The sequence below is a fragment of the Gobius niger genome (assembly GCF_951799975.1).
Source record: "Gobius niger genome assembly, chromosome: 13".
NCBI classification, from domain to species: domain Eukaryota; kingdom Metazoa; phylum Chordata; class Actinopteri; order Gobiiformes; family Gobiidae; genus Gobius; species Gobius niger.
In genome coordinates, this window is record NC_136864.1 from 16439323 (window position 1) to 16583501 (window position 144179).

The following is a 144179-nucleotide window of genomic DNA, read 5'->3' on the forward strand; positions in this document are numbered from 1 at the left end:
AAGTGCGTGTGTTGCTTTTGCTTATCAATGTGTTTTGCCAAGCTTGGAAAAACTGTGCGGTGGGGAGGCAGAGGCGTATGTGTGGCTACATGCTTATGAACCAAACCCAGCTTGTTTACATTAGCACTGACTGATCAAGCTACACTGCTCATAACCTGCATATTACTGCTTAGTTGCTTTATTTTGAAACCTGAATTACTTAAGCGAAGCCTCCCATGTGCGCCTCCTTTGTACTTGTTTACTCTGGGCGTGTTGAGCAAAACTCCAAACTCCCATATACTAAAGACATAATAAATTCATTACGATCTCGTTTCACTCCCGAGACCATCCCCGCAAACTGCTACAATAACTCATTTGTGAAGGAAACAGCTGCCTACCACTTATCCATCTACGAAAGATGATAGCCCCGTTTCTACATAGCACTTTTTAAAAGGTGTCGTGACTCATTGCTGCAATGAAGAGGTGGCACTACAGACTTATGGGTGAATTTCGAGCACAGACGCAATATATCTCCTCTATGGCCTCAATTTTCATGCTATTTTTTCTGTGCCATGGAAGGTAAAATAACCCCTATTCCCTAAATACGATTTCTGTAATCTTACAGAGCTGTCTGGATACATTCAGAACCTCCAGCAAGGAGGTTATGTCAGTCTGATGTTAGCATTTACTGTGGCCTGGGATAATGGAATGGTTTACAATTTCAGGAAAGGTCGTTATGGGGTCAAGGTGGACTATTTTTGTAGGAAAATCTGTCCACTGTATGATCCACCCTTCGACCAGTTAGTTCCCCAGTCCAGGGTATCTTGACCGCAGGGTTGCATATGGGGACTGGATTATGTAGGTTCTCCTTGGGGTGAGGCATTATTCATTGCATTATTCACTTACTCCATACTGTATGATAGTGATGGTAAAGCTTGAGATTGTAGCCACGGCTGCTTCAGAGGTAGACTGACAGAAACAAGGCTGCCCCATTGTTCTCCAACAACTCACTCACACGCCACATTGTACTTGGATATGGCCAAAGATAATATAGCCACATGGACAGTACATTTGCGGTGGAAGATGTCAAACTCTTCGTTGACATATTTTCAGTCCATGAGTGTCACATCTGTAATTCTTCCATTTTTAAATGTTAACATAATTGGACATCTTTGCGAAGCCTGAGTTAGTTGAGTCTTCTCTCTCGTAATGAAATGGCCAACTATTTTTTCTGCACAATTACAGTGATCTCAGTGACTTTTTGGGGAATGACAAAAAAAATAAGGTATTCCAACAACGACATCATAAGCTTAAAATTTGTAATTGCTTTTTTTCCCCCCCTGCCCGTCTTTGCAACTTATATTATATTTGCATCTAAACTTCATTTTCCAGTGCAGTGTGAAATGAGTTGCAGGTTCTTTGTTCCGGTTTAATGAGTTGCCACAGCCATTGCCTGCGCGACTGTACTTCTTGCGTGTTGTCAACTCAGCAGTGCCAGTCAGCAGAAACGCTCAGGCAGAACGGCACTTCAACGGGACAGCCAGTAGATGGAGCTGTTGAGAGGAGGGAAGCCCAGCGGCGAAGCAGAGCGGAGGGACTGGCTCTGTGGTCTATTGTTCCCCATCTGTATATTTACTGAACCCTACACCTTGTGCCTCCAGTCTGAACCCCCACCCCCCCCTGCATGGACTTCAAAGAGCAGGAAGGAAGCTGAGAAATTAGGTGTATTTCATTTTGCCCTGCACCTAGCTGCGGATATGTTTTTTAATTGCTTGGGCTAAACACATAACCTATATTTGTACCCTTTACAACAGTGAAGTGATGATCTTGTAGAATCTCAGTGAGCGCTGGAAGCCCCTTATGGAAGAAAAAAAAGAAAACTTATAAAATATTCAAAGTAAGTTGTCAGCAGAGCACCTTGAAAACAAGTCTGGCGAAAGGATAACTTGGGTACCAGTAATAAGAGTTGGCACCAGGCGCAGCACCCTCTCTGACAGACATTCCTCAGCATCTTTAACCCTCGGCCCAGGAGCCTGCGCTCACGCCCAAACTCTGTGAAGTAGATCAATGGAGGGATTATCACAGGACCAAGATGCCAGTTATAAAGCTGCTCTGTGCGCTGCAGTGAGGGGAGAAGATTGAGAGGCTTTCCTTTGATCTTGGCCTGGTGGTGCATCAGAGAGGGGCCGCTGGTGATGATAATGATGCTCAGGCCCATTGCAGAGCAGCAGAGGCAGCCTGGATTGGGTTTGGCCCACGCTCCTTCCCTGCCCGTGCTGGTGCTGCTGCCGCTATAGTGTACAAAAGAGCAGTCCTCCGAGGGTTGGTTGGGACAAATGGATTTAGCTGGGCAGATTGTGAATTTATCCCAGCAATGTTTTTCTGCCCTGAAAAGTATTGATGCTGTGGTGTGAGTGTGTGCCTGCTCCGTCACATTAGATCCAGCTGAACACCTCTGTCCTCCTTCAAGGGCACCCCTCCCTCCACGTTCCACACCCCCCTCTCTCGCTCACTCTCCTCCAGCCCTCCTTTCTCCCCCCCTCTCCTCTCGCATCGCGCCGCTCTCATAGTGTGACAGGCCGGAGTGCGGGAGACGGCTGCTGACATTCAGGACGGTAAAAGGCTTAAGGTGGAGTATGTCTCCGAGGCACAGGCATCCCTCCCTTCAGTGTATCTCTCAATCTTATCACAGAGCTGGCCCCGCACGAAACAACACAAAGTACAGTCGCTCCTCTCCTCTGCATTTTAAACATTCACTGTCTGCCTTACCATTGACTCACGTAGCTTCACTATGAACATTAGCCAAAGCTCGATGATTATCATAATAGGATGTGAGGTCAGTAATCTTTTAATTACTACTAAATGGGAATTAGATTAATCTTTTGTTTGCGGCAGAAGCGGCTGAAGTTAACCAGATTAGCGCCTTGTGGATTAGACCTGGACAAGGACTGCAGCAGTGGTCAAATATAGGGCTGTACAGAGGGTCAACAGTTGATGAGGTGTAGGGTAATGTGTTTACATGACATCTGTGAATTGTGTTAGGTAAATGTCTTTGTCTAACCCAAATCTGACCACAACCCCCAAAGTATTTTAATTTGTAATAGGAATTAACTGAATAATAATTAGTTCTGAATGGACTGAACAGCTGTTGTTGTTCTATGTCAGTGGTTCCCAACCTTTTTTTTGTCTCGCGGACCGCTTGAATCATTTTATGTCCAAGCAAATGGTTAATGGTCTCCTTATATAGTGCTTTTCCACCTACATTAGGCACTTATAGGAACAGGCCACCGTTTTTCCATACTGAGATATGTTCTTAAATGAGCTTAGACGAGTTGATACGTACCTGTCTGGTCTTCGTGCGACCAAAGATGTTTTCAGCATTTGGCTTCTCCCAACATATTCCTATAGCTCCAAATGGGGGTGGAGTTGGAAGCTACCACGCTCTTCCCCGGGCACGCACAAAGACCAGACAGGTACGTATCAACTCGTCTAAGCTTAGGTAAGAACATATCTCAGTGTGGAAAAACAGTGGCCTGTTCCTTTAAAGGGGCTAGATGCAAGTTGGTCATTTTTATACTGTCACCTCAGATCTTATGTGTAACTGCAGTTTCTATTTTAAGCTCGTGCACGACGGCGGAATTAACACCTTTTTGAGTGACAGTGCAGGATTTTAGAGGCAGTTGTGATGAATAGGTCTGAGCTCATTCTACACATTTGACGTTGATGGAACATGTAGGGGAAGGAAAATACTTATTTAAAAAAAAATGTAAACTCTGCATATTCCCTTTAAAGCGCTTCAAAGCAAGTCACCCATTCACACTTTGATTCATACACCAATGTACGCAAACACTGGAAACAAGGAGGGTGAAGTGTCTTGCCTATGGTCCATGCACCTGGAGGAGCTGGGATTCGAACCCTCGATCTTCCTATCATGAGACAACCTGTTCTACCGTCTGAAATAAACATTTTTACCTTCTATTCTTACTGTAATCTGAAATCATTCCAAATGTTGGAATTACCCACTAAGATGAGTCCCCGTACCCCTGGTTGGGAAACGCTGTTCTCTGTGATAGCAAGACCATTATGCAGACAGTATGTCTTTGATCCAACAAACCCAACAAATATTTGACTGGTTGTGGTGCCTACTCGCTTGTACTTCTAGTTTGTAGTTTGACCTTGTTTTTTTTTTTGCAACCCTATTTATCCATCTATGTCTTGGTAAAAAATATGAATATACATAATGCTTAATGATGTTGAATAGTTGTTTCTTTAGATCACGCCACGTATGACCACATAAAATATTTGACCTTCAAAGTACTACAGGCCCAGATCGAGATCAAATTAGGTCTAATAGTTAAAATTTGACAGAATTGTGTCCTAACTGGATTTAAACTATGTGTACACCTAACTTAAATGCGTTACTAAAGCATACATTGATTGAATAAAGTATACAATTGTGGATGACCCTGAGTACTACCTGACAAAAACCCATGTGGCGACCACAATAACATATACAATGTAGTGCCATGACCCACTTAGACTGATAATGTATGATTGTACTTGCTTATTGTCAGTTTTTCGATGGGGTTCATATAGTGCTGTGTTCCCCTGCTTTGCGGACAGCAATATGATAGGGAGTACAACCTTAGCCAGCCTCTGCATGGAAACCATTTGAGTGACAGCTGGCTTTTTACAGAGATACTGACGGCTCCACTTGGCTGAGGCCTTAGGGATAGATTTGGTCCGATGAGTTGTTGATTTTTGACATTAAACTTTGATTGCCTCTGTGCGCGTTACGATCTCACTTCCTCTTGCCACTGCACAGCTTATCTCTGTGCGCTTTCTCCCAGCGCCACCGTCTCCGCTTTGCCTGTCAGTGCATTATGTCTTACCAAGTCTTTTCTCAGACTTCTGCTTCTATAAAGAGCTTTTCTGCGGAGCTGACCGCCTCCCCACTCCTGCTGATGGGCCCATGCTTACTAAGATCCATCCTTACTTCCTCCTTCCTAGTCTTTACCCCTCATTGTGGCTGCCTCCCGTTGCCCCCTGTCTATTCTGTAGTGCTGTGTGGGTGGCTGAGTTTAATGAATTCTCTTTTCTCTCTGCAGCCATCCACTGATTTCTGATTGTGAAGAGGTGTGTGCTCGCCGTGAAGGGCTCTTACACGCATGCTTCACCTCAGATGAGTTGACAAGGAGCGTTTAAATAATCTAAATAAATCTTTGCCTCAGTTCTGATCAACGGCTTGGGCTTCCTCATTCTATAGGGGTAAAGTAGAGTCAAGTTTAAGAAGTAAAAAGCGATGGGTCCTTCTTTGGGGTGGTGTTTTGTGTCTATATACACTGCCTTTTGAATTTAACTAACTGTTACGATCTTTGGGTTCATCAACACTATGTGCCCAAACAATGAGATCAGCTGACGACCTGAATGTCCTGAATGACCAGGTTATTCCATCAATGGATTTCTTCCTTCCCCAAGGGCACGGGCATAGTCTAAAATTGTGAAAGACTGGTTCAAGGATCTTTTTCACACATGGATTGGGCATCACAGAGTCCAGATCTTTACCCTATTGAGAATCTTTGGGATGTGCTGGAGAAGGATTTTCGCAGTGGTTGCACTCACCCATCATCTATCCAATGTGCATCCATCCATTTTCTTCCACTTTTCCGTTTCCGGGTCGTGGGGGCAGCTGTTGGAGCTGCCCAAATCACATTGCACCAGCCTCTTATGGCCCCTCCTGTAGGTGGTGGGTCCACAGAAGGACGGCTTCATGATTCAAACCGGGCCTGTTGGTCTCTCATAATGGGCTTCTGAACAGCTCTTTGTCTGACCCGTCACCTAGGACCTGTTTGCCATCGGAGACCCTACCAGGGGCACGAAGCCCCCGACAACAGAGCCCCCAGGATCATTCGGGTGCTCAAACCCCTCCGCCATGTTAAGGTGGCGGTTCCAGGAGGGATATTCGTGGGAAATTAATGCTGGATCTTTTGACATTCTAGAAGCTTATTGAAACAATGACACAGTGAATGTGGACTGTAATCAAAACTAAAATGAAATACTAGGACTTATGAACATTTGTTCTTTTTTTTTTGGTCAGGCAGTATATCATCCACAAAGTTAAAACAGTACTAAGTAACTTGTTTACCTTAATAAGTCCTTTTCGTAGTCCTTTTGGGGGTAATACAAGTGTTCATGGGATGATTGGGGGGTCTTTCATCTCCCCCTGTCTCTAGACAGAAAACCACACTTCAATTTCCTGCACCGGGTCGGAGCCACCAATACACACTAATGGTATCACGAACAAGAAGCTAACAGGCTAACGAGCAAAGCTAACTGCGGGCAAGCACCACTTAAACAGTATTTACAGCCAAGTTTGAGTGAAAAAAATATCCTCATTGTGTAATTGGATACAATATCCCTTTCTCCCTTTGTGTGTCTTCGTAGTATTTACTCTCACGGACAATCAATGAGTAAAACACGTAACATGGTGCGACACCTGCAGTGGCGCTTATGGCCTCTTGGGGCATGAGTTACATAGTACTGGTTTAAGATAAGGGTCTTCTATTATAATGATGATGATGCATTAGATGCTTTTCAAATACTGTCCCAAAACATGCTGACCAGAATCCTGGCTCAAAATGTGGAGATGGGTCCCCGCTGCTCCTGACAAATTGCTTGTTGAAGAATGGATCTAGTAGAGAGGACACATTTTTACAAAAGTCTTTTACAAACAAGTGTTGCTCAAGCTAGGACACAATGTTCAAACTCTGTAGAGTGATGTTTTGATCCACTGGATACAGAAAGCTGCCTGCTGAGCTACTGTTAACCACCATGTGTAGACAGCACAATGTACTACTTTAAGCTATCCATTCAAAAACACCATGTATACCACTGTATTAAGTTATGTGTAAGTCTGAGATGGATATTCCAGTCGGCCTATTCATCCCTAACCAATAGCATTTTCAATTAGTTGTCAATAATTTGGGATCTTGTGTGAATCTGCCTCCTGCTGAATCTAAGACTAATCCATGCCTCATAGTCACATAATGAACCACTGTTTAAATAGGACATTGTTTTATCTAAATAATGCAACCATTAAAATTGAGATTTCAACTGCGAATAACTGTGCACCCCTAGTGTATAGTAAAGTAGCCATTCCGAGTGTATACAGACAGCTCGATGGAGGACGAGCCAGACAAAATGTGGAGTAAGCAGGACAAACTATCTAATTGGAAGGTTTTTTTTTTTTCAGAGGAGAGATTTTAATTTAGCCTTCTTATGAGTCTGCCGAGTTAAGTGTCCCATTGTACAACATTAAAGGAGATTGTCCTTTGTGCCGGAATAATGGTTCAGCACTAGCACCTTCGCACTGCAGAGATATGTCAAAGCAAGTACCACTTCAGCTGTTTCTGCTGTCCTCGACTCTGCTAATATTTTATCTGGATTAGAGGCAAAAGAGCTGAGATTGTTTAAGATGGGCAGAAGAGGATTCAGACGCTTTTATTTTACTGAACGTGTGTGTTGAAATCTTTTGTACACTTTTGATTTTAGACTGCCTTGAACTTATAATGAATTCTGTTAATACACGGTTACACAATTACAGTTAAAATTGTGAATGATTTTGGCCATGAACATTTTTTGGTTAGGGCTGAGTTCAGCACTAAAGAAATTCAGCAATAGTTTAGCACTGTTAAAGTGTGATCTGGTCATTGACTGTGGCCTCGCTGAAGGGCCAGAGTTACTGCCCCACTTCAACATCCTCAAAATGTATAAATAAACCCATTGCTGTTGCATAGCTTCACAAATATATTGAGTTGTGATTCCACATTATGCAGTACAAGCCCTGACCTTGTTTACCTCGTTGACACACAGTTGTATAATTATACAGAATATCTCCATAGTTACATGGCAAAGGTTTCATTTGCGATCAAGCTTCCCTCCTACGCTGCTATGCAACTAATTCCTTAGAAATCACATAAGTAAACGTGTATAAAAGAAATTATGCTCTTTGCCTATTGTGTGTTTTCATATTCAACTAGAGTAGATTAGAATAGATTGAAAAAACAAACTTGACAGTCTGCTCTTTAAGCCACTGGAGGATTGAACAAAAATATTAACAAATTACTGTCTGCTTGGCTGCTGAGGAATTTAGGATCATTAGCTTATTAGCCGTAGCTTATGTGGTGCTAATTACTGTAACAGTGGCTAAACCCCCTGATGTTCTCTGACCAAGGTGAAATACTTAAACATGTGGCTCCGGTGGCCTTTCCTTAAAACATTTTGTTTATGCAACATTATAAATATTAGATAAGCATGTCAGAAAAGTATCCGGTATGCTGCCCGACAGTTGAGACCAGTTTAAGTCAGGAGGCAGAGCTGAAGATGTCGAGGTTCTCTTTGGGAGTTACAAGGCTGGATTGGATTAGGAAAGAGTGCATCAGAGGGGCAGCTCATGTTGGATGTTTTGGGGATAATATCTCAGCAAGGTCAGACTGAAATGTTTGACATGCTGAAGGCAGAGATGCCAGACAGCTAGAGGCAGACCACAAAGGAGGTTTCTGGACGAAGTGAAAGAAAACATGAAGGTTATGGAGCAGTATATATGATATACGTATACTGTATATTTACTGTATAGAACTAACCACAGGACCATTGTCAGAGCAATTAGGTAATCAAAACAAATATGTTCTGTCTTTTGAGTAGAGAAAGAGGTAAGTAAAAAGTAATGTGACTGAAACCGTTGCTTTGATATCCATTAGCACACTCTTAGTGAAGCTAAAATCGTCAACTGGACTGAGTTTAGTTGAGCTGAAGATGATTCGCTTCTATTCACAGAAGCTTCTTCTTAGCTCTTGTAAGAGAAGTGATACAAATAGAAGCCAAACAACGATTTTAACTTCACTACGATGGGTACTTCATGGCCGAATGAGAGCCTGCACAAACATAAACATTGAATCCATCAAATTCAACCTGTTTATTCATCTGTGCCCTCTGAAAAAGTTTCAGTTGCTGCTTTTATAAATACAAAAACACTAAACTTGTAAACTAGGTTGCATTCTCCTTTCTGTGCCAGATCTCACACTTCAAACAGATCCCAGACCAGCCCCTCACGAATGTGGTTAAAACTAAAAAGTACGTCTCGTCGTCTCCACATCTGTGTGTCGGGTCAGTGCTGGGGAGCAGGTGTTCCTGCCTCACCATCGGACAGACGGATTAGCCGCTTAACGAGGTGAATTTGTTTAATTTGATAATTGTATGTGTTGAGAAAACATGTTCAGTAATTCTCGGTGGCTTCTGTTTTTTCTGTCCTGATTAACGACACTTTCATTCAGGCACATACAAATAATGAACAGTTGTTGTTATGACCGGGAGACAAAGCTCTGAGGTGCACTGGCTGACTCGCACTCGCATTCACACACTTGTGTACGGTACAGTAACACAGGGCTGTACACGTCCCATGTGGGCAGCCCCCCTGTGGTATGGTAATGAGCAGCTAATCTCCCCGGTTTACACGACTGTGCGGTGTGTCTCTGTATATGTGAAATATGTGTGTGCGCGCATTGAGGTGCAGAGTACAAAAGCCCCAGGAATTCTCTCAGGCCCTCCACCTTCTGCTGTGGATGGGCGCAGGCTGTCAGCACATTAAAACTGAGCGCTATGTGGGAGACAGAGTGAGGAGTAGGAAGAGAAGAGACCCAGCACTGGCAGCAAAAAGAACAGAGCAGAATTAAACTAATACACCACAGGTTACTGTTGCAGCTACGAGTAGGGAAAATACCATGGTCAAACAAATCAAATGAAATGTTTAAACAGAGTTTCTATTTTAGATTCCCTCCTACACGCCTTCTAACCTAACGTATCCGTAACCTATCCACATATGAATCTCGAATACACTCTTCCATGATGTATAAGGCGCTGTACTCACCTGGCTTACAATGAAGTGGCCTATTTCCCAAGAAATAAGCAAACTAATACTGGCAGAACAGAATTAGTGATCATTATTATGACGACCTCCGAACAGGTCTCACCGGCTTGTGTATTTTAGTCTAAAGTTCTCTCCCCATTGTTTTCCTGCTTTCCCTCCCGTCTTGCCTGACCCAACATTAGCATTGTTTCAATTAGCTTCTGCAATGTCAAAAGATCCCGTATTGCATTTATTTTTCACCAAGATCTTGCATTGATGATGGAAGAGTGCGACCACCACGCAATGCCTTCTCCAGCACATCCCAGAGATTCTCATTAGAGTTTCGATCTGGATTCTGTGGCGGCCAATCCATGTGTGAATATGTCTCCTGCTCATGCAAAGAAGAAATCCATTGACGGTGGAATAACCTGGTCATTCAGGATGTTCATGTGTTGCCGAACCTAGACCTGAACAACAGCAGAAACCTCAGATCAGCCTCAGCCAGTTAAATGTTGTCACACCCTGCACCATCAAATGCACCCCTCTTTAAGTTAATGGCAGCATTTATTTGTATCTCCCTTTTCTCTGTTGTTTGTTCAAGCCAAATCACTTTAGCCAAGCCTGACAGTCCCTAAGAAAATCCATTATCTGTGATTGATAAATTAGAGCCAACTTATTATTATGTCATGTTTTTTCGGGGCTCACATATCTTTATATTTCTTAAGGGGCAACACCTAACTGTGATCCTGTCACTTACTCATCGCGTGACAAGACACATGGAGGAGAGGTTGGTGAAAGTGGACAGGCATAGACCTGCAGCAAACAGAAAAAAAGAGTAAGTTATATCATCACAGATTGTCACTGAGATCAGATCGTGTTTTGATTTTTATCATCATATTGCTATGGTGAATGACAGATACAAGGAGAGACACAGAATGGCTGTTTGGTGTCTGTTTTCTGTTATTTTAGCTTTACAAATCAGACCAAAGTTGTTCAATACCCTTTGAGCAAAGCAGTGCCCTCTGATTCCTGCAGATGTGAAGTTTGTTGACAGACAATTCCTATAGCCATAGTGTTTACATCAGTGAAGTGTATGAGCATATGATTATGGGAACAAAGCTCCAGCCGTGGTCGTCTGGGGTCACTTTTACCATTTGAAGCGTGAAAATCTTTCATTATTCAGATATTATTCTTTTTATTTGTGGAATCCTGGTCTACATGCAAACATACCTAAGGTTTATCAGGCTGCATTTGTTTACTGCACTTGTAAATGTGCGTTCCCTTTGTCTGATGTAGATCCAAACTCGCTCTTCTAAAGCGGGTGCTCTTTTTGTGTTTTGAAGCCGTGCTGCCTCTCGCTGGCCCGCTGTGACTGTGTGTTTATTTATTATGCTCTAGTCACATCACTAATTAGTCCCTGGGAGAAGCCCGGGGCCATTTGCAAAATCCCACTGATTAAAAACAAGTCCAAATCCAACCTTGTGTCGCATATACTCACACAAACAGAGACGTGGATGGGTGCTGAAGAAAGCTACTTACTGTCAAGGCTAGAACACATGTGGGCGGCGCGGCTCACATACGCACTGTGTTAGAGAGCTGTCAGTTGTTAAGGCCACTTTAATATTTAAACGGAGTGTCTAAAGTCGTCGTGCCGCGGGCTGGCTTCTGTCGCACACTTGGACACACACTGCACGCCTTGAGGAGGTCGGGCTCGTCACAAATCACACTCAAGAAGTCAAGGGCATCGTAACTTATAAGTGTGACAGACAAAAGAATCGGAAGAGACACAAGAGAGAGGGAATGGTGCCTACACGGAATATTGGAAGTGACGCTACGGATTGTATTAGAATACATACAGATTCACTCAGAAAACAAAACCACCCGGGCCCCGTAATGTGATTTGGAGTAATTATGTTACGTATTAATATGTCAGGCATGGCTGGTCAGGGAGCCTTATTGCAATAATAGGAAGTGCAATACCCGAATTGTTAGAAATTAAAAATGTAGGACTAAGATCCTCACTTAGACACTTTTTTGCTGCTTTCCTTTGAGTGCAATTAATGGGTTTTGAGTTAATTAAAGGACTGAACAAAGGTTTAAATTGTAATCTGTTTAGTTTAGTCCTGATTTAGCTGTGCTTTGACCTCTGTAAGTCTCTAACCTCTTGACCCCCACCTGAACCGAGCACATTTTCTCCAGTGTGGCTTTACCCAAATCTTCTTCTTCTGCTTCTTGAAAAAAAAACCCCGTCAAAATAGCGACGAAAACGACAAAAAAACCTACAAAAACACGGCATAAACGCGGCGACAACGCGACAAAACAGTTCCGATCAGTGGTCACATTTTTACCACATTTTCATTGCTCTTTTGTTGCATTTTCATCCTCGTCTCATTTGTGTTGCTATTTTTCAAGAAGCTTTTAGATTCGGGTAATGCCAAACTGGAGAAATTGTGCTCGGTTCAGGTGGGGTTTAAGAGGTTAAGTGCTACGTTGTTTCAGAATCATATATTTCTCAAATATCATGCTATTTTCTCCTATTGTGCAGAACCTCTCTTACTATGTCACAGAGCAGCAATAGATCAGTGGTGAAGCACTAACATGCAGCTCCAACCGCTTAATGCTGCTGTTGTGCCCTTGGGCATGACACTTTTGACCCACATTGCCTATGTATGTGGTGAGTGAATGAATGAATAATGCATGAAATAGTAAAGAGTCTCTGAAAAGCCTCTGTAATGGATTGTTACTGTTGTTATTTATTTGTATTACACTGATTTTTAGAACTCATGTGGCACTGCTGTTAGTGCTCATGACTCAACGCATAAAGGCCCCGGGTTCAGTTTCTGTGCCAGGTCTCAGTGGGCGTTGTGCTAGAATGCTGTGGCGGAAGGGCATCTGGCATTATGAGTATGAATACTAGAAGGCAGATCATTTGCTGTGGGAAGCCCTTGTTCTGTTATTGACACAAAGCCGGAGTGTGCCGTGGTGTGACCGCAGATACAGCAGCAGAAGTTATAAAACGTATTAGTGTAAACATAACCTAATTTCGGCGTCTTAATATTTTCACCTACAGCTGCCTGCCTCAGCTAAACAGTCTCAAGTCGTCTTCTCCTGAGATTAATCCCATTTGAATTTAAATCTGAGCAGAGCGAGGGGAGGGAGCGGCGGTGACGGGTAAAGACAGCGGTGCATAGGAGGAGGAGCCGGGATGATGGGAGACTCACCGCAGCGGGGCAGAGCGCGGCGGGACGGGGTACGGGAGGTGGAGGCAGCCGGTGATGAATTACTTTGAACTTTAATGGACGTCTCCTGCGCTCCTCTGGTGATGTGTTCGGACAATACACAAACATTACTGGCACACATGAGGGCTGATCTCAGCTGACAGCGTCCCCAACGACCTACAGCACACGCTCACTCATGCTGCGCCCAGGCTTTTCACAGCTCATGCTCTAAATTAGGAGAGGAAGTCTGTACGGCAGGGTAATGAAGGCCCTAAATATACTCCAAGATAAAGTGGGAGTTATTTAGATAATGTCATGTTCTCTGTGAAGAGCTAAATATGGAGTCCATTGTCTTATTTTATTTATTTATTTATTTGAAAAGGAGGGACAATGCATATTAATGAACAATCTTGCTGTACATAAAAACCGGCTAACCCCTGTACTTAAAACCAGTGGTTCTGGCATGGTGTCGGGACCCATCGTTACCATGAGATGACATACCTGTATTGTTCTTACAAATTATTGCTGAACAAGCATGTAATAAGCATAAAAAGCCGAAATCATAATAAAAGCAATCAAATAACAGTCATTTGAACAGACTTTGGTAATGTTTCCATGCTTTTTCAGCAGATAAATATTGAAATAAATTTGTTCTGAGAAAGTTTTGCGACCCACTAAAAAGGCCCACAAGTTGAGAAACACTGCTTTAAACCACTGCGATATGTTCTGAAATGTATGCTGTTCTTGTATTGGTTTGTTTAAAGGGATATTTCTGGATTTTTGACATAATTTCCTCATTTCCTAGTTATCCAGAGTGTTGTTGATTTCTGGAGATTTTTTTTTTTTTAATTCATGCAGTCCTTATATTTGAAGAGTTTAGCGGTGCTAGGCTGGTGCTAGGCTAGTGCATGTCTATGGTAACTTGTAGCCTGCATTAAAAACAGTCTGACCCAAGCACAGTGCACCTGAGGCAAATCACTTATAACACCAGACTACTGATATAAATGTCTGTGTTGACTGATAATTTTTGAAATATAACCATTTTGCATTTAAAAGAACTTATATTTGAGTAGTTTGTTTACCTGCGGCCGGCATTACTACACGAGGAATTCGCTGGAGGTGGGTGAAGTGTTTTGCCCAAGGGTCCACAGTACCACCATTTTCTAGAAGATGATATGGTTGTGTTACCAAATGCTGTTGCTCTTGCCATTAAAAAATCACTTTTTTAATCAAAGTGCTCTTACTCACAAACAGAATCATTTGTTCCGCCTGCTTCGACCTTACCCAAATGCTTCACCAAAACTTTCATGGAGCATTCTGCTTCTCTCAACTTGATATCAAAACAAAAGTGACCTCCATAATACATGTGTGACAGACTCTGGCTGGGCGAGGGGAGGGGTGTGAACAGTCTGTCCGCTGGGTGGGTTGGCTGGATCCTTGATGACTGTTTTTAGATCCTGCCTTCAGATGTTCTTCAAATCAAACTATTTCCGAATCGTAGCAGCAGCAGCAGTTGAGGTCGTAGTAGTGGTAGAAGTCATTCCTCAGAAGTCAATTCAAATATGGTTATTCCTTTAAAATGCTTAAAAAAAATTATATGACAGATATGTAGCTCAAAAAACACAGATCCTGCTCACAGGATCTGTGAGCAGATCCTGCTCACAGATCCTGCTCTATTTCTGCAGATAGTGGCAGTTTTATAGATGTAGGTCTATTACCATGTCAGGCTGATATTGTGCTTTGACTTTCCTTTGATAGCTTTGATATTCCAGACATCTCTATATGACTTTTGCCTTAAATCCCTAGTATTTCTGTTATATAAAAGCGTACTTACACGCAGCAGATTTCTTTTCCCACACAGCCACATGGTTTCATGCAAGACAAAGGGTTGATGGACCGGGGTTAACCAAATGAAAAGGCGAGGTGTAAAAGTTGGTGACGTGAATGTGAAGACGAGCAGCAAAGGGAGAAAGTGTCGCCATATGGTCGGGGTTGGGATCAGACAAATAAAATGTTACCTTCCCTTCACAATGGTTAACTACACACAAATGAATCACTAATGGAGCTCTCATTCACACTGTCACACATTCTGGCACTCAAAGGCCCCGCGCCTGAATGAAAGAGGGGGACATTCGCACAGAAGGGTCGTAAATGTCGGCGGAGGTGGGCGGGACGTTGGACCGTGTGAGGTTCGGGTGATGGGTTTTCGGTCGTCGCGCTGCCTTTTTGGAAACTGCGGTCCCGCCCCTGTCCCCTTCTGTGCAGCCAAGGCTTTATACGTGTCTGAATGGGGGGCTTGTCCCTCAATCTGTGGCCCGCGACTTTGCCAGATTTCTAATGATTTCCCAATGATGATTCACGTTGTTGTGTGCGCGTCCGCTCAGCCCTGCGCTACTGCTATTCTTTGCTGCTTTTGTGTCTATCTAAGAGTGCGCTTAGCTGTATGACAACAACGCATCATGTGACTTAGCAACAGGGGACAAAGGCGTAATCATCTTTTCTAGTCAACACAACCATTTTCAGAATAAATTAAAGCCTTATTCATTTTCAGCCTATTATGTTTTGACGATGGCTCAGATTAGGTGTTGAGGCCCAAACCGTGCTCTCGCTTCTCTGCGCTTCTAATTCGACTGTGTTTACTCCGAAGATTTAACATTTATTTCCCATTTACTTCGCCCCGCACGGATACGATAAAAATCAGCCACAACAAATGTACCGGCAACTTTTATCAGAATGCATCATCGCAGAGATAAGGTGTACTTTGGTGCTAAAAAGAAAAGATACATTTGGTGTAAACAGCTTTTGAATAAATATGTCCCAGTACGAGTATCATTTGTCAAAATTCTCATCAAATGCAATTTCACTTATTGGCCTCATGTTGTTCACCTCTTAACCCCCACCTGAACAAAGTACATGTTCTCCAGTTTGGCTTAACCCAAACCTGAAAAGCTTCTTGATATCGCTATGATAATGAGACGAAAACGCGACATTGAAGCCATAAAGGAGCAACGGAAAAGTGATTAAAGAAGTGACAAAAAAGCCACAAAAGAGCAACAAAAAAGTGACAGAAACTCATGAAAATGTGACGACAATGCAGCAAGGCAAGCAAGGCGAGGAAAAAAAAAGCCCATTTCAATGAGTTTTGCAGGTCTTAGCTTTCAAATGAGGCGTTACACTGGCCTACTGTATATAGCCTGTGAGCTTATGGATTTGGGTTAAGTGCATCTGGAGAGTTTAAGGCGGGGGTTAATCAATCAATCAGTCAATACTGATGAGTTTTATTTGTAAAACACAGATGTTTTGGCGCATAAAGTGTGAGCATGTGTTAAAACTTCTGTAATGAATGACCGCACAGGGAATTCTAAACTTCTCTGGGTATTGAACTTTTGCACAACAGCGGCGTTTTCCATAACAAATTATGTAATTACGAAGAGAACCAAAATCAATGCCTATTACTGCTTTAATTGGTACAGTAAATCCAACACAATGTAGTTTTTAGTGTTGAGGCACAAGTGTAGCAGCGGTGTTGTGCGGCAGACTGTCAAAGAAGATTGTTTTTCTAATGAACGGAACATTTATTCCTCCACATACACTTGCAGAAGGTGAAACATCTGTAAATTGTTTGGTCAAACAGTAGCACATTCATTTGAATAGAGATGACTCATAACAACACACAAATGAGCATGAAATGCTTTCACTTATCATCAAACTCTGAAAATGGTATTAAAATGAGATAGTTCACTATGCTGATTTCAAAAACAGGATGAAAAACATGTTAATTACAGGCGCATAAAGTGGGATTTTATTTAAGCACATGCAAAAAAGTGTGATTAAAAACACAGACGTGACAAACACTATTAAAACACGGCTCTTACCACTGTACACTTTTGTTTTTCTTTTCTTTCCTTTAGTTAGTGCCTGTAGGAAGTGCAGGTGAGCAGAGCAGCTCTATCAATGCTGGTCTGAGGACAAAGATCGTTCAGTCACACGCATGTCTCTGGCCAGTGGAAGACCTGACATCTCACCACAGACATCAGCAGTATCAAAACAATCTAATTACAGATTGCTCACTGCTCTGCCGATGTTCACCTCCGCCCCCATGAGGTTGGACTCACATCATTCAAGGATTTCAGAGGGCAGCAGTGGGTGATTTACTGTTTTTCAAACATTTAACTGAAAATCCACCAATGATGAAACTTATTCTGTTTGAAACTGGGTCCACTCATTTTCATCTTGTGGGTTGGAGGACTTTCAGATGATTTTTGCATGTGTGTGATCAAATAAAAGCACCACGTTTTAATGTTGTAAAAATCTTTCACCTCAGCAAATTTAATTGCTGGCAGAGAGCACACATTGAACTTCTTGTTATTTATTTGGAATTCAATTAATTTTGTTGTTTTTCTTGTTAATAACACCCAGCTTGGACATCATTAATTTTCAAGCCTTTTTAGACCTAATTCAGCTTTGATTTGATCGTGATAGTTTGATAACCACTGCCTTAACCTGTGTGTCCTTAGCGATCTTCAATGTCACGTGAGCAAGGTCACTGTCACTGTGCATCGATCGACCCCAATACCTAAAGAAAAAACTATGTAGGCCTGTCACGAAAAGCAAATTTGAAGTTCGATATACTGAGGATGGAAAGTATCGCGATAAACAATATTATTGACTCTAACGATACTAGATACTGTCAACTCTCAGGCATGAACATGACAGTAAACCTTTGTTCTAAAAGTGCATAATCATATCCTAAAATTCAGTTAGAAGTTAAGTTTTACAAAGAAAAAAAAGGGGGGGGGGTGCTAATAAATGTACAGACGATAATTATTGACCCCAAAACTGTATTGTGTACCTGCTATTTATTGATAAGACGATATAGTCATTATCGTGACAGCCCTACCTATATGTCACTGTGCACATCGACCCCAATTCTCAGCCTTTCAGTGAGCTCCTTTGATGTTGAGTTTAACTAAGTGTGAAATACAGTAGATTCCATTGATGTAAAACCTTATTGGACCTGTTGCACTGTCACTTCCTCGCGCCTTAAGGCGGGTAATCCTTCTTTAAAATTGGAACCATTTTTCTTTGACTTCTTCATAAGTCTCTTTTCATTTGGTCTCGCACCATCCTCAAAGCCCAGAGCTTTAAAGACTTTAGTGAACAAAAGTGTGTTACGAAGCATGTTAACATTTAAACAAAACCACTGGTCGTGTTTGTGTTGGACTGAATAGACAATACTTCTGCTTCTAAAGTAGGTCAACTTTTCAAACACAGACATTTTGGAAACTGGAGATGATGCAGGCCCATGTGCGTCCCATGTGCGTCAGCGCCGTGTATCGGTGTGAAGTCAAGTGCATGTTTGATGGTGAGACAACAGGGATATATTTGTGTTAATGTTTCATAAGTGCTCATTTATCAAGGCGTCTGTGTGTCTTTGAATGTTTTATGAAGGTTTCGAGAAGCGTGTGGCTGTTTATGCCTGGCTGCGCCTCTGTTGCTGCTGTACTCTTGAGGATGACCTGTGCCATTTTTGTGTGTTTGCGAGAGAGGGAGGAGGGGACGGTGATGGGGGGGACATTCGGTGGGGCCAGGGGAGTCATAAAAGATTCAGCTCCTCGGGCCGTATTGTTGCGCTGATAACAAATGTTTCCATTTAGTGATCATGCATGAGTTATAACTCCCTGGACAAGGCTGCTGCCGTATGGGCGAGTGCTCAGCTAGATTTGTGTGCCCTCACGCCTTTAGCATCTCGTCGCTAACAAGCGGTCAGACCTTGGTAAATGGACCGTACAAACCTACAGAGATAGCCCGTGAAAAGTGAATGAAAGGATTGGTTGCTAAAACTTGTGAAACATCCGCTTTGTCTCATCTGGATACTGAACTAAGGATATTACAGTCTCAAATCTGGCTCATTTTCATCTTTTATATTACAATTTTCAGGTTATCCTTTACTGACACAAGACTTTCAGATGAATGACAGCTGCCTCAGCCACAGTCGACTTGTCTGACACAGAGCCAGACAGACTAATGCACTTTTACTTATTACAATCCACTTAGTACATTAGTTTTTTCTTTCGCATAACATTAGATCCTAGTGTGATTTAAACATATAATTTGTGACGCCTCCAACGGCCTTATTGTTTATCTGCCCACACAATGCTGACATTTTCAAATGGCTTTTCAGCAGCTGCTCGTTTTTTCAGGATAGTGTTTACAATAAAATGTTCAAGTTTAATGTGATATTTGGTGGAATAGTTTGTTTGGAGTTTCTCTGACTTTCAAACATAACATTATGACCGCAGACGCTTTGTGAGCTCTGTTGTATGAGGTGTTTGTATTACGCACAAGGAGAAAGAGCAGAAAAACGTGGGAAATCAGTGTGATTCTGCAGCGGTCAGAAGGAATCTAAGGAACGACAATAACGAAACAATTACAGAAGATACATGGTGAAGGGAGGGTGGGCGGCTGGATCCAAACGATGAATGGCTATATTTTATCTAGGATAACTTGTTGAAATCTTGTCATGTTTCAGCTGTTTCAGCTTGTCCTACAAAATCCAGACCTTGTTCCTGTGAAGTGAGAGTATACCACCCACCAACTGAAGCTAATTTCTGAGGATGAGTCTCCATGTTTTAATAGAAAGACTCCAGAGTGCTGTATGATTTGTTGCATATACAGTATATGTGGCCGCACAATAAATGGGTGGCATAATGTTTTGTCTGATCCCTCCGTGTGTGTGGATAACCTTGTTGACAGTGTAAAGCTACAAAGTGTTTTTCATCCCCGGGTGAGCACAAAGACAAATTCCCCCCTTGTCCGTCACTGAGATCTTCACTTTGAGCCTCACACGCAGACGGATGGACAGATGAAACACAGATAGACTGAGCAGCGCTATTATGCAGAAAGCCCTCTATTCCAATTGATCACAGGCACCAAATTCAGAACAAAAGGGAAATATTGCACCTCAAAGAGCACAGACCTTCTAACAGAATGCCTAAACGTGCGCCCCGTCCTCTGCCTCCACTTTTGAAGCCTTTGTGACGCTGAATGAGTTATAATTTCAGAGGGGCTTTGTGAGAGCGCGCATATCGAACGCTTCAAACCCAGGGTCTAATCAGAGCCCACCCACTCCGCCCGCTCTCCCTGCTCTGGACTTCCTCTATACTTATCTGTCTGCTGCTCCCTGTAGCTAAAGGGAAGGCAATCAACAGTCAGAAATAATTAAAAGAGTTACAACTTAATAGAAATCGTGTTAGAATTTCCTTTTCGGGTTCTGGGCGTTTCATGCAGAGTGGGGTACATTGTAATAGGTTTTGCTGCTGGGGATGTATCCTCCACATAAATTTGATCAACATTGTTGAATACGAATTTCCTTTATTCACAAATCTCAATGCAGTAACCAGTGAAACAATACTATTTCAAAACAATATGTCGGACACAGGCATTTAACAACGACGATCAAGCCTTCATAAATCTCGCGAAATGTAAAAGATTGTGTGCAAAACTGATTATCCTATCTATGAAAATGGGCTTGCTATTGCCTTCTGTGGAGAAACCCGCTCTAAACACTAGACTTTGTTTTGTTCTACTTGTTTACTCCGCCGCTCAGTCCCTCTCTGACCTTGCAGTCGATGTACAGCATGTTACAAATTAACCTTCTTGGGTACTGTAGGCCTGAGTGCAAAATGGAATTCAGTACATTTTTTCACCTGCTTCCCACAGGAGCAATCGCAGCTAATCGTCTGTGTTGTGGATATTTAACTAGATTTATGTTTTTGACATATTATTTTCACTTCAAGATGCAGCCTTTACCATCAGAAGAGTTTGGGACTGCTTATATATAGTGCACTGTGGACCACTTCACCAGCAAAGGAGAACAGGTTAAGGGGTAACTGTGGTAATGGTGGCAAAGCTGGGAAGTTGTTCAAATGTCATTCAGTGTTTTTGAAGGACCATATTTGGTCACCCTCCGCACACAGCTGCCTTCAATCAAAGTGTAGCTGCCGTCCGACTTGCACCATGGGACCCTTCAGCCACCACTTATCACTCACTTAGGTCTATTAAGTATAGTTTTCTTTAAATTACTTTTCATTACAATGAATCGAATTGCTCTCAAACCACATTATTGGTGGAAAATGACAGTAGTTAAATACAGAACTATATCAGTTACTTATTTAGGGTAGCAAATGGAGGGAAGGGGAGAGTTCAACTTCCTAACAGCCTGATGAATGAAGTTGTCCTTCAGTCAATTGGATCTTTCGCGGAACGAGACACAGTCATGCACAGACACAACAGTGTGCTTCGTTCTGAGCTGGATTTAAACCTTCCATTTTAGGATCCGTGAACAATCGCTCTAACTACTGGGCCACTGTCGCCCCTATTTTTTATCTCAATATTTAATACATTTACCCCTACTCTATGCTATCAGGCCTGCCCACCTCTTTATTGTGGACTGGCAAAGATATGACCAAGGTCACACTGAGTCTGTCAATGCTTTTACAATAAAACATGTGTCTACTCTTATGTCGAATTTGCAGAAATGGTTGACTTCGTTGTTGCTGTAAGAGCCAGAATAGAGAGACTCTTGGGATTGGAGGGTGCTAGCTCAGCTCAGGTCAGCCCAGTGTGATTGCCCCTCGTGTCCTATGCTAGTTTCCTCGGTTAAGGACAAGCCCGGCTGATCCGGGATGTGCGTCCCTGGGGTGTAGGCGGTGACATGGCCAGCGGCGACACACTCTGACGACTCTGCTGAAATATTAAAGCTAATGGGATCTGGACTGTGTGTGTGTGTGAAGCTCTGAGATGGATAATGCTTTTCATTCTAAACAGCGGCTGTGGACTTTTAGAGAGAAAACTCTACCATCGAAGAAAAAAAAAATCCTGGCGAGAAGCGCAGACAAATGATAAAAATGAGGTGCTGTTAAGATCCCTCAGCTGCCAATAAGTAGGCGCCCAACACACAGCGCTCCACTCAGACACACAGCGGCTTGAAGCTATCATACACATTGCCTGCAGCACAATACAGCTCGTTAGTGGAAACATGCTCAAAATGAGTCCCTTTCCCGCTCTCAACCCCTCCATCTCTCAAGCACTTGTCAATGTTATTATTTCCAAATGAATACACACAAATGGGGAACATTGTCTGACAGAATATGCTATAAATACACCCAATGACAAACACTCAGAGAGATGCTCAACTCTAGCAACGAATTGAATTGAACAACGATTAAAAAAAACAGCAGCAGTGAAATGCATACATTGCAAGTTAAACGTAGATGCGCTGCAGTTTAGATAATGAGCAGTAGATGGATTATGAAGATCTAAGGTAGAGAAAGGCACAACAACACCACAAACCGAAGGCCGCGATGATTAATAGTTTCTTTTCACACCGTGACAAGAGACTCAAACATACTCCGGTGGTAGGAACAAAGGCAAGCCCAGGAAACAGTCTCTGAGTCCTGAAACAATAGATGTCTCTGGCAAACTGGAATGTCTAAAGTCGGAAAGCATTTTGATACATTTACTCCTGCCTCACAGCAATTCATCCAGCTGACACTTAGGCAGACAGTTATAATTTAGACAAACTTGTAAGACAACTTTACAGACAATTGAGTGAGTTTTGCCTCTACAGTGGCTTTGTGATGATAGTTCTACTTCTGTCTCACAGCAGGAAGGTCCTGGATTATGTTACCTGGAGCACATGGGGCCTGTCTGTGCTTCTCCATGTTCTCCCAAACCACTTGGAGGGACATTCTGGTGAAGGAGAACAGATTGGAGGAGTGAGGTGGCTCAAATTTCTGCTGCTGTGATGAAGATGAGACATAGTGGTTATGAAGGTTTGAGTGTGTGCTTTTAAGGATAGGCTTGAGATGTGATTGGTGATGAGGTTAGAAGAAGTTTGTTTGTTTGTATACTTTATTGTCCCCGTAGGGAAATTTGTCCTCTGCATTTGACCCATCCTTCGATGCCACTGGGGCAACCCGTAAGGAGCAGTGGGCGACGGCCGTGCCGCGCCCGGGGACCCATCTCCATGATAGTCCAGGCTGATGGTCAGAATCACCGGGCTGGAGGATTCACCTATTGCACAAGTTTTTAGTGGTAGGGGAAACCAGAGTACCCGGAGGAAACCAGAGTACCCGGAGGAAACCGGAGTACCCGGAGGAAACCTACGGGGAGAACATGCAAACTCCACACAGAAAGGCCCCATCCAGGTGGGAATCGAACCCGGGACCTACCATGCCAGTACAGCCTTTCTGTTGAATTTGTGCATGAGCTTCATGCGAAGTGTTTCCTTGGTGGGAGTCTTAAAGTTAATTTTGTTTGTTGCCCAGAGTAAGTAAGGGCCCTGAAAAGGACACTTCAATGCAATTCCAGCAAAAAGCAGTCTTGTAGGACCCCAATACCAAAAACAAATGTATAAAGTAGTTTATGAAATATTTATATTTTGGTCTTTGTGTTAAATATAATTTTGTTCCAATAGGCCGACTGGAAATAATACTTGGAGCTTTCACGTCCCTTGCATGTTCCTAATGCACACATCCTTAGTACACAAATGACTTTGTCTTTGACCGAGATTAAGTTTCTGCAGAGCAGAGGGTACAGCAGGGCTCTGACATGGCTCTCCCACACTGCGGGAAGAGAGTGGACCATGAAGTGAACTCTTATTATTCTGGAGAATGAGCCACAATTAAAAATACAGGAGCGGAGCAGCTGTGTGTGCGTTACCACCGAGAGTGCTGGTTGTTGAAGAGACGTGTGGGGAGCGTGTTGAAATCAGTGTAGCTGTGAGCTGCTCTTGCTTTCATTTAAATTATGGATCTCAGCGCTCTGTCACTGCCTCACACATTCACACTCAGAAAGCGGACGTGGCTGTAAGATATAGACGCACAGCACTGTTTTATCAGCGACGTTAATTAAAATCAGACAGACGTTTGCAGCAAAAGAAGTTGGAGAGCTCATTTCCATTCTGTGTGAGCGAGGCGCAGGGGGGGAAAAAGTAGGGCACGCTTTTGAGGTGCGCCACCTTCACTGTCCTTATAAGGATGAGGGATGAGTGACAGGCGCGGGACATAAGAGAGGAGGACAGGTAGAAGGAGACCGCCCCCCTCCATCTTGTTTGTTATCCCGCTCAAAGGCGCGCACGCATACACACACACGCTCAGACACGCAGACGACAATGTGTCAAACAGCGGCTTGTCATCCATCAGCTCTCCAAAGGCCCGAAGTGGGACAGTCCGGCGGTTGCTAATTCAGAGCTACAGTATTGAGCGTGTCCCAAGCCGCTCACACGTCTAATGAGTGTAAATGCCTCTGTTCAGCCCAGGGCCACTGCAGAATCAGCACAAATAACGGACTTGTTTCATCATATCTGCAATATTAAAGACTGTGCAGCAACACCATTTTACTTTCTTAGGGAATAGAATGGCAGCAGGTTCAACCTATTTTCATCTAAATCTATGAACCAAACAAAACAGAGCCAGATCCAAATCTGAAAATACTGTTAATTACCCACACCCACATGAGGTTCTTCTCTTATATTCAATAGAGCTCACTTTTATTTCAAGTAGAGATCGACCGAGATTTATCAACCGACAGATAATCGGGCCGATATTCAGGGACAATATCGGCTATTGGCCGATCTAGCGCCAAAAAGAAAATTGGCTTCTGCTGGAGTGGTCATTATCATTGTAGACCAGACATTTGGAAAAATCTGCCAAAAATGCAAAACATTTCAGCCAATAGAAATGCCAAAAAATTGGCATAGGCATTGGCCTTAGAAAAACCCATATCGGTCGACCTCTAATGTCAACTAGATAACCCCACATCATCCTTGTTGCCGGTGCTTCAAAGAAATGATTTATTTCTCATTTTCTCTGAATAAGTGTTTCTAGCTGCCCTGCTTCATGGTGACTGAGTGATTAACGCTTCACAGCAAGAAGGTCCTCTGACCATCTATGATTTTGACTGTTCTTCGCTTGACTCTGAACCACTGGTCTCGACTGTGACTGACAGCATTGAAGGATGGGTCAAATGCAGAGGAAACATTTCTCTTTAGAGGAAAAAGTATTCCTCAACCTTAGTATTACCCAACTGGCTGTTCCTCATGCGTTTTACTTACAATCAATCCATTAATTTTATCCAAGGATGGGCCAGACACTGAAATGCGCAGCTGACAGCCTACGCCTGAACTTTTCACTCAAATAAACAAAGACAGAAATAAACGTACCACCTGACAAAGAAATTTGACCTTCCAAGCACCACCTCAAAACACCTGAATCAAGATCAAATTGGGATTAAAGTGGGTCTAAAATAGATCTAACATGCAGTAGATCTAAAATCAACAAAATGATGTCTAAACTGGGTGTAAACCACATGTACCGCAGTTTGAGAACCACTGATCTAGACCCATTTTAGCTTGAAACACTTAAAGATGAAACACAGTTATGCAGATGTTTCCAGGGAGCACTTATATGCATACATTATTAATGACCCTTAACAACAGCATATTGAGTGTAAAACATGTACATCTATGGCGCATTTAGTTCATTTGATGTGCCTGCTTAAAATGCTGCTGCACGTTCAGACCGGGGTTGTGTGGGGTTTTTATCGGCCCTCGAGTTGGTCACACAGGCTGATTTGAATAATCTGTCTTTTATTTAAATGACACACACACATGTATTTTACCTCCTGCTAAAGCGCCAGACCTTAAGGGACATCCACACGCACTTCCAGCCAATTTCCCCAAACCCACCTCTACAAGGCTGCCCCGGCGAGATGTAAGGATTTAGAGGAATTTGTCTGCCGAGGGGAGCTGTGCCGGATTTCATCATTCAGATATGTTATTCCTTCGCCTGAGGACAATTTATCATGTTTTAGTTAAGACGCACTACTACCCCCCCCGCCCCCTTTGGAAACACTAGAGTTTTTCCCCTACTCCTATGAAAGTGTGATGAATTAAAATAACATGGAAAAGGTCACAGTGGTGGAATCAAAGAGGAGGGCGCCGTGTAAAACGGAGCGCTTTGAAGTTCAGAAGTGACACAAATCTAAATGTTTCTCAAATGTGCACTTTTAACACAACGCGGAGCCAGTGCTGCATTTGTTAGAGGGGAGAAGACCAAGGACTCTTAGTGTAGCCCAAACTCTGGAGGTCATGGGAATCACAGACACAAAAAAGTTATAGTATAAATGAACAATGTTAGGATGTGAATGTGTGAAAGTCAAGATGATCTCCATGATGGCTTAGTGCACAGATGAGTTTGTTTTAGTGGTGCCGAGCAAATTTTCTTTCCTGCCAAAAGACCAAGGTAAAGCACTTTCTACAAATGCGAGCGTTGCTCATTATACAGTGGGAGGAAAATGTATGTGAACGCTTTGGAATTTCTCACATTTCTGCCTAAATTGGTCATAAAATGTGGTTTGATCTTCATCAAAATAAGAATGAATAAACAGTGTCTGCTTAAACTAATACCACCCAAACACGTTATCATATTTTTATTGGCCATAACATGTAAACATTCACAGGACAGGGAGTAAAAAGTAAGTGAACCCAGGAATCTCACTGAACTTCGAGATTTTGTGAAGAGTAATGGTCTAAGATTCATCCTGATTGTTGTGAGTGTCTAACCTGCAACTACAGGAAAGCAGAAAGCAGCTGCAAAAGAAGTATCAGCCAGCTATTTAATACAAGGCTTCACTTACCTTTTCTTTCTGCAAAATATCTTGATAAACTTGTGAATTCAGTTTTCCATTGATAGCACGTCCCAGCCCTGAGGTAACAAAGCACACCCCACACCATGATTCTCCTGCACCATACTTCACAGTGGGAAACTTTGGCTTAATCAGTCCACAGAATTTTTTTCCAGTAGTGCATCCAAGAGCTATTTCGCAAACCAACGTTGAATAGTTTGAGCGGAACACACAACGTCATGTGTGGAGGAAAAATGGAACATCCCACCAACATCAAAACCTTATCCTCACTGTGAAGTATGGTGCAGGGAGAATCATGGTGTGGGGATGTTTTGTTTCCTCAGGGCTTGGACTACTTGCTATGATCATTAGAAACATTAATTCACAAGTTTATCAAGATATTTTGCAGAAAGAAATGAGACATTAACAACAGTGTGGAATAAGTAAGTGAAGCCTAGTATTAGAGTGAAGCCTTTTGCAGATTAGACGTGCACAACAATCAGGATGAATCTTGGACCGTTCCTCTTTACAAAACTGTTGCAGTTCAGCGAGATTTCTGGGTTCACTTACTTTTTCCTCCCTGTCCTGTGAATGTTTACATGTTTTGGCCATTAAGAATATGATCAAATGTATGGGTGGTATTAGTTAAAGCAGACACTGTTCATTCATTCTCATGATTTTGATGAAGATCAGACCACATGTTATGACCAATTTAGGCAGAAGGGTGAGAAATTCCAAAGTGTTCACATACATTTTCCTCCAACTGTATAAGAGTAGGAACATTTAAAGGAACTGACTTTATTTTCAGATTTTTTTTTAGTACAAGAACATGTATTTGATCTCTGTTGTGCCTACTCCTACGTCTTAAAATCATCATGGTGGCCAGTGGTTCCATGCTGAAAGGCCAGATATTGCCCCTGGGCCTGACATTGCATTCCCCTAGTCTAGTGGTTAAGGCTGCAATACATATTCCTGGCACTTTCCCAGCCTTCCTGATCTGACCATTTGCTGAATTGATGGATCGACAAAAGTTTGGGACAAAAAAGTTTTATAAGTAAATGTAGCTTGAGGAATATTCAACAACTAATTGGGTTAATTGGCCGTGTAAGTGTGAGTATAAGGGTATAGGCGTGGTGTTTTAGGTATATTGAATGCTTCTGATCTTTGAGCCCTTAAGCAACTCTGAAAGACCCAAGATTTTGTTCTGGAAATTACCACAAATCTGGGACACACAAGTCTATATCCGTGAGCAAGATCCGCAAAATTTGAGGCATAAAATGTTCGAGGCTAATGAATTACAAACTGCTAATTGTGTAGTGAACATGGCTGCCGTCGTCAGCGTCGAATCACACAAAGTCAGAACTAGTGGACAGATGGACAAGAAACTAAACCAACAACGTAAAATCATGTCCACAAGTCTCAGATGACCATTGTACAAGGGAAAAGTGTGTGCGACTTGTAGTTAGTGACAGAAGGTGGAACAAAGGAAAGATGATCCGCTCTGTCATTATGTCCTGAATGCTGGATACCCCACTGCTTCAAAGGCCAGAGCACTGACCCGCACTGACCGCTATTGACAAAATGAGATGTTGAAGGATTCCAAATATGACAAGACAAAGGATTAATGCCAAGAAGAGCCTTTGGAGTGAACAGCGCAAGAAAAAATGAAAGGTGAAATAACTGTGGCGTCTAAAAGTCCGCCCTCAATGTGTTTGTGAGTACGATAAGCAAGATAACCTTTATTTGTCCCACAGTGGGGAAATTGCATTGTTTCAGCAAGGTGTAAAGAGCAGCGTAATAAGGCACCATGTATCAATGGTTAGGAGCTCGAAGCTGCTGGTCCACTGTTCATGAGTTTACGTCTCAGCTCTGACATTTTGCTGAAGTCTCTTCCTGCCCTTAACCTAAACATATACAGTATAAGTAGTGTGCAGTAACAAAGAGAGATAATGACATACAAAATACTTCCAGAGAATAGTAATATTAACCTAGAGACATAGCACTCAAGTAGAGTTGTCCATTCAATAATTCAAATCAATATTTTTTTAGACACAGCCTTGTAACACAAGAGCTTTCTGTTGAGAGTCGACCCTTGACCCTGGACGTCTGTGCAGGGCAAAATAGGCGTTTAGGAAAACAGCCATGGGTGCAGTGAAAGTATCGGATCTTTGGTTGTTTATTGCGCGCCTGTATTTGGACTGCCTCGTTAGGGACTGACCTCGTGGGACTTTGCTGGTTGTGTGCTCGTGACTGCAGGGGTTTGAGGCTACAATATGACTCCCGCAGCTCGGACCTTACTGAGCCGTTTAGCGAGGAAACTCTCAGGGCTTTTGTCTAGAGTGGACCATGGCACAGCACGAAGCTCTTTGATGCTTTTGATGCGCCTCATTAACAGTTTAAATTTACACCTGCCTCACACATTCCTGCGGGAGCCCTCCTCGTGCGCGCGGGATGTTTGTTCTGCGTAACGAGCCTGTAGATGTTAGTGGTTGTGAGCTTTTTGCGTTTGCATCGATACTCTTGCACTTTGTTATGTAAACATAATAAGTCCGGCAGCCCCCCGAGGCGCAGTTATGTCTGCCCATCGGCCCATAAGCAGTGAAGATATCCTCTTCATGGACCTCGTCAAAGTGAGAGTGAGCGACGCACGGGAACACGTCTCAGAATCGATTATTTCCTTTTACGCAGAGCAAGTTGTGAAGACGGAGCGCGCGCCTCTGACAGCCATGTCTTCTAGTGTGATGTTATTGAGTGTTACTGCACTAGTTAGGGCAAGTATGAGTGTGAACAGCCTTGGTTGAAGTTAATTAGACTTGATCGATCAGCGTATACACACTGGTCTATAGGCTAAACTAATCAGCCCACTTGGGCCAGTTGGAAACACTTTAAATTCACGCCGAAGGAAAAGCAGGCTGTGAGTTCACCGCTGGAAGCCATTCTTCTGAGTTAATAAATGCAAACATTTGTTCCTGATGGCTCACTTAACCTCTTAATTTATGTATGACCACCAGAGTCCTATTCATGCAGGAGCCATCGGTCAAACAGACCTCCATAGAAAGCCACCGCATGGCCCTTTCCCCTCTTTCTTCCCCGCAGTAATAACTGCGTAAAGAGCGCCGCTGCGCAGCCAGATCTGGCGCTCAAACGCGCCTAATTGTTCTGCGTATTGACAAGTTGGTTCCGGTGTATTACCGATTTTCCAGTCCGTCGTGCCAGAGCTCAGGCTGGGCCGGGACAGCTGTAGGGGGTCAGGGGTGAGGGCAACCCTGGAGCTCCCTCCATCTGCCCAACAAATACCCACGTCTTCTGACACAAGCGCTAACAGCACTAATAGCCCACATTACAGTCGCATTGAGCCCTAATGAGAAGTACACAACAGGCCTATTAAGTTATCAATGAAGACCACCTCTAATAAATGACTGCGCACTGGATGGAAATGATTGCAAAACTTCCATTCTGCCGAAAGCTGTGTGCAATATCAGTATTAATCTGGGCCACAGTAACTTTAGAGAGTTTCCTAATCCTCTAATCTTTAAGGACAACTCTGAGAAGTGTCCTTAAAATGGATTTTTTTTTTAAGCAAAAAATATTCTGCGGCGCAGCCTTCAGGAGTTAGCTGAGCACTGTTTAAATATAAATGCAGTTAAAATTACCCAGTGCATGCAAATGACAGCAGCAATCCCTGTACAAGTCAGACAAAGTTGGTTTGATTCCTTTTCAAATCTTCACTGCACTTTGGATAAGGCAGTTTTGATTGCCTAACCATCAGAGGTGGAGAGCCCAAATGTTTACTCAGGTAAGAGTAACTTAACTTGAAAAGTAGTCATCCAACAAACTTTAAGTATTCCATGAAATGACTTGAGTAAAGTGTATACAAAATACAAAGAGAGAATTCTGATATTTCTGTGAAATCTAAAAAAAAAAACAAAAAAAACATTTTTTAAGATAAAGAACAAGAAATTCAAACTTTTATACCTGTCAACATGTATAACAAACACATTTAGCTCATATTTGGAAGAGTAACTTGTGTTTTTCAGTCAAAGAGTTTTGACTTTTTTCAAAGTATTACTCAAGTAGAAATAAAAAAGTATTGTGTGATAGAACTACTAAGTGCATCAAAGTATCTCAATTATATTTGCTTAGATAAATATGACAGTACTTGGTACTATCTGCCTCAGAAAGTCGTTGTGTCCACTCCCTTAAGGAGAGACATTGTAAGTGAGTTAGAAAACATTGAAATTTTGTGATTTTGCTGTAGATTACTGACGTGTAACAAAAACTCGTATTGCAAGTTATATTCCATTTTGTATGGAAATAATTTGGTATTCTATTGTTCGATTGAGGAATAAAAGTATAACACAAAATAACACAAATGCAAACAAAGTCCACTTTGAAGATCAAACAGAGCTCAGTATAATAACCATTTTTGTGTCATGTGCACATGGGACACATCTGTCTTTGAGAAAGACCTTGTTTAAGGACAAAGTGACAATCCTGGAGTTTTTCTCATGCACTGGTCCATTTGACTAGTTCCCATGCGCAGTGATGATATCTGGGTTTAGAGGGACCTGCCTGTAGCCCCCCGGTCCCAGTCCCAGGCAGCCCGTCCCCTCCCACCAAACCCAGACAAAGAGACAGTAGCTCTGGCGGAACGAACTGCGTTTGGCCCACTCATTGCGTTTGTTAGCCCCTCTGAGACCCTGAATATAGAACAGCTATTCTATCTAATGAGGCAGAACTTCATGGCTGCCTCTATAAAACTTTGTCAGCCTTCTGTTCTCTGGCAACAAAAGCCTGATTTTTTAAAGACTTTCACCCATTTTATTTTTCTCTGTGACACACAAACTATTCAGATGAATCGTGCGCGGGCTTTTTCCTCGTGGTGACGTGAGACAAGTGTTGCAAACAAAGACAATGAGGAGAAATAGGACGCTTATAGACGAGAGGAGCGATCAGGGAGTACGCCTCCGCTGGGACGCCTTTGATGACACGGGGTGTAGTTTTATGAAATAGCCTACATTTTGGCTTTGTGTCGAGGCTCACTGAGGAACTGTCACCGACAATGTTTTCTCCCCCTTTATTTTCTAATCTACGAATATGCTTCCCAGGCCAACCTCCAATTTGCCTATTTCTCATTTATTGTGAGCATAGATAATTGGGTGTAGCCTGCTGAGTGTGTTCGGGAGCCTGCGAGGAGCGGCATGTTTACATAGTTTGTTTTCTGCTTTGATGGCAATAGGAATCCCAAAATGTGGCACGCTCAAAACATGCTTAATCTTTAGTCCTGCTACCATACCTCATTTTATTCATTCATAAATAAAATGTTACCATAAGTGTGCATTATTATATATAAGTAAAGTGCTGGTGAAATAAAAGTCCACCCGACTGAGCAAAACCACATGTCTATTTTAGTGGGTCAGATTTTGGGACTCAATTTACCCTAGATACATACTGTATATTATTCAAGCTTCTAGATGTTTTATTTGTTATGTTTATCTCATTCTTGATTGTGGAGCGGGGGAAGAGGGGTGGGAGGGAGGACAGGGAGTTCAGCTTCCCGATGGCCCTGTGTACGAAATTGTTCCTCAGTCGACTGGAACAGACCCGTAGATTCCGCAGTCTCCTCCCTGAAGGCATAACCTAAGTTGAAGAGACTGTGTGATGGGTGCGAATGGTCCCTGGCGATTTTGATGGCTTTGCGTGTGAGACGGGTGGAGTACATCTCCTTAATAGAGGGGAGAGGGGCTCCACAGATCTTCTCTGCTGCTCTCACGATGCGCTGGAGGCTCCTTCGGCAGGATACGGTGCTGGCGCCGTGCCACACAGTGATGGAGCTGGTCAGAATGCTTTCCATCGTCCCTCTGTAGAAGTTGCACATAACGGAGGCTGGGACTCTGGCTCTTCTCAGCTTGTGGAGAAAGTAGAGACGCTGATTTCTTTTCTTGACCAGTGATGTAGTCACATGGTCCAGGAGAGCTTCTCTGTGATGTGCACACCCAGGAACTTAGTGCTGGTCACCCTCTCCACTGCAGCACTGTTGATTGTTAGAAGAGCATGCTGGACCCGCGCTCAAACCGCACCTCAAACAACATTGAATTACTGTATATTTATTGTATTTATTTCAAAAGTCTATGACCCGTATGCGTTATTAGACAGGGCAGCAAAGGGTGAAAAGCAGGGGGAGACATAATCAGCCAAAGCCATGGCGCCTATGCCAGAAGAGTGTTTGGCGTACAAGTCCAGCAGCCTTTCAACTGAGCTATCGGGGTACACAGTACATTTATAATGTTTAAATCCCAAAAGTCATTGTCACAACTTTTTGAAGCTGGTCATCATTTGCAAATGATTGCTATGTTTGTATCGACATGTTTAATGGCCCTATACCTTTTAATGTAAAATCTGTTTAACAGTACATTTCTGAAAAAAGTTGCTGTTTATATTTACTGTGGAAGTATTGCTCATTGAAAGCTCTGTAAAATTCTTATTGACTGTGAAGTTCTGTAATTTTGTAGAGACTTTTCCCTGATTTTACATTTTTTGTGATGTTTCTTATTGATTCTGGGACACAGAAAGTGACATAGGTGGATGTGTAGAATATGCATCAAGAGGGCAGGTATTATGGAAAATTGACTTTTTGGGCTTTTTCCATGTTACAACGTTACTCTCTCATCAAAAACATACCTGGAGGCAGGGGGATCCCTTGTCCCCCCTGCTCTTCAACATTGCATTGGAACCATTAGCCATAGGGATCCGTGAACATCCAGATATCAAGGGCATTAAATTGGGCGAAGTAGAAACTTGTGTGACATTGTATGCTGATGACTTGCTTGTTTGCTTATCGGATCCCAAAACTTCCATTCCCATTCTTTTAGACTATGTGAACTCATTTGGTCAGATATCTGGGTATACCATAATTTGGGGAAAGAGTGAACTCATGCCTCTGGGGGACACATTTTTTCAGTGTTGTCAGCAATCATTTTAATTACCTAGGGTTGAAATTGACAAAAGATCCCAAACATCTCTTTAAAGCAAATTTTGTTGAATTGATGGAAAAACTTAAGGGTAATATTGAGGCCTGGAGGATATTACCTCTAAGCATGATTGGGCGAGTCAATGCTATCAAAATGGTTAGTCTACCAAGATTTTTGTACTTATTTCAGAACCTGCCGATTTACTTAAATGCATCTTTTTTCAGAAAATTGGATTCTATTATCTTGCCTTTTGTTTGGGGTTTTAAATCTCACAGGATATCAAAAGCACATGTTCATAAATCAACAGATAAAGGAGGTCTTGGACTCCCAAATTTTAAACACTATTATTGGGCCGCCAATTCCAGAGCCCTTACTTATTGGAAACATGGGAGACTACCAGTCAGAGAAGGGCAAGGAAGCACTCCTAGTTGGTTACAACTTGAGGATCCTAAAATTGACAACGTCACATTACATACATTATTATTTTCTAGCGCTACATTGGACAAATCACTTCAGAAAAGTTTTGCATCAAGAGGAACTCCCTGCATATTTTACGTCAGATTAAAGCAGGAATTCAATTCCCCAAGGACTCTATTTATACTCCCATCTGTTATAATCCTCTATTTAAACCTGGGCAAATGGATACAGCATTTCAAATTTGGAGGGAGAAGGGCATCTCATCATTGGCTGATCTTTATATTGATGATCACTTTGCCTCATTTGCTCAATTACATGATAAATACAATGTTCCAAATTCACACTTCTTTCGTTATCTTCAAGTCAGGCATTATGTAAAACAAACATTTGAGCATTTTGAGTCTATTCCAACCTCTCACTCATTTTATGAAAATATGCGGCTTTCTCCCAATTCTAAACATTTGATTTCCAGATTTGTAGATTGTTTCACTACTTCTGTTTCCACAGAACATTTGAGGCTGGCCTGGGCTCAAGATTTGAGTTCAGAAGTATCACATGAACTATGGGATGAGGCTCTATCTTGGATTCACTCTTTTTCCATCCATAGTCGCTACCAACTTATCCAATACAAAGTTATACATAGGTTACACTATTCAAAGACAAAACTGAACAAAATGTTTCCAGCTGTGTCCTCCCAGTGCGATAAATGCTCCGCTGCTGAAGGAACACTTGCACATCTTTTTTGGTTCTGCCCTCGATTGTCTGGCTTTTGATCTGCAGTTTTCAATGGTTTTCAAAATGTTATTCTGCAGATATGAAACCAGACCACAACGTGGCAATATTTGGATGCTCTATGGACAATCATGGATACACGACTGAAGTGTGGTCATCAATAAAGCTCGGAATGGTGGTGGCTAAAAAACTTATATTGTTGACCTGGAAATCCACTAATCCCCCAAATTTTGCGCACTGGCTCAAGGAAATGATGTTTGCGATACAAATGGAACAGATTCGCTTGGACAATATGGACAGACAACATAAATTTGAGGCTATCTGGGGGCCCTTTCTGGCTCAATGCCAGATCATCACATCTGGATAAATATATCTTGGACATTAGTATGTAAACTTGATAATGTTGTACTTGTCGGTTGCTTTGTTTTTCTTTTGCTTTGTCTGGCAGTCTGTTGTTTTTGTTTGTTTTGTTCATTTTGTTTTAATTTATACATGTAAAATAACAAAAATCAATAAATATAATATGAAAAAAAAAAAAACATACCTGGAGCTCTGTTTTGAGCCACTAGTGCATCTTTGAGTCTTCTATGGATATTCACCAGTGACTATCATTTTCTCAAACAGCTCCTCTTGACGGTGAGCTGTTTTTTTTTTATCTTTATTGAAACTGCTGTGCAGTAAAGAAGGAGGAGGAGCTTATTTTAGCCCACTTGGACAATGAGGAATATTTTGTTTCAGCTGTTTTAGATCAATATTGCATTTTCTATCCAACAAAGATAGTGATAAAGAAGTCTTTGACATTGTTACCAAATACCTGCAAAAAGCACACCTCTTTTACTGTTGTTGAGTAACTGTAATATACCAATGATAAATGAGTGCGTCAGATTTCTATAGCGCTTTCTTCTATCTCTGTCACTAATATTCTAGAACTTGAAAGCATACTTTTATTTCAACTTCATAAACTTGCCACTTCACTTGTGTAAAACTATGATTAATGCTTACCACCGGCATTATGCCTTCAAAGTCTATCCAAGTAATAATTATTTTTTTTAAAACAAACCTGTCAGCACTTTAATGCGCTGAGAACAAACAGCATGAAGCAGACTTTGACATTCCAAATCAGAGCCAGCCTTGAACCTCACCAATGGCCTGCACATCTATCTATCCTACCTGACCACAGAGGAGTGAGTGATGCGGCGGATGTGAGGAATGGTTTTGTCCTTTAGCAGATAGCCCATTTTAGTGAGCACATTGTCTTCGCAGCCTCGCCTCATTAGCCCTCTCACGGCCTGCATGAACAATCAAGGCTGGGCTGCTGAAAAATTGATTAGCCCTATAGTGCTGAAGAAATATATGTGCACTTTTCCTCTTACTTTGGAGCTCATTTTAGTGTATGCATAGAGGTATAGTTTATCCCCATAGGAAAACAGTGGCGCTCCCTTCAAAGGCAGAACCAGAGAGGTCGCTTTTGTGCGCAGGGTCCCTTCCATATTTTGCATTGTTTATACGAGGCATATGCTGTTCAAAGAGAATTATATAGCATTGTTTATTGAGGGTGACTCTATAAACAGGGGAGCTTTAATGTTGTGTGAGAGCAGCGCCGCGTCGCCGAGTTTTACAGCCAGCTGGACCCAAGCTACCTGTACAATCCTCTTTAGTCATATTAATATAACTCCGGCTCTAAATAGCACTGCAGGGACGAGAAACAGGAGAGGAGAGGTAGGAAAGGAAGCGAAGAAAGGTAAGAAGGAGGCAAGAGATAAGACAGAGGAATTACAAAGTCAGGAAGAGTGGGAGTTGAAGACACAATCCCACCTTGGCGCTCCGTGCACTCAGTGATTGTCTTCAGTGACTCATAGATGACATAAAGTAGGTTACTGGGTTGGTTAAAGTTAAAGAGTTAATAAGCCTAAAAATGTTTTATACACAAAGGGGTACGCTGCAGAGCACTGATGTAAAACTTAGCCTGTGATATTGAAATGCGGTATGGAAACGAAACAAAAAAGCGTGGCTTATTCATTTGACAGCTCATCTCTCGAGTATTTTGTTCTTCTGATTGTTGGGGAAAAGTCAAGGAACGCCATTTAAAGTATTCAGCGTCTAACGCCAGGAGAGCAAGTGACAATTTAGGAAGTGATTTTTGATTTGGCTCTTGGTTAATCCACCATGAGATCTGTCACTAATCCAAGATAAATGATCTCAGGCGCACAGTGAGCTGCTAGAATCTGTTTTTACAACACTTGTACTTGTTACCTACAGTATTGTTAGAAATTGTAGAAGTAGTTGTAGTATCTGTCTGGAAGCTCACACCATCTTAACAGGCCCAGGCAGTGAGGCGGGATCCTCTGGCACTCTACTCAAGAGTCCTCAAATATAACTTTCAGTGAGAAACCAATAAAGCAGGTCGAATAACCACCTCTCATATCTACAGATAGAGCCATAGAGTCAATAAACTTAAACGTCTCAGACATTATAGTCACTGCAGTACTGTATTGTTGAACTGCAATCAGGTTTTTCAAACTTTAGGGCCTGCCTTGTATTACAATAACATAATGTTAATATTATAATGTTTTATAATGACACATAAAATAAGTTTATTAACTGTGTTAATGATTCCCACAAATACTGTTTCAGTCCATTGTCATGTCTGATGTCACATATACACATTTGCCCTTTAAAGCTTTCTTTTCATTGTATATAAGATACAGTACCTCCCTCTCTCTGGGAGCCTTTTTCTGGTGACTCCATTTGTAGTTTCTGTGTTCCACATTGTTTTATACTGGATACTTTCGTACATCTTTGCTGGGTTTTTGTGGTGTTCACTGGATTATTTTTTTTACTGCAGAGAGTCCATAATGGTCCTGAAGAAAACAGCTTTTAAAAATTAAACAGCTAGCTTATCAGCTAAACCCATTTTAGACCTACAAGTTTCTTCTTCTGAGACACTGAAGAGGCAGCTAAGCCACACATACAGTGGGGAAAAAAAGTATTTGGCCAAAATCCAATAGAATGTCTATGTGAAACTGACCAAATACTTTTTTTCCCCACTGTACCTTCTATTGTTCTGGCTAATGGACGTTCACTGGAGAATAAAACAGATTAACTGCTAAGCTCTTCCCAGAAGATGATGAAAGACTTTTGTGGAGCAGAGGGAGCTGCGCAGGAGGAAGGAGGAGGTGGAGCTGGCCAGTGCAGGACACCACGCTCTGAAACAGGGAAAAACCCAGGAGGCGCTGCACAGTTTGAGAGGATCAGAGGAGACTGAAGGCAGCCAGCTTGGTTTTTTCCGGGTGCTACTATTTCCCCGACCTCCAAAAACATGCTGGTCAGGTTGACCCACAGTGGCAGTGCGGCTCAGTCGCAGTGGCTCAGGACTAACACCTGAAAACAAATAAAGCACTTACTTACCTCTAGTTACTATCACTTGATTGCACATTTCCATTTGTCTATTTTGCACCCCCTGGGTGTTTCTTGAGAGATGATGGAACCAGTGAATTTCTCCATTGTGAGATCAATAAAGTCATATCTTTTGCCTTTTCTTTTCTTTTCTATTTTTTTTTGTTTTTTTGCATATTTACCAAAGCAGTTACAGGGGTACAGTGCATATGACCGTAAAATCTTTCCAGTTAAGTCAAGTATGGTGGTGGAAACTGTAAGTACTGTAATGCTTCCAAAGCAAAATCTGTATTATTGAAGAGTAGACAAATATGGATGGAAGTAAAAATAAAAGCATTGCCCAGCAGTATTGAAGTATATATACGACAAGCTGAAAAGGCATCATAATCATAATAATCATAATAATCATAATAATCATAATAATCATAATAATCATAATAATCATAATAATCATAATAATCATAATAATCATAATCCACAAACAAACAATGAAATAAAAGGATTCATTGAGCACAGACAAAGGGTACCACATAACTTTACATGAGTGATATGCGGACGCCTGGCGCTCCCCTCCTCCACGCTTCTCTTAACTCATCCAGTCCATCTGTTCATCCCGAGCACGGCACAATCTGGCACAATGAGCCATCAGGTGTGCACAGCGCGCCCCGCAGTCTTTCACTGGATCACACTCCTGCCACTGTCACCTCCTGTCACGATAAAGAGGAGAGTCGGCGAAAGTAACAGGCTCAAAATAACATAGAAACACTTCACACACTGGTATCCAAATACTGCGACATAGACATTATGCTATTCTTTCTCTTCAGTTGTTTTTTTGGTCTGGGATTACCACCACAAATGATGCACGGTATATTTGATGTTATCTCAGGGGTACATTTTATCATTTTAGTATATAAAATAATATGAACTGAATATTCAAAAGATATTTAGCGGTAAATTGTATGAATTTGGGAGATTTTTCGCTTTAGAATTATCGTTTTGATCACTTTCTTCATAATCTGCAACACCCTTGAGGTATGTGACCTTGCCTCATCCTCACGTGTTAATACAGTATGAGTTTTTATTTATTTATTTATTTTTTTTCAGTCCTCCTTGCTTCTCCAGAAATGGGACTGGCATGTTTTAGCTCTCAGCAAATGCATAGAGATCTGTACAGTAATCAATATCAAGCATAGCATTAAAGTTGTCTCTATTGGCTTGGTCAATTTTGCCATGCTTTGACTATAGTGGCACTGATTTAACCAGTCATAGTGAAGTGTGACACAGCAGGTTGCTTTAGTTATAGCTTGGCTCTATAAAATCGTGATACAAATCATTTGGCGTGCACTCTCAAGCATAGCAGATATCACCTCCGCGTAGTCTCGTGTCCATGAGCACTTAATGTGATGCTTGATATGTGAGGATATTCTGTAAACTCCAATGGCATTCAGGGTAAAAAGGTCATATAATGTGCTCTGGGGGAAAAGGGGCCTGAGACATCCACTGATTCACATTGCCCCAGACACAGCAGTTCTCCTCCCTGCACTGAGGCGCTGTTGTGTTGGCTGCCTCATATATCGTCCTTTTTATTTGTGTGTGTGATGTGTGAATCTGTATCCCTGTGACCTCTCTGATTCACGCCCAAATGCCAGCGATGGAAGCAGCTAAACAAAGCCAATGAATGGAAGAATAAGTTTGGGAGGTGGGTGGAGTTTGGAGGAATAGCCCCTATCTGAGCCTTTAAATCATCATTGGAAGCTCATTAGAAAGCTGGCGGGACCGGGCGGAGACGGCCGCACAGATTGCGCGCTCCTCACTACAATACTGGTAATGAAGTGGAAGCGAAGGAGGAGTGTCCCAGGACAGATTTCTTTGCACTAGTTACTCACTGGCCCTAAACTTTCCCCTCAATCTGTGCTCGGGGGTAAAAAGCTGCATTCATGAGATGTTAACCGTTTTGTTTGTCGGGAGGAATTTATTCAAAGTGTTGCAGCTATCAGCGACAGATGGACTGAAGGTGATGGATGGGCGCAGGAGTTAACTAAGAGAAAAGCGCTGCAGAATAGAAGAGAATAAATGTTTAATGTAACTGGACGTTATCAATCTGGAGTCATTCTGGTGCCAGTCTCTGCCGGCTGCTTCGTGCACTTTGGCTGCCAGGCTGCGCTACCCCTCAGCCTCTCCGAGCGCTGCTATTTTCACGTTGTTAATTACCTTGTGGCATATGCAATAAAAAGGTTAACTCAAATGAATGTATTAACTTTTATAAATTGGCTTCACGCTACAAGTATGGCTCTATCGGTCCATAACATTATTGCCCCGTTCTGTCTTGTTTGCTTGCCCCATCTATCACGTTGTGCCTGAAAGTTGCATGCATAATCCCCCGTTTAAACTGTTGATTTCAGATGTGTGCCAACAATGCTATGACCTAGTTTCTCAGGCAGTTCCTTAATTCTTTGCCCATTTCAGACAGAATATGTTAATTAACCTGCTCAACACTTTACATTAATTCAATTTAAATAAGACAATGCGCAGGTCGAATCGCCTCTGGGTGAAGTGTCCCTGGTTAAAGACGGAGGCAAAGTTTTCAAGTGTTGCTCTCTGCGATGATGGACGCTTTCAGTCCTAATCATTCCCATCAATAGCAGAGGATGAGGCCATTACTCTGAGGAGCCTGGAGTGCCGCTCTCCAGTGGGAGGCGATAATTGGATAATTAGTGATGGGAACCAATTAGGACAGTGCTGCTCGGGATGGCACGCGAGTTAACCAAAGGTTATCCAAGAGGGGCGAGCGCGCGGCAGAAGAGGGTCCACAGTATGATCGATTAGAAGACCTCCCAACACAAGCAACTTCTGTTCTCATCTAGCTGCCCCTGAGTCCAGTGTCTCCCTATACTGCTTATCTGTGGGACAAAAGATACCAAATCGCCTATTTCCATCTGAATGAGATAAGCCCAACAAGAGGCACGGATCGGGCGAGCGGCTCAGACGCCGAATACCCAACGATCACTCGAGCAAATGGGCGCACAATGGTGAAGTAAGCCCAAGTGAAGGGGGGGCTAAAGATATATTTATATATGTTAAAGAAAATGCTAATGTGCCCCGTGAAGAATAGAGGGATTTCAGGACTCTCTCTAATTCTGCTATTGTTGAACTCGCGTGCAGACGGGTGAGTTTGACACGGTGGTCACGTGAGGGAGTCGTCTTAGAGGTGGGTTCCTTCAGTCGACAGCTTTGCTTTTCGAATCTTGGGATGCATAAGCCTGTCCAACACAAGCAGCACAACTGCCCCTTTCTGCCTCCTTTCTATAGGGCGCGCTCACGTGCACACGCATGCTTTAATCAGGGCGCTTTTTGGATTTGAATGTGCGCGCGGGTGAGTGTGAGAATGTGCAGCGATATTTGAATACCTTTAGATTACAAATGTAAATAAAAGAAGTAGGAACATTGCAATTCTCACGCAGAGTAATGAAAACATTATTTGTCAGCTTGAAACTTATGTTCATACAGGATACCTATATTTTATCAGTCAAAAGATCTAACCAGAGGCTGACTTTTTTTTATAAGGCCTAGAACACAAGTGATGCCAACTATGAAATCCTGTAGCCTACAAAACTAAATCTTTTTATTTTTTTATTTTTTTATCTGCTATGCAATGTTGGTTATCTATCTATTACAACATAAACATATTGTCTAGTGCAATAAACTTTGATATGGATTGTAAGCCTTCATTTGGTCCGTGTTGCTGTGATAGACTGGTGTTTTGATGATTCCTTATACCGGGTTGGCACTCTTCATTCAGGTGCCTTTGACTTTATGTGGCAGATGGGTTCTTTATAAAACATGCCAACTGATATTAGCTTCTACTGCAAAGCAAGTGTTGCTCCTGAAAAGCCCGTTGTGCGTGAAGGGGGTCGGGTGGGGGGAGTGAGTAGCTTATATGGAAAATCTAAGAAAATCTCTTAAATAGCCGTGACGGGGCCCCGGTCTTTTTCTAAATGTATTTTAATGGAAGCGACCCTAATGTCCAGGCCAATTCATCTCCCATCTTCACACAATGAAAAGAGTCGTGCTGGACCGGGCGGCTCTTCGTACAAAGGGGGGCGACGAGGGGCCTTGGCTCATTATGCTGCAGTTAGACACAGAAGAGTGTGTAGACTGCGGGGGTTAGGGTCCCCACCGACCTGCACAAGGGCCACAATACCGACGTGCACGGCTGCAAAGAAAGACCCTGCCATGCCATTATCCCGCTGCTACTAACGAGGGCTTCATATGCCTTTGATATAATCTCACTATTGAGATCCCCTTAAATCCCCCCTGCGTTTTCAGCCAAATCCCATTTGTAACGGGCTCCAGAAAGACCGTGTTGGATCGTTTGTGTCTTCACCTGCAACGCTCTGTTCTGGCAGGCGAGGCCAAGGAGAGGCTTTAATTAAAAATACTCTCGTCTGCCTCTCCACATCATCACGTGAGCCAGTCAAATTAAGGGGAAATTATGCAGGATATTGTGATATGATCTCACTTTGGGGAAATAATTACTGGATTACAACTTCAATTCAAGTTCTTTATTCAACCATGATGTTATTAATAAGTATGGAATGTACGAAGCAGAGCACATTCATGGCATCTATTAATGCATTAGCGCATTATCTCATCAGCAGCATGTTCATATTGAGCTGCGTCAGTTTCAAGGATGTATTGTGGGAACTGTGTCTGTCTCGGTGAGTGCACTGTTCGAAGTTTGAAGAATGACCGAACACGTTCAAAGTGTGCGTAAAGTGATGATGCGGAGACGCGGAGGAGAGGTCATAAGACAGCCTGCTCCGGTTACGCACACAAGACACGCGTGAGGATCCAACCGGACAGTGTTTGGGCACACATCTCTTTACATTCAACGCGCGCCTGTAGCATCCCGAGCAGACTTTTCATTCAGATGCTTTGTCCTTTAGCTCAGGGACACTGCGCATCTCTGTTCTCCCCTCCACGGCGCGCATTCAAAAGACCCGGGACCATAAACAAGAACAGAAACTATAGCTGTATTAAATCAAGTCCGGTGTTTAGCCCACATGGTGGACGCCAAGTTTCTCTGCACAGTCTAGGAATCTCAAAACAGGGCTTAGAGGTCTTTTAGAAGTCCCCCTATTTCCCCAGTCAAAGCGCGGATTGGTCACAGCGCGGCTCATTTGCATGCCTCGCCGTATAAACCCTCCCGCAGACACTGCAGCTCTTTTGCGCTGTGAGCACCTCCACAGACTGAGAGAGAGACAGAGCGGAGCGCATCAGTGCGCATTCAGAGACGTATGGAGTATTTATCACAGCTTTTTCACTAAAGAAAACCCAACAGAGAACCGGAGCCAACAAGAAGTGATTTTTGTATTTGTTTTCATTTTATTTAACCTTCATAGTGGAGTTAGTTGGTTTAAAAATATTTTTACTGAAACTGCAAATATGGAAGAAACAGGGTGGAAAGAACTGGTGATACTTCTGTGCGCCTGTATGACTGTTGTCACGCGCGCAAAGACAGTTAAGTATCAAACATTTGAAGAAGATGCACCGGGGACAGTGATTGGAAACTTGGCCAAGGACATGTCCGCCTCTGGCTCTAGGAACAGTTTCAGGATGATGAAACAGTTCAACTCCTCTCTCATCCGACTCCGAGAGAGTGACGGCCAGCTCAGCATCGCAGAGAGGATTGACCGCGAGCGCCTTTGTAAACACAGCCAGCTTTGCCTCATCTCCTTTGACGTGGTGAGTTTTTCCAAAGAGCAATTTAAACTCGTCCACGTTGAGGTGGAGGTCAAGGACATCAACGACAACTCCCCCGAGTTCCCACGGAAAGAGTCCAGTCTCGAGATCTCAGAGAACACAGCGGTAGGCACGCGCATCCCACTGGACTTTGCCGTGGACCCCGATGTGGGCTCTAACTACATCCAGAGCTACCAAATCTCTGTGAACAGTCACTTTTCCATTGACGTCCTGAGCAGGGCTGACGGGGTTAAATATGCGGAGCTAGTGCTTATGAAGGAGTTGGACCGGGAGACGCAAGCGACTTACGCGCTGGAACTTGTGGCTGTGGATGGTGGCACCCCATCCCGCACCGGAACCACGCGCATCAACCTAAAAGTGAAAGACTATAACGATAACAGCCCTGTTTTTGACCGGAGCAGCTTCTCTGTAGAACTGGCCGAGGACGCCCCATTGGGCACGCTGCTGCTGGACCTGAACGCGGAGGACCCCGACGAGGGGCTTAATGGTGAGGTGGTCTATGGCTTTGGCAATCAAGTGCCACAGGAGATCCGCCAGTTGTTCCGCGTGGACCGGAAGACCGGGCGACTGACACTTGAGAGCCCCGTGGACTTTGAGACCAAAAACACTTATGAGTTTGACGTCCAGGCCACGGACCTGGGTCCGAACCCAAGCCCCGCCATTTGCAAAATTGTGGTACAAGTGCAGGACGTGAATGACAACGCACCGGAGATTTCGATCAGTCCCATGACGTCAATTACAGCAGGTATTGCTTACGTCACCGAGGCTGCTGCGCGCGAAAGCTTTGTGGCGCTGGTGAGCACCTCAGATCGAGACTCTGGCGCCAATGGGCAGGTACACTGTACGCTCTATGGGCACGAGCACTTCCGGTTGCAGCAGGCCTATGAAGACAGCTTTATGATTGTAAGCACAAGTGCTCTTGACCGGGAGAAAATACCTGAGTACAACCTAACCATAGTGGCTGAAGACCTGGGCTCACCTCCGTTCAGGACCATCACCCATTACACCATCCGTTTGACTGATGAGAACGACAATGCGCCTGTGTTCACCAAAGCTTTGTATGACGTGGCAGTAACAGAAAACAATGCACCTGGGGCCTACATCACCACTGTGGTGGCTCGTGACCAAGATTTGGGGTCAAACGGGAAAATCACTTATAAACTCGCTGACACTTACTTCATGGGTTCTCCCATCTCTACATTTGTAAGTTTAGACCCTGCAAGTGGCTCCTTGTATGCGCTCAGAAGTTTCAACTTTGAACTTGTGAAGCAGCTGGAGTTACGAGTTATTGCCAGTGATGGCGGGTCCCCACCGCTGGCCGGGAGTGCCTCTGTCTACATCCGGATTGTGGATCAGAACGACAACGCACCTGTGATCACGCAGCCCCCACTGCACAATGGATCTGCCGAGATCCCACTGCCGCGCGAGGCCCCAAGTGGTTACATCGTCACTAGAGTGGAGGCGCGAGATGCAGATGAGGGGATAAATGCAGAGCTATCCTTTGGCCTTGCCTCCAGTGATTCCTCTGCATTCGCTGTGAATAAAGCTACAGGGGATGTTTACCTGAGCCACGCCCTCTCCCATGACGTGGACGAGACGCTGCGTGTTACAGTCACGGTCAGTGACAATGGGCGGCCAGCACTCAGCTCTACTGCAACATTGCACTTCCTGATAGTGGCGGGCGCACCCCCTAGTGACCGCTCCATGTATGAGTCCGAAAACGGGGCGCCTTTAAACGTGCAGTGGGACCTGTCTGTGGTCATCATTGTGGTCCTTGCGGGCAGCTGCACACTGCTGCTGCTGGCCATCATCCTCATAGCCACCACATGCAACCGGCGCAAGCGCGACAAGACCGAGGAAGATAACGAGTCTTACCATGAGAAGGGCACATTAGAGCGGGGCAGAGGTCATGTGGCAGAGAACCCTCTGCTGCCACTGCATACAACTACGGGAGGCTCTGTGACCTTTGACGCACACTCCTACAGTAGCCAGCCTGGATTCAGCTCCGCTCATCCTGGGAGCACTGACATGTGCTCAGCCTCTGAGGATGGCAGTGAGGCACCCTGTGTCTACGACTCGGACAGCAACAACAAGCGCACTGGGAACAAGCTCGAGGTGAGTGCAGCAGTTGTGTGTGAAAGGGGGAGGGCATACATTACACACAGAAACACAGCAGCACCCCCTGGGACCCTGTCTAACCTCTGCTTTTCTCTCATAGGGATACTCCACGCTCCCCGGTTACGGCAATGGTAAAGAAGCTGTGCGACCCATCACCATCTGGAAGGGCAACTCTTACACCACTATCTCTGCCCGGGATCCAGTCTTCAGCGGCAAAGACAGTGGCAAAGGGGACAGTGACTTCAATGACAGTGACAGCGACGTGAGCGCAGATACGCTGAAAAAAGAAGGAGTTGTGGTCCCTCCCATGGGCACTCAAAATGGTATGTAAACGACTTTTAACTACACACTATAACCTATCAAAGCAAAACCACAAACTGCAAGAGCTGCATATTTACTGTCAAGGTGACATTTGCCACACAGCTTTTGTTACAATCGAACTATAATGCTGCTGCAGCAATGCTAATACATGGAGGCATGAGCTATAAGATACATGTAGCCCCCAAATCCATTTGTTTTGTTTTCTGTTCATACTTACATCCTCCATTTTGAACTGTAAAGTTAACGGTATGCCTTCTCCTCTGCAGCTCTGTGGGCGTGCACCAGTGAATGCAAGGTCTTGGGCCACTCAGATCGCTGCTGGAGCCCTACAGCGGTCAGAGCCCATGCGGGACCCTCCCCATCTCCAGCTCCAACTCTGTCCTCATTCAGCAGTTTGCCTAAGACCGCGTCACTGCCCCGGGACCCAAATCGCAGGGACAACTATTACCAAGCCCACCTCCCTAAAACCGTGGGTCTGCAGAGTGTGTATGAGAAGGTCTTGCACAGAGAGTACGACTACATGCTTGTGACCCCTCCCAGACCTGTACGGGTGCAAGAGATCAGTGAAGTCAGCATCCCAGTGTACACCCCAACCCCCACACACTGCCCCAACAACAATGATGTCTAAAGGCTTGACACTGACATTACATCTACTCTGAAGGAAATGTATCATGGACTAATAATTTATATTAAAAAAAAAAACGACAATGAGAATAATGTATTTGATAATATAAAAACTGTGAATATGTTTATTGTTCATTTTATTTTGTTTATGTAAATGACTCATGAAGTCCCTTCAATCACTTTTTGTTGGACACAAAGTGTATAATATGCAAGATTTGTACATAAGAGTTTATTTTTTATAAAGTTAAAATTAAGTGAAGATGTGTAAATATCAGTTGTAATTATTGACCTTTAAGCATGCTTACTATTTAAAACAGCCTCAAAGAAAGTGCACTTTGAGGCAGTGGACCCTGAGTGAAAAAGACATGAATGCGATTGTGATTTTTTTTATTATTATCACAAACTGACAAAATAAACTCTGGAATACCATTATGAAGTTGAAATGCTTTCTTTAACCTCTGGAGTTAGTCGTTGGTGGGTTCAAGCCTTTTCTTTGTTTAGTATCGGTTTGAAACGGGGCTAATTTTGGCTTAGTTGGTCCTTTATGCAGTCCAGATCTAACATCTTAAAGACGCATTTCTAAGTCAGTGCAGGTTAAGTTTTGGCTTCGTTCTGTGCGTTAAACTCTTTTCTTCACATATTCAATGTTATGCTCAATACCAATATACAGTTGTCCTATAGTCTAGTAAGATGTAGGTTATGCTTTGCAGGTGTGTGGCACTCGTCTGTCAACAGGCGTCGCTGTTTGTGCGGCGTGGCGAGCCTTTGTCCTTGCTGCTCACTGTAGAAGGTCAGTCAGGCTTTTTTTCTTCAGTGAAAACCACTTTGCTGGGAGTGCGCCAGAGCAGGGAGTCACCTCAAGAATACCAAAAGCATGGACCACAAAGCACAATGCTACGCGTCTCTTTCCTAGATTTAAATGGTGTAATATGCAATTGTACATTCGATTGCCAAAGACATGCCCTGTTGTTTGTAGGAGTTAAGTGATGCCTCAATGCCATTTTGTATATACAGTAAATGAACTCCGGTCACCTGCACCTGGGGGACGTGTCATGACAAAGGAACACAATGAGACTGAAACTAAACCGGGAAGATGAAACCTGCAGACCTGCATGGGACACCCAAACAAGTGAAATTTGCTGAATAGCACAAAGTCCTTGTGGAAATCTTCAGACCACAGCACACTGTCAGTTATTTGTCCCAGTGCCAAATGTGCGCCTTTACGTAATCTCCCATTATCATTCAAGTATTCGGAGCATTTTTAATAAGTGCACCGCGGTCCGTGACTCAAATGTCTTACACACAGATACGAGTGAGAGGTCTTAGGATGTGTGTGCCTATAGAAAACATGCGACATTCCCCTGGGGACCCCTTGACCCTGTATGGCGCGTACGGGACTGGACAGGACAAGAAGTGTGGGAATTGATAAAAGACCACTTCGTCCCCTTCATCCTATTAATTGCTGAGTCGGGGCTTGTCGCTTTCAGAAACTGCAGAGGGCTTAATGATATGAAACTTTGAGGATCTTAGCGGGAATCAAAGTTATGTGAGTAACACGGGCTGCCTATACTACCATCAAAGAGAAAATATGATGAATGCTCCCGTGAAAGGAGGCGTTTTCTGCTTATATTAGACTTTAACGAAGGCGCACCCACCTCCACTGTGCTGCTTATAACATTAACTGAAAAGGACTGCCAATGCCCAAGGACGAGGAAGTACAGCGTTGCTTCCTGAGCTCATAATGAGAGTGAGGACATATAGCAAAGTCATTTTCCTTGACATATCCTCCGTGTTTTTGCCCAAGCGAAAGAATCAGGGGATGTTATAGTCACCAAAATTAATGAGCTGGAATAGTCACGGCAATCCACCCATAAGGGATTACTAAAAGTCAGTATGTTGTTTTGTGCCAAGAGTCAGGAAGGGCATCCGCGCACTCTGGTTGTCTTTATAAGGGTCATCACATTTTCATAACAACTTCTGTGTAGTGATTTAAGCCTGGTGTATGTGTATGGTCTGCACTGTTATTCCTTTTACAGTTGATGAGTCATTCCTGGAGGGCTTTTAAAGCTTACAGTCTTTCAATTAAAGCCTACTCGTTCTTTTATTGATTTCATTAAGTGTGGGTGAACTCACATATTTGAGGTAATATGTTTAATTTCGTACTAATTTGTTGCCAATATTTTGCCTCCCTGTCCCCAGTAGAGGGGGTTGGGCGCTGGGATTGGGGTGTGCGCCTGGGTGAACCGTGTCTCCTCTCCTCAGGTGCTTTGGATACTTGGCTGCAGTCATGGCCGGGAGCTCAGAGAAAGTACCGATCGCCTCAGCGGGACCCGAGGACCTGCAACAGTTCTTACCCCCGGTGAGTCTCCACCGCCTCCGGGAAACATAGCCAGGATATAGGAACTGTAGAACCCCGCTGAGTTTTGTTTTGACAACACTTTTTGAAACGTGTGGTCCGCCAAGTTCGTGCGTAAAAGGGAGTCAACAGCGGGCCCCTAACGCTTGACTGCATGAGCAATTGGGTAGCTCTTTGATTTATATAACCAACATTGTGTTTCTGTATATTTGACAAGATTTCCTATCAAGATGTTTCTAATCAAACAAGTGTTGTGTTCAAGTTTAAAAACATGTTTTTCCTTGTTTGTCTTTGCGGATTCCAGTTTGCGTAAAGTTTACTCCGATGCGCATAGCAGTTATCTAAACACAGCAATACTAAGTCGACTTCTTATTAACCCTTAGTTTGCTCGTCTTAAACTGAAAACTCCAACCCGTTGCTATGAACCTGCATCCTCGGCTGAAACGCACAGTGCAGCAGTAACGCATGTTGTTTCTTTTGACCATGTAGGCCTACTCTGCTGTGGCTGTGAAACCCACCGCCACGGGGCGCCTCATTAAAGCCGGGATAGCGGTGCTCATTGCAGGGGCCCTTCTACTGCTACTGGGGGCCGTGGGCGCCTTCTACTTCTGGAACAACAACGAGAAACACGTAAATGTCATATGAGAGCCTCTTTCTATTCATTCAGTCAGTCATACACCAACTCTAGTTCACATTTGGGCAAAAATCTATATAAGATGTGTGACAGTTGTAGTGGAAGAGAGAAGCAGTTTACCAGCTCCAGTCTACAATCTTTAACATCAGCAATCAGGGCTTGGTACTATTCTGTAATAGCGGTACACATTTTGACTTCTCTTTCAAGTAGTAGTAGTGTTTTTTGATGTCCTATATTTTTCTTACTTTGTGGTTGTTTTTGGCACTGCACTTATAGAAAGCACTTTACTTCAGCAGCTGCTGTTATAAAGTGCTATACAAATACGGGCATTGTCATCCTGGTGTAAAGATTTGAGTTGTGTCAAAAACCTAGATAGATTGAGGTCCACTGTCCCGATATATTGAGTGCTTCTCTTGAGTGCAATGCCAATACTTGATTGTTGATTTTTGTGGCTTTTGTAAAGGACAACGCAATTGATTCTCCAATACCTTTGTACCTTTTGTACAGAGTAAGACTCAGCTACAGGCTTGCATTAAAAGCTCAACATTAGTGCTGTTCTTCAACTTTAGTTGACTTGACTTCAGTATTATGGTGCACAAATAGGGATATGTAAAGCAAATTTCAAATACACATTGTATAATGACTTACATAGATCGGGATTCAAGGTGATGTTGCAACAAACTAAATAGACTTCATCTTTTCAGCGTTTGTCGGAATGGAAACTCACTCAGTCAGTCGCTTAAAGTCAAGAGTTTTTCTGCAGCGTAGGCAAACACTGAAATGCAAATGAAACACTGCAGCTCGGTTAGTTCAGACCGAGGCAAGGAAGAAGGTGGGTGAATGGAGGCGTTGTGTGTATGTGTGGTAGCCCTAGGATCGCGGTGAGGTGGGATGGTGGGGTGGGGGAGCGGCGGGTTAGCGAGAGAGGCTCTTTGGTCCGGCTGATGCTAAAGGTACAGAAGGTGTGAGAGATGAGAAGCAAAATGAGGTGCGTTGAGTGGGTTTTTTTCCATTATGTGAAAAAGCTATTAAGGCGGCAAATACATGATGTTCTGCCGAGGGTCATCATCACCAAGGGCTGTAAAGAAGAAAAGCTCTTTTTTTTTTTTTATACGGCTATGAATGAGTGTGAAAGCAGAATGCAGAGGAGAGAGGTCATATGTGATGGGGGAAGATTGGAAAAGCAAGACTGTGTTGAAAGTGTAGCTAAGAGGAGAGGAGGAGGGAGGGAAATAGAGTGAGAGAGAGATGGGGGGTGGTCTCATAACTAACCAAACTTGTCTCTATGCAGGTCTACAATGTCCACTACAGCATGAGCATCAATGGCAAAGTAGAAGAGGGCGCAATGGAGATTGACTCGACGAATAACATGGAGAGCTTCAGCACTGGCAGTGGGTCAGACGAGGCACTGGAGGTCCACGATTTTGAAATTGTGAGTTTGACGGGGGAAAAAATCATCTGAATACACTTTGGTCTGTTAAGAGAAAAAGACATAGCCACTGAAAAGATGGCCGGAGCTGCGCAAAGTTTAAAGAGTCATGCGGGGAGATGAGCAGCAATGAAATGATCAAGTTAACCCCACAGGTCTGTCAGAGTCGAGTTGTAGCGCCCATTAAATTCGGACTGCTGCTTTTGACCTTTTCTTTCAGCTCCCCAATCAGCCCAATCAGAGGGGTGACCTTTATTCATAACGTCTTACCAAGTGTTAATTTTTGAATCTCAGGCAAATTATTCAAGTTTAATTAAAATTTAGAAAGGTTTTGGTTAGTTGAATAGGTGATGAGGTGCAGGCACACAGATATTCCTAGAGAACAGCCAAGGCTGTTTCTGTCATGACCTATTGTGTCAGGCACTCATAATGGGTTTGTCCGCAGGGCATCACTGGGATCCGGTTTTCGGGAGGAGAGAAGTGCTACATCAAGACGCAGGTGAAGACCCGGCTGCCTGACGTGGACACGCTCAACAAAGAGTCGCTCACCTTTGACCTGGTGGGTTTGCTCTCTTCACTGTTCAAACAATTAGACTTGGTTTGGAATTTGAGCTCTAGTCGCTAAATGGTTAGGATTCTTGTTTTAGGCTCCTAAGAACAGAAAGTACTAGGGAAGTTGAATTTTATTGGGTCTTTGCTACTGTAACAAACATCTTCTGTTCTTTTTAGTATCTCAATGTGCTTTATCCAGTATGTTGAAGTGATTTACATTGCACATAGCTTTCACACTAGAAGCCCTTCTAGTTGTAATCCAATTGAAACAAGAGTCAAAATTGGGATTGGGCAAATTAAGAGTTGGCTCTGTAAACACTACTTTATAGATATCACTAAACCAGAAAAACACCAGTTTTAAAGTATTATTAGAGATAAATGAAATAATCTAGCATAAAAATGAGTAAAGTTAAACTAAAAAGAACCCCAAGCACCTCCAGTGATACATTGCAACCCTTTGAGAACCACAGATTTAGAGTAGAACGTGTCTCAAAGAATTAAATGGAATAAAATCCACACTGTAATTCCAGTCCACACATGAAAACGTTACATTAAACCCAACCAAGATAACCATGTAATTGAGTTTTTTACAACCAAAAACCCATTACTGGCAAACTTTCTTTGCATGTGAAGGTTATGATAAATAACATGTAGCTTTACTGCTCTCTGCTCTGTGACCTCATTCTGCCCCTCGCTGCATTTGCAGTTGTTTTAAGTAAATCATACAGGCAGGGGACAGTGCTCTTTAAGTGTCTGTGCTGAGCGGACCCCATTAAAGGAAAAACAACATAACCTGAAGCAGCCTGAGTGCACTGTGTCTGTGTGGCAATTATCATCACAAGACCCCCTCTCCAAAAACACCGCACTGTCTGGGATGCAGGGGCTATCTGATAATTAAATTCATTTGGTTGCGCGTGAGCCCCATATAAATCCACATAGCCAGAATTACCGAAATTACCGTCAACACACAAATGCAAGTACACTATTCATTTCCACGCGGCGCTGCTCTTATTGCCTCTCCCCGCCTCATAAAGGATCATTTATTTCTCCTCTCGTGTGTTGTCTGTCTTTTACTCATAAATGATATTTTGTTTGTGCCGCGGTGAAGATGGGAGCTGTTGTCATAATGGTTGCTGCAGGCTGGTCATTTGCTATAATTTAGAGTGATGGCGAATCTTGGCAGCACACACACACACACACACACACACACACACACTCCTATCCGCAGAGAGAGAGTGGGTCAGATAAAGTCTTATCAGTGGAGCAGTGCAGAGGAACCCACACTTTTATTTGTCCCTGCAGCAAATCATATGAGCTGGAGCGCTTCTGAAAGGTCGCGGGATAACATTGCCTGAACATGAGTGGAGCGAGTGCAGTGCAGCCCTCAGGAACAAGCGCCTCTGGGCAGAAACATCCCCCAGACTCTCCCTTTGGACCTTTGGGCTGTAGCCACGCTTCATGTTTACCCCCCTACCCTCATGCCTTAATACAGCGGGTTCAGAAAGTTTTAGTTCTATTTTGAATTTTGATCTATTTAATCTTGGTCCAGGCCTCATGGGTCTTGGAAAGTCAAATATTGTATTTGATGTTACTTGGTGTTGAAGAGTTTGAGAAGAGCTTACCTGCAATTGTTGTTTTGTGTGTCACGTGACAAAAACTCCTCACGCCGCCATATTGGATAATGTTTCAAAACCCCTTAACCCCCGCTGTAAACTGAGTGCATTTTCTCCAGCTTTACCCAAATCTAAAAGCTTTTCGACTGGAGCTTACAGCCTATAGGCCAGAGTAATGCCTCATTTGAAAGCTAAGACCGACAAAACTGATCTTTTTCCTTGCATTGTTGTCACTTTTTTTTGTTGTGTTTTTTGTTGCGTTTTCATCTCATTTTCGTCTCGTTTTCGTCTTGTTGTTTTTCTCGTTTTCATCTCGTTTTTTTCTCGTTTTCATCTCGTTTCCGTCTCGTTTTTGTCTCGTTTTTCGTCTCTCGTTTTTCGTCTCTCGTTTTCGTCTTGTTTTGTTCTCGTTTTTGTCTCGTTTTCATCCGGCTCGTTTCCGGCTCGTTTTCATCTCATTTTTGTCTCGTTTTTGTCTCGTTTTTTTTCTCGCTTTCATTTTGTTTTTTTCTCATTTTCAACCCCGTTTCTGGCTCGTTTTCATCTTGTTTTCTTCTCATTTTTCGTCTCTTATTTTCGTCTCATTTTTGTCTCGTTTGTCTCGTTTTCATCTCGTTTTCTAATTTTTGTACCTTTCATGGGTAAAGCCAAACTGGAGAAAATTGCTCTAACTGCTCATCTATCCTGCCTTTATTACTTTTTACAGAGGGTATTAATACAACTACGGGGAACTCCACGAAATGTAGTGTCGTCTTAAATCATAAAAATATATGACTATATTATGATGTTTTGCCTAAAATACTAACGAAGGATGAGCAACTGTGATTCGTTTACAGGTGAAATAATAGCATACGAGAAGTGGCGACCGAAAGATGATGTGTAGATGTTTGAACATTTCTGTGCTAATTATGTAAATTTCAATGTTTTATTGTTTGTTCACGTTAGATATTGATTAGTTTGTATCTACTTCAAGCCCATGGAAAGCTGTCTGTTATCATTCACTAAGGCGCCAACTGTCCTGCGTTACCATGGAAATAAGCTGAGATACATCACTTTCAATAAACCGATATTGCAGAAAATAAATTATATGAAAATGAAATGGAACAAGGATAAAGTATTTCACATGAATATAAATATGCAAAAACTGCAGACCCATTCCTGGCTTCAGTTCAGAAAGTTTTGCTGTTTTGAACATTCTCAGAAAGTTTACTTTTCTGGTAAATTCCATTTCTTGCCAATTGATACAGAAAGGTGCAGCCTCCTGTGTAAAAAAAAAAGAAGAAAAAAGTTGGAGAAAGTATTTTTAATCTTAACATTTTCAGTACAACTCTTTCACATAATAACATAGAAAGAAATAGAGGTGTAAGTATGTACTCGTGGAAACACACACTGTTTCGCACTAACCTGTGAAATCAGGCCAAGACCCATCTTTTATTCTGATGTTGATGAATGTTGATGTTGCGTATCCTGCTAAATGTTGCCTCAAGGACTTCCTTTTTACTACCTGATTTCATATTGTTATGGGAAGCATTAAAAGCACCTCGTTCATGCAGATTAGTCTGACTGAAGGGAGAATTACAGGGCTTTTTAAGGGGGCGGCGCACATGCATGCAAATGTTGTTTTGGCTGGTTGGAGATTTAGCGAGAAAAAAGTCCATGAACTCAGCATTGTACATACAGTAGGTTATGATTTATTTTACAAGCACACAACGATGAATTAGACAAGTGGAAAGAGTTTGAGTATTGCAGCAGTTCTAAAAATTTACATATTTTAATCAAATGAAATGCACTGAATCTAAATAATAAATGAGTTTAATTAGAATTCCAATTATTGAAATAAAATGACCTTATTCGACAGTATAGAGAGGCTCCTTGCAAAGAGATTGATTCACAATTATGACTTGAGGTCATCCAAAAGACACAAAGTAATCAGAAAAAGATTTATTAAAAAAATATTTCTCTTTGGTGTCTGTTCAAATAAAACAAATGGCATCTCTTCAGTGCACCCCTTGTGACGGTCTCAAGTGTGGATATTGATTAAAGGAATAGGCCACCGTTTTTGCATACCACTACTACTACAGTATCTCAATAGTACAACAAAACAATCTTACGAACCGCATAAACAGCAAAAGGTTCTTGACTTAAAAGTTGACGTTTTACTACAGAACATGGAGCTTCTTCAAAGCCTGGGTCAGTGACTGTGTCCAACAATGGGCGAGTACAGGTGACAGAGCACAGGTGTTTGAAATTCACAGAGCAGTCCAAATTCTGAACAAGTAGATGTCGCAAAATGTCAGCTTTTAAGTCAAGAAAATCCTGCTAGTTTAATTAAGTAGAAAGTAGAAAAGAAAGCAGAATATATGCGTGTGCGGAGTGAATGAAAAATTAATTCTTACCCTGTTTTGGGTGACTTGTGTCATGTGAAAAGTACTACTATTCCAATTGCAGATTCGTATGGTATGTATTCAAGACATTTTAGTATTTTGAATTGTTGTAGGCCTGTAAGAATTATATAAGTTGACGCCACACTTTATCATAAAGGACTGAATCTTTCCTAATTGATAAAGAAACCATAACCGTAACATGAATTTCTATTTCTATCGTGTATCAACATTAATTTTTTTCCTTAGGTGCCTAATGTGTGTGTGTGTGTGTTTTTGTAGTTACGCTAGGGTAAGGGGCTTAGGGTTCAGGGTTAGGGTCTGGGTAATACATTATGTCTATGAGTATCCTCACTAAGATAGCAGTACAAGATTGTTTGTGTGTGTGTGTGTGTGTGTGTGTGTGTGTGTGTGTGTATGTGTGTGTGTGTGTGTGTGTGTTCTTCTACTTACTACATTGTGAGGACCAGTTTGACAGAGTGAGGACATTTAGTCTCAGTCTCTGCTGAGACTGCTGCCCCCCGCGACCCGGCCCCGGATAAAGCGGAAGAAAATGGATCAATGGATGGATGGAAGGACATTTTGGGTGGTCCTCACTTGTTTGAAGGACAGTTTGAGGGTCAAGATGTGGTTTTAGGGTTAGGGTTAGAATTGGGTTTAGGTTAGGTTTAGGGTTAGGGTTCGGGGCCGTAACCTTAGGGTTAGGGTCTGGGTAATACATTATGCATATGAGTGTCCTCACTAAGATAGACTAAGTCAGACTATACTCACTTCTATCTTTGTTTTTGAACAGTGCTGTATGAACACTATTATTATTATAATTATTGAAGGAGGATGAGGTGATGCCCACCAAGTTTGAGGACGATATGATCTGGGTGGCCGCTGACACTCCGCTGACAGACTCGGCTTTCCTCAGCACCAGGATCAAGGACCTGTGTGGAGACCTGCCAATCTTCTGGCTCCGCCCCACCTACGCCACCAGTAAGCATCCCTATACAGCCTATGTGAATCTAAAAGTTAAAATACCATTCATCTTTTCTGTAAATGTTTCCAAAAATTCATTCATCAAATAATGCATGGGTTTTAAATAGTGCTTTTCTGGACAAAGCCTGTTTACTTTGCAATATTTGTTCACTTAACACATGGTGGTGGTAAGCTTCATATGTAGCCACAGCTGCTCTGGGGGTAGACTGACAGAAGTGAGGCTGCCCATCTGTGCTTTTGAACCCTTCGACCATCATCAACCAGTCTGCCACTACATCAGTGGTTCCCAACTGTCAGGACCCAAAAGGGGGTCGCTGAATCATTTTCAGTGGGTCGCAAGCCTTTCTCAGATAACATCTCTTTCTAAACTTTCCTTCTAACCAAAAAAAAGCACTACCAGAGTCTACTGTAATGTGTTGTTTTGCTCATGCCTTCAGACGGCGTTAGCATTTAGCCTCCCCTTCTCTCCTCTTTAGCTCCAAACGAGGTGAAGATAGAAGCTACCAAGCTCTTCCACGTTTACCCTCTTCGTTACGTTTTTCCACGTTTTTTAAATATGATTACATGAAGTGTTACACACAAGTGTAGTTTCACAAAATTAAACAATGTGGATTTTCTAAGCGGATAAACAGGGAAACTATTTTGTAAGGCGTAATAATACCAGGAGCACTTCGACAAAAAAATGTGGATTTTCTAGGCGGATAAGCTTAGAAAATCCACATTGTTTAATTTTGTGTAACACTTCACGTAACCATATTTAAATAGGGAAAACGTGAAAGAGCTTCTATCTTTACCTCTAAATGAGGTATGCTAACACCGTCTGTGCTGTGTTTACGTGACTGAAAGCACGCGTGAAGGCCAGACAGGTACAAATGAACTTGTCTAAGCTAAGGTACGAACATATCTCAGTATGTAAAAACGGTGGCCTACTCAACAATAATCTGTGGGAAAATTATACAGTTTAAATAGCCTGGCAATTTTTTGACTATTTTTCAAAGAATATGAAAGAAAACACAAAAAGTATTTTTTCACTCATAGTTAGTGGTTGTGTGAAGCTATTTGTGGTGAAAAAACGTGAGTTTAAAATGAAAATGAAAAAAGAAAGTAAAATTAAACTAAAATGAACCTGATCAAAGTTTGCTTACCCCGTTCTGTGTATTACCCCATTTAGCATCAATGACAGTTTGGAGTCTTTTATGGGAGTTGTGGAGAAGGTTCTGTATATAATCTAATGGTAAAGCTGCCCATTCCTCTTGATCATAAACTTTTGATCAGGGTCATTTTTGGTACTTTCTTTTTTTCATTATGATTTAAAAAGAGCAAAATCATTTTTGTGTTTTCTTTCATATTCTTTGAAAAATAGTAAAAAAATTGCCAGGGTATGTAAACTTTTGAGCCCAACAGTATATGACATATTAAATACTTCCCAATGCTTTATGAATTGAGAACCACTGCACAACATTCATACAGAGGCAAGGTGGGTGAAGTGTCAGGCCCAAGGACACAAAGTTCTGGTTATAAGATGACCTGCTCTACCATTTGAGCCACTGTCACTCCTGTTTATTGCTTTGTTTCATCAAGTTTCAGATAAATGGTCTGAAAACGTCTGTGTTTAACTCCCATCAACCTTTTAATCTCTTCATTTATTTTCTGAAACTCTATAGGAAAAATGAGTGGGGATTTGACTTCCATAACGGGTTTGAGGTTGGCGTGACTGTTGAGCTCTATAGAGAAGCGCAACAGACAATTATGCCTCACTGTGAAGTTCTTTTTATATTTGAAGTTTTCGTTTTCCCAAAGCTAAGAGGATATGGGTCAAACGGTCTGAAATACTTCCATTTACCATATCACTTGTTAAAGCTCCTGAAAAAAGGAAGTCTTAAAAATAAAATCACAGACCCTTTTGAAGTTGTCGAGCTCTGCAGTGTACAATTTTAGCATGCTGGGAGGTCAGGAGTTCTCCAAACATTTTCATTGTACTTCCCTTGCTGACGACAGACACTGCACTGTGCCTTCAAAGAGCCCTGCTATTGCCACGCGGCTAAATATGGCGCTCTGTCAAACCGTGAGTGCGTGTGCTGTGTGCAGGTGGACAGAAGAAGAAGAGGGCAGCCCCACGGCATCGGCGCCAGGTCGACGGTGAAGAGGATGTGGAGGCAGAGTTCAACCCTGAAAACCCCTATCAGGTGAGTCACACTGACAGAAAACACTATATTTACGCCACTGTCCACTTAGATCTGAGAGCTACCGATGTGTGTAGTGTTTGTGGAGGGCTGGGGGCAGTAAGGGCAAGTGTAGCTATACCACGGACCTCACCTGAGGAAAAGGGGCCTAGTGTTACAAGCTACTCTGTACTGTCCATGAGAACAGAAACAGAGAACTCCTGCCAAGGGGCTGCAGATGCATCTTGACACTATTCAGGAGAGTTAACAGTATTCACTTTGTCTTTTCCCTTTTGTAGTTTTCTCTGAATCCCCGAAAACTTTTCACTTTTTATTTCACTTTTAGTAGCCAAATTAACCCTGTGTAGTAATGCTCTTATTATTCCAGGCAAACAATAACTACACTGCGTTCCAAATTATTATGCAAATTGTATTTTTGTGTCAAAAAGGTTTTTAAATGAAACTCATGGATGGTATTGTGTCTCAGGGCTCTTTGAATCACATTAATCTCAGAGACCTGGGATGATTAGTTGTCAGGTTAAGCCCAGTTAACGGAAAAACTACTGAAAAAGGATGTTCCACTTTATTAAGCAGATCATCATTTTCAAGCAATATGGGAAAGAAAAAGGATCTCTCTGCTGATGAAAAGCATGAAATAGTTGAATTTTGTTGGTCTAGGTATGAAAACCTTCGATATTTCATGAAAGATTAAGCGTAATCATCATACTGATAAGAGATTTGTAGATGATTCAGAGCACACTCCGGTTTGTGCAGATAAAGGCACAATATGGACGGTTTCTGCCAGACAAACACATCAGATTAGGAGAACAGATGCTACAAAGCAGCATACAGGTATTTGAAGCTGCTGGTGCCTCTGGAGTCTCCCAAACATCAAGGTGTAGGACCCTCCAGAGGCTGCAGTTGTGCAAAAACCTTCTATCCGGGCCTCCCCTAAACTGTTAATTGAAGCTGCTGAACAGAAACGGCTGCAGTGGCTCAGAAATACATGAGGACTCATTTTCAAACAGTCTTGTTCACTGATGAGCGCCGTGTAACCCTGGATGGTCAAATCAGTGGAGTAGTGGATAGTTGGTAAATGGCCAGAATGTCCCAACAAAGCTGTGACGTCAGTAAGGAGGTGGCGGAGTCATGTTTTGGGCCAGAATCATGAGTAGAGAGCTGGTCGGCCTCTTTAGGCCCTTTTAGGCTCCCTGAAGGTGTGAAAATGACCTTTGAAAAATATGTGGAGTTTCTGACTTTTACTGCAGTCATTTGCTTTTTACTGACACGGCATTCTGTCATTTACATAACAGCTCTAATAATAATACTGTAATACAGGCAACAATGACAATCAATGTGAGAGTATTGTAAAAGTATTCAAAGTATTCAGAATACAGTACTCTGATTAGACAACAGAATACGTTACAGGGGAAGTATTCATTCTAAATACAATTTCAAAGTATTCTCCCCAACACTGGGTGGGGGAAACCGGAGTACCCGGAGGAAACCTACGCAGGCAAGGGGAAAACAATCAAACTCCACACAGAAAGGCCCCGTCAGGCCGGGGATTGAACCTTCTAGCTGTGAAGCACAAGCGCTAACTGCTGCGTTACTGTGCCATCACTTTTAATGTGAGCATTTGCTACACTGATGGTGTCCTATTAGCTTCTGTCCCTGCCATTTCCACAGTATTATCCTAATTATATAGAATATAATGCACTTTACTGACAGACACTTTCATCTGGCATGAGATTCTAGTTTTTATTCAAGAGTTAATAGTATTATTGATTAGTGTGTGAGGATCATAGCCAGCCCTATTGGCCCAGGGTCACAACAACAATGGGAGTTGCAAAATGTTTACTCCTATCTAAATATATCAAGAGTAAAAATAAGAATGTGAATCTACCTATTATTATTTTTTCACTGAGGGGAGTGAACAGCACTTCAGAGTTGTTTGATAACACATTGCCCCTCAACATTGCTTTTGCAGTAGATGACATGTACACACAGGGGACAGAGAAAACCCCTTTCAGGTGAGTCACACTACACCAACTCCATTCCTCCAGCCAACTGTCCACTTACATCTGAGAGCTACCTGAGTGCGTTTCATCGGAGAGTTTCTCACAGATGTGCGAGCAGCAGCAGATGCCGGGGTCAGAGCGTGGGGCCTGGATTGTCACAGTGAATCTGAGCGAATGCGTGGGTGTGTTTTCTGAGCATACATCTCTGCGCGGTTATTCTCAAGCCCTTTAGAGCAGCACAGCCAAAGCTTTTCTTTCAGCACCAGGGCTGTATGAATAATTCCAGAGCTGACCCCACCTCTGCTGCAGGCCTTTGCCCCCCCTGAGCACACAGACCCCCAGACACACACGTCCCAGCAGACACTCACACATCGGGCCCCTCTCCCCCTAATCCCCCCGGCTTCACTCCCCTCACAGCTGAGCAACCCCCCAAACCAACACTCCTCTGACAACCACAGAAAGGGGGTAAACAGCATCAGTACGAGCTGTTGAAAAGGAAAATATTTGACAACAAAAACCCACAGCTGACAACATCCCCTCCTCCCCATCTCGCCTGTCGGAAATCCATTTTTAATTGGTTTGGAACAAGCTTCCTCTGCCACTAAAGAGGCACAGTATCACGAGCAGAAGTGATGCCTCACATACAGCTGTGCTCATAAATTTACATATGTATGTACACTTATTAGCAGAGCTGTACTTCAAATTGTACATAAATTATACTAAATATTGTCACAGGAACCAAACCCACAAAGTCCAAAAAGGATTTCCAAATAATTGAGCTCCTCTGGATGCTACTAATGAACAATGGGGGAAAATCACACCTCGATTTATTTCACAACTTCACATCCACTTGTCATTAGTCTGTTGTGTATTGTGTGCTATGATTGGCATCGAGCCACACACACTGCGACATGCAAACAAAGAGTCAGTAGACACTGAGCGGAAGGAAATGTGTTCATTAATGTTTTAAAGAAAGATTCATGTCAAGACTGAAAGACCTTTTTATAATAGTTATTTGTACTTAGCTACACATGTGTATATATGCTATGAACAAATTACTTCGTTGACTTCGCAATGTAAAATCCCTAGGACTTTCCCTGTAATAATATATAGTATTGTTGTGAAATAAGTCAAAAGACAACGACAGCAGATATATAGATCTTTATTGTCATTGTACAAAATGCAACAAAAGCGATCGAGCGTTGTTATTTATGTTAAAATTATAAATCTAGTTTACTGTAAAAATGGTAAATGGACTCAACTTATATAACGCTCGGGCCCAAAGAGCTTTACAGAAAGGAACCAGTCACCCATTCATTCTCTCATTCATACACCAATGTATGCAGACACTGGAGGCAAGTAGGGTGAAGTGTCTTGCCCAAGGACACAACAACAGTCTCCATTTGCGGGAGCTGGGATTCGAACCCACGACCTTCCGATCATGAGACGACCCACTCTACCATGGCTAGAATGAAGGGTTTGTGGTTCATTTAAGATAAGATAGCACTTTATTGTTACATCAGCTCTCAGTAACACTCAGGGGAAAATGTGCAATCACGTAATAGTAACTGGAGGTATCTTATGTACAATGAATATACAAGAAAGTGCAATATCTTTTCTGTAGTGTGCACATAGCTCAACATTTAATCTATAAATGTTGTTGTAATTTCTAAATGTTCCGTTTCTTCCAGAGGGGTCTTGAGAGTGAGACGGGCGACATGAACATTGACCCAATGCTGGACCACAACGGCATCTGCTGCGCCGAGTGCCGCCGCAGCTACACTCACTGTATGAGAGTGTGCGAGCCGCTCGGAGGCTACCACCCCTGGCCCTACCACTACAGAGGCTGCAGACCGGTGTGCAGGATCATCATGCCCTGCAACTGGTGGGTGGCTCGCATCCTAGGCCTGGTTTAAACCTGCAGTTACACTAAAGCAAGGGTCTCCAACCTGAAGCCCATTCCCCCTATCATCCATTTACCGAGGCTTCTACTTCTCTACATAGGCTTAATGTGTCAAACTAGGTTACTGTCAAAACAACTCCTATGTCTATAGATGCGTTTCCTCTTTGTGCACCAAATGATTAGTTTTGAACAGACTAAACATACTAAATAAATCAATAAATAAAAAACATTCCCTCTTCGTGGTGATACATCATCTTGGCTTCTGTCTGTCCAGGGTGTGCTCCACCTAAGAAGTCCCATAGTTACTGAAGTGTCCTCAAAGCACAAGTATCTCTCTGTATTTTGTACTTCTTGAGAGTAGCTCATGGGGGAAAAGGCTGGAGACCCCAGCACTAAACGCAGGAGTGGAGAGACTTTAGATCAGGAAAAAGGGAGACAAAGGATCCATAGAGGACAAGCAGAAAGCTGGGAGTTCACACAAGAGAAAGTGCATGACAATCTAGTACACTCATGATCTGAGATGTAAAGGTGCAGCTTGTCTGATTAAAAAAACATCGCAGCCCTGGATTCAGAACCTTGTGAACTACAGTGCTGACAACAGAGCAAATTTGAGCATGAAACATGTAAGACCCCATTAATTTGACATCTACTGACGCCAAGATTAGATTCAAAATGTACATTGCAACATATATATCTGCAAGAGTAGCTTATATTTATAGCGTTGATTATCTATGTGTTTATTTCTTTGCTTTTTCTTGTAAATAAATTCAGTGTAAAACATTTCCGCTGGCACAAACAGCATCTGTTGTGAGGTCATTACTCTCATGAAAAATGTTTGACTCTCCTGTTTTGAACGCTTTCCCTTCGCTATTTTCTATCGGAGTAGGTCTCATTAAAATGATGTACTGTATGCTTTCACAGAAGAACTTTATAAATCAAACGGCATTGGAACTGAAAGTGCAATATTACCAAATAAACTTTTTTTTAAGTAAACAGCGCCTTCTCTTTTCCATTGACGATTGTTCTCTGTATTATCTAATCAGTGCCTAATTACATATTTATACATTGACACATCTGGGTCTCTCTTCTTTCAAACCGCTTCTGAGACGTGTCACTTTTTGTAGCAGCTCCAAAGGGACGAGCAGAAAGAAGTTTCTTAAGATGTTTAACGTTGCATCTCTCTAACTTCAACTTTAATGAGACTAAAGACTGCTGCCGTCACGCTCCCAGATCATCTCCACGAAGCTCTTAGGTCCTTTTGATGTGTCTGTGCGCCTCGGGCTGGAGCCGAGGGCGAATGTTTGTGCGTCTGATACTGGACATTTTATGTGCCGAGTGTCCCATCCACAGCCGCACTTTTGATCGTCACGAGAGATGAAACGATGTGTGATGCATTTAACACTTAACCGAGTGTGAGAAGCTTGATGGTGCGGTTAGGAGGCTGATCCATATTAATGCTCTCCCCCCTCACGCGCCCGCTGTACTGTACGTGCGGCTGGAGAGGTGCAAGCTCAACACACCAACCCACTTGTGCTGGGTCCCTGCGCTAAAGCAGCACTCCTGCGAGATAGAGATCGAACCGTGATTCGTAAACTCTATCCCAGAGGTGCCACCCGTATCTCCACTGTGCAGTCGCATCAGTAATGCCAGATTTCATCCCTCCCAGCACCATAATCACTCAGCATGGCTCTCGCTGTAATATACCAGCGTTTTGTGTTAGATGGATCCATTCCCAGACTTCCTGGCCGCTCCGAAAACACTTCCACAGCAAACAAACCACAAAAGACAAAAAAAAACTGACTTTGAGCCAAGCACGAAGTCTTTTATTTACAGTGGAAATCACACTGGGGAGGAACAGGTGCTGATCCACGCACTGACTGACGCGATATGAGCCAAGAAAATGGTTTAAAGATATCTAATCTTAATATTACATTTTTACAAGAGGGGGAAAGGCTCGTAGTAAAAAGGCAGTTGTGGGTGTTTCTCATTGAAGTCCGCTCTCGTCAGTGCGAGAGCCGTCACAAAGCAAATGATGCAAACTGATCTGCTGAACTGATTATTCAAATGTTGTGACCCCTGCTGGCCACGAGCAGGCCACGGGTGGTTTGGTTCGGAGCGAAGCAAATCAACCGTGGAGGCTGCTAATTTGAGGTGCACCGAGTGTAAAATGAGAGAAATCAGACACAAAGAACAGAAGCAGAAACAGGATCAGTATTTTTTAAACTCGACGTCGTCGGGAGGATTCATATCGACTGTTCTCTTCCCGACGTCTGTCCAGTTGGTGCTCAAAACGGTACCGCCCGACTCCATCTGTGCACAAAGACAAGACAGAACACAAAGTCACTTTTTATCAAATTTGGGATTGCGTGTTATGAAGCAAATGTTACGAATTCAACATTATGGCCAAAATCTGCAAGGTTTGTTATGGGCAGCTATAAATGTCAATAGATTTACATTATAGGAGCTGAGGCCCGAAATGCACCCTAATACGTAGAAATGTTAAAAATATCATTGTTATGGGTCTAATAACTGGACTTCTTGGTGGTGCTGCTCATATTGATTTTTGGGTCAGAGCCTCAAGTGAACGATTTGGCAGAATATGGGCTTAATCTGCTCCGCTATTAGCCAAAACGGTGTAAAATAAAAAAAACCTGTGGAACAACTTGTTTAACAGCTGTGGCACAACTGGTAAATACTTTACATTTACACAGACACTGAGTGTCAAAGTCCTATTAGTGACTCCAGTATTTAACATCCTAAACAAATGCTTTATTATCGAATGTGCCACTAATCCCAGAATACTTAACACATCACAACCCCAAACTCTATCACACAATAAGAACTATTTAGTTTTTTTCAATGGGCTCTAAGCTGCCAAAGAATGTTCAATAAACACTAAATCACACAAGTATACTTGGAAAGATGGAATCAGCCACTTTAGCCATAGAAATGTGTTCAGACACATTTATCAAGCAACAGAACTGAAAGAGAATTTGTTGCACAATACGAAAGATGTTCATGCAATGGCTTTCAATAAACTTACAGAGATCTATTAGCGTTCAAGGACATTTTTTATTTTCCTTGTAACAAATGCTTATGTGTGCAGTGAAGACACAAATACGAACGCTGTGTTTATTGACATTAGTGTGTGAAACTTACAAAAGACTTGTTCATGGCACGCTTGACCTCGTCTGTGCCATCGGTGTAGATCTGCTGGAAGAGTTTATTTAGCGCCGCGTCTCCTTCCAGTTTTTCGTTCTTCTCCTCCTCGCTGAGGTCCACCACCATTTTGTCCCATTTCTGAGTGTGGTGGGACGACGATGGGTACTGGTCTGAAAAGATGGAGAGTGTTAAAATCACTAGAAAGTGATGTGGGCTGCGGTACCCACATACAGTAGGAACCCACACATACTATGGGGGATGATACAGCCATTACTACAGAGATTTTTTTTACTGCCCGCTGCAATGAAATATTTCCCTATCAAATGGTCAAATTTTGATCCAAATGCTCGATAATACAGTAGAAAATTTGTCACTGGATTAAATGGCAGAAATTACTAAGGGAAACCTTGGATATTTCGATAAATACCGTTCTCTGGATTCTCTAATAATTTCCTGAGTGTTTGAGCTTTGTGAGACCCTCCTGTTGTTAAAGCTTCTTTAATGTTTCGTTCAAACGTAATAAAGATGATATGAAATCTGAATTGGTAGGAACATAAATAGTAGTGGTGTTAGTTTGGCTGCTCTGTTGCATTTAGATCAGCAACACAGACTACAGCTCCCATTCTGAATCATCTGCTCCAAACAGAGTGTAATCCAGACAGATTTACATAAATAAAGCAGTTCACTCGCCGCTGACATATTGAGGCCAAGAGCGGACATACTGCTCTCCATTTCCATAAAATCAGACGTTAAAGAACACTAAACACCTTGTTCGATGTTTCCCATTAGCAGGGAAGACTTTGTGACCCCCACAGTCTAGTTTTCACTGCACAGTCAAAACAAGCTGAACGAAGAAATCAATACTTTTGCTGTTTTTTTTTTTTTATCAAACCCACCAGATTAATCAAAATAAGGACTGTTTGAAGATGGGGGCGGGGCTTCTCAACAGGAGCTTAATGGCTCAGTTCAAAGTTAAGACCTACAAAACTGATGAGTTTTTTGCTGCATTTTTGTCTTGTTTTTGTTGCTTTTTATCTTACTTCTTTGTCATGTTTTCATCACGTTTTGTCACCTTCTTAGACTTGCTTTCTTGCTTTTCCAGCACATTTTCATCACTTTTTTGTTGCTCATTTGAGGCTTTTTTGTTGCTTTTTTAATCACATTTTAATCGTGGTTTTGCATGTATTTATAATCATCATTTTTGTCACTATTTTGACACTTTGATCAAGAAGCTTTTAGATTTGGGTAAAGCCAAAGTGGAGAAAATGTGCTCCGTTTCGTCAGGGGTTAAGGAGTTAATGCAGTTCTATGCCCAGAGACGAACACCCCTCCTATTGGTCAGCCTAGGTCATGCTCTGAGTGAATGACCAATGACAATGAAGTGATTTTTTTTTTAATTTTTCCCTTTAAATTTCCAAAGATACTGTGGCGGGTTGCTACTGTCCGCTTTTGAGTTAATCCGTCTGCTACATTAACACACATATTACTAATGAATCTGGTCAGTGATGTGAACGTGTGGGCTCAAATACTGACTCATAACTTTGCTATCGCACCTATCTCCTGCCTGCCGACTTTTACGGTCAGCCTAATGAAAGAGCCTCGCCGAGCTGCACTGCCCACTCTCATTTTGGTAGTGCGGCACAGACAAATGCTGGAGCCCATATTGATCTTTGTGCGTTTCGTTCCTCTCCCTCTCTCCGCAAACTCGGCCTGAGATATGAGAGCAAAGAGACAGAATAAAAAATGCTGAAGCTGTGGACTGACGGGGATTGAAGTGTTTGATGTTGGAGTCCTGTCCTTCTCCCTGCAGCGTCTCCCATCTGATGGCGTCGGCCTTCTTCATCTTGATCTCCACCTGGCACAAAGAAAAGGGAGGTTTGAATGGCTGTGTTTAACAAAACGGTGGGTCCTGTGTTGCACCGGGGACAAAAATAACGCTACCATTACAGTGACATCTTAAAGTATGGGACATCAGATCATTAGAGAAAGGCCAGAGAGAGAGAGAGAGAGAGAGGCGCTGTGCTTTCTGAGTCGCCGTCAAATCGCGGTGTTTGTGGGAGAAAAAAAAAAAAAAAAAGGAGACAGATCAGGGATATGCGGGGGCACAACTCAATCTCTGAGCTCCCTGACAGACATACTGCGCTAACGAGATGCCTGTCAGCCGAGGGCCAGTGCAAGACGGGCAAGCAGGAGGGGTGCGAGGGAGGAGTGTGGCGCCTAATTCCACACAGCACCAACTGATCTAAATCATTACATCGGGACGACAAGGCAGAAGCAACAATGAGCACAGAAAGGGAGGGAGAGAGAGAGAGGGGGAGAGGGAGAGAGGACACAGGCTTTTAACACTGAGCTATAGTGACAGGGCACATACCAGGCACACGCACGACGCTTGCCATTATAGCCCCGTTCCTTTAACATGTCCAACCTGTGCGTGAGGGAGACATGCTGGTGCAATTAAGGAACATTTCTGCTCTGCTGGCCGCCGTGCGATGATTCATTTATAAGGGAGGAGGAAGAAAAGCAGAGGTAGAGGAGGGCGAGGCGGAGCGGCTAACTGACAGCGCCGAGATGCAAGCAGATTGAAGGAAATGAGACAGTGTGATTGCCTCAACCTTCTCCAACCTTCCGCCGCTGATAGATCACTTTGGTCGGGTGTCTGTGTCAGCGGTTTTGGCCACGGCACCACCAGGCCCCGTGCGCACACCGAGGCATCTGTGCGAGAGTCTGAAATTAACTTTTGGCTCACATGCTAAGGGCCGCCGGACTAAAAAAAGAACCATCCCTGCTGAGAATACAGGTTACAGCCCGAATAATTCATGGCCATTTTTCAACCCGTGCCATGAGATCTGGATCACAGTGCCCTTAATCCTATACAGATTAACTAGCAATAGCTATAATTTAAGTTGCTCAAATAAGGCTTTCCACAATCAAATATAGTGGAAAGTGGCTTCTGTCTTTATCCAAGCATCTTGATAAATTGTTATAAAGAGTTGTGCCCAACACTTTTTCTGACAGCTGTATCTTGTTCCTGCAAACAGATGTTCCCTTCAACTCTCTTTCAAAGGGTTTAAAACATGTTTGATCAGGAGTTACAAAGGCAGCAGCCAGCCTCAGATGTTCACACCATTTGGGATACCGAGATGTGTTTGATTTCTGTTAGTGTACACTAAATTATAACAGGTGCTTTTTCATTATTGTATTAGATAATTGGCCTTTGACACGCCATGTTTTATTTCTCCATAATTTAATAAACCTCACTTATAAATGATTAATAACAAGATAAACAGATTCGCCTGAACTACAAACAGCCTAATTAAACTAGGCTGCAAAAGAAAAAAAGTGTCTTTTTAGAAACCAACAAAAACAAGTCAGTGAACTTTTTGGTAAACTTCACTCCTCGAAAAAAAGGCTGTCCTACCATGCAAATAACAGCAGAATTTTTGTGAGGACTGATAGAAAAAAAGGAAATAGGAATTAAATATAATGAAAAACAATTAACCATCAGTTTCAAGCCTTTCCATCAAACTACACAACTTCCAAAGGTTTGCTTTAGTCGAGGATAAATCTACAGAAGCCTGTCTCTGTGCAGGTGACATGAGTCCTCTGGAGCTCTGTGCAGCAGAGCTGAAGTGGTTTGAGCCCGTGAGAGTGCGCATGCTCGCTGCCCATGCAACATTAATCTACTGCCACATCTGTGTTTCCTGGGACATGTTAAGGGGACGTGGCAGGCTACTGCTGTGTGTGTGTGACAGAGCTCCCTGGCCCATAAAGAGATGTGACAGCACAGCCACATACAGGGCCCACCACCTCCGGACCCCAGGGGCCGGACATTGTCCTATGGACTTCACATGGTATTTACAGAGGTCCACTGAGGTCCCCCCTGTTGCTTGTCACATGTGTGGAGCCTTCGCCACTCATCCTCCCTGTCACGACCTCATCCTGCTTCTCTTGCCTTTTGCTTCCACTTCCACATTCGTTTTCTGAATATTTCAAAACAAACTCGCCTCAAAGACATATAAATGCTATAAATATAAACATTCAGCTACACTGACAGGCATGGAAATTAAAGAGCGCAGACGCCACTTTAGCTCTTTCCCGAAAGAGAGGAGTTTGGAGTGAATGAAGCAGCCAGTGTGAATCAGGAGCGGATGTGTGTCAGCCGTCGCCTCTGATCAAATACACTGGTGTGTAATTGGCTCCCTGTCGCCACGGTGACCCCTGCGGTTGGATCGGGGGACAGTAGGAGGGCGCCCTGATGATAACGCACAGACACGAACTGAAAATAGTTTATGTTAATGGCACAAGAGTGTTGAAAGATTACGGCGCGTCACATGCCCGGCTAAGCTTCCCCTGCCAAGTTGTCTTTAAGAACGCGAGGAGATGAAGCGTAAACAGAGCAGAGTGCGGGGCTCCGAGCTGCGAGGGCATGTGTTTTTTTAAAGGCTCATTAGGGAAGCATGCCAATCTGGAGAAAGTTGATTTGCTGATGCTGTTGTTCATTGGATGTTTTCCCCCCAGTGGCTGCTTGGCTCCAGAAAAAATAAATGCCTCCAAAATATTTAATTGAGTGAAGCCCCAGTAGAGCTTGCCAGTTTGTTGGCATTTCCCACGATGTCAATTGAGTGACAATTTCACCTGAAGCTACACGCTCAGGCATATAATTATGACCACCTACATAGCACTGGTGACCATAATGGAGTGACTGTGACCACCTGCAGGCCTTTGCAACAAACAGCTAAAAGGGGAAAGAAATGTTTAACTGTGTTAAAGTGTAGTTTTTCTGCTTGCATTTAAAGCAGTACTAACTCATGCCCCTAGAGGCCATAAGCGCCCCTGCAGGTGTTGTAGCATGTTGCGTTTTTTTCTCATTAATTGTCCATGAGTGAAATACTACGCTGACAGAAAAGACAAAGGGCGAGAGTAATATTGTACATCCAATTACACAATGGAGATCATTTTTTTCACACAAACTTGGCTGTAAACACTGTTTAAGTAGCGCTAGCCCACAGTTAGCTTTGCCCGTTAGCCTGTTAGCTTTTTCTTCATGATTCTATTAGTGTGTATTGGGGCCAGAGACACCAGGGGGAGGTGAAAGACCCCCCAATCTTTCCATTAACACTTGTATTACCCCCAGAGGGACTATGGAAAGGATTTATTAAAGTAAACAAGTTACTTGCTTTAATCTTTGATTCCTATGTTGAACCAATTTTGCACCATTATGGAAACGCCTTTACACAAACAGCAGCCATTACAATTTACTCAATGTTACATTTTAGAGCTCTAGATATTACTCCATACTTTTCAACTTATTGCTCCAAGAGTTTGAGAGGAGCGCAAAGTAAATCCTGTATGTTTTATATATGAAGAAGAACTGACGGTAAAACTGACTTATCTTGCCCCTAAGAAATCAACTTGTCCCATCTCCAAGGAGGTGCCGTGCCAAGATCGATTGTTCCTCACCTGCTCATAATGATGTGGCCGATGGGTGTATTTTGAAGTTGAGAGTTTAGGTCAGCCTCGTGTTGGTCAGGGCCATGCGTGCCCTCGGAGCCCGCTGGCCCAGGGAACAGTGTGCTCTTTGTGGGAGCGTTAACGGTCTGTGAGCTCCTGGAGGAAGGTGAGTGTGTTTTCAATGAATGAAAGACAGAAACGACCCGCGGCAGGTAGGTGTTTTTGAGGAGGCACAAAGCACAGCAGCCCGGGAAGAAGAAACAGGAAGTTGGATTAAGAAAAACAAACTGCTGAAAGATGAGTGGGACCAACAGGAGCACTGGCCTCTCGAAGACTGAGCTCTGTTTAAGCTGCAGCCCACGTGCACCTCTGGTATGCAGTGTCTGCTGTTGCCATGGAAAAATAAGAAAGTGAGAGTGTTTTCTTTGTAAGGAGGGGCAGTCGGTCGAAATGAAGTACTCTGACCCAGTGGAGCCAGTTAGCCGCTAAGATCAATAAAGTCACAACAAAATATGCCAACGTCTTTCTTTACGCTTTGCCTCTCGAACATTTTACACCCACTCTTCCAATAGTGTCAAATTCTCCAAACTTTACTAAACAAAGAATAAAAGTTAAGCTACATCGGATTCTTTGCATTTTCACCGTATACAATGTTTTTTTCTGCAGCATATTATATAGAAAGACTTTGGATGAAAGCTTGCGTCAATGAGGTATGAGACAACAAAGCTATGTTCTAATTGGATATAACTTATGTAACTTGCTACATTTTATAGCATCTTGTTCAAGTATCTCCCACTGGCAAATGACATTAGCATGCATTGTTTAAATAGTAGGAAATACAAAGGCTCCATTGAAATCATACATTTTCAAATAGAACTGATCACAGAACTCTTTTATTTTAAAGGAAGTATCTTAGTCCAGGAGAAAAGACATTTAAAGTTTAGCTACAGCCGATTAAATTAAAGCTAATGGCAAATTTCATTTTCAGGAAAAGTAATGGGCAAAGTTTTCTTCCAAAAACTTTAATCAAAATCCCAATCTCAACTTTAGTGACTATCAATAATTGTCATGGGAATTTTTAATCGTCAGGTTTACTGCCAATTCTGTGGCAGTAACGGCACTTCCAGCACACGGTTTGGAAGAGTGCAGTCAGTGTAAGATTTTTGTGTGTTACATGATACAGGAGTGGAAAGCATTTTAGTTTTTGAGCATATGACACATGAGACACAATTAAAACATAGTTAAAACGATTATATTCAAGATTTTGCTAACGATTGTACCCATCATTCTTTAGTTTGGCCATTTTTGTGATGTTTATAGTTTTACTTCCTTATTGGACACCGACAGGAAGTGACATAGAAGAAGGTAAACCTTTTTTTTAACTGTTGCTGTGCCAACCCTGTTAAGTCTATGGGAAATGAGTCAAACTGCTCTGGAATGTTGACTTCTTCCATGTCACTTCCTGTCTGCAGCTTAAAAATTCAAATAAAAATAACCTTTCTGCCCAACATTTCTTGATTAAAATTGGTGCTTCACTGAAATAAAGTGATAATTGACTCTGTGCATAAGCACCATCTCAGTCATTAGTTCAGCAGTTCATTAATTCAACTTTCTTTCTGCCTAACTATTAACAGACAAAACACTTAAAATGTGTGCAATTAATTATTTTCTTGTAATGTTACAAGTACCTAAACTAATTAATGAGACGAGCTGTGTGCTTTTATTTTGGCGTGCTGGATCAAATCAGGAAGTCACTTCTTGGGCGGTGTTGTTACGATTTGAAGTTATGCACAGAGTCAATTATGCAACTGATGAACTTGCAACATATGTTGTCCTAAATAAGTAATATTTTCAAAAGCATTAAAACTATGCACATAGGTCACAGCCTATATATAGGCCAGTGTGAGGTCTCCTTCAAATGCTATAAAACTAATCTAAACAAATCTTTTTCCTCGTATTGTTGGCATTTTTTTTTGCGTTTTTGTAATATTTTTTTCTACATTTTCATCGCTTTGTGTCACTTTTCTCTTACTTTTTTGTGGCTTTCTTTTTTGCATTTGCCGTTACATTTTTGTCACTTTTCCGGTAAGATTTTTTTCCCCTCTTCTTGCCTTTTCATCCTTTTTTTCCTCTCATTATTGTTGCTATTTTGACTTATTGTTCTTGTTTTTATCTAATCGGAAAAGCTGTGTTTTTATTTGTTTTTAATATCAAAATGAACGTTGAATTATAACCCACTATGGTTTTAAAATTTGCCATCACATTATCACATAGAGAAATTGGTATTTGTCCGTCTTGCTACAGCCAGAGTTACACACAAAAACAGTCATCCTTACTTGACTATCAAAGCTTAATAGACTGATTTTTTTTCTTAAAACGGTCACAATGGAGTAAATGTAATGATTTGTGTAGTTGCTCAGAGCCAATGCGAGTGAGAGGTCGTCCATCTCCATCCAAGCGAGTTGCCAGGATGCGCAGAGAGACTACAGTTTTATGGTACAGTATCGACAAGCCCAGGCTGATCAATGCTCTGAAAAATTAATTCGCGCCCTGAAAATATACTTGAGAAACACCGCCTTGATCCACAGCCTCAAACCGGACAGAGGTCTAAACCCTGAATCAGCAGGCATTCAGACAGTGCTCATTAGCCCACTTCATTTATAATAGGCACTAATTGGCGTATAGTTAAAGTGCCCTTCCTACTCGTTAGGCCTATAATCACCTTAAACAGCGCCTAAGAAACTCGGGGAGCTAATAAATGAGCGCGGGTGCGTAGGCGGAGGATTTGTGCATATGTGTGAATATCCAGTTCGCTCCTCTGGTGAACTTTTCCACACAAAATGCGACTAGAGATTAGGCTTTCCCCATTTCTCGGTGCAGCTGCAGTTGGCTTTACCAGCATTAAGGCATTACAGGTAGTGACAGCCCGCTTTACAGAGCCTTGAATTATTGAGGAGATTAAGACTTTAATCTGGGAGTGCTAACTAAGTGATGATCTGTAGCATCTTAGCACACCAGGCTTTTAAACGCATCTCATGACTGATGCATTTTTCACAATGTCGCATGAATAAATTTATGATTAGCTGATGATAAAACAGTCAACTAGCATTTTATCTGGCACTTCAGGAACGTATGGGAAGTGTATTTTTTAATCCCATATGGTGGAGAGTCCTGTCTGTCTCCGCTATCAGACATTACTACGTCATATATTCTTTATGGCGGCATAAAAGATGTTCCCTGACACGTTTAATAGTCTGCTTTTTTACTGTTGACAATAAAGGCTATGATGGCAAGGCTACATACATTGTTAAAACACGGTCCGGGGAAAATTCAAGGTCTTTTATTGACTTTCAAAAACTTCACTGTTGTCTTTCCATGACAAAAAATTTGCATCTTGTTCCACGGCTTATGTTTTCAGCTCTGCAAGGTGGATGTAAACGACAATGTTGTTTGTGGTTACAGGTCATCTCAAACAAAGGGCTTGTGTTTCTAAACGTAGACTATAACTTTTTGTGCTTGGTAAGAGCGCCCTGTGAGATCTTGGCGCATTAAGTGGGCTGTAAGTGGACAGTTGCTTTTGTTTGGGTCGCGTTAACAAAATTATAGATGAGTGCAGACCGGCAACACATCGGGACCAGCTGTACATCTGTTTGTCTCGGGACACCGGACACGGACAGTGTTTAATTCAAATACTTACTTTGACCTTTAGTGCTTATAAAAGCCCGTAATGCTTAAAGAGACTAGATGCAAGTTGGCCATTTTATGCTCACTACTGCCACCTCAGGTCTTACACGTAACTGCACCTTCTATATAAAGCTTGTGCAAGACGGCACTTCGGACTCGAAGTAACAACATTTCGAGTGACAGTGCAGGATTTTAGAGGCAGTTGTGGCGAACAGGAAACAGAAAATACTAAGTTTTAACATGTTTAAACTCCGTATAGTCCTTTTAAGGAAGAACATGAGGCAGCGCGATATAAACAAGGAAAAGAATGTAAAGGCTGCCAAAGAAGAGCAGCGCTCTTCTTCTTTAATAAGCGACCCCTCTCACCAGTGGCAAAGTCAAATAGCACTGCAACTGCAAGATGACGTGTTTCTATTATCGTGTTTGGAGCAGTGCTGTCCTTGCACCAGTCGGAAGATCTGGCTAATAAAAAACTGATATTTAAAGATTATACATGCATTTTTGTATGAACTCTAAATATTGAGTTGAAGTTCATACAAAAATCCACAATCCAAACAGCAATAGCAGATATATTTTATGTGACTCCCAACAACAGGGCTACACAACCTTTTGTCAATGGCATGGCAAATATTCAATTTATTTTCTCATATTTAAGGAAAACATATCTGTTTTATTGGTTCATGAACAAAGACAAGACAGTCTTTTTAAATAAAACTCAGCTTAAACAAAAATGCTGCCACAGAATTCACCACAGACCTGACAATTAAAAGGTCATAGATTGAGATTAACCAGACTTAAAAATTTGATTTTGTTGAAAAACTATCTCTTATCCCAGATCAATCAATCAATCAATCAATCAATCAATCAATCAATCAATCAATCAATCAATCAATCAATCAATCAATCAATCAATCAATCAATCAATCAAAACGATAGGGTGATTAATTTTCGTGTTACCTAATATACCAAGACATTTGTACCAACAAACAAAGTCAATACTGTGTCCTTAAATAAAGATACATTGCACTACTGACATTGTGTGACACCCCAAAAGAAAACAACAACGAGAGGTGATATTTATATGTTGACGCTGGTGAATGTGGCTCAGAGCTGTGCAAAATCAAGCCCTATTTTGACACAGCTTTTACAAAACAATGGTCAATTTAACACAAGCAGTCCTCCTAAAAGCATGTCCATTTCTGCTTCATGAACCAGTGTGTTGGGCCAAAAAAACAACGCTACAAAAGTCAAAGATGTTACCAAGTGCAAAATGTCACACTTGTAATTTCTATTCTTAGCTTTGATGAGCAGGTTGCGTTCATGTCATGTGTCATCATAGCGTTGTAAAGAGTGTACGCTTTAATAAGTGGAGGACAGGACAGGTTTCAGTGCTGCATTTAACACTCAAAATGCAAATGCTTCGACCTCGTTATTCCCGAATATCTATGTAAATAGTGGGGCCAAATCACATGAAAGAAAAACTGGCACAAAACTGGTTTAGTCAAATGAGGCAGGGCTCAAGGAACGTGGTGTGAAACCAAAACAGCTAAAGAGCGGATGTAAGACGCTACTGTACCTTGGTGGAGAGGATCTTGAAGCTGCTCTGTTGTGGGACGATTGGGTGCAAGAGGTGAAGATCGAGGTGGTAGTTGTCCCCTGAAGTCAGACGTACTGCGGCCGAGAGCTGAGGAGACAGACAGAGACAAGCTACAGCTTCCAGCAAAGACCTTTCATTGCGAGTTATAGCCCAGCAGCAATCAATAACCCTTGTTGTAGTCCTAGTGTATTCAAGAACACACGAGTAAGAGGAAGTCTGCAAAATGAGAAAATACAACACTAAACTAGAATATGTGTTTTGGTTAAGTACTGGGACTGAGGACATGTCTTGTTAAATGTTTTATTGAGGGTGAGGCAAGATCTTTTTCTTTCACTGTTTAGTAGCTGTGTTCAGGACAGGTGCTGAGATGTTGTATGCCCTATGTTACTATTCAACTTTGACTTGTTATTATTTTAAGGTCAATTTTAATGCCCAAAAGCAGCAAATTGCAAGGAGTGTATATATATATATATTTAGGTAATGTAAAGTGTTCTGCAAAACAATCCATCTCCATTGGGATTGATCATGTATAAAATCTATTTACTCAGTAGTTTAGGACTCTGATTCTTGCATTAGTTTAGGAGTTTACAGTCTTCTATTGATGACATTTGTTTGAAATGTGCACTTGAACTTGCAAGCTTAACTTTAGATTGTGGAATGTATTGTGTCCAGAACTTGGTAAGTATTAGCTATGGGGTTTATTCACTGACATTAAATATTACTGTAATTCTACTTTCAACACATGTAACTGAAGGATTTTACAGATTGATGATTTCTTTGACAGCAGAGAAAATCCAAGAATGTGATACACTATGAAGAAAGACAAAACAGACAAGGAGGTGTCAGCACGTCTGTGAGAATAATCATCTGATCTGGCTGCAGTGACAGCTGAGAGTAAGCTGGCGCTGTCCCCTTGAGCCACAAAGGGAATGATGGGGCGGGTCAGACAGCTCCTAACAGCCTGTCAGTCAGCAGCACACTGGACGCCTCGCTGCTTCTACAGAGACCAATGGGTTCAGCTCTGACCCACAATTCTCACAACTGAGTTGGGAATACTAAAGCTCTGTCCCAGAACTCACACTTCAGCATCTGGTCTCTTTACATTTCGTAACAACGCTCTGTGCAATGTTTGTTTCTGAAGATAAACACCTCCTTGGGCTCACAAACAGCATTCGAATAAAAATGGACTTTGTGGCTTGGATACAGTGAAATAAGTTGATTAGGGATAAAAGCATAGAAAGTTAAGTTGCTTTCAGGCAATTCCACAAAACTATCAAAGACTTAAAATTCATTTGCAGAAAGTGCTGCAGTGTCTGTGGATATACAGCAGCTGCAGAAAATGAGTGAAACCAGCGCCTTTCATCTTTAATTTCTTTTGTATACACTGACCTAGTAAAAAATACATGAACTTATCTGCGCCTCGCACCAGAGAGGCGAACAAATAAATGTGAGATTCAGAGACACAGTGTGAGCGATTCCCTTTAAACGGGGCAAACTCAGTTTGTTATTCTATTAGTAAAGACAAAGCGGGTCCCTTGGGTGCCCTGCAGTTACCCCTCAGAGATCGGTGGAGAAAAGTGGAAAAAGAAAGTAAGAATGAAAAAGAAAGAAAACTGTTGTCCCTGGGGCTCAGGCTGATCTTAGATCAGTGATGGCGTCTATCTACAGACAATTAGGAGGTTGGAGAATCTGGGGAGGGTAAATTGTTCTTAGATCTGTACTTTGGGGGCAATGTTAACAAGGCACCACTGGAGGCATAGTTGGTCCACAGGGATAGGGTGTGTGTGCGAGACCCGTCTAATGGGCCCCCCTGAGGAAACACCAAGAGCCAACCCATCTCTGCTTCAGAGAAAAAACAGCTCAGTGCATTTCACAATCTCTCAGAGTCACACTACTGCGCTTAAGAGTTTGTACCTCTCTCTCCTTGAAGCTGACACAGACACCATCTTGGGGAACGTTTTTCACCATGACTGTGACAATGACTTGAGATTCTGTTTGGTACCAATCGTGTCTGAAAAAGATACAGGAACGTATAAGAATACTTCGACAGGCCTCAGCTTGTTGTATATTTTTATCAGTGAAACAGAGCTCATACTGGTATTGTCTGAGAGCCCATGACAATTAAAGGGGTGTTTACAGAGGTTTACAGTTTTGTGACCAGAAATATTAAAGCATGCCTCATAGCATGAACCCTGACTGCTTCATGCTACTGTACTTACTTTACTACAGGAGCCGCTGGCAGCTGCTGAGACATCCATGAGGTGAAATGGTGGAGGATAAATAATATGTAGGAAGATAAAACAAGACAGATGAGAAGAGACTTGGTTAGGCTTGACTCTCTTGAAGCAGGTGCACCTTTAAAGTGTGCTGTTGCTGAGAACAACAGCTCCCCCTAGTGGCCACAGAATAAAACTCACCTTGGGTACGTTGCCGTTATGCTTTTCCTCTGTGAACAAAGAGAGAGAGAGAGCAGACCCATGAATCAAGCAGGTGCAAGGGTTCTAGAGAAGTGATGAACTTTGAAATATGGGTAAAAAAAATATGCTGTCCTGAAATGCACACATCAGTGAAATTTGAGACACACCTCTAGTCGCTGGTTTGTTTACTGGCCCATCCACGCCCATTAACAGAGAGCCTGATCACCATTTAACAGCATGCTATCATACATTATTCACAGACTTCATTACAGAAAGAGGGAGCGCGCAGACAGAAGACAGAGATGAGATGATTGGAGGCGTGTTAATGTTGTCTTAACGAGGCTGCGTTTGAAATGTGGAGGGGGAGGGGGGGTGCTCTGGGGGGATAAGGCGCTGCCTGTGTGTTCTCAAGGCAGAAATCATGACTCTACCAGCTGCTTTGTGCTGACTTCAAATTAACGCCACAGGATTCGGAGACACAACAGTTCGTCCTGGTGTGAACATGAGGGAAAAAAACTCGCATATTTCTAATTTTGGTGCAGTTTTTGTGCCTCCACAGCCTGTCCGTGCCAGTGAGCGGGTTCATAGGGGTGCACGTGCGCGGGTGTGTGTGTGTGTGTGTGTGTGTGTGTGGGGGGGGGGGGGGGGGGGGTCTCGTCAGGGGCTTCAAACATCAGTAGCGTTAACTCTGATGAATCATGCGGCCCGTGGGAGTCGGTGTGCGAGCGGGTGTGAAGCCTGTTTGTCAAAACTCGCGCTCTTGTTTATTTGATGATCCAGTGGGTCCCAGCGTGAGCGTCAGTAAATGCGCCACGCAGGCAGCCACAAAGTGTTTATTGGATGGAGTAGCTCAGTCTGACTATTTCTCAGCTGTGAGCTCAAATTTCCATCTGTTCAGGCAAAACGACAACAGTAATGTTCATATCAGTTTTTAAGAAATACAGAGCAGCTGTACTATCCTTTTAGCAAACACATCGGTCATAAAAAAAACATTACTGGACATTTGCTTCAAAAGTCAGAGAAGGTCACAGCTGCTCCTCTGCTATACAGTATAAATGTATTTTTAGTGCTGCATCAAAGACAGTTTGCTTGCATTAAAAAAGTGTACTACTCACCACCCATTTTCTCCTCACAGCGTTTGATCCAGACCTCAAAGGATTTGTCAGAAACTGTTAAAGCATAAAAAAGACACTTTATGAACTGTACTGAGAGCAGAGACTCACTGGACTCTGCACTATCCTAATCTTGTTTTATACCATAAGACTGTAATTGTCATTTCACAAGTTGTTATTCAATAAGGAAAAATGAACACTCGGGGGAAATGTATTTGTATTGTATAAACAAATCGTAAATGTTAATTAATTCAACCACCCAGTCTGGTCAAACACCATTTATGAAGAACAATAAACAAACACCTACAAGTTAAGTTACTCAAATGTTTTCCATAATTATGATTTACTGTGGTGATTCACTGCTGCACTTCTATGAAGTATACAGTATATATTCTGCAGCCTGATCTGAGAGATCGGAGCTAAGCTGACACTTTGCTGCTGACAGCAGTTGGTGGTATTGTGTGGGATGTTGTGAAGTTTGAACTTGAGGCCAGGGCCTGTACTCACCGTCGAGCTGCTGTCCCTGAGTGAAGGCTGCATGTGCCGGCTCCAGGTGGTTTAAGTGGTACTCTGCGATTCTGCTCTCAACACAAAACAAGCCACATTTGCATCCTCATGGCAGGGTTCATTTTGACAGCACATTGCATTTACTGTTTGTCTTGGTCTTTCAGAAAAATGTTGAAGTTTTACTTTTTAGTCTTGTTTGTTGACAAAATGCAGAATAAATCTATACTGTATGTCCCTTTCTATATATATATATATTTTACTAAGTAGTGATATTGTAATTCACTTACATTTTTCATTATTAGCTAATTAATTTAACTTGTATATTATATATGCTAATTTGAGACTTTTTTTATTTCATCTACTGCCATGGTATTGACAGTGATATTGATAGTTTTGTTACTGTTACACTGTCTGTACGGTTTCTGGTTGTCAACCTGCTGGATGTTAATCAATGTGCACTGTTCCACGCTAAATAAGATTAACATAAAGAAAACATTAACTCAATAAAAAGTATGATGGAAGCAGAAGCAGAGAGGCCCATTCTTGCTCTCAGGATGATCCATTTGTATGGCTTGGGGCTCTTTGGTGGAAAACTAAGAAATTAAATTGTAACTGTTTAATTGGATGTGTCTGTTAATAATAATTTAGTTTTCATTAGTTGTGAGATGTCCTGACATTTAGGCATGATTTGAATCTTTATTCAATTTTAGTCCTTGTCCAGTTTGAATCTTTTAAATTGAATTGATCACTTCATTAAATCCATACATACCCCGTTCGCATAAGAGCCTGTGGAAGATTAGGTTTTAATTGTTGAGCTTTCCTGGCATCATCAGCCGCACCTGAAATAAAAAAAATATGAATACAATCAATCAACAGGTGATGAAATGAAAAGAAATGCAGTACAGTTCATATTTTGCGTAGCCTGTAAGCTTTCTGTTCCTGATGCATTTTTCATTTTGCATCTGCCTTATTTTTCCACATATAATTCTTTCTCAAAAAGTACACTTTAATGATGAAAGATACAAACATTACATGGCGCCCTAAAGGCACAACAGGCCTGCTGTGCTTAATGCACTAAGCAAGCTTTATAGGAACTTACCTTTTACAGTGGTTTTTAACACGTTTAGACATTCAGGCCCACGTTAATGTACCCATAGGCCCCGGGGCTTAAACAGAATTGTAGCCCCCCGCCACCCCCCCCTCAGCGCAAACCCTAACGCTAACCTATAACCCTAACCCTAAATCACACAAAAACCCTAACCCTGCTACTCCTACATGTATCCCAGGTAGGGCAGGCTTCTCCAGGTAGTCAGGTACCCACATAAAGCGCATATGGTTAGTCATGCCGCAAAGTAAAGTGATTGACATGAAAAATCACACGAATCACCTTTTTTATACATTTTTTCCTTAATTCACACCCACTCAGATGGCTCCACTACACGTTCAGCTGACTCATTAATGTTAGCGATTAGAGCCATTCTATGAATGTTACTGTTTTCATGCTCACAGAGGTGGAGAGAAAAAAAAATACATGCTCAAAATTTCTTTTTTTTTTTTTTCTTGGTAGGCCCAGGCAAGCCCAGTGGTTAAGGCGGCCTTGTACACATTTGGAAACAGCAAAGCTTTATAACCAAATTTTAATATGTAATTAAAATCCCTCAATGCAACATTATGATTTAACACATCAAAGACGGTTACACCTGATTTTACACTACCTTGATACATTGTACCAAACTAAATGTAGTACAATGTGCTTTGTAACAATCAGTAATAACTATGCAATACATTACACACACAATGGAATAATGGATATTAGTACTTTGGAGGACCATAATGTAATAAGACATAAACCCTTAGAGTTAGGGCTAAAGTAAGGCTTTGTAATGTCTTATTACATTATGTTTCTCCAAACTACAAATACATATAATTCCACTGTGCATGTAGCCCATGGGTACATGTTGGCAGCATAGTGACGCAGCGGTTAGCGCTCACGCCTCACAGCTAAAAGGTCCCGGGTTCGATTCCCACCTGGACGGGGCCTTTCTGTGTGGAGTTTGCATGTTCTCCCCGTGTCTGCGTAGGTTTCCTCCGGGTACTCCGGTTTCCCCTACCACTAAAAACATGTACAATAGATTCCCCTCTGGGGCCAGGAATCCCCTGAAAAAGAGATTCTTAATCTCAGTGGGACTATCCTGGTTAAATAAAGGTCAATAAAAAAATAAAAAAATGTTACTACCCATTGTTACAAAGCACATTATATTGTACTAAATCTGGCAACATGACCATGAAAATTATGGTTTAATTGATATGAATGAATTTAAACAGAGCTAACTGTCATAATGAAGTTTTGTGTGTATGTTTTGTCTACATAATATTATTCTATTGGTAATATTTGTTTACTACGTTAAAAAGGAATAGGCCACCGTTTTTACATACTGAGATATGTTCTTACCTAACCTTAGACGTGTTAATATATCCCCGTCTGGTCTTTGTCCGTGCGCTCTGTCGCGCAAACGGAGCACATACGCAGCCTCTCCCACGTCATATAGCTCCAAAAAAGCTCACGATAGAAGCTACTAAGCACTTCCACGTGTTCCCTATTTAAATAAAGTTACGTGATGTGTTTTCATGCGAAGTGTATTTACACAGAAATGTAGCATGTTGATTTTATAAGCAGATAAAAAGGGGTACTATAAAAAGAGCAAAACGTCCGCGCAGTAACTCCTAAAGACTTTCCCCGCTCACTTCCGTCAATAGAAGCTGCGTGACTTGTAGAGAGCCTTTTACAACAAGCAGAAAATATATTTTGGGAAAGTGCTAAGCATTCCTACCTCATGGTGGAGCTCCTGAGTCCCGTGTCGTCGTCCGAGGTGAGTTGGAAATCTGTGAAACTTTACTACACTATATACTTTCTGCTTGTTATCACAGCCCGGCACGATGCACGTAAAAGGCATTGTTCACAAGTTATCGACGCTTCTTCAACTGTTCTCTGCTAGCTCTCTACAAGTCACGCAGCTTCTATTGACGGAAGTGAGCGGGGGAAGTCTTTAGGAGTTACTGCGCGGACGTTTTGCTCCTCTTATCATTACGCCTCACAATATAGTCCCCCTTTTTATTTGCTTATAAAATCGACATGTTACATTTCTGTGTAAATATACTTCGCATGAAAACACTTCACGTAACTTTATTTAAATAGGGAACACGTGGAAGAGCTTGGTAGCTTCTATCGTGAGCTTTTTTGGAGCTATGTAACATGTGGGAGAGGCTGCGTATGTGCTCCGTTTGCGTGACAGAGCGCACGGACAAAGACCAGACGGGGATATATTAACTTGGCTAAGGTTAGGTAAGAACATATCTCAGTATGTAAAAACGGTGGCCTATTCCTTTAACACTCGCCAATGTAAAGTACGTACACACACACACACACACACACACATACGCTTTTCCGGTGGTTCAGGGCCATCTGTAATTTAAACCTAATCTAATCTAAGATTTTGTATGTAAATGTTAATGTTCACCCCCATGAATACAGTTAGTGAGTGTGGTATGCAGACTTCTTACAGCTGTAGTTCTTGAGGAGTATGTGGGCATAGGCACGTTGGCAAAACCACTCAGCTGTGTTTTTCTCTTCTTGCAAGACTTCATTCAGCGCCTATACAAACGTTTAAGTACAAAGGTCGATGAGTGATAACATGAATATTTCAAACCTTATAATACAGCATTACACATACAGTATTTTCAGGTCATTTACCAAGTATGACCCTTTAGTGCAGTATACAGTAGCCCATAATGAAAGTGAAACTAATGCATCATCTCGCATTTAAAACCAAGTAATACGGAAACGATGTAATGGATGACAAAGCTCAGGTTAACTAAGGACAACGTAAGGTCGCCGTAATCAGCAAAGAGAGAAAAGAGACAGGAAATTAGCAAGTAAGGCATGTAACCATTAGCATCTCGTGTGGTACAAGCCAAGTGGGTTAGTTGTTGAACCCAAAATGCTATTAAAACGGATGGACCAACACAGTAAATGTTAAACGTAAGAAATACAACCAACAGAAAGCTGAAGGATGCGGGTCTGTTTACCTCTAGAGCTTTCTGTGGGTCTTCGTCAATGAAGCCATCTGGGAAACTGCAAAAGCGAAACACAGATCTGCCAGTTAAAAACGAGGATATGGGTTTAAGGAGAATATAAAGATGATGAGGCGGTGTGATAAACTTGCCGTTCAGTTGCCATTCCTCCGCCGTGGAGAGTAGAGGAAAGTTCTAGATGCAGTAATGCAGTGGGAAACGTGAAACAGCGGCCACTGCTACGAGCTGCGCTGTCAACATCCGGCTGCTGCCACAAGAGGAGAGAGCGTCCCTTCCGGCCGGGAGGCGCTACGCACACAACACACTTTCTGGATCGGTGCTTCAGGCGTTTCACACCAAATACGACCTGAGAAATTGGGTAGTTCTAACAATATGAGATAAAAGATTAAATGTAAATATAAAGTGAAGATTTCAGAGATTAAAATGAAATCGGCTCGCTATAGTGAAAGATATATCACATAACAAGTAACACCAACACGGTTTCATCCTAATTTAGATGCTTTATTTCTTGCATAGGCTAACAGGGTGCAAAAGGCATATATTCTATAAAGCAAATCAACGTTTCATAAACCTGAGGGAAAATGGCAACAAGCACAGTTAAACAGAGTATTGTATAATAAACAATACATAAAGACAGTAAGGCTTTAGAGGTCCACAGTTCATAATATTTGAATAAGAACACAATAACCACTAAATAATAGCAGTAATACATAAGGCACAGAAGCAAAATGAGCAACAGGGACCGTTCACTGTTGATTGTCACAGAACAGCAGCAGTGTCAGACTGCAGTTTCAGAAATAACAATCAATAATCCCTTGTTTTCAATCATTCACAAACATAAAGCAGTAAATAAATGGAATGTTTCCCTTAACGACCTCATGGTCATCAAAAACCAAGGACGCTTCAACCAGTCTTCAGGCACTTTGAGAATAAACAGCAGGAGTAACCTTTAGTGCAAAGCCATTACAGAGGCATTGACATTAATTAGCGTGCAACAGTTAAGACACACAAGGGTAAGACTGAAAGCAGGGCACAGTGTGATCCTCAGAAAGCCGCTCCAAAATCAGGAGCTGGAGTGCAAGCACGTGTCTGCAAATGCAGAAATTGAGCTTCCAGTGCATGTAACTTTGGTGTTTGAATAATAAAGAGCAATAAAAAAGTTAAATAAGGCAAAGATAAGAAAAATAAGGCTGTACGATTATACAATCTGTATCCTGGAGGGAATCCTGTTACATCTCGAGGAACTGTCTGTGACTGAATCTCACATTTTACAAAACTGTTTCTGCTCCTTTTCCCCAGTTACCATTTAGAAGAGAAGAGAGCGAAAATTATAAAAAAATAAATTAAATAAAATCATGTTTTTAGAGACATCTTATACTGTTCCAACTCTAATGTCTGAATGGGGAATAATTCACAATTTATAATAGCTAAACCCGTCTCTATACCAGAACCTATTTAAGTATTTAAGTATTTAAGTATTTTTCTCACATTGTGACGTCCAATCACAGACATCACCAGAGATGCAACAAGGGGCACTGTCCACTGTGTCCAGAGTACCTATACTAATAAAACACAAGCAACAGTGGCTTTTGTTGAGGCTTTGGATCAACAGCATAAGGTGAATATGTATCTGGTTCTGCAAATGTTCAATAGTAGGTGGTCTTCTTTATAGATACAGTATGTGCAAGGCTATTTAAACACACCAGCTACAAGCTTTCCACTGTTGTTTTTCCACAGAGTGGCTTTTTCTCTCTGCTGCCGAGCACATTTTTACTGTCCACCCTGAGCTCAGCTGCATCCTGCCGCTCACACAAGGTCCCCAGCAGCTGAGCGGTTTTGAAGACGGAGCTGTGACCCGATGGATGTAGAGACTGGACCTTCTGCAGGTTCTGGAGGGTCCGCAGCATCTCTTTAGAGACAATGGGCAGATGCTGCTCCTGAATCAGGCTGTTCTTGGTTGACCTCAGGACAGTCTCACGCTGAGCTGGGGATTTAGAAGTCATCCTGGTCTTCGTTGGGCCAGGGCCTCGTATAGACATTTTCTTCATTGGAGGTGGGGAAAATGTCTCTTGTTCAAAGTATTGATCACAAGAGGATATTATGCTGTCATCTGAGCCATCACTTTCAGCTTCATCAGAGCTGTCCTCATACTCTTCCTCCTCTTCTTTGGTGCCTTCTCCTTCAGTGATATAAATCATATCTTTGGGCAGTGAAGTGAACTGGTAAACAAGACGCTGGCCCTCCACCTTGTTCAGAATGCCCCTCTGATAGTAATACCTGGAAGCACAATAGCATTAATATCTTAATTTAGCTCCAATGCTCAAGTTAACCTCTTAACCTTCACCTGAACCGAGCACATTTTCTCCGCTTTGGCTTTACCCAAATCTACAAGCCTCGAGAACAAAGCGTCAAAAAAGCAACAAAAAACGAGAATGAAAATGCATAACAAAAATGGGCCAAAAAAACACAAAAGAGCAACAAAACCATGAAGGAAAAGCAACTACAACGAAAAAGAAAACTGACAAAAGAGCAACACTAAAAGAGACAAAAACACAACGAAAGCGCTTCAAAAATGTGACCAAACCGCACCAACAACGCGTTTTCTTACAAATGAGGCGTTACACTGTTGCCTTCCATTCAAGAAGCTTTCAGAATAGGCAGAATAGGGTAAAGCTAAACGGGAGAAAATCTGTTTGGTTGGAATTATGGACTTTTTACCAGCTACAACCACAAGAGGTCACAAGTCTCCTAACAGCCTCCAGTGGTCCCAAACTCAGATAAATGGAAATCATGACATCAAGCGCATAATGCTACATCAAACATGCCATTATCAATTGTGTAAATTAAACTTTAAATAAATACAACATTTAGAAGTTCAATATTACACAGTAGTTCAGTAGTACATTTTGTGCTGTACCTCAGAGCTCGACCCATTGTCTCATAATTCATGTCCGGTTTGTTCTTGTGTTTTCCCCAGAGTCTGGCAACAGCTTTTGAATTCACCAACTTGAAGATGCCTTGCCGATGATCAGTCCATTTGATGTAGCGGGGGCAGACTTGTCTATCTTGTAACAACTCCATGAGGAACTGCCACAGGTAGAGCGTGTTTCCTCCTACAAAGAGAGAGACAAAGGAACATCAATAAACTAACTCAAGTGAAAGTAAATGACATATTAAGCTTTTAAAAATCTTCATCTTCAAAGAATGGGATCTTGTCAAACACCTTTGTTGTATCTGTCTCTTTTCACAGTAATCTCTGGTGTGGGAGACTCAGCCCGGCGGTGTCTAGATTTCTTTCCTGAAATAAAAAAAGGAGTTTATATAACTATCACAGTGCGTCTTCATTAATATGGATAAGCTATGTACATGAGCAGATCTGACTGACCTCTCTTTTTGGACTGAGGTGTAGTCAACTCATGGTGCACAGTGCACCACTGCGGCTGATCGACAGCTCCCACAATGCCCTCTGCTGACACGGTCACCTGGGTAACTGGAGCAGCCATGACGTCACTCAGTGACGGTAGAAAGGTCTGGGCTGCTGGGGCACACAAAAAGGTTTAATAAGAGCCAGTATGAAGTGAGTCCACTAAGTGTAATCATGTATTGTCTTGTAGTTGTGAGGCACTTACAGTAATGTTCTTCCAGAGACAGTGTGTCAGCACAGTCCATGTTGAGAAGAGACTCAGCAGCAACAAGTGTCTCCATGGTTTCTTCTTCTCCACTTTCACATGCTTCCACTACAAAAAAAAGAGACATTACTAATTCAGGGATAGGTGCATCGATCATGAATTTTGAGAACATATCTAAATTTCAATAAAACACCTGGATTTAAGTCATGTTATTGACATCAATGAATAAGTCCAAAAAGCTTTATTAAAAAATATGGACAATAAGTTTAAGTGATTAAGTTCCGTAAATAAATGCAAAATGTCAAATACTCTCCCTGGACACATGCACCCTCAGCACAAGGCAGAACAGAGAGATGCTAGCAAACATCTGCTAACAGCTGTACGGTGACAACTTTTGATTCCTGACAGTAGCGTCTAATCCTACCGTTGAAACAAAAGACTAAAGCCGAGATGACAGTCAGTACCGTAACAGCGAGAATAAAAGTCAATCAAAGTAATGTGTCGTTCTGTTGTTGGTAACAGGCATGATTACCATTAGCAAATTAGCATAGCATTTAACTTTTTAGTTCGTCGATGTACTCCAGACATAGAACAACATGACACTGTTGTAAACACACTTACTCTCATACATTTGATTATAAACTAACTACAGCATTGGTTTTATCCCAAATTGTCCACGTCATCCTATTATGGTATTTGCCTGTCTTCCCAAGACAGACCAATGTTTTGTTTTACTTCCTGCTTTTTTCCAGAGCGTGGTCGTGTTCGAGGTGTAAGATGACGCATGCGCGACGCCAACAGACCTCACCATTTACCTGTTACTTTATTTAAACATACGACGGTTCTTACTCACTGAACTTCATCAAAATGTGTGTGACGTGCCACGAGCCGCGTGGTAGGTACAAGATATGTCCATAAACTCACCTTTGAGCAGGTGCTGATGGTCGTCTTTACTGGACTGTTCACAGGTTAAGCTCGAGTAAGACAGCAGGTGCGCGTGGGGGACTTGTTCTACTATCACCGCAGGGTAATCAGAGCACGCCAGCAGCTGCAAAACACAACACAACTTATTAGAAATGACTTAAGTACAAAAAATGAAAATACAGTACTGATAAAATAGTTACCTGTGTCATGTTTACATGATCACTTGCAAAATCAAAGATGAGATCTGACTGTTGTAACATGGTTGTATCCAAAATGTCCAGCTTTCAACTTGACGAACACATTGCTTTCTGCTGAGTAATTTGTTTTTGTGTGTCTTCTATGCAGGCTGATGAGCGTATTCCCAGAGTGGATCCTCCTGTCAATCAAAAGTGTTTGTTTCCTTGGAGATGGACAGGCCAGTCTCTTCTTCTATTGCAGCTTGACTCTGCTGTGCTGAAGAACATTGATGCTAGTTTACTGATTGACCACAGACACAGAGGCGTCACAGGAAGCTCATGCTCTGTTTCGATTCTTGATGAGGAAGTGGGGGGGCTGCTAACTGTCCTGTGGTCGGACAGAAAACCTGCTAAAGAAGAACACAAAAAAAACACTCAGTATGTACAAAAGGGTGGGGGTGTTTGATAGTAAATAGTATGCGACACACCTCACGCACAACTCAAATAAAAAGGGCAAACCTGTTATTACAAATTACCCGACGAGGTGCTGTTCAACAAGTCTGCACCCCTCGCAATACTGTGGTGTTTATCATACCACTTATCTCTCTTATCGTACTTCTTAAAGCGACACAGGAAGGAAGCGTTTGTTCTGAAGTGTTTTTTTTTTTTTTACTGCGTCGTGTGCAGGAGGTGGAGGAGGCAGTTGGGGCTGAACTTGAATCATCAGGCTGCTGTTGCCCAGTGTTTCAAGGTTACAGGGTGGTTCTGTTCAGACATTCCTAACTAGACTGCAAATGGCACTTGCTGAAGCGTCTCCCCTACTCCCTTTGTTCACTGATCGCGCTGTGTTTTATCACTGCTTCTCTGGCTTTTTTCTTTTCCCTCCAAAAACTGCCCCCCCCCCCGGTCCCTGTCACAACAAATGCTGTTGACTGGTTTGTTTGGCCATTTGCTTTTGTTCACAAGGCCTCCGCCCCTCATAATGACTTCTGTAAGCATGCCCACAACAGCCTTTAAACAAATATTATGTCAGCATCTACTGTACCACCCGGAGACTTCGATTTATTCTGCGTTTTTAATCAAAGTAATTTCCCCTTTGATGGAAAATGTGTTGTTCATTTTGAATACTGTTCCAAATGACGAATAGTAAAAAAAAAAAAAACTACACACTTCTGTAACCATTACTACACCACTAACTACCTCTTCACTATTACTTCAAGTAGTGGAAGAATTCGCGTTGCAGAGGCAGAGCGAGTGCGGGTCAGTTATCACACAGGAAGCACTGCTCAGTTAGGAGGCACCACTTCCTGAGTTTTGCACCAAACCGCTGCCAACATCTCTGCCAGCGGTGTCCTTCTCATTTCCAACTTCCTCTGTTGTTTGCGATAGAGACAAAATACCATCTGGCATGCCCATCAAGGGCGAACACATAAAGCATTAGTTCGAGCATAAATACTGCTGTGTACAGTATTAGACAAAACATGCTGTGTTTATTGTTGCTGCGTTTGTCGACAGAGCTAACAATATGTACTCCAGTTCAGACAGTTTAACTTAAGTTGTAGTTATTAAAAACTAAAACAAGAACAAACCAGGTTCAAACATAACACTTTAGAAATTGATAATGAGCAATTACTCTGTTTGCAATATTTCCCTCAAGATACAGACTATTTTAAGCTCTACCTAACATTATTTTTGTTGCAATACGAGTTTTCTATTATGATGCATGTGGCTTTGTACTCCCCAACTGGAAAATCAGGATTGCATCTTGGCACGTTATCTCAATATTTTAGCAGCACAAAATGCAGTCTGAGCGAGCGCAAACTTTGTGTCGCTTCAGTGTTATGGATAAAGGAGGCCATCTGTATTTGACACGTTTTGTGGCGTCTGAGTGGAGGTTGTTCTCGACTGACAGGCTGTACGTGTTGGCTTCCCCTGCAGCTGCCTGTGGCTCTTATACATATCGAACAGTATGGGGCTTTCTTTGTTCCTCTGCTCTCCCCTCACATAGGTTAGTCTGTGTGAAGTGTGTGCCAGGCCCCTGAGGACGCTGATAAGCCCCATAACATTCATTCCCCAGTTTGTGTATCAAACAGTGATATGGAGACAGAGGAGGGCATAGGCTGTGTATTTGTGTGTCTGAGTGTGTGTGTGTGAACTAGGCCAGGCTGATAACAGTATGCTAAGTGAAGCAGCTGCTGATAAGCCCCTCTTGTTGCTTGGGGTAACAACACGGGGCTTGTAAAAACGAATAATAATAATAAAAAAATGTTACAGAACAGTGAAGGTGGCCACAATGACACATTGCTTCTCTGTGGTTTGAAAAGGTTTTTGAGCTTGTATCTGATAAAACATCATGTAGGCGCGTGCTATAAACAGACTGAGCAGCACAAGTTCAAAGGCTATTCAAATACTTTCACTTTCTCTTAAAACTTAGTTTCCACTTCAGTGTATATTCACAAAGGACAATAAACTGTACAAGAGATACACAAGAAGGATTCAGTTGTGATTGTACATTAAATCAAAAGTATGGCACTTACCTTATGTTTGTACATTGACTTTGTTGCAGTGCAGCAGCTGACAAGCAGAGCAGAGGTTGGCCCTGTTTCACACAAGAGGCGTCACCAATCCACTGACCTGGGATCAGTCTCTTCAGGGCTACACAAGTAAGATTTAATATCAGAGTGGACCGTGTTTTGTCTTCCCCAGTGCCATTGTCAGATATTACTTCCTCTTTTCCCCCTGTATACTGCCCTCCCTTCACGCTCTGATTGGTTACCTGTGTTGTGAGTCAAGGTAACCCGTAGTGACCATTGTCAGAGTGAAGCGAGTGTAAACATGGGTGTATTTGCAATGTAAAGCGGCTGACAGGCGAGGGGCCGATCTGCAAACAAGCATGAGGGTTATATGAGGGTGGAGTCCAGATAATGTCAGGAAATAAAGAGGGGGAGGAGGTCAGGGTCTAATCAGTGGTGATGTCAATAAAACAATAAAAGAATTCTGCTGAACCATGTTGGTTCAAAAAGAAATATATCTCTACGCAAAAGGCAGCCACAGGCAAGCTCACACAAGGACAAACTGTAGATTGACACACATTCACATTATAAGGTCCCTTGTGCGCCCTAGTGGCCAAATCAAGCATTGACACAAGTAAAAAACAAAAGCACTGTCGACATCTCTTTATTCTGGACTTGTGTCTGTGCCTGCCAGTGATACGGACACCCTTTGGAATAACGGGGTACGTGGAACTATAGAGGTTCCAAACACCACAGTATATAAAAAGAGGATAAAACTCAAAGCCATTTGTTCATTTAACCATTTTTTCTTTACTTGTTGTGAATTTTAAGACTTTAAAAAAAATTATTGAATGATTTTGAACATAAAACATGCTTGTAAGCAAATTATTATTGTCTCTACCTACTAAATAACTGCCTTCTTAAAAAGAATTTAGTACACAAAGTTCAGAAAGCAGTAGAGGTATTTTTTAGGGCTGCACAATATTTAGCCAAATTATTGTTATTGCAATATTAGCTGATGAAGTGCGTGCGAGAATCAACAATACATCGCAAATTTATGGAGGTCTCCCATCGGACTGACTTAAGGTTAACCTCTTAACCCCCACCTGAACTGAGGACATCTTGAGAAAAAAAAGCGACAAAAACGAAAGGAAAACAAGGAGGAAACGGCACAAAAAGTGACAAAAAAGCATTGAAAAAGTCACAAAAGAACAACATTAAAGCAACAAAAAAGTGATGAAAAAGTGACAAAAATGTCTTACGAAAACACAACATAAATGTGAAGAAAGGAACACAACATTAAAGCAATGAAACAAAATTCAAAAAAGTGACGACAACACTGCAACAATGGAAGGACAAAGATCCTTTGAGATCAGTTTTGTAGGTCTTAGCTTTCAAGTGAGGCATTACTCTGGTCTATAGGCTGTAACCTTTTAGATCTTGGTAAAACTGAACTGGAGAAATGCACTTGGTTAAGGCGGGGCTTAAGAAGTCAAGGCATGCTATAATGTCCCATAGGGAAATGTGTCCTCTACATGTGACCCATCCTTCGATGCCGCTGGGGGAACTGGTAAGGAGCAGTGGGCGACCGCAGTGCAGCACCAGGGAACCCAACTCCAGATGTCGGGTCAGGCTGATGGTCAGAACCTATTGTGCATGTTTTTGGTTGTTGGGGGAAACCCATCGAGACATGGGGAGAAACATGCAAACTCCACACAGTAAGGCCCACACTGGAACTGAACCTGAAACTGTCTTGTCATGAGGCAAGAGCGCTAACCACTGAGCCACCGTGACGCCATTTACACATTTGTGGGAACAGAGCCTAAAACAAAACCAAAAATCTTTACTTAAGTTAGTTTTAGTCATAATTTTCCTATTCTCCGTCGCCAGCGCAAGGTTCACTACAGTTATCAAATATTGCCGTTTTTTCCTTATATGGCGCAGCCTAAATATTGTTTGTTTTAGTAAATCCTTCAAAAAAGAAACCCGCATGCTGCATAACTAAGGACCATGTAAAACAGAACATGCCATGTAGTGAAAGCTGTGAGGCGGCAGATGACTGATGTGTGAGCAGTAATGGTGTGTGCACTATTGAAGCTCACACAGCAGGAAGGAGATGAGGAGGATCTTTGATATATTCTAAACCTTATTTAAAGACATCTTACATTCGGCCTATTGCTCATGGAAATGAAGACGACTCCCAGCCTACGAATGTATACAATATTTACACTTTGCGATGTAATAACAGGACTTACTGAAGAAGAATCATAAATCTGTGCTGGTTTTCGTCTCCCAAGCGTCTCTTCTTTCCTTTACATAAAACGTCAGATTACACATTTTCACTTTGTCATTTTAATCATAGTTGTTTCTGCTGCATGGCTTCATATTTCCATGTTTGATACTTGCATTACAGGGCGGATTCCTGTTTCATATCCAAAATAACTCTAATCTGTAATATAATGTGTATATTTAAGTCATTTAGTTGATCTTTCTTGATAAATCTATTATTTTTAGTGGTTAATTGTTTCTTATTGCGGGTCTATAACAGGCATGAGACGGGGAATACAGTATCCTGAAAAATGACCAGTTACAGAACCATTTAAGAAGTAACCAGGGATCTTGTCTTTATTTCTTTTATTGGTAGTGTGAACAAGGAAATAAGCTCTTATTTGATTATACAGTATTTCACTTGTAAATGTGTGTTTGTGTTTGTGTTTGTATGTTATGATTGCCTTTATAAAGACTTGAACAGCCATTTACAAGATATACAGGGTGTAGGTGTTTGTGTGCTAAATATCAATCCTATGAATAGCAGCAATAGTTACTAAAATCTCTTCTAGTAGTGACCTTTTAGTCGTAATTTTGAAGATGAGGTTGTGGCGCCTCTGTACAACCTTCCTTTTGAAGTCTTATCCCCCCGTTTGTGTCTTCACGTCATTTGTCTTTTGCTTAAAATATTGAGCTGCTTCAGGAATGCTTCAAGCGCTTGGTTTGGCCCTAAAAACCGTCAACTCCCTAAAAGTGTAGCAGAGGGTAGGATTAGATTGTTTCAATATGTGCGTGTGCTCGGCAAGAGTTCTCCAGCAAAAAAAAAAAAAAAGAAAAAAGTGAGAAAACATAAAAAATACCTGCAAGAAATCCAATTCGCGTGCAACCCATCAGTCTTAGTCCATGGGAGAAATGAATAAACACATTTGCATACACCTTGACTGATGTGCTGTCAGTGTACAGGACCTGCTTTGAGGCAAATCCTTCTGTCATACCGGCGTCACGCTCCACAATCCGGAGCTCTCAGCCTTGCAGGTTGCGCTAGCGTGGTGATTTGTTGTCGCACAGTCCGAGGGGTCCTATAAAGCAAGTACATCAAGAGTATAAGGTTTTGAGGAGCCGCTGAACATTTGAAGATGCGGGGAGAGTAAAAAAAACAAGATGCAAGATGTGCCCGTGTGTTTATGTGGCTATGATCAATTCCTTCTGCCTGTTATGATCTGCTCACCTTATGTTGACTTTGCTCTATAGTGTGTGCGAAACTAAGCTTACGACATTATTATAGTATGAAGTATGATTGATGTCCAAGATAGTGATACAACCACAAATTACATTAATGCATATAATTATTCAAGTAATCTCGCTACGACCTTCACTGGTTTTGATCTTAGTTCAAAACTTTCTACCCCTTGAAGCATTGCCTTGGATGGACTTCACTCAAAGCGGATTGTTTCTTTGTTCTTTCCAAATGTTGGGAGTGTGTTTGCCAGACAGTAAGAAAGATGTCCACACTGTGAGTTAAAATCCCAAATAAATATATTCAAAAGGGCAAAGGTTGAGAGCCTTTAAAAGCATTGCGTTTGACGGATCGGGCTTGTGTCAGGTGCAGCGAGCATTATAGCTGTTTCTCTATGTTTATGTCTGATGCTGTGGACTTCTGAAGAGTTCGTAAATTACTTTCAACACACTCCTGTGGCAAGACGGTATGTTTACAAATGATATTGCCCTGAAATGTTGTGATTTTAGTCCCGCTAAGTATCTGAAAAATGTGCTTCATCGTGAAGCTACTGGTGTGTTCATTTTATAGATAGTACAAGAGGCGTTCCAAGAAACAGCACAGGCTCATTTTTGTAGGAAAACTTTGCCTATTTGTGACACAAATAAGTAACCATATACCCAATAATGCATCATCATAATTATAGTCATCTGTACTGAAAATGTTTCTCTAATTTGAATTTTTGGGCATAATACTCCATGCATCTTTGCCTATTAGCAATCTTTTGTATACATTTAATGGAAGAGTGATGACTGCTGTAATTGATGTTGTTTGGGCTGCATGATCTGATGTGAGAAAATAATAGCAATAACTGTTTTGGATATTGTTATTGCGAATGATTATGTTGCAGCCATTTGATTTAAACATCAAGTTATGTCAAAACAATGCTTAAAGGTACTCGATGGATGAGGTCCAAAACAAGGCTAAAATGGAATAAATTAAAAAGGTCATGACTAATTTTTTTCAACTTGGGGGTCATTTACCAAATGTAATGCAAAAGTACAAAATGAGTAGCATGTGCTAAAGTGAATCAGCATCAGAGTCATTTGCACATTTTCTACTCGAATCCTCTCATTTACTTGTATATGCGATTTTGCAGCGTCTACTTTCTTTATCTGATCTTTTTTCTTTATTTGAATTACAAACAATGAACGAGGAAGCCACAAAACTAAAATGTTAGTTGTGGTCCAAACTCATTCCTAACTTTATTAACATCTTTGCCGCATCCCAGTTCTTCACAAGTTTATGGGCACATTTCACAACTTGCAGGGTCACTTTTCAGGGTCACTTCACAGAAAGCTAGAAATCTCGCTGCAACTTCATTAAATTGTTCCAAATGCTTTGTAATTAGAGGCACAGTGTGTTTTCCCCACAAATGTAAGAGTTTACAATATAGAGTTCTGGAAATTCCACAGTTAATAATAATAATAATAATGCATAAGTCTTATATAGCGCTTTTCGGGGGACACAAAGACAGTTATTATGGCGATCCGCCATCTTTGCAGCTGTTAGCATACATTTCCATTGACTAACATTAGCTAAAAACAGTATAAAAAGTGGAGAAAAAGCCGTGGAACAGCTCCGTTAGCTGCTGAGTTACTGCTGGTAAATACATCTAACACGCTGTGGTGTCCAAGTGTTTAATGTGAACAATAACTCCAGTATTTTAACTTTTAACTGTAACAAGTGAATTTCTCCTTTGTGAGATTAATAAAGGTTTATCTTATCTTATCTTATCTTATCTTATCTTTAAAATCTCCATTAGTTTACAATTGCTGCTAATCCCATAATGCTTAGCGGCATGACATCACATTCCCGAACTATCAAAGACGGACAAAGTAAACTTCATTCCATTACTAGAAAAAAAAATCAGGTATGGTCATGTGTTCTATTGATGTGGATTTTGCATGACCTAATTTTGCTTTATTAGTCATTTGCCGATATGTCGTGCAGTCCTGAGGTTTGTCATCACTGTAAGGATTTGACTGAAAATATTGTCTGTGCTGAAGACTTTTGAAAGGGTTAGACAATTTTCTTTGGACAATCCACAAATCACGTAATTGTCCCGTTGACTTAACCAGACTTCACTCTTCATCTTATCAGTAGGTGGAATCATTTCTGACTCCGGCCCTGAAAGCACCGTGTTGTTTATGCCCCCAGTTTGCCACAGTCAGCTCTGTATAAATATGCAAATAGACCACGTGAAGGAGGAATGTGTGGAGAGAGGGGGCCACGCCAGGTCTGTTCACACCACGAGACGCAGACCCCATAACTAATAACGTCTCTCCAGCTTGAACACAGATGCCTTATGCTTATGTATAGTATATGCACAGACTGTAGCCGAGATACAGTGATCTTTATTGAGTGTAAAGACCTTCCCTGCGCGAGCGAACAGGACCTAGTCTATTAAAAGTTTACCGTCGCTTTTATTCTCAATGAGCCTGTGTTTTCTCATTAGCCTTTTGACATCCATCTGCTCTGTTCTTTCCCCGCCTCTGTCTCCACCGGCTCCTAATAGCAATAAAAATGGCAGCCAGCGTTCTCCTCTAATATCATTATTAGCTTTGGCTGAACAAATCGAGATCCGTATGTTGACACACTCTGATGCCCTCCATTAATTGAAGATGCGTTGTGAAGATAAATGTCATTAAGAGCAATCATGTGCGTAGAAATGCGACAAGCTACAGAGAGGAGAGAGGATTTGAAAACACTAGTCGCTTTGTTGTAATTCTTTCTGGTGCTACTGACAGCGAAATGTGCGTATATCAGCTCTGGCATCGCGTGACAATAATATGAAACAGGTTTTGCACAACATCATGGGGATTAAAGCCACACTAGGCAACTGATTAAAACAAACTAGAATGATTTAGTAACGAGACTCCTCCTGGCTAGCAGCCCTGGTTATTGTATTTTTATGTCTTTTTTTGGCACAACAGTCGTCAAAACTGTAGTGGTCTTTTGGATTGTCTTTGCAAGAGTCTGGAAGCATAACTTAGCGAGGAATGTTCTGAATGCTTTTTCGTTCTGTTTTTTTTTGGGGGGGGAGAATTCTTGTCAAACCACATTGAATTGTTTGAAGACGCGCTGGGATAACAGAGGCAAGAGGAGTAGCACGGAGAGGAATGTATTTGAGGAGAAAGGCCCAAAAAAAATTGATAAAATAAATAAATAGGGCAATTGAGTGCAGAGAAAATTGCCCAATTAAAAGTTGTTAGGGATTTTAACAGGACAGGGAGCATCTTTGACAACTAATGTGTCATGTGTGATACTGCTTTAGCTTGAAGAACGGCCCCGGGTCAAAATCTTTTTTTTCTTCTTTTTTTTTAGGCTGAAAAGGAGAAAGATCGCTGTGTGCTTCCTGTTAGCCCCGAGCATCACATGATTCCAGTTCTGTTACGGATAATTCAAAGCCACGCATGCAACACTTTGGCCACAAGACTGTCCTGACTCTCTCAAGAGGAAGAGTTGTCATTCTGTAAAAACATTTATGGGAGAAAAAAAGCCAATTTAGGCAAGGCCATACAATCACATACAATTGGGTCCATAAACATACATACTGCAATAACAATAGAAATCTCGAATAGTTGGCTACATTACACGAAGTTCACAGATTTCAAACATTGCATCAGTAGTTCCAAAATAACTAGTGGCAAAAACTTGTCAAGTGAAAAGTGTACAATGTAGGGATATTAACCATATTATTCTGCCCCGCCCACTTTTGCCTTTTTTGGCCACGGATCGGCACTTCCGGTAGGGCACAAAGTCCATTTACTAAGTTTAAGTGATGATTGATAGGAAATGTGTACTGCTAAAATATGATGTACAGTAGATCGACTTGTGTAAAATGTCCAATGATCATTTGCATCAACAAGCCAACACTGCACTGTTTGTGTGGGCGGCCAGAAAACGGCTTTGTGTCCGTGTAGTGACTGATTTTCTCTTGTAAACAAATATGAGAGAGGGGGCGGTGCCCACGGGAACCTTTGGAATAAGGTGAATAGTCTTTACATGGGAGAGTGAAAAATTCTGACCTTTACTATAGTTAATGCGATTAACAGAAAAGCAAGTCTTTTTATTGAAACCCATGGATCAAAGGGTGCTTTGAGGAATAGACCATGTGTGCAGTGATCTCTTATGCCTGACCTCAGATTGTTGTACATTTGGACAACCCTACATGTTTACTATAATTTTATGAAAAAGAAGAAAGTTGGTTTCTTCTTGTGATGATGGCAGTGGTAAATAAAAAAGTGCATATTTTTCTGATCTGGATTACTATGTGGAAATAAACATGGGTTTGTTAGAGAAGTGAACAGAGATTTCTTCATCATGGCTTCAGCTGGGCTGGGACATACAGTGGGGAAAAAAAGTATTTGGCCAAAATCCAATAGAATGTCTATGTGAAACTGACCAAATACTTTTTTTCCCCACTGTACATATGTTGCTGCTTTCCGACCAAAAAATCCAATGAACAATCCTTCTGACACATTGCTGTGTTTCGGTAGTTACGTTTTATCTGCTAAACTGTTGAGTGGAAATTGTATAGTTTATACGATGCTGCTCTCACCCTTTAAAGTACTAGATTATGTCCATGATGGTGGTGTGCATAGATGCAGCTGCTCTGAGCGTTCTCACTCAGTGATTAAATTGCTTCTAGTATAATCTATTTCTACTGATGATGCTCTAAATGGAATTTCATTGTTATCTTTACAATGAAAATAAACTGCTGAATATACAGTGACTTCTCCAGCATCATCAAACTCCACAACAATTACATTCGTAAATAATATTCACTATTCAGGCTTGTGAGCCCATTGAGCTGTCCACAGTTAACAATAATATCGTCCACTGCAACTTTACTCCATCCCAAGAGGCGAAACTTGTTGATTTTAGAGTCACTTCTCTCCCCGTCTTGTCGAGGGAATCGGATGAAAACCAGCACCTCCTCATCCATCTTCCTCGTGCTATCAGTCCCTGTCCCGCGCCCCGCCCCGTCAGGCCGTCGTGGTGGACTTGTTGGTCAGTCTCGAGTTGCTTTGGTCCGAGGCCCGATCGGACACCTTCATCTTCATACACGACTGCTTCTCGTCCATCAACAGTTCGGCCGGGAGGCACCAGCAGCACAGACAAGACTAGCAACCAGAAAGTTAATGTTAGACAAGATTATGATCGATTTTTCCTGCTATTGATTACTGTGAGGACTCACCCTGAAGCAGTTCTTGAAGCGCTTGCTGACCATGTACAGGGCGATAGGGTTGATGCAGGAGTTTACAGACGCCATGTTGATGCCAATGTAGTCCAAAACAAGGAAGAAACTGAAGAGCAAGAGAGTAATGCTTAAGCTTCAGTCCGTGCACTGTTGGAATATACTGTATGTACTGTATAATGACTGTCTTTATTAGGGCCCTGCAGATTATTGCTTTTTGTCCAATTGCAGTGAGATTAGTGCTTATTGATCGACAGGTCTATCCAGTCAATCTGTGGCAAATACAGCTCATTGTTTGGAAGATTGGATGCTGAGGAATAAAAACAGTGCTGGATTTATTTCATACATATTTGGAAACATATCAGCATGTTATATCAAAGTGGACAATTTAGAGAAAAACCCATGTTGTTGTTTTGTTGTTTTCATGTGTCCCAACCCTGTATTTGATGTTACCTCAGAAGCTCACAGCGATTTGGGTCTTTCTCGTCGTAGATGGTGAGTTTCAGGATGCGGCTCAAATGGAGAGGCAGCCAGCAAAGAGCAAAGACCAGCACCAGGCAGAAAATCGTTTTGGCCACTTCCCTTCGCTGAAAAATAGGAGAATTCATATTGTAATAGTAATATTTTAATGAAGTTTTTGTACTCTTACTTGAGTAAAAAGAATACTTGTTCCACAGTGATGAAATGTTTAAGTGGCAAAAGCATCATGTGACTCATAAAATAGATGTAGTTTGTGTTTCATGTACTTTTACTTAATAAGAACAACATCATTTCATGTTTTGTTTCTTATGATTTATGTCACGACTGAATTGTAAATCACATTTTTACTCTCAGGCCGTTACTCAGTACTCACAGTACTCGAGTAGCATTTTACTCTTACTTGAGTAATTACTTTGGTTTATTTTACTTCTTCGTGAGTAAAAGTGAAATATTTTAGCCTCCTCTGTATAGTGTTCGGGAAATTCCACAGTTACCATGGAGATCCGCCATCTTCGCAGCTGGTAGCATACATTAGCTAAAAACAGTATAAAAAGTGGAGAAAAAAAGCCATGGAACAGCTCCGTTAGCTGCTGAGTTACTGCTGGTAAATACATCTAACTCACTGTGATGTCCAAGTGTTTTTATGTGAACAATAACTCCAGTATTTTAACTTTTAAAATCTCCATTAGTTTACAATTGCTGCTAATCTCATAATGCTTATAATAATCTCACAAGCCTCATCCATATTCAGAGACTAGTATTGAAATTAATCAGTAAAGTTGTACTTAGTAAAACCAGACACATTCAAAAGGTTTGCCCTCAAGTCGTAAATACTTTTTCTTTCTTTCTTTCCTTTTTTTTCATTTTGCAACTCTAGTGAAGATCACAAAGACTGTCTGTTCATGATTTATTCACGGGACCTGTTTCAGATGATCACTCAGAGCGATCTGGACTCCGTTCTTCTTCCTGAGCATCTCACAGGTCATCAGGGTGTAGAAAATGGCGGTGCAGACCAAGGGGAGACAGAAATATGCTCCAAACAGCCACCAATCTTTCGCAGACTTGTAAAACTGCAGAGACAAGTGAAAAATGTGTTTGAGTTCACGTCCCCTCTTGGGTTTAGCTGAGGTGGGGTCGGAAGCTAATCACACAAATGTAAAGTGATCCATGGTGAATGTAAAAGGGGTCCTGTGGGTGGGTCTCTCTGAAGTGTTGAGCTGTATATGAAGACCCCAGATGGACTAAAATGACTTGTTGATATTGTATGATTTCCAAACACACAGGATTATTATACAGGTGTCCAGCTGTGTCTGTGCAATAGATCAGTGTTTTTCAACCTTTGTTGAGGCAAGGCACATTTTTTCATTGAAATAATCACGAGGCACACCACCAGCAGAAAATGTTCTCATCAAAGTGTCTTGGCTAGGAACACCATATAGTCTCACAGCCACAATGCCTCAATACATCACTAATTCTCTTGTCTCAAAGAAATTAACTACCTGATATGGAAGAGTATAATATGGTTACTCTGCCGATCACTAGACAGCATAGACACTCGAAAACAGTACATTATTTGTGGATAATAATGCATTTGTTTAAAAAAAAAAAAAACATCTAGTGAGATTGGATAATTTCCCAAGGCACACCAGACAAGATCTCACGGCACACTAGTGTGCCACGGCACAGTGGTTGAAAAACACTGGATTAGAATGCTCAAGCCTGGATTGGATAGTACAAAAAAAATCACAAATGATACAAATCTCTTAATAAGATATACAGGTGAAACTCTGAAAATTAGAATATCGTTAAATTCAAATTCAATTTCTTAGACTGTGATACATGATAGACTCATTACATGCAAGTGATATATGTACTGTATATCCAATTCAATTGAACTTTATTACGGACAACAACAAAAATAAAAAATAAATTACACATAGCCTATATTTGTTATAAATTTGATTATTATGGCTCAGCTTGTGAACACCCCAAATTAAAAATGTCATAAAATTTGAATATTTTGAAAATGGACTGTAAGCCATAATCATCAAAATTATAACAAACAAAGGCTTGACATATGTCACTTTGCATGTGATAATGAGCCTATATCATATATTAGTTTCACATTTTAAGTTGAATTACAGAAATTGATTAACTTTCAACGATATTCTAATTTTCCGAGTTTCACCTGTAAGGTCAAAAAGTGGGGAGAGATTTTCAACAAATTGCTCAGGACAGAGCAGTGTTCTACCAGGAGCCTTAACCACGCCCCGTAATGCAAGCGTCCGGGTTCTAATCCCCCCTGGACGGGCCTTTCTGTTTGGAGTTCACATGTTCTCCACGTGTTTGCGAAGGTTTCCTCTGGGTACTCCGGTTTCCCCTACCACTAAAAACATGTACAATAGGCCAGGATAAATGTGTGAAAGCGTGAGCGTGGGACAACATGCAAATTAGCCCAATGCTACAATCCGCCGTGGCGTGTTTACATGCATGAGACCCATGTGTGTTTATTAACATGCACTGTCCTGACTAAATAAACAAATAAATACGTTAAGCATTATGTTTTGTAGTAATCAAGTGAAGTAAGTAAATATACAATTATACCTTCAGCCAGATATAGCCTAGATATAGTTTTACATCTTTATTTTTCCCACAAATCTGAGAGTTATCCCCGGGTTTCTGCAGTTTTTGTGTGTGTATCTTACCCTCATCAGCTCACTTTTCTGCATTGGGTGTAGCAGGCAGATGCGGAGGTGCTCGCCCTTGTAGTCCATGTTGATCATGTCGAAGCCTATCGCCTCCGGGACGGCCAGGATGATGGAGATAATCCAGATGAGAGCGATCTCAATGGCCATCCACTTTGGGACTCCGATGCCTTTGATACGACTCCACGAGGCCACAGCACGGTACCTACAAACCATGAAATAGGAACATAAAGGAATCAGATTGTGGCTGTGACTTTTGAGCAAATTGACTCATTTAAGAAAAAAAAGACTATAGTTTGTGTCACAATCTTCTTTGCTGCATGTTTCTAATTGCCTTATGCTCGCCATCTGCTTCCTCGGTCTGTCTATTTATCCACACTTGGGAGCAGCAAAATGTCTGAATTGGAGCTCTTTGTGTCAACTTATGCAAACCTGTCACATTTCATTCTTTGCCCGGTGAAAAAAATGTCTCACAGCTGCAAAATGAAACCCAGAAAACCAGACGATTTCAAGCCGGATATTTTGGCACCTCAGAGCAACCACTTGTATATATCTTTGCTTTGTGGACATTGTGTGGGATTACATGTTGTTAGTCAGTGTCAGCTCACCTGTCGATGCTCAGAGCGCACAGACTCAGGACTGTGATTCCCACTGAGGCCTTTTGCACAAATGGCACCAGTTTACACAGAGTCACACCGAAAGGCCAGTCCTCTGCCAGCAGCTGCGGACCAACAACCACCACGGTTAATTAACATCAAAACAAAAGCCAGGATCACACAAATAGAAGTAAAAGCACAAATCTACAGGTGATTACAAAGAAATTACATATTGATTTGGTTCACCCTCCCCTGTGAATTCATACATAGTTCATCATGGGCTTGTAACCCTGTTTTTGTTATGTGTCTCTTATATTACTAGCCTCGCACCCTGTCTTGAATTCACTTTATAAAAAAAATAACAATGTATTGCTCCTGTCCTGGCTGAATTCTAGACTAGTTTTGCCTCTGTTAGCTGTGAACCTAATGGAGCTCTGCAGCCTCATCTTGCATATACTCTTGTGTAGTATATGCAATATCACATACTACACAACAATAGCATATCTCAATGTATCACAAAGTACCTCAGAAACTACTTTAATATATGACTTGTGGGCATTTAAAAGGTATTAACTTCAAGATCAAAACAAGCACAAGATGTGGAATGATACACAGTTGACTTCTGTTTCCAAGACGTGGTGAAAGAAAGGTGCAGCGTTATTAGCCTCATATGTGGGGTTCGTATCTCTTCATCCCACCGACTCTCCGCGTCTTTGCTCTGGTATGCACTCCGCGACCTGTTGTTTTCTCTTGCTTGCCCCCTTGGTCAAAAATACAAACACTTCGGGCCGCTCTTTCCTGCGCACATCGGACGACCCTTTCAGATAATAACATACCAGAGACCTAAGAGGATACAGACGGATCCTAATAAGTTCTCGGAAGCTTCCTTTGCGGGTGTGTACCTGAGTGGAGACTAGATTTGTACTAGTCAACCTTTAGTCTGTGTCATGTGACTTTGTCTCCATCTTTTTAATCCCGCCATGTTTTAGCAATCAAGCAAAAATATGCGGGGAATGCATTTCAATTCAAAACTCCTGCGTTTCTCCACAAACTCTTTTGCCTACTGCAAGTGTAATCATGATTTCAATTATCTGATTAGCAAAGCGAGACGGTTGCAGTTATTAAAGGTGTGTTATGCAACTTCTTCTGTGGATTATTTTTTTTAAATATATATTGGATTGTATTTGACCTTGTAGTGACCCAGTGGCTGAGTGGTCAGCATGGTGCCTTTACTTTCCATCACTGTGGTCTCTACCAGCTCCAAGATCTATTGTTTATAAGGTTTTCACTACTGACGCACCCTCTCGACAGAAAACCTACAAAACAATTGATCCTGGAGCGCTGTAGAGACCACTGTGATGGAAAGTACAGGTGCCATGCTGAGCACTTATTCTGCCAATGGGGTCACTACAAGGTCCAATAAACATAAATATCACCTTTTTCCCACATAAAAAGTTGTATAATGCACCTTTAAGGTACTGTACGTTGCAAACAACAAAAATAGAATTAGAAATGTGAAATACCATATAAAACATGTTCAATCTATAGTTAAGACATGTATAATGATTTCATGTGTTTAGCACTTTTTGTTTTAGTCCTCTCTCAAACGTTAATGCTTCTAGACGTGTTTACTGATAGTGAACTGAAACAAAATCTCCCCACTAATCCATCATTATTTACCAATAGATATCTTTCGAGCCCATTTACAAAAGCAGCAGATGCGTGAACAATGATTTTGTTTCCTCTCACCTTGTAGACATTGATAGGAATGCCAATAATAACATGCAGCAGGTCTCCCAGAGCCAAGCTGCCGATCAGTATGTTAGGTCCGTTTCTCATGCATTTATTCTTGTAGATGATCCGCAGTAAAGTGGAGTTGCCAATGATCCCGACCACAAACACCAAGCAGGACACCACCGTATTGATGTACTTGAAGGTGTCTCTGATTTCGGTGGGTCCGGTGCACATGGGGGGAAGGCGGCGTGGCATGGTCGTGTTGGGCCTGACGGGACCCGGACCCTGCACCTCTCTCTGCACCAGCCCGGACCTCTGGGTGACCGAGAGGGGCTGTTGTTGTCGCTGTCCGTTGACCACAAGTATAAGGCCAGACAGAAAGAGTAGCTCCAAGCTGATCAAATGTAAAGTCTTCATTTTGCAGGCTTTAAGTGAGCTAGATCCAAATTATCGTCTTTGAAATTGTCTGAAAAAGACGGCAAGAGTTGTAAATTAAACTTTTTTCCCACTAGACTTTGAACTGGTAGTATTTGTTTTTTTGTTGAGTCACAAGTTTGTGCAACAGGATATAAGACTTACAGTTACAAACAAGAGCTAATTATCACTCACTATACTAGCAAGCATTTTTAGCAGATATATAGACATAGCAACAGTGTTATATCTATTCTCTTGTTATACTTACCTAGTTCTTAAACATTTGTGGAAGTGCTCTTAAAACCCTCGCCGTGTCCATCGAAACAGTCCCAGAAAAGTGTGATGCTGTGAGCGGGCGATCAGGTCCTCTGCTCCATGCTGCGGGCTGCATGTGTCCCATATGTAAAAGTTCTCGTTCCGTGGCCCGCACTGACTTCAGCTGCAGTTCACTTGGTCTCAAGACTCTCTCCCACCCCTCCTCTTTTTATGTAGACGAGCAGAGGAGGACGGACAGAGGCAGCAAGGAGAAGCAGATACTGAAACCAGTCTGTGCCATTGGCCCAGAGTGTCTTGCCCAAGGACACAACGGCAGAATGCACAGACCAGAGCCAGGATTTGAACTGCGGATCATTGGATCAGTTGATCGGTGGATCTACAACAGTTCATTTCAGTCGTGACTTTTGCTGTCTGTCATGTGGAAAACCAGGGTTCGATTGCTAGTTAATGATCATTAGATCATCATGAGACAAAGGATGTGAATGTGAATAGTTTAAAAGCCATTCTTTAGCCATAGCCAGTTTAATTGTACATGCATGTCCTAGTTACACACCTACTGACACTGTAGATTCACATTAATACATAGGTGGGGGTAAAGTGTCTTGCCCAGTGACACAACAGTGCAATGTTTGATGCTGGTTTTCGAAACGCTGATCATTTAGATCTGTGGATGAATGCTTTAACCACCATTTGTACATCTGGGTCAGGGGTTCCAATCCCAGCTCCTGAAGATGCACACTGTTGTTGTGTCCTTGGGCAAGACACTTCACCCACCTTGCCTCCAGTGTCTGCTGCGTACATTGGTGTATGAATGTCAATGGGTGACTCATTCCTCGCTATTAAGCGCTTTGTGCCTGATGAAAGTAGAAAAGCGCTATATAAGTTGAGACCATTTACCATTTACATGACTTCCAAATCATATGCCAGGACTTTATACTAACTTATCCAAATGTTTTGAATCAGACTTGCTACTGTGGCCTGTGAACAAAAATAAAGTGTCACCTCCAGGAAGCATAAGTCGTTGTCAAAACGCAAATGAAATCTGTGTGAAATCTATGGTCTTTATTTACTACACATGCTACTGCTGTCAGTCATAGATGAGAGACCAAAGAAAATCAATCTAAATATCCGTTAGTCCAAAATAATAAAAAGTAATTTGGTTGGCCCAAAATATGGCTTTGTACCTCTTTGTAAATCCCACTAACCTTAATAAAACGTCTGCCCCGGGCCAGTTTTCACAGCTGCATGTGTTTCTGTGCTGATGGATCACTGGAAACGTTTCTAGGTCTTTGAGATTTTGAAACATGAACATGCACATATTGTTGCTGTTGTATTGAAAACATCAAAACTTATTTCAGATGCACTTTGTTTGAATTCTTTTTAGATTATAAAATAGGATTATGTGGCTGTGATCTTTTACACGGACTTAAAGGAATAGGCCACCGTTTTTACACACTGAGATATGTTCTTACCTTAGCTTTGACGAGTTCTTTAGGACCTGTCTGATCTTCACCCGTGCCTTCAGTCACGTAAACACAGCGCAGACGGCGTTAGCATTTAGCCTCTCCCTCTCTCCACTATAGCTCCAAAACAGGTCAAGATAGAAGCTACCAAGCTCTTCCACGTTTTCCCTATTTAAATATGGTTACGTGAAGTGTTCCACTACAAAGTATAATTACACAAAATTAAACAATGTGGATTTTCTAAGCAGATAAAAGGGGGGACTATATTGTAAGGCGTAATAATACCAGGAGTAGTTCGAAATCCGCGCAGTAATCTTCACTTTATTGTGCGGATGCCAAACTACTCCTGGTAGTGTAACACTTCACGTAACCATATTTAAATAGGGAAAACGTGGAAGAGCTTGGTAGCTTCTATCTTCACCTGTTTTGGAGCTATAGTGGAGAGGGGGAGAGGCTAAATGCTAACGCCGTCTGCGCTGTGTAGAACTCGTCAAAGCTAAGGTAAGAACATATCTCAGTATGTAAAAACGGTGGCCTATTCCTTTAAGGCCTCTGTGGATGCTATGAATGATTTCAGTTTGTAACATGTCTCCGTAGACTTTCATTTTTTCCTTCTTTGACCTGCTCAAAGCTGGTACAAAATATTCACTCTAACCAGATCCGCCAAACTCAGCTCCTGAGGCCTTAAACTTCACAACCAAAATGTCCGACAAAGAAAGATCTCTTTGCCAGCCACATGCAAAATCGTTTTTTCCTCGGTGTGTCCAGTAACTGAATCGTGCCACTGTATTTAGCAATAGTATTAGTGTCAGCTATTTATGAGGACGATTTTTCATAAATTCCTTGGCGCCATTTCCCATGGGAGACTTGTTATCTAATGGAAGTATTTTCAATATTTCCTATCATTTAAGTTTTGTAACCAGCTCCTGAATGAGAGGTGCAACCCAGTTCAGTTGAGTTCAGTTGAGCACTTTTGTAGTTTTCGCTACAATTGGACATGCTAAGGCGAAATTGCTAACCATCTTTTACAAGCAAATCAATCGAACAAACCAGAATAAGCTTTTCTAACAGCTGTGCAGAGTGAACATGTGGTTTTTCCTGCACAGGCATTTCCCATAGAGTTCAACAGCGATCACATGAGCTACAGCCTTAGTTTGATGTATCCTTATCTTGATCTATTTGACACCTATATAATTTATACTAGGCTTTCAGCTGATAGCCACTAAATGGTACATTGTGGTTCACCCTTTCACCGTACACTGCAACTCCTCTCTCCCTCCCTGCTTCTGTTTTGTTTTGTCTTGTCATGTGCTGTCTGAAGTTCAGGTCTAACATGGTGTGAAACGTGCCTTGGGATGACAAAGATACATCCCTCGTACACTAGCAGCAATTTGACAGCGTGTTTTGATCTCCCTTTTCAACAATAAAGCCCTGAGTTATCAAAGAGCTGCAAGAGAGGAATGCCTCCCTTTGAGGTTCGGGAATTTATTTCTACTAATATTTAAGAACCCAATATTCAAAGGGCGTAGACTAGATTGTATAAATGGTCTAAAGAGAAATGTATTACCCAGCCCCCAAAGATAACGAACTGGTGTCATATTTTTTTGCCATTTCGAAATCCAGATGCACCCAGGTAGACTCAAATAGTTTCCGAACGTGCAAATCCCTGCACTCAAGAAGGATTTGCTGTGAAGCGAAAAGAAGTGAGCTGTTTGTCATATCTAGCCTCCCCAGCTTCATTTTCACGGGATTTGTGTGTTTTTTCTTGCCTGACCATAGTATCTTGTTTTCACCATTAACTGTCTCTTTGACCCACTGCCATTTTATAAACAGGTCTAATCTAAAAACACAATACAGAAAAGGTCAGATTGGTATAGTGCTTTATTGTCCCTGGTGTACAATAATAATAATGCATTGGTTTTATATAGCGCTTTTCTGGACACTCACTCTTACATTGCACTCTTTGTTCACTCCATACTCGGTGGCGGTAAGCTACTATTGTAGCCACAGCTGCCCTGGCGTTGACCACCACCACTCACTCACCCATGCACTACATTCGCTAGGCTTCCTGGTGTTCCCAAATGGTCTCCCATCCAAGTCCTGCCAGGCCCTTCCCTGCTTAGCTTCCAAGGTCTGACGGGATTGGCCAGAGCAAAGGCGGTATGGTGGTATGGTATGAAAAACACCAGGACTATTTTCTTTCAAATTTAGGTGAAAAGTAATTCATTTTCAACAAAAATGCTGTGCGGAAAAAAATTGTTATATTGTGAAAAACTAAAGAATAGAGCAAATACATGTGCATAGGCTAAGATTTGCCAGCATATTACACAATTTATAATAATGTAAAAAGGATCAGCCAGACTGTAAATAAAACCTACAGCAAAGATGGACATTTTTTTTATTGCAATCTCCGATATTTCTGTTTTTGACCCTTCTCTCTCTAATTTCTCCAAAAGCTGAAAATCGTTTTATATGGGCTGTGAAGCCGGGGGGGAGGGCTGGGGGGACAAAGAAGCAACTTGTTTTGAACACGTAGGGATTCATTGGTTTAGTGTCAAATGGAGGGCAGCTCACCTACAATCCTTCCACTGAGGACGCTCGGTTCAACTACATCTCGACTTTACAGCCCAACTGTGCTCACTGCTGTTTATTGCCGGTGCTACTTCGTGTGACCCACAGCATATGGAGTTTATGGCCTCTGCCCCGTGGCCTTATGGGTGAAGTTGGGGGTTAAACAGAGGCTCTTCAACAGATCAATAAAAGTGTAAAGATGAAACAATAGTTGGGTCTCTTCTGGCCTTTGTTCATTCATACAAGCATGAAGGTTATATAATTAATGACCTCATAAGTTCTAACGTGAAGAGTGTTCATCATTTAACTCCTTTCTTCTATAATCTATAATGTATTTCCATTAATGCTATTAGATGTCTCAACAAATGGCATCTTGCCAAAAAGTGAGGGGAGGAATCTGGAGAATATGCTGATATATACTTAGTAACAGTGTACAAACTACACATTATTAATTCATCATTAATGTAGCCTTTACAAAACATCTGTAATCCACATGACTTAACCACAGCTAAAAACTTATATAATATTTTACGTATATATAAAAATGGAGTCACTGGTAAATACACCTGTAGTGTCCAAATGCATTTTTGTGGACGGTAATTCTGGTATTTTACATTTTACAAGGTTGAATAATTGCCCACTGTTTATGTATTGAGGCAAAAGCTGAATTTGAATTTGCTTTCACTACAAGTTTTCCATAATTCAGCTTGTGTTCTTTGTCTCTGAGGTTCCCCTTCAGTGTCCCACGTTCTTAGTTAAGAAACAACTGCATGATGCCCTAACGTCCCCCCTGACTTGATAACTAGTGAAATGCTAATCCTGGCCCCGGGCCAGAGCAGGATGTGCCTCTGTGTGATATGTGACTGTGGTGTCGGTGGTCCTCCTGTGACAGCGTCCCGTTAGCCTGCAGCCTCACCTCCTCACAAAGACTCAAGTGTGTCTATGATGCACACAGGCCCCTCTTTGAAGCTTTTAGTAAAGGCCAATTTACGAAGAAGAAAACGTAATACTTAGAAATCATACATCTGAAAGAGATTTGCCCAAATTTGAAATATAGTGGTTTGTAATTAAAAACTAGAGCTCTGTAAGACTCAAGCAAATATTTACCACACGCTTTAAAGGGAATGGGCCAGTGCATCATTTTATAAACATGTTTTGTAAAATATATTGAGGGTCTATATTGGTGATATCGATGAGGATGAGTTGGATAGGCAAGTATTGGTTAAAGGCAGTTGTAATGCATGCTTGCGATTGTATACGGTATATCTGGGTTTATTGGATTTTGCTGCAGGATCTAGTAAACCAAATCATGGATCTCTCTGGGCTTTCTAATTGGACTGTTGGCCGTGAGCCAAGAACCAAAGGAAAAATGTAAACTTATCCAATTTTCCCATTATGCATAAAGTTTTAATTTTGATCTATGTTAAATTTTTCCTTAAAGTCAGTGATTGATTTGAGCATATCAGGTGGCACAAGTTGTGTTTATGATTCTCCATTAAGTATATACACCTAAATAAACGACAGTGCTTATTTACACATTTGTAACTTTCCCTTTGCTCCCATAGTCCACAGTTATGGTCATTACCTTCCATGTGATGTTTTGCATGTACATGCAGCATTATCATGATGAAATGTTCAGGTCTGACCTGTTCGTGCCTGATTTAAGGCGGTTGGGGCTGTCTGTGTCTCTGTCTCTCTGACAAACTACTTCTCTGCTGCCTTTAGTTTGCCAAAAACACATCACTCCCAAAGCTACTTCTTTTCCTCAACCCTTCTTATTACAGACTCAGACAAGAATGCACAATTTAGTTATTTTGTCCTGTAGGCTTTAGACTGGGCAGTTCAGTGTGTGAAGAGTGAGAAGAGACATTCAGCAAATTATTGAAGCTGGAAGTCAATCGCTCACTGTAACTGTGTGTAACTGTGTATTTGTGTGTGTTTGTGTGTGTGTGTGTGTGTGTGTGTGTGTGTGTGTACTGTATGTAGGGTGGGTACCCACTTTTGCAAATATAGCTTTATTATTACACAGTACTTTTTATTTCTGCTTGAGCAATATTATTTGAAGTAACAGTACGTTTGTAAGACATTCGGTTAATTATTCAGCTATAAGTTGATCTGTAAGTAACAAAAGCTTCATGCTGATATTTGAAGATAAATTAGTTTAAATATTTTTTTGCGCATTTAGTTTTCTTTTTTGGTGTGTATTCTTTGTGTTTTATGTATTATTTTATGTATTTTAACGTTTCTTGAATTATTTGGGTCATCACTTTTTACTTCTTGAGTAAGCTCACTTTAAAGTAACATGACTCTTGCTTGAGTAAATATCCTCAGCGTATAACTAGGTGGATCATGTAAACAACCAGGACACAAGCCGACGACATAGGAAATACATGTTTAGATTGTTGTTTTCTAGTTTTTCACATGTGTGTGAATGAAGAAAAACTTTAACTCCACTTCCAGCCGTTTTAAAAAGTATTGGTTGTGTTCACATGGTGTGTTCGGTGTCACAGAGGATTGTAGAAACAGCATTCACTCGTAGATTTGTAACATAATTCAGGAAGTTGCTAAAGAATAAATGGCAGAAAAGGAAACAGCTGTTGATGCATTAAAAGGGTATATGGATTTGTTTAGATAATGTTTGTTCATGCCAGAAGATTAACAGCGATGTTGGCTTATGCTCAGTCAGATTTAGTTTGAATGATGGAGAAAAGTGGAGGCGGGGACTCCACTTTGAACGTTCAGAGCTACTGTTTCACTGAAGCTGAAGGAAATCCCGTTCATATTATTGTTCATTTTAATTCAAACACAGATAGCAGGTTTGTTTTATCTGCTGCATGCAAGATTTGGTTTTGTTTATGAATTATGCATTTCCAGTATTGTTTCTTTCATTCCTTCCCATCCAAAGATATTCATGTGTCGTAGAGAAGTGGTTTCTCAAAATTATTCGTCCGCCTATTATGGATGAATGTGAAATGTTTTTGGCATATAACACAAAAACAATAATTCGATTTTTTTTTTGCTGCCTCCTTCCATTATTGAAGATGCCAGTACAAATCTCTCAAAGTAAAAACACTTATTAACGAACACTGACCTCCACCAAGGCTTTGATCCTCCCTTCCAGTGGTCAATTAATAAAGCCTTAACCTGGACTCGGGTAATTACTAGTTACATGGGAGATGCTCTGTGCCCTTAGCCCCGAAACGCTTAAATCTCACACTTATGTTAATTGCTTGTTGACTTCTTTGGCTTGATGTTTTGTCCATCATTCAAAGGAAAAGGAAAGATAATAAAGTGATACATGACTGAACTCCATGTTAAGACTACTTAATTTAAATCCTGCGTGTTTCTTTGTAATATTTGCCTGCAAAGAGAGGAAGGTCAAAAATGCTTACGTTTATGTACTCATCTGCTTTGCCTTTATGCATTCACCTCAGGCCGACATGGTTTTCACTGACTGTGGTTTTGTCTCTGAAAATCATTCCCGTCAAAGTCCGTCTGTGGCTAAGGCAGTCTGACGTGTGAAACGATCCCCATGGACTGTGGTCCTGGTATAATTTTGGTATTGGCTGAGTTTGAAAATAAAAATTATAGAGAGACTCAGACAAAGACTGCAGATGCTAGTCTTGTGGGATGAAAGCAACACAAACCAAATGTTTGGGCACTTTGCGCATTCCTCCTGGGCTCCGTTTAATATTCTGCATGCATAAGATATGAGAAACATCCTCCACATATTGATTCACACTGCGGCATGTCTCCCTTTGAAATTGATTTAGATATATATAAAGCATAACACCAAAAAGAAGAAGCCTTCATGTTGTTGGCTCTAATCAGATTTATGTTTGACCCTAATGATGTGTAGGACTCAACAAAGGAGCGATTGTTGCAGCGCGGTTGATTCCCTTTCCCTGGTGGCCGTGGTGCGGAGGCTGCAAAGACCAGACTGACGGGAAAGTGAAATGTTTCAAATGAGAAGGTCTTTGCCTTGATCTGAGGCTGGTTCAACTCAGTCCAAAACAAGCACAAGTCCTGCCGTTAAAACCGGATTAGGTCAACTTCAGTCTATTCTGTCTGTAGCCATTAAATAAAAGTCTTGATGAAATGAGCCGACTGCAAAGGCAAAAGCAGTGCAAAAGCTACTGGATTGCTTGGCTGAACCGTGACAAAATTGAAACAGGAAGCCATTGGGTCAACGTTTTGCAACCTGTGAACAAATTATAGATCCGCACAGCTGTTATGCTCAACAATTGTGTATTGCTCTCAGCAGCAGCAGTGACGTTTCAGGCCTTAGCCCTTCATCAGACTTAAAGGTGCATTATGCAACTGTTTATGTGGGGGGGAAAGAGTTGATATTTGTGCGTATTTGACCTTGTAGTGATCCAGTGGCTGTATTAGTGGTCAGCATGGCGCCTTTACTTTCAATCACGGTGGTCTCTACAATGCTCCTGGATCACTTTTTGTGTTGGTTTTTCGGTGAGTGCATTCATCAGTCCATCAGCAGTGGAAACCTTCCAAACAATTGATCCTGGAGCGTCCTAGAGACCACTGTGATAGAAAGTAAAGGTGCTATGCTGACCACTCATACCGCCGCTGGGTAAGGTCAAATATGCACAAATATCAACTTTTTTTTTTTGGCCAGAGAGGTCACATGACCTGACAGCATTAGAGAACTAATCTTGCAAAATATAACGTTTTGTAAGGTTTTGCCCCCAAATTATTATTATTCATTAATTCCAAATTGACAGACTTTGAAGTTTTATTTCTCTGCCCAGGTCGGTGTCACTGTCCTGGATGCATACACTGAAGTGCATACTGTATGTTTTCTTTCTCCTTGTATTTTTTTTTACTAATTATTACTTTTTGTAGTTTGAAGGGATGAGTTAGTCAGATTTTGTCCAATAAAGTGGCCAATTTATAAAGAAAAGTTAAAATAAAGTGGAAATTGTGAAAGCATAAGTCATATAAGAAGACAGTCTGTGACAAACAAAAGCTGTCTTGGCGCTTGTGATTCACAGCTAGAAGGTCCCGGTTTCGATTCCCACCTGGATGGGGCTTTTCTGTTTGGAGTTTGCGTGTTCTCTTTGTGTCTGCGTAGATTTCCTCCGGGTACTCCAGTCTGATGCAGAAAACATGGCCCTACAAATATCAAACTTTTTTTTGTGTGTGTTTGCTGATGAAATGGGCAGTGTTTTATGCACTTGGAGAATAAGAGGATTTGGGGAGGAGGCCAAAGACATGCTGTAAGTGGGTTAACAGTGAGACCTTAATGCTGAGATTGGTGATGCATGCCACCCATTACCAATGCTCCGAGGTTAAGAGTCCAGCATCACACTGTCAGGATCAGGCAGGTTAACGAGCTCCTCTATCCCCGACTCCACTGACAAAGAAATTCACTTTAAATAATCTCATTGAAAGAATTAACCCTTTACTTGAATAGGGTTTTTTAAATTAAATTAACACATAGGCCTCCTTTACATGAGGGGTTCCCTTCAGTAACTTTCAATAATGACAGTGTTTTGTTTGGTTCAGCTACAAACTCATCATGAACTACTATTTGAAGGAGTTTGTTGCGGCCCCTTATTTATTAGCACTGCTGAATATTACATAAAACAATTTGAAAAGAAAGGCACATTTACACATTTATCAACCATATATTGTACAATTCCTGGAATCAGATGATTTGGATGTGCCGAACGCTAATCATTTCTTTATGAGGCGATAAGTTTCAATTAGAATTGATCACAGAGTACAGTTGTTCACTGCAAATAAACAGTCATAAAAGAGAAAATAGGCTCACTTTATACTTTATACAGTGCTTTTCCATCTACAGGCACTCAAAGCGTTTTTAAAAAAAAAGAAAGTCATAAGAAGATCCTTTGTGTTGGTGTCACTCTAACAATAATTAGCCTGTTGAGCCAGCCCATAATGCTTTCTTTCATTTGAAGACCTTCTCATTGCAAGTAAATTCTGCCACACAAAAAAATTAGAAAAAATAAGGCTTTTTATTTGTCCTCTCGATGAAGGCCTTTTAGACAAAAACGCTTTGGGGCTACGTTTGTCCATTTAGACATGTCATAATAATAAAGGCATTTTAACTTTGCCATGGAGTGCCTTGTTTTTCAATTTGTTTAGTGACTTTCCTTGCCCCAAAGAGCACCTCTGGACCTCCACGTTCTGGGGAAAATAAAAAAGCAGTACAAAGTAACTTGTTTACCTTAATAAATCCTTTTCGTAGTCCCTCTGGGGGTGATACAAGTGTTAATGGAGTGACTGGGGGGGGGTCTTTCATCTCCCCCTGGTGCCAGAAAACCACACTTGCAACTTTGCTGCCACCGGGTCGGAGCCACCAATACACACTAATAGAATCACGAAGAAGAAGCTAACAGGCTAGCGGACAAAGCTAACTGTGGGTTACCGCCACTTAAACAGTATTTACAGCCAAGTTTGAGTGACAAAAATGATCTGTACCCTCTCCCTCTCTCCCTTTGTCTTTTCTGCCAGCCTAGTATTTACACTCACGGACAATTAATAAGTACAAAAAACGCAACATGCTATGACACCTGCAGTAGCGCTTATGGCCTCTAGGGGCACGAGTTACTTAGTACTGCTTGAAGTCTAATGTGTCAAATGGATTTTAATGTTGATTCGTTAAAAGTCAGTGCTGTTTCTCTGCTCTTTGTGTGACTCTTTTACCTACTTGCACCATAAGCCATGTTTATTTTGCCTTGAGACGGACCAAATGCTTCTCTGAGTAGTTGATCCACTTGTCGATCGAGCCCATTGGAGGCTCGAGTCAAGTCTCTCGACGCTTTGTAAAGGATAGGAAATTCAGGCAACTCTTGGACCTGTTATATTTTCAGCCAACAAGAACCATTACTGCACTTTTTTATGAAGACAGAATTTGCACAAAACATTTGGTTTGTTCTCTGCTTTGCTTTTATACTGTATTTCATATACAGTATAAAGCCATAAATGAAAAGCGGTTTCAATGTGCTTGCCGACACAGCTAGCGAACTAAACAGGGCCCGGACTTTGAATAGTCTGCTCCCGCATATCTGACTGCTAGGAGCCCAGTGTGGACCACTAATGACCCAGATCGTCGTCATCCCACAGAGCAGCGTGACATTGATCTTTGCATGTGGCTCTGAAGCGTGAAGAGCGAATTCTGAAACACACTGTATCTGTGTATGAAAAGACCAGACCCTATCTCTGCCATAAAGAGGGGCTTTCAATCTGTGCGCTGTGAACTAATGAGGGGGCATTTAGTGTGAATTCATCTGCGTGTCTGAATGAAAATAGTTGTGTTGAATCTTCTGTCAAACATCTCACACAAAGCAAGAAGAGATCAGTGGATAAAGACCCAACGAAATCAGCTCAGATCCAATCTTTTTTTCTCTTTTATCACATGATTTGATAATTCACATGACTGCCACTGCCCGGCCCACATTTACAACACTTTTTAGCCACTTTTTGATTTTATAGTAGTATCATAGTGATCTATCTTGTGTGATTTTTTTTTTATATTTTATACTGCGGCTCAAAACATTTATGTGTTCTATTCAACAACAAGTTTTTTTTCAGTGACACATTTTCTTGTGACCCAAATAGCATTAACTGCATAATATATTTGGACCATTTGTATACCAGATGTGTAGCACCTCTTTTTGTATGTTAACTATTGTGGTGTTTTCCCAATTGTTAAGCGTGTGATTGTGAGCCAATACTAGTGTAATGTAATGTAAGTTCAGCAGACCCTTCTCCTGATGTGGTTTTGTACTTTACTTCCATTCGACTTATTTTCTTCTCTATAAAACACTTCTGGTTCTAGTTTGGCTGCATCACTGTGTATGTAGACGGAGTCAGGGTAGGCTTCAGCTCTCAGTTCGTCTGGAGGCGTCTCTGCTCTTTCGGACTTTACCTGTCAGTGCACCTGTGGAGTGTTTTTTGGGCACCCGGGGGAGGGCCTACACCTCTGACAGGCTGAGGACACTGGCGCCATTGTTTCCTCTGCAGATTACTGTGTGATACTCATGCCTCCCGCAGACATGTGACTCGTATTTGTGGAGATAGAGAAGAGCACAGTGTCTCTCTGTGTGTTTGGGTTTGTGTGTTTTATTGATTGTGGGTTCCTGCAGAGCTATGGCCTACTTGGCTGATTTGTCACAGTGAGGTGAACTCATGGGCGAATGGAAAAACTCGGGTGAAGATAAACAGGAAAATAGTTGCACATATCTATAGGACTAATGTTACAGACCGAGACAAAGAAGTGCCTATTTATTGTCTCAAATGCATTTGAGATCAAGCGGGTCAAGTTCTGATTAGTTATAATGGACAAGATGCTCCTAATCATGATTTACATTTACCTAATTACAATATTTGTAGTTATTGTCATGTTTACTCCTGTTGAAGTATTGCTTTTGAAATAATCAATTGTGATGAAACTCAGTCATGGTGCTTAAGTGAGTGAACAACATGGGAGTTTCCCAATGAGCTGTCAGGCTTCTTGACTTCTATTTGTACAAATATAAAAACCACAAGAATAGACATGTTCAAGTCCATTTGTCCACACTGCTTTCATTTGAGGAACGGGCATCGGGTCAGAAAAAATCCATTGTTTACTAGAAACACATTTTCCGTCGAGGTTGACAGTGTCCTCACTTGTTCTGTCTTTAATTTTCATTACAGTTGATTTCTGTCTTAAAACTATTGAGGCTTTGTGGATTATAAAACATTTGCACTAAATTAAGTTTAAATCTAAGAGAGATTGATGTTTGTTTACTTCCACATGAATTCTTATACAATAGTGTATTACTTAATGGATTTTATTGCTCACAGATGGTGAGGTTAAAAGTTACTTATTGTTGTGTGATCTGCCAGTTCTTTATTACTCGCCCGTGACTAAACCATATGTCAACAGTGACCAAACACTGTGCGAGAAAAGCCCTTCTCTTTGGTCCTCATGGCGGGGAGCTGACATTGCTGTAATACCACCCCCTGGTGGCCAGGGGCAACTCCAAAAGACATTTTGGAAACATGAGGCTTTGGACCTCGTTTGTACTGTTTAAAAGCCTGGCTACAAAGATTTTTTTTCTTTCTGAAAATCGCTATGACTTATGTGACAACGCTGGGCTAGGTATCATATTTTGAACGCTGGGTTTTGTATATTAGAAATAAAAAGTGGAAGCCTAAGTCTATGATTGACACTGCACTGTGGAGGCTCGTACCCGGTCCACCCGCACCGCGAGGGCGTGGCTTCCCACCTTTATGCCCTTTTAAGGAAAAGGCTTTGCAGGAGGAGATTGAGCAGCCATGTTAATTTCACAGATCACTTGGGATCATTAGTATGAATGGGGCTGAATGGGACCCACCAATCTTTATTATTTAGATCTATGGACAAAACCCTTCATCCTGCTGCTGTAACAACCCATCAGTAATTCATCTGGTAATTCATCTGTACCTACAGCATCGGATGAACACTTGTATATAGTAGAGCAGTGTTTTTATGATTTCAGACAGGTTTATGGTCATCACTGCCAGTCCTTATTCAAGATTGCTCTCTTGGACCATAATTTTCTACTTATCAAAATGATCCATTGCCCTGCTTGTCCTGTCAAAATCCCCATCATTAAGGCTCTCTCTTTTTTATCCCATGACCTTTCGCATCGCTGAACAATGCAACATAAATAAACTGTCATCTTCATATCCTCCGTGTTTTTCTATTTCCAATATTTGCTGGCATCTGGCCCAACACACCAAACCGCACTTCTCCAGTCAAACCGTGTCAGGCCCCATAAACCTTTGTCTCCCAGCCCATTAGCGTCCCGGCTGCTTGGCGTGGCTGTCTCAGAGGCTTCACACGGATGCTAATTAGAGCGCAGCGGTGAATCGGGACACTTGCCGTAGCATCCTTCTCCTCTTGTCATCTCCCATTCTCTTTCTTCAGGCACTCTCAGCCTCAGCTTCCACGTCGACGCTGATAACTTCCAATAAAAGTTTTCTCCTCATCTCCCCACTGGCTCCTTGTAACAACTCATCCCCCGCTTCAATTTTATCACCTCCTCCCACATTAGGGTCCACCTATTCAGCTCAAAATTTGATTTGAAATATGGCACTGAGCAAAAGTTTAGGGAGGCGTGAAAAGTGCTTTAAAACACTGGTTTGTGTAGACTTTATGGGCCCATTTATAGGCTCAATGTGTTCTCTGTATTGACTAATCCTTCAATGCCACTGGGGTGCTCTCCGCTAGATTCTCCCTTAACAAAATGCAGTATATCTAAGTGTAAGTTTACTAAAAACAATAGACTTTACTTTCACCTTACTTTTATGTACTTATCAGTGACATACATAGCAAATTTACAGTACTGTAGACATATACTAGATATAAATACTAATTTTAGTAAGGAAAGGTGTGCTTAATAGACTTAGAGAAGTATGGTATAATGATGAAGTGAAGCTATCACTTATCACTATTGTTTTTATTACTTACCAATACTTAAAGCTGGGGTACCTGATATTTCCTGTTCAAAAAATTAAATGTTTAGTTTTGGCCCATACTCATTTATAGCTGTCACAATCCGTCCTGCACACCCAAATTGTTCAAGCAAATTTACGGTAATTAGTATGCATGTTTCATGCCCATGTACAGCTTTGAGCAGTGGCAAAGTCTTCTATCTTCTATCGCTCAACAAAAATTTGAGTGAAGACCTGTTTTTTGCTGTGTTTACAACATACACAACATACTCTCTGGTGGTAAAAACACGTTTTATTTCACAACAGCTAAAAGGCAGGTACCTCAGCTTAAAGGAATAGGCCACCGTTTTTACATACTGAGATATGCTCTTACCTCACTTTAGACGTGTTAATATATCCCCGTCTGGTCTTTGTCCGTGCGCTCTGTCACGCAAACGGAGCACATACGCAGCCTCTCCCACATGTCACATAGCTCCAAAAAAGCTCACAATGGAAGCTACCAAGCTCTTCCACGTGTTCCCTATTTAAATAAAGCTACGTGAAGTGTTTTCATGCGAAGTATATTTACACAGAAATTTAGCATGTCGATTTTATTAGCAAATAAAAAGGGGGACTATATTGTGAGGCGTAATGATACGAGGAGCAAAACGTCCGCGCAGTAACTCCTAAAGACTTCCCCCGCTCACTTCCGTCAATAACCTTTTGACTAGTTATAGTTTGGCATTTAATTGATCTAGATTATTTCACCTGTTCTGTGATGTTTCTGACTCGTTTCAATACATTTTGTTTTTATTTCAGATACATTTCTTTGCCAAAGGGGTAAGAAAATTGGTCTTATCCCATTGGCAGTTTTACTTTCTTATTTCAAGCCAGATTTACCTTAGGACCAGTCTGAAATGTAAACTTGGTCAAATTAGGCAAAAAGTCTACATGAGTGAAAACCGCCCAAAACAAGATACAGTTCCTCAATTCAAGTCATTTAAGCCAATTTACTTTTTGTAGTGTAATTACTTCAATACTATGTTGTATGATACGTCTATGTAAGACAATTATTGGTCATTTGCAGGGTCTAGTATTATTCCCTTTTGCTCTTTTTTATGTGTATTTTTACACAATAATACACCTTTCCTAAGCATTCCGAAAACCTGTCAAGATTTGTGCAGCAGTGGGTAAAAACTACATATCCCGAGTGTTGTAGGAGGACGCCAGTGCCACCGACTCACACCAAAGAGACTGTTTGTGTAGATTGTGCATGCTGCGAGTTCTCCGCTCGAGGGCAAGGAATTTTAAATCAGGCTTCCAATGAAAGTGTTAGCGCTGAATATTTGAATATTTATTTCTTATCAGAAGCTGGATGTTAATGAGGGAGCTGTGACTGAGTGGGTTATGGAGGGAAAGAGTAGAAACTGGTGGTTGGGGCACTGGCAGATGCTGTTTATTTTCCTGTGGCGTCGTGTTTTAGTGGGAAGAAAGTATTACCCGCACCACGTGTTTATCCTGTGAATTACATAATGACAAACAACATTTCTGAGAGGGGTAGGTGGGGCTGATATGGTGTGATTCTGTTTTAGTCTGACATTCTTTTTTGGAGAGTCGACAGAACTAACACAAAGCTAAACAGACTCAGAACCAGTCGACTTGCCCAATATTCCAAATCCAGTCACATTATGAGTACTCCAACATTTAAATGAACAAACTTTTGCATTCATTTCCCAAACCCTTGCAGTTGTATAGTTTTTAGCTCAGGCAGACAAGCTGAAAAAAAAAATGTTTACCCAGCACACTTACACCAGATTGTGCTATTTTACATCACTGACAAACTCTAATGTGTTTTTAATGCACCGCAACTAATCAAACAAGACAACCAGGCAGCAATTCACCAATCTCTAGAGTCTCAGGCTGAAGCTCCGGTGCATCCACATGAGCTCTACCTATTTCTGTGTCTGCCTGAATGCCGTTTCTGAATATCGACCGCTATTTGCTCTCATATTTCATTCACTCCTATTCACAACTACAACATATTTGTGCAAGCTCTTTGTGGTCCATGAGTTTTCCATCACAATAAAGGAGCAGCAACCTCACCCTCTCTTTGTACAGCTCTGTTTTTTTGCCTTCTTCTGTGAACGGCATCTGTGGTTTCTGTGATCCACATTGTTTTATTGGGTGCTTTTGTACGTCTTTGCCGTGTTTTTGTGGGGTTCGGTGGACTTTTTTTCTGCAATGACTCAATAATGGTCCTGAAGAAAACAGCTTTTTAAAAGTACACAAACAGCTAGCGTATGAGCTAAAGACATTTAAGAAGTACACATTTCTTCCTCTGAAACACTGAAGAGGGGCAAAGAGGTCCCCACACCTGCAGCACAGTGTAGGCGTCACAAGAGGCGCTACAGGAAACAAGGAAGGGACAAACGAGGAGGTATCCGGGCAAGACTCACAGCTAAGCCACACATGCCGTCTATTGTTCTGGCTAGTGTTCATTCACTGGAGAATAAAATAGATGAGCTGCTACACTCTTCCCTGAAGATGGTGAAAGACTGTTGTGGAGCGGAGGGAGCTGCACAGGAGGAAGAGGAAAGAGGAGGTGGATACGCTGATCAGTGCAGGACACCACGCTCTGAAACAGGACAAACACAGGAGGCGGTGCAGTCAGAGGATCAGAGGAGACTGAAGGCAGCCAGCCAGGTTTGCTCCGGATGCTAGTTTCCCCGACCTCCAAAATCATGCTGGTCAGGTTCATTTTTTAGTTATTTTTCAATAATATAAAATATCTGTTATAAAGTAATGGCTTGTATTTTATTTGTTTCGCAGTTACTCATTATATAATATTTTCCCTTAATGCTATTTCACTTTTTCTTGAGTGATAATTTGGGTCACTTGTTTTTACTTCTACTTGAATGAAATGAATTGAAAAGTAACATCACTTTGCTGACTCTGCCAATCCCTGCAATTTCATAAGCCCCCTGTTCTCCATTGAGTGCAAAATACCGATAGAGCAAAGACTTTTTAATCAAGCCATGTATGTCACAGAATTGCTTACACTTCCAAAACTTAACTTTGCCGAACTGTTCAAGTTCAGTGGAGTCAACATGTGGAACAAATGAAGTCTCAGTTATCTCCCTCTGCAGTCTGTGCGTTGGCCTGTTGTCATCTTAATAAAACAATGGAGCAGCATTACCAGCGGCTCATCCTTGTGATCCTCGCTCCCCGGGGTGAGCGTCCCTATGCAGCGGTGTGTGAATGTAGGTCGACGGCACTCTTCAGCAGCTGCCTCGTTGTTGTTTGTGGCACTTGGATGTAATAAACAGGCGGTTGAAATGCATTTTGGGAAACAAACTAGAACACAAACATCGTATTTGGCCGCAAAAAGTGTACCTTTCGTTAAGCCGTTGTACAGGTAGCACCGGTGTGGCAGATCACTACAGCTTTACAATTCTGAACTGACTGGATACCGTCTCACTTTAAGTTTGGTGAAGCGGTTGGTTAATATGTTTTTCTAGCTTTTCACAGCAAATACCACCACATAAAATATTTGACCTTCCAAGTACAACCTGGCTACAAAAGGTATGAAATATAACTGTGACCAGCGAAAATATGTACAAAAATATACATAACTTAAGAGCATTACTACTGCATAAATTAAATGCGCTGTAATTAAAATAGATAAAGTCTAAAATTGCTGAGTTTGAGAAACACATTTGTGGCTTGATTCTCACTCGGACTGGTTTGTTACTGTGCCCTTAGGCAAGACGTGTCTCCCACCTCGCTTATGTACACCTCAAAAAGTAATTTACTAGATTAGTTTAAATGCCTCAATTTGAGCATAAGAATCAAAATTGTAGTTGTTTTGACTAGTTAAGATTTAATTGGGCATTGAACCAGATAATTTCACTTGTTCTGAGATGTTTCTGACTCGTTTCAATACATTTCGATGTTATTTCAAGTAAGTTTCTTGTTGCCAATGGGGTAAGAAAAATGGCCTTGTCCCATTGGCAATTTTACTTTCTTATTTCAAGCGAGATTTACCATAGAACCAGTCTGAAATGTCATCAAACTAGCAAAATAGTCTTGGTCAGATCAGGAAAAAGGTCTAAATGAGTGAAAACCCCTTAAAACAAGATATATTTCCTCAGTTCAAGTCATTTAAGCCAATGTTTGATATTGACTACTTCTATTACTTTGTAGAGTATGCTGTGGTGTGGGGTGTGAGTGATTGGTGGTGCTTGGAGGGGTGTTCGCTCGCCGCAGCGCTTCTTTCATCAGTCCACACATGGCAGCTGTGGCTAAAAAGTGGCTTACCAACACTGAGTGATACAACCCACAACACAGTCCAGTTGACAACTTTGAAACCAAATACATTTCCTGAAGTCTTGCTGCAAACAGTAGATTTAACTTTTGGAGTGAATGGACTTGAATACCTCCACCACAATGTGAAATTTCTGGGCGACAGAGAGCTTTCACAAACATTTGTCCTGCTTTTTGTCAGATTCTCCTTCATTACATTTTTATGAACATTTTGAGAATTACTGCCTTACAGCACTATATTTTATGCAGACTTTTTCAAAAGAAAATCCTCACTCTGTCAGCTGTTTGTTGATAGGTCATACATTAGGGAACTATTTTTCATGCCTGCGCTGTCTTCTCCTCAGGTAATCTTTTAGACTGATATTTTGAAATGCCTGTGAATATGTGGCCTGTAAACAATGCGTCTTGACAGAATGGAAAAATCATTCATTTTTGTGTCTAAACTCGCAAACATCTGTCAGAGCTGAAAACACTAATAAAAACAGTTGCTCTGGTGCCACATCTCAGCAGTGGTATTGAGCCAAACAGATGACAATAGGGCTATGATTTTTTATATTGTCAGCCTGCCGCAGTCTGCTCTAAATGGACCTCTGCTATAGATTTGTCTTCACGTCTACATTTTCTTTTTGCCGTTCCATTTATCTGTCCATTGATTGCGTTGCGCTGTGACAAAAACATTTGAATGTGAGAAATGGCTGAGCAAACAGAAAGCAGGGAAAGGCAGTGGTTTGGTGCAGAGCCTTATCCCTCTGATACAAAAAGCTCATTCTGATCTCTTCTCTCACAATAGACCAGCCCCTCTGCACCCCGGGGTTGGCCACAAATAATACCCATAATGCAGCATGTCTGACGGCAGGAGTCCCCCGGGCTGCATTCGTCCAGCTTGTTGAGGGCGCTGCCAAAGTCATCATGCCAGGCCGGATTGAGAACCGACTCAGAGATGCCAAACTCTGGCCCAGCTTTCTCATTAGTTTTATTGGACCCTTGTAAGAAATTTTGATTGAGCATTTTTACTGTTTAAAAAAAAAAATCTTTATAATAAGAAACATATCCATGACCAATATGTTTCCCTTGTGGATCAATAAAGTTCATCCAAGTCAAAAAAAAGTATAATTTGCCGTTCCAAAGTAAAACCCAGGGGCCACTATGGAGTTGTTTATTGTGACATTATACATGGCAACAAAGCTACTGCCATGTCCAAACACAGTAGTAGCGGCACAAACCGTGTAACATTTCACCTAATAACTTAAAAAACGAAAGCATTTTTTTTAATACAGATCTTTATACTGCTGAAAAATAGCTAAAATATAAGCAAACAAACATGTGTTGACTAACTTTACTGAGGGTGTGACGTCTCCAGCTCGTCTCCTCTCCATGCAGACATTGACTTGAGGCAGTCAAATATGAGATTTAAATAGGTTAGGTCCTTATTCAAATCCATTCCTTGATTACCCACTGCGAAAAATAAGCATTTTCTGTGTCTAGCTGGTCATTATGGCGACTTTATAATCCAAAATGTTACGCAGTGTGCCTTTACATCCTGCTGAATTTAAAACAAAAGGTTTTATGCTTAATTGTACAAATGTATTATAATGAATCTTTACATTTCTAAATAGGCCTTGACTGTGTATTTAAAGAAAATGTATGTCTGAAAAGTACTGATTTAGATAATCCAGAGTAAATTAAAATTCCACAATCAATCACAATCAGATCCGCAGAGGACCATTTTAGAGAATAAGGCTCAAATTCAACTTAACATGGAAGAACAAAAACGCATCACTTATTTACTCCAATACTTTACTGATGGGAAACACAGTAAGCAATCACCCCAGACCAGATCCTTGAAAATATCTTTCAACCAGAAAAAGAGCTCATCACATGGTTTCCGCAGTGTCCTGTGGTTTAGGACTGCAGATAGATTTGATTTTGATGAAGTCAGTTCTCTCTAAATAAATCACAACACTGAGGGTTTATTGCAGCAGGGTTCTCCCTAGAGTTCACCACTTCAGCTCAAACTGGCTTAGACAGGGGAAACAGGGATTCACCCCAAAATAAAAAAAGATCAATTACATCTTAGATTCATCTGAATTATTCATAACTCAGTGTTTTGGGGGATTGTAGTGAATGAAAGAAAACAGAAATCCATCAGAAACAGTGTTGTGCTTGATTTATGTTCTTTAAGTCTGAGAGCTGGGATTCAAAAGGCCTTTGGGGCACAGATTATTGGTGCACACTCTCATCCTGATTGCAGCCCCACAGCGCCACCTTGTGGTAGCAAGTATACACAACAAAAACATTTGACTACTTGGCTTTTCTGTTTAATTTTACATGTACATCATACAGCAGCAGCATTCACAAGTTTCACACAGCACTTATACTTTGGCAGCATTAGTGGTTTACTTAAAGCCGAAATCTTTTTGTTGTTAGTGAAAGCTCACAAAAGCATACATACAAGCATATACAAATAATACATAGAAAAATACAGCCGGAGTGAACAGTTGATTATATGACTTCAGGCAAAAATATTGTCCATAACACTAGTAGGAAGGTAATCGCATTAGCTCCAGAGCGGGAGTGATGTAATAAGCTGTTGTTGCGTAATGCGCCAGTGTATGTCTTAGGTTCTCTTGGTACAGTATTGAATATCAGGGGGAACCAGGGGCCTGCACCCGTCCCCAGCTGCCTTTGGTTACTGCACAATCTGCTCTGTGGCTTGAGGGACCAGCAGGACCATGCTCATGTGGTCTGTCTTTAGTCTAGTTCTGTAATTATTACAGTACATTAGGCTGTATCATTATAAACCATTGTCTATATCCAAATCAGTTATTGTAAAAATATTTATAAAATATGAAACCCCATCTTATAATTTAATTGTTTAAAAGGGAATGATCACAGCGATTGTCAGCTGCCACTGAACATTCATATTCCTCACAACTCAGACCCAGAGGCTTTCAACTTTTGCAAAGGCACTTAAAACTAAACAAATGCACTTTGATGGGGTACTTAAACACAGTTTTAGGTTTAAATACAATACATGAGTCAAATAAAATGTTGGTGACTGGTGTAACATAGCCTTAGATCAGTGTAGTACTGCATTGCATTTGGTGTGTAACAGTAATTTTCACACTTGCCACAGGCTTAATATATGTGCAACTCAAACAGGACTCAAACGTTTGGTGAGGGCCTCCGTGTGGGCTTTACAAACCCAGGCTCCAGTCCTGCTTTGGTCCTTTCTGCTCGTCAAAGAGCCCAATTCTTCCACATTGTCGGAGTTACTTTTCCAATCACACGTCAATCTTCTTAAGCTGTTCATAAGTGAGGAAGAACTGGATAGAAGGTTAAGGAAATTTCCAGGGAGACTGAAAGACTTAAGCCCAAAGCTTTTGTTGTTACAACTTCCCTGTGACCCCAGGTTTCCCCGCTTCTCCCTGACAAGTCCATAATCCTGTTATATTTTCAACTGTATGAGAACGGACCAGTCTGCACCGACTTTATCACTCTATCTTTCAGCAGATCTGGGTCTTTGTGCCTCTCATGCCTTTCAACATTATAACAACAGCGTGGACAGAGTATAGATCCCCTACATTCCCACCTACCGGACAGCACTGCATTACAAACTTGTAATGCAAGGCCAAAGATAAATGCAACTCTTTGGATTTATTATTAGATGATCAAGAAGAATTACCAATTGTTTCCAGGTAATTTCACCAATTCTTATGTACAGTATAAACACCAGATGGGGAAAGGATACAATGATGTTCCACGGGCCTAGTCGCAGCCAGTTGGGAAAGAACCCCTTGTACAATGCCATAAACCCCTCCGAACGCCATGTCTGAAAGAAAACATACAAGTTCTAGTTGTCTAATACCAACATTATGAATATGATCTCTGGAGTCAGTTTATGTGGCTGGAGAGCTATGGTTGTGCACTAAAACACAGGTTTATAAAAAGCCTAAAGAATAAATTGAGCAAGAAAAATATCTTGGCACCGAAAGGTTTTGTCAATGTGCTGCATGTGGTGTAAATGAAGACACGTTTTCTGCAATAATTAAGCGAGATGAAAGGGGGTTGACCAACCTGTAGTATACAATCCAGAGTGCCCTTGTACAGTGCTCCTCCTTTTTGGTTCATCATTCGCGTTCGTACCACGTCCACTGGGTTAGAGGCCAGAGCACCAGCAAGACCACACGCGAAACTTGACCTGAAAATACAAAGAATGGATCACACAAGCTCTCAGTATAGCATCAGCGTTTTAGGGAAAATATAAAATATTTTTGAAGGAAAAGGTAAAACAAAAATCAACTCGATGACTTCGAGTTAAGGTTTGACATATGAGATGGAAATTTATTCTAAAGTGCCAATAAAATGCATTTGAGTGGATTTTAATTGGACACAAACCCATCTGAGGTCAGCATTTTCGTCAAATTTAAATGAGCTCCATAACCTTTTTAATGCAGCTCTGCGCAAAAAATTGAGAAAACTGCTTTGTTGCATTTTTTTGTAAAGCATAGCGGAGAAAGATGTGTTTTAATCGCACTGAAGACATAGACTTGAGTACACAACAGAGTATTTCTGCAACACAGCATTTAAAATGGGGGATCTTAACAAATAGTTTGTTTACTAGTACGACTAACATTGTAGCATTGTCATTGATTCGGGCAGATCACATCAGTTGTCATTGAATCAGAATCAATAAAAACAATAAATTGTTTTTATTGCCTTGGTTATGAACAGGTTCACAACTAGGATTTTTTTTTCCGGTTGAAACAAGAAACATAAAGCATAACACATAATTTAGTTAAATAATATACTATAAAGACTATAAGGGCCTGCGTGAGAATATTACATTTTAACTATGATAAAGACAACAACAATTTGACACAGAACAGCATGAGTGTATTTGCAGCTGTACAGGTGCATTGGGCCCGATCTTGTGCATCAAAACGGAGACGATAGCGTGACATTTTGCGCTCAGTCGGGGCGCACTTTGTGATCTTGCCACTCCAGACTTAGCGCATTTACGTGGGTGGAGACGCACACATTTTCCTCCAACCAGATCGACTCCGCGTCCAGGAGAGTGGTTGTGTGGGAGTGTGGGGTGAACATGTGCTTTTGTTTTGCTTCGCGTTCACGCCGAGCGCGGCCGATCTGCGCCACAGCGGACGCTGTAGCTCTTTTTCTCTCGAGACGTGAACATCGTTTAGCTCACGATGGGGTAAATAAAGTTTTTAGTTTGACCTGTGAGAGCCTAAGGCTTAAGAAAGAACGCAAGACAGCGCAATGTAAACGAGGAAGTGAATGTCAGCCGTGTTTCCATCACTGCAGTCACCTCCTCTTGTGACGCCCCCTCACAGGTGGCGGAGGCGAATGGCACATATAGCGCCGCCACTCGGAAAATAATTCGCCAAGAGCCTGCGCCGCCCCGTGCGCCGCCACAAGATCTGGCCCATTGAGTGTTAGCAGCAAATATGATTGTGGACATACTACATGGTGCAATAGAGCAGATTACATTCAAGAGTCTGTAACTGAGTTACACCGCAAACAATCACGGTTTGTGGTGCAATTCCAGTTGAACAGTACACAGAGGAAGTTGCCAGGAAGTTGCCTGTGTGTAAGTGCCTGATGTGTATTGGTCAGAAAAGCCAGTGTTGTAGAGAAGGGAGTGAATGAATTATGAAGTAGTGCTTTCAAAAGCTTATCAAACATGTAAAGTAAAGTACAATTCAAATCCAAGCAGCTTTTTCTTTTTTAATTCATCTGATTCTAAACTATTTAAACAAAACGGCTTCACAAGTAAAAGTAAATCTTGAATATTTTATATTAAGATATGGAGAAACGTAACCTGGCTAACACCAGGCTGCTGTGTGCGCTCGAATTATTTCGAACTGCACAACAGCCTGGGGACCATGGCCAAATCTCCGGTGGATTTGGGAACCAATCACAGAGCGAGGAGGGACGGCAAGACGATGACGCGCTATTCGATATATGGAAGCTTGTAGTTTATTTACGGATAATTAAAAAAAAAGTTTATTTACGGATCCAACATGACAGCAGCAGACACGATGGTATTTTTTTGATCAAGCTTTAGACCTTGTTCTAAATAATTTAGCTCAAAAGTTTACAGCGGGTACGTCATACGTCATCTCATACGATGATACGATTGGCTGGGGCTACGTGCAGACGCATGAGACTTTTTTTTTTTTTTTTTCGTATCGCCCAATAAACGACTATGGACGCTCGTAAACCACACCTCTCCTACGAGAAAATGAATTGGTGGTCCCCAGACTAAATATCACTTGTGATTTTAGTCTGGTGTTAGCCAGGCTAGGAGAAACGTGGAAAGTGAGATATTTTTCGTTTCCGATAGACAGGCCGAAAAACTACAGTATAATTGTGCACTTACACAAAGTGAGTGTAGACCGTGTCTCCCATGTATCCAGACAAGATCAAATGTTTCTTGGTGATGTCATAAACCGGCAGTTCGACCCCCACCACAATGGCTGCCCGCTGCGCTGTCAGAGAGACGCCCTGGCACATAGGCAGGAACATCATAATATTTACATACAGACGCAGATGGTTCAAGTGTAAACACTGTCAACCTCAAATAGTGTGTTTATACTCATTATAAACTGTACCTTCCATAGCCCTCTTGTTCCTTCTTCTTGGTAGATGTTGATAAAGTTGCCCATCATACTCCCCTGGATAACTCTTCCTTGGGCCTGCATACGTATCTGTAAATAAAAATGTAAGAAATGGTTAGTTGCAGTGGTTGTCAAAGTACTTCATTACATTGTGTTGTAAACCAGATGTTGATTGGTAGGTAGTATTCACAATGTATTACTGACAACTTGGGTTATATCAAGGTGCTCAAATGATTGTTATAAGAAAGCCTTATAAGTAAAACGGAACAAGATACTGAGAGTACTTAAAAGGGGTGGGACTAAAAGGCCCCTTTTCGGACAGCCTAATCTAAAATGTGCAACAGATAAAACAAAATTGTTTGTCCTAGGCTGTAAATGTATTGAGCTGCACATTTGATATTGAGCTCACAACTGCCTCAATCATGGCAGGTTGTATTTTGAGTTCATATAAGTTTGTGTTTTTATGTTTTGTTTATGGTCCAAATAAATATTTAGTCATTCATTCATGTGAAAGTACAGATACTTTCCGTCAAACATTACTCCAATACAAGTAAAAGGTTTGTACTGAAGAGAAAGTACTGAAGTATTTGCTACAGAAAATACTCATTTAAAGTAGAAAGCAATGCACTTACACAATTATTTCTTTTTTTTTCCTTTATCACAGACTCTGAGCTCTGGCTGATTTTAGTTTCTTAGTGGTGGTGGTTGTTGTACGGTCTAACGGAAATGCCGAAGAGTAAGTCAGTAGCTGCAGAGTCAGGAATGCAAATCAGACTTTTGGCAGTGCCGTTGTCCTAAATATTTCTAACTTACTTCCAGGAATCACACAAGACTTGTTTTATCTGCTCTGTTTATATATCATTAATTGTGACCAATGTGTCCAAGACACTATGTTCTCAATGCCAGCCATGCCCTTCGGTTAGTCATCTCTTAAACCCGTACCCCATGGCACTCAGAAACATAATGCCATGTCACCCCATGGACTCGTAGTAACTGTTATATTTAGCCCGTCGTTTGCCGCGTAGCAGGCTAAGCCCTTTGTGCGACCTCTGCTCTGCAGGGCAGGCAACCAAAAATAAGCTCAGGTAGAGGTCGGGGGAATGCTTCATTGAACTACAGTTCAAACCTGCTCGACCACTTTAAGCAAGACAAGTTTTTGCGAAGTGATAACTAGGTCAGGCTCAAGTACGGGCAAGAAACAAAAACAACCTCTAATCTTATAAGTAATAATATTTGTAAATGTTTAGAGTGAACTTTGATTATTTTGTGCCATGGTTGCTAGAAATGTAGTAAATGTACACATGTCAAAGGTCAAAGCAATCTTAGACTTGTCACTCTTTACCTTGAGCACATCAGTGGGGTTGGCAATAGAAGAAGATATGACTCCTGACAGGATACCACACAATACATTTGTCAGCAACGTTTCGTCTGAAAACAGAGAAGAGCAAATGGCTGTGACACCGGATAGTTGTAATAAAAACTCACTTTGGAGCTTTGGACTTACAGGCACCAGTAAAAGTCGCATTAGCCAAAACATCAGACAAAAAAAAATAAAACAGCCATAGTAATAATAATAATAATAATAATAATAATGGTAAACACACATGCTGTATATGAAAAACTCCTTCAGCTTAACCTTGATAATGTAATGTAGGTCAACAACACAATCACATACAGCAGTGGTTCTCAGACTTCTCATGCAAAGTAACATTGGACCTTCCAAGTACCTTCATCGAGTTCAAATCAGGACCAAAACTCAACTTAGAAGAGACTAAAACAGCCCTAGATGGAATGAATTATGTCCAAACAGATTAGAAAACTAAATGTATTGCTAAAGAATAAATGATGATCTCTAATAACAATAAATCTAGAATTGCAGATGACCCTGAGTATCTAAAAAAGCCAAAGCACCACCAAAGGTACACATGCCATACTTTGAGTACTTTGAGTACTGTACATAAAGCAGTAAAAGTGGTCAGTCGTAACACATACCACACCACTGACTTCATTGGAATGTATTGGACAAAAAATAGGCAGAACCCTGCGTTTTGATGTGCAGAGACGTTTATGACTGTTTAAGACTTGTCCAGCGAGTTAATGACTGTGTAGAGCCTTTTCTTTTGACCTTCAAAGAGGAATTCACGTGTGGACTTACCCTCAGGTCTGTCCACTATCAGTCTTTTGAAGCTCTGGTATGTGCCAATTTTGATGGTGCCATAGGAAGCCTGGCGGAGCATGGCTGGGGCAATCCTAACACAGAGGTGACAAGTTAGTTACAGCAGACATAGCCTACATATTGAATGTATGTCAAAATGTCCAGTCGGTCAGCTGTTTTCAAGTCTAAATAAAGCTCTTGGGTGCTCGAGAAGACAGCTATGCAGCTGTGTGCACCTTAGGGGAGGAAATGGAACTTTACAGGAAGCAAGAGTTATGATGCTACAAGATGGCGTGCAAAATGTTACAGTAGGTTATTAAAAAACAGAGCACAGCTGAGTCCCGTGCATGTGTCCCCACACTTACCCCGAATAAAGAGCTCTGGGCCCCTCCTCTCTACCTATCCGGGCCATGGCGTGGAGCATGCCTCTGTAGCGGATTTCTCTGTATTTACTGTCCCCTACTTGGCCTTGTACTTGGAGCCGCGTCTTGGCAAGATCGATGGGGAATGTTCCTGCAACACAGCAAGGCATGCACAACATCGTGAGCTTAAATCAGAGTTAAAAGGCCACACTGGCTCCTTCCTCGGACCTCCTCCTCCTCCTCCACACGGCTGCTCAGCTCATCACTCACCGCACTCGGCTGTTACAGAAGCCAGCCCGCCGAAGACAAAGGGCTTCCAGTTCACAGTAGACATTTTCTTTGCTGCTCGAATACGACGAGGAGATGCTAGAAGAACCGATGAGACGGCTCTGCACGGGTCGTTGACAGGGATCCAAGCTGAAATGTAAAAGCGACGCAACGTCTAGCACAAGCACTACCGGTGAACGAGTGAAATCAACGCGTGCGCCCCCTCTGCCGCCAGGCTCTGCCGCTCCAAGACGTGGCCACACCCGCGCGCCCTTAGATTGGCCGAGGGTTTCTCTTACCCCGCCCCGGCTGTGGACGACCTTTTCTTGGCCGGAAGAGAAAATATTTTTCTTAGGCCAATGCAATACAAAAGAAGTTAATAATAAAAGAATAAAAATAAAAACATTTCTTAGGCCAGTTGGTACATCAACCAATCACAAATAGTGACAGTAAAACATATCAACCAATGATAGTTGGTACATTCATACATGAAGGAGTTAGTAATATTTGTAAAATACAGTAAACGATAAATCCTTTTGGGACATTTTTGTATGATCATTAATTCATATTAACCTCTTGGGTAAAACTGCCTTTACCCAGTTTTACCCAAATCTAAAAGCTTCTTGACCTGAAAGCTTGACGCCTATAGGCCAGGATAAAGCCTAATTTGAAAGCTAAGGCCTACAAAACACTCTTGTTTGTTAAGTGTTCGTAACATTTTTTGAAACATTTTTGCTTCATCACAGTTGCGTAACACTGAAAAGCTAAATGCGGACAAGATGCTACAAGAATGCAAAGAAAACCTGACAAAAGCTTTCAAATGCGGCTTTACCCTGGCCTATAGACTTTGAGCTCTCAGGTTAACCTTACCCCTGGCTGAACTGAGCACGTTTTCTCCAGTGTGGCTTTACCCAAATCTAAAAGCTAGTTGTATTGTCTTGTTGGTCAAATTACAGTGGGAAAAAAAAGTATTTGGTCAGTTTCACATAGACATTGTACTACTGACTTCTATTCGGGTAAAATGATTTACCCAGTTACTGTACTGTCTCCTAATTGTCCAGTCCCCACTATTTAATTTCTTAACCTCCACCTGAACCGAGCACATAAAAAATAAATAAATAATGCACATTGGATTTCCTGACCTTGTGCTTACCGTCTTATTGACATCTATAAATCTTTGTCCTGCTTATTCAGCGACCCCTTGACATTTAGCCTGATAAACCACACCTGCCTCTTTCTGCGCGAAAGAAGGTGTACCTGACAAACAGATCAGTAGGTGGATCATGAAGAAGCACATAAATGACTACTTTTGGAACTGTGAGAACTGGATGAAAAATGTTTTGAAACAAGTGGGTGTGCTTGGAGCAGAACCACCTGCACCAGCGCCCATGGTCGAGGTCAGATCTTTACGCGCTGACCATGGGGACAGTCAATCACCACGTAGGAGAGCGCTATGTCTGTGTTCAGCCTCATCACATGGAAGCCATATTCAACATCAGGATGAAGGCAGAGCTGGAGCGTGCGTCATTAAAAGTAAAAGCTGCTTGCAATACAGGAAAAGTTGGCTGTCGAAAAAGAACAAGCTGAAGTAATGGCACAAGAAAAGCTGAGAGTTGTGGAGTTTGAGACGCATCAGAAAAGACATTGAAATTAAAGCTGGAAAAAAATGCCGCCCACCAACACTTTTTTCACATTAAAAAAATAGCATGATGTATCTTTAAGTTTTTATGGACAAATAGCCACTACATAGCAACAGTTCAAAAAGATATAAATTAAAAAATAAAGCTAAAAATAAATTAAGTACAGCGATGAGTGATTTCCACGAAAGGACAATCTATAGTTTGTTCTATCTTCATTCCTTTTTATGGATAATTATGTTCTGGAATTCATATTAGTCATTACAATTATTGAATAAAAATGTGTAGTTACAGGGTATATTCACTAGATGGCAGTAAAAGACCATGTCAGCCCCTGGCATTCACATTGTTGTTGAAAGTCTTTGTTAAAAAATGACCTGAAGATACATTTCGCATGTTGTATGGTCCAATCAATACAATTATTAAACATGACATTGGCAATTATTTTTGTGGAAAACTCCACGAGCACTGTAATTTAGCCCAATAGGCCCTCAATCACTCAAAATAAGGATTTATGTTGGTGTGTATAGTAAACGATTTTTCCTGATATCATTCATTTCTATCATGTTTGTCCCTTTGCTTTTGAAGGAAACACTGTCTCCTTTTACGACTGTGGGGCATTCGTCTAAAGCATATTTATTATGATCTTATGCTAGTTGTACTGTTTGATTAATGGGTTGTCTATGGGTCAGTAACCCCAGCATTGTGTGATCAGTACATTATAAACGACCAAGAAGAACAAGTCATTGTGTGTGTGGCAGTGCACAACGCCATGAGCAAAGTGCACGCAGCATTGACGAACAGAAACAAATGAATGGATATATTGCAGGTTTATCTGATGCCAATAAGCACAGAGAAGTGTGGGGCACCTAAAAATGGCCACATTTAATGTGGTGATTTGTCAAAAGGAGCTGGAGAACAGCCCTGTGATAGTAGAGGGCGAAGAATATCTGTTTGTACGGTTATGGAGAAAATACAAGCCAGTCTTTTTCTGCCATTATCTGTGACTGAAAGTATTTAGGGCTAGTATGCAATATGTTTTAATTAGAGGAACATATAATGAACAATGAGAACATGTCAGCAGGATAGTTTTGAATTAAAACCTTTTTTTTTTTTTTTTTTTTCCTTTACCACGGCACAGAAAACACTGTAATAAGTCTAGTATTTTATGTTTTGACTTAGAAAACTCACTGACTTTAAGATGCAGCATGTCAGCAGCCGAGGTCAGTCTCAGTGATCAAAGGAACATCACATTAATGTCATAAAGACTGTTCTTTAAAGCTTCTGTAATACATTTCTGTGTAGGTTGTGACACTTTGGGATATATGTAAATAGAGAGTGTGCAGTTAAAGGGTTGAAAAAATATCCATACCCCTTTAACTTTTTGACATGCCATGGTTCACAAACATAAATATATTTCATTGAAATTTTACGTGAAAGACATGCACTAAGTGACACACAATCATGAAGTGAATGGAGACATGATTTTGAACTTTATTTATGAATAAAATCTGAAAAGTGAAAAGTATCTCCACCCGTTTCCTTTTAGTGCAACCAATTGCCTTCAGAAGTTGAATGAAGATTTCTTTCTTTTTTTCAATTATGTTTTTATTGAGAGATATGAGACGGTACATTGCAAGTTTGCCAAGTAGTGTATCTACAATCATATTTGTTTAGACATAATGGCGAATATATTCATATACACACATACCTACACATACATACATATTGGTTTGTCTCCATCCCCTTTTTTTTAAATAATAAAATAAAATAAAGTGAAAAAAACAAAAAACAAAATTTAACCATTGAACACCCAGAGAGTAAACAGAAGCAGTAAATCACTATCCGAATTGGGATTAATTTAAGTAGTTATATATTATAAATGATGATCAGCACTCCTATCAACTAAAAGCAGACAGTAGTTTATGTCATTTCAGGCATATATTGTTTAGCATATCTTTCCCACTTTTCCCAGTGTTTTGAATGAAGATTTCTGAATGATCAGATGTTGACCCAATGACTAAATAGAGTCTACCTGTGTGTAATCTAATCTCAGTTCAAATACAGCTGCTCTGTGATGGTCTCAGAGGTCTGTTAAGAGACTATTGTGGAGCAGAAGCATCATGAAGTCCAAAACACACCAGACGGGTCCAGGATAAAGTTATTGAGAAGTATAAAGCTGGGTTAGGTTATAAAAAGATTTTCAAAGCTTTGAACATCTCTCAAAGTACAGTTAAATACACCATGCAGAAATGGAAAGGCATCACGGCAAACCTACCAAGACCTGGCCGTCCTCCTAGACTTACTGACCGAACAAAGACAGCACTGACCAGAGCTGTTACCAAGTAGCCTATGATGACCCTGGATGAACTGCAGAGAGCTACAGCTCAGGTGGGGGAAACTGTCCACAGAACAACTATTAGTTGTACACTGCACAAATCTGGCCTTTATGAAAGATTGACGTTTTTAAAAGAAAACCATGGGTTTGGATGGGGCCAAATACAGGGAAACATGTTGGAATTTGCAAAAGACTTGAAACTGGGGTGGCGGTTCAGCTTCCAGCAAGACAACAACCCTAAAAATGAAGCCACGGCAACAATGAATGGTTGAAAAAAATATATCCATGAGTTACAAAGGCCAAGTCAAAGTCCAGACCTAAATCTAATCGAGAATCTGTGGAAAGATCTGAAAACTGCGGTTCACAAGCGCTCTCCATCTAATCTACCTGAGCTTCAGCTGTTTTGCAAAGAAGAATGCAGGTAAAAAATCTGGTCTCAAGATGTGCAGGACTGGTAGAGACATACCCCAACAGACACAGCTGTAATTGCAGCAAAAGGTGGTTCCACAAAGTATTAACTGGGTTATAGATACTTTTGCAAACCCCTACTAAGTTTTTTATTTCTAAAGAAGTTCAAAATCATGTATACATTTCATTCATCACATAGCATTTTTATTATATCTATTTATGTTTGTGGACCATAGCATGTCGAAAAGCTAAAGGGGTACAGATACTTTTCCAACCCACTGTATTTAACGTTGTGTTGAATATAAAATTACAGGGTATAGCAGATTATGAATCATCTCAACCTTCGTAAAATGTAGTTTACGGCTACATGTGGCATATAGTAAGTCATGTTGGATTACAGAATTCACAGATAATTCACGCTTGGGGCTTAAAACACCCACACGTGTCCCCAACAGAGACTCACGTGGAGCTACTCATCTGTGTATTTCTCCAATTTTTCCCATTGTATAGTATTCTTAATGATGTGAAAAAGATTTAGCAATACGTGATAAAAATAATGTAGCGAGAAGAATGTGCCATTGTGTTAATGCTTTTTAAATGTAGTCATATTGGAACCATAATCATTACAGTAATTGGCTTTTTCTCTGTGAAATTGTGAGCACTGGCCAGTTCGCTGACACAGATTTAAGCTTGCCTTAGTTGCTTGAGTATTTTTACTTCATCCTCAGGGCAGCGCTGAACTTAATGGAAAGCGAAAGCCTGTCCACTACGGTTAGTACGTGTGTGTTTGCTTGTCCTACTTGTTTACCATGGCCTCTTTCACTGTGCTCCTCCTCACAGCCTCCAGTCTAGAGCCCCGCACCCTGTCGCCATCTCTAACAAGACGCCTCCCTATTGGCTGGGGACCTTCGACGAATCAGAGAAGAAGAGGTGAGACCCCACGCATCACAATGACGTAAAAAGACTAAATTCATAACACCCCACTGTCTCACATAAGCTCGGAATGTGCCGTTACCATATAAGGAAGGGATGCAAGGCGTCACTGTGAAATCCCTGTGTATCAACAACAGGTTATTGTAATGGGCCTTGGAGTCCTCAGAAAATCACCTGCTCCTTGCACGAGTTGCTCTTGTCCTAGTTTTTCCAATGACCGTGCCTTGTCAGCAGTTCCTGTACAAAGGCCTTGTCCAATGTGCAACACAGAACAGTTACAAGGTTACTCTGTGTGATGGAAAACTACAGGAAAGTAAAAAATGGCAAAGCTTCGTGTTTTTCAAGGCCTTTGAGGTTGACCTTGAAGACGTATACAGTGTAATGGACAATCTTGATCTACTTTTGAAAAGGAAACTTTTGTGGCTGTTAATAATGCCGGGGAAGAAGAAATTAAAATCTCTTGCGATTTGGTGTTTTGTAACCTTTTTTTTGTATGTAGTGTTAAGGTTAAGGTGTGCTTTATTGTCCCCATTGGGAAATGAAGCATCTGCATTTGACCCATACTTAGAAGTCGCTGGGGCAACCTGTAAGAAGCAGTGTGCAACCGTTGTTCAGCATCCGGGGATATATCTCCAGATGTCAAGTCAGGCTAATAGTCAAACACCAGGCTGGATTATAAACCTATTGCAGATTAGAAAATTAGAACAACCTCAATTTGTTTTAGCGGGCTTGGCAATATGGGAAAACCATACAAGCTGCAAAATTTGATTTTTATACAACAAATAAATATAGCTTGTACTACTTAGTTTAGTTTTTTAGTTTATTTGTTTATTTGAGCATTTGAAATTCTGCTCAAAAGGAGTGGGCCGAAGCAAAAGCTTATAAACGCCCACCCCCAAAATATATAACTGTATGATTCATAACGTTTACACAGGATGAACCTTTTCAAATGAAGCCCTTCTCCAAACTAAAAAGAAATGCTTTCCACTCCCGTTTCATTTAAAGGGACTATGCAGTTTAAAAATGTTAAAACTAAGTATTTTACTCCCCCCACATGTTACAGCCATGTCCTAAGGTATAGAATGAGCTCAGACCTATTCACTACAACTGCCTCTAAAAGCCTGAACTGTCAAGTTGTTACTTCGGACCGAAGTGCCGTCATTACACATAAGACCTGAGGTGGCAGTAGTGAGTATAAAATAACCAATTTACATCTAGTCTCTTTAACCAAAGTTGAGATTGCGATTTAGATCAAATCATTTATTGTATAGTCCTCCCCCAAACCTGCCCCAAAATTTTGCTTTGGAATAATTTATATAAACACATTTGTAATCTGACATATAGTGATGGTCTCTATGTGTGTCAAATCTGATAAAGATTTAAACTTTGACAATCAAAATGACCCATGCAAAGCAAAGAAGTTCCATAATTCTTTCCATTGCCCTGGGTCACATTTATAATCATCTGTATGAGCTGGTTACTGCTTTTAGCTCTGTATTTAGTGCCATTAGCCTTACGTATGTATCCTGTTCCTCTACAATCCTTCACTGTGCGCGCTAATAGCCTGGATTAGCGTCTGTTTTAATAGACCTATCCATCTGCTCTGTTTATGCTCGACTCTCTCACTCTCCCCTCTTTCCTCAGCGTCTCCTCTCCTCATGGGCAATTACACAAACAAATGCAGTTTGTTTTAGTCTGACTGCACCGAAATGAATGGATTTTTCACACCATTACATTTGGAGTTTAGGGTCAGTAGTTGTATTATTTCATTGCAGAGAAAAGGTAAAGTCACTTCCTTTTTTTTGCTCAGCACATTAGCCATGCAAATGTATGCAAATTCTTGCCATGGTACTGTGCTCTGATTGGCCAGTCTCCTTGAAGCACTCACCGCTTAAATCTAGCTTTGCATAATTTGACAGGAGCTGAGGGGGAACACAGAGTAACGGTTTGTAAAATGACGTTTGCGTAGCCAAGAGGCGTCAGAAATACGTAAGACGCCCACGCAGACTTCATAACCACATGTGAATGATTTCACAATGAAGGAGATTTCAAGGGTAACACCAGGAGGTTACGTACTCATGAGGCCCATTTATGTATCAATAAGATTTTGTAATAGTCATACATTTTTATTCATTTATAGGTTATTGTCCAAGATATGAAAAACATGTTAAAACAATTCTTGAAAACTACATCTATATCTACAACTACATATATATCTGGAAGGCCCCTTTTGAAATGTAAACGAAAAGATACATTTTCATCCACATAAATCTTTAACATGACAACCCGTGTGTTAATAATAACGGATATAATAATAAAAATATACATGCATAAAAGTTTATAGATGAATGACTAGTTTCCTTCATTAACGTTCAAAACAGCGCTGTGCCCCTAGAGCTCTGTCTGTCACTGTGACTACTCTGGGTTTTCAAACATGTCCGACACTCTGTAGCGCTGACCAGGGCAGTGCTTCTTCACTGCCTTTGACACTGCGCCCCCCACACTGGCCCCTCCCCGCGCCACATCTCCCTTTTGTCATGTTTTCCTTTTGCTTGATTCCCGAGGGGCAGGAAAATTCGTCTTATCAGAGGAGAGCAGACGCAGTGTGCCTGTGGATAATCCTCCTCTGTGCTATAACTGGCTCAGCACCAACTCACTTTGCTGCTCCTGATGATGTGGACGTTTCTTTTATTTTAAATACCACTATTTAATTTGTGGGTTGGCTCTAAATGGCACCGCTGTAATTTAGCACAAAATATCAGGCTGTGACATTTCAAAATCACTTTTAGTTCAATAGTCAGTATTTTTTGTACTATTCTATTTCCAGTTTTACATAACATACTTGCAATGAATGATGCCGTTTGAAAAAAAGGTTAAACACATACCATAGAAACATACACTCAAACACACATTCTCCACACATTGACATGTCCACCCCTCTTGCTGAGTTGAATAATTGCATGATATAATAATATGAAAAGTACGTTGAAACTGCTGTGTCGAGTGTTGGCTTAATCAGTTTGCAAATTACAGCTCACTTGGAGGTTTACTCTTTGCAGATTGGAAAAGCATATTGACCCAAGCTGAAATGAGTTTTAGTTTGTGAAAGGTTACTGTGGAGTCCTGGAACATCGACTTCTGAAACCAGACAATGGGCCTATTTTAATTAATCAGAGTCCCAAAGACGCTCCTTTGCTTTGAGTCTGTGAGTGCATTTCTTTTGTTTCATTTATGCTGAAGTTTGTTACTCTG

At 41.5% G+C, this 144179-nt stretch overlaps 6 protein-coding genes across 12 annotated transcripts; 2 read left to right on the forward strand and 4 right to left on the reverse strand.

The window, feature by feature from the left end:
- The first annotated feature begins 43535 nt into the window (after positions 1-43535).
- LOC306972401 (protocadherin-8-like) lies at positions 43536-47555 on the forward strand. Its single transcript, XM_079568989.1, has 3 exons — positions 43536-46184; positions 46288-46510; positions 46775-47555. Exons 1-3 carry the CDS (start codon positions 43752-43754, stop codon positions 47134-47136), a joined length of 3018 nt encoding a protein of 1005 aa, XP_079425115.1. The 5' UTR covers positions 43536-43751; the 3' UTR covers positions 47137-47555.
- Positions 47556-49392: 1837 nt separating this feature from the next.
- LOC306972670 (leukocyte cell-derived chemotaxin 1-like) lies at positions 49393-64115 on the forward strand. The gene is made up of 7 exons (XM_079569365.1): positions 49393-49491; positions 49978-50118; positions 51414-51554; positions 51997-52110; positions 56928-57078; positions 59170-59267; positions 62956-64115. The coding sequence occupies exons 1-7, from the start codon at positions 49420-49422 to the stop codon at positions 63178-63180; spliced, it is 942 nt and encodes a 313-aa protein (XP_079425491.1). The 5' UTR covers positions 49393-49419; the 3' UTR covers positions 63181-64115.
- A 973-nt stretch (positions 64116-65088) lies between these two features.
- Positions 65089-85440, reverse strand: sugt1 (SGT1 homolog, MIS12 kinetochore complex assembly cochaperone). Of its 2 annotated transcripts, none has more exons than XM_079569363.1 (13): positions 85321-85440; positions 85184-85229; positions 84659-84749; positions 81867-81936; positions 81098-81168; positions 80594-80647; positions 79479-79507; positions 79281-79303; positions 78976-79072; positions 77041-77148; positions 68094-68184; positions 66327-66499; positions 65089-65477 (listed from the first exon to the last, which is right to left on the reverse strand). In XM_079569363.1, exons 1-13 carry the CDS (start codon positions 85332-85334, stop codon positions 65376-65378), a joined length of 969 nt encoding a protein of 322 aa, XP_079425489.1. In that variant the 5' UTR covers positions 85335-85440; the 3' UTR covers positions 65089-65375. The 2 variants fall into 2 exon arrangements, with proteins under 2 accessions (XP_079425489.1, XP_079425488.1); XM_079569362.1 differs by having other exon boundaries at positions 79281-79306.
- Positions 85441-85702: 262 nt separating this feature from the next.
- Positions 85703-92639, reverse strand: LOC306972666 (ETS-related transcription factor Elf-1-like). Of its 6 annotated transcripts, none has more exons than XM_079569356.1 (8): positions 92456-92639; positions 89943-90325; positions 89743-89866; positions 88819-88926; positions 88575-88727; positions 88413-88487; positions 88107-88302; positions 85703-87466 (listed from the first exon to the last, which is right to left on the reverse strand). In XM_079569356.1, the coding sequence occupies exons 2-8, from the start codon at positions 90000-90002 to the stop codon at positions 86896-86898; spliced, it is 1287 nt and encodes a 428-aa protein (XP_079425482.1). In that variant the 5' UTR covers positions 90003-90325; positions 92456-92639; the 3' UTR covers positions 85703-86895. The 6 variants fall into 6 exon arrangements, with proteins under 6 accessions (XP_079425482.1, XP_079425481.1, XP_079425484.1 ...); XM_079569355.1 differs by having other exon boundaries at positions 89943-90328; XM_079569358.1 differs by having other exon boundaries at positions 88575-88724; positions 89943-90328; positions 92456-92638.
- Positions 92640-100414: 7775 nt separating this feature from the next.
- On the reverse strand, positions 100415-107523 carry ednrba (endothelin receptor Ba). The gene is made up of 8 exons (XM_079569361.1): positions 107376-107523; positions 106709-107159; positions 104972-105084; positions 104364-104568; positions 102579-102728; positions 101632-101765; positions 101179-101287; positions 100415-101104 (listed from the first exon to the last, which is right to left on the reverse strand). The coding sequence occupies exons 2-8, from the start codon at positions 107108-107110 to the stop codon at positions 100967-100969; spliced, it is 1251 nt and encodes a 416-aa protein (XP_079425487.1). The 5' UTR covers positions 107111-107159; positions 107376-107523; the 3' UTR covers positions 100415-100966.
- Positions 107524-128347: 20824 nt separating this feature from the next.
- LOC306972915 (kidney mitochondrial carrier protein 1) lies at positions 128348-135837 on the reverse strand. The gene is made up of 9 exons (XM_079569622.1): positions 135615-135837; positions 135348-135495; positions 134983-135077; positions 134170-134255; positions 132822-132917; positions 132590-132714; positions 130264-130387; positions 129938-130018; positions 128348-129512 (listed from the first exon to the last, which is right to left on the reverse strand). Exons 1-9 carry the CDS (start codon positions 135676-135678, stop codon positions 129471-129473), a joined length of 861 nt encoding a protein of 286 aa, XP_079425748.1. The 5' UTR covers positions 135679-135837; the 3' UTR covers positions 128348-129470.
- Positions 135838-144179: the final 8342 nt, after the last annotated feature.

Coding starts and splice junctions, on each gene's coding strand:
- LOC306972401 (XM_079568989.1), top strand. CDS start 43,752: ATGGAAGAAACAGGGTGGAAAGAACTGGTGATACTTCTGTGCGCCTGT. Junction 46,185..46,287: donor GCACTGGGAACAAGCTCGAG/GTGAGTGCAGCA, acceptor TTTCTCTCATAG/GGATACTCCACGCTCCCCGG. Junction 46,511..46,774: donor TCCCATGGGCACTCAAAATG/GTATGTAAACGA, acceptor TCTCCTCTGCAG/CTCTGTGGGCGTGCACCAGT.
- LOC306972670 (XM_079569365.1), top strand. CDS start 49,420: ATGGCCGGGAGCTCAGAGAAAGTACCGATCGCCTCAGCGGGACCCGAG. Junction 51,555..51,996: donor AGGTCCACGATTTTGAAATT/GTGAGTTTGACG, acceptor GTTTGTCCGCAG/GGCATCACTGGGATCCGGTT. Junction 57,079..59,169: donor CCGCCCCACCTACGCCACCA/GTAAGCATCCCT, acceptor TGCTGTGTGCAG/GTGGACAGAAGAAGAAGAGG.
- sugt1 (XM_079569362.1), bottom strand. Junction 79,073..79,280: donor CCAGCGGCTCCTGTAGTAAA/GTAAGTACAGTA, acceptor TATCTTTTTCAG/ACACGATTGGTACCAAACAG. Junction 66,500..68,093: donor CATCAAACACTTCAATCCCC/GTCAGTCCACAG, acceptor CCATCTTTTCAG/ACCAGTACCCATCGTCGTCC.
- LOC306972666 (XM_079569356.1), bottom strand. CDS start 90,002: ATGTTACAACAGTCAGATCTCATCTTTGATTTTGCAAGTGATCATGTA. Junction 88,303..88,412: donor AAGAGACAGATACAACAAAG/GTGTTTGACAAG, acceptor CTCTCTTTGTAG/GAGGAAACACGCTCTACCTG. Junction 87,467..88,106: donor ACAATGGGTCGAGCTCTGAG/GTACAGCACAAA, acceptor TTGTGCTTCCAG/GTATTACTATCAGAGGGGCA.
- ednrba (XM_079569361.1), bottom strand. CDS start 107,110: ATGAAGACTTTACATTTGATCAGCTTGGAGCTACTCTTTCTGTCTGGC. Junction 104,569..104,971: donor TGCGCTCTGAGCATCGACAG/GTGAGCTGACAC, acceptor CATGGTTTGTAG/GTACCGTGCTGTGGCCTCGT. Junction 101,288..101,631: donor AATCGCTGTGAGCTTCTGAG/GTAACATCAAAT, acceptor CTTGCTCTTCAG/TTTCTTCCTTGTTTTGGACT.
- LOC306972915 (XM_079569622.1), bottom strand. CDS start 135,678: ATGTCTACTGTGAACTGGAAGCCCTTTGTCTTCGGCGGGCTGGCTTCT. Junction 135,078..135,347: donor CCCAGAGCTCTTTATTCGGG/GTAAGTGTGGGG, acceptor CCTCTGTGTTAG/GATTGCCCCAGCCATGCTCC. Junction 134,256..134,982: donor GATAGTGGACAGACCTGAGG/GTAAGTCCACAC, acceptor CTCTGTTTTCAG/ACGAAACGTTGCTGACAAAT.